The sequence below is a fragment of the Anolis sagrei genome, chromosome 5 (assembly GCF_037176765.1).
Source record: "Anolis sagrei isolate rAnoSag1 chromosome 5, rAnoSag1.mat, whole genome shotgun sequence".
Classification (NCBI taxonomy): domain Eukaryota; kingdom Metazoa; phylum Chordata; class Lepidosauria; order Squamata; family Dactyloidae; genus Anolis; species Anolis sagrei.
Genome location: NC_090025.1, coordinates 76,973,350 through 77,117,528, shown reverse-complemented (window position 1 = coordinate 77,117,528; position 144,179 = coordinate 76,973,350). Strand labels below are relative to the sequence as shown.

At 39.0% G+C, this 144,179-nt stretch overlaps 1 protein-coding gene across 6 annotated transcripts; it reads right to left on the bottom strand.

The window, feature by feature from the left end:
- Window positions 1–48,052: 48,052 nt before the first annotated feature.
- On the bottom strand, window positions 48,053–140,971 carry GABRA2 (gamma-aminobutyric acid type A receptor subunit alpha2). Of its 6 annotated transcripts, none has more exons than XM_060778474.2 (10): window positions 140,617–140,971; window positions 139,513–139,602; window positions 134,984–135,099; window positions 95,015–95,082; window positions 73,916–74,136; window positions 70,981–71,099; window positions 65,925–66,068; window positions 65,231–65,383; window positions 58,381–58,583; window positions 48,053–55,129 (listed from the first exon to the last, which is right to left on the bottom strand). In XM_060778474.2, exons 2-10 carry the CDS (start codon window positions 139,581–139,583, stop codon window positions 54,800–54,802), a joined length of 1,425 nt encoding a protein of 474 aa, XP_060634457.1. In that variant the 5' UTR covers window positions 139,584–139,602; window positions 140,617–140,971; the 3' UTR covers window positions 48,053–54,799. The 6 variants fall into 6 exon arrangements, with proteins under 6 accessions (XP_060634457.1, XP_067324889.1, XP_060634458.1 ...); XM_067468788.1 differs by lacking the exon at window positions 140,617–140,971 and adding an exon at window positions 140,481–140,498; XM_060778475.2 differs by lacking the exon at window positions 140,617–140,971 and adding an exon at window positions 140,305–140,377.
- Between the last annotated feature and the right edge of the window lie 3,208 nt (window positions 140,972–144,179).

Sequence of the window (144,179 nt, the reverse complement as noted above, 5' to 3'; positions counted from 1 at the left end):
ACTCTATTGAGTTTATGATGGTTCTTATGTTTTCCTTCACACCTCTATTCGGCAAAAAGCCTGCCTGTTCCTCCCCTATCCAGTCCTTGAGAAAGTCTTTTTGCCATAATATTGGCATAGATTTTATAGTCCGAATTAAGCAGGGAGATTGGTCTATAATTTTGTGTTTCTGAGGGGTCTGCTTTCTCTTTTCTTATTAGTACTATTTCAGCTTCTCTCCAGGAATCCGGTATTTTACTAGTTTGCATGGCTAAGTTCATTATTTTTTTTTGAAGTATGGTGTTATTTCCTCTTGCATGGTTTTATAGAATACTGCCGTGAACCCGTCCGGTCCTGGCGCCTTGTTTGAGTCTAGATCTCTGATCGCTTTTTCTACCTCCTTTGTGGTGATTTCCCTGTTGAGCTCTTCTCTTTGATCTTCCGATAGTATTTCCAATTCTAGTCTGGCTAGATAGTTGCTTATTTTTCCTCCTGTATCTCCTCCTTTGTATAAAGTTTAGCATAATAGCTTTGGAATTCTTCCCTGATCACCTTATCCATGGTGAGGTATTTATCTCCCTTTCTAATTTTTGTAATATAATTTGTTTGTTTTTTTCTCCTTATCTTTCTGGCCAGCCATTTGCCAGGCTTGCCGGAATTTTCAAAGTTCTGTTGTCTAATATATTTGTATTTCTTTGCCAGCTCCTCCATTTCAAGATGATGTTTTCTCTTTGTCAGTATGTTCAATTTCTTCGTTAGAGTGTTATTTCTCGGATCATTCTTTAAGGCTAGCTCATATTCTTCAATCTGTTTCTCAATCTCTCTTGTTTCCTTATTTCTTTTTTGTTCTTAATGGCATTTTGTTGAATTTTCCCTTTATTCTGGAAATGAGACCCTTCTATTTTGCCTCCTAGGTCCTTCTGATTTGGCCCCCTCCTATAATAACTTTTCCTTTCACTAATATAATCTTGGAGTAGCTAGTCAGCTAGATATTTATACCTAATTTTTATATCCCATTACTTGTGGTTCTTCCAGCCTAGGGCAACTGAGGCTTTAATTGCATCCATCATATATTTTATTATTTCCTCCTGTTCTTTAAATCCCCCTTTGCCTTCCATTTCTGAGTGAAAAATTGCGTCTTGTTCCATCCTATATTTACCCATAATAGCTAGTCCATTTCTTTTTTAATTATTTTATGGAACTTTTGTATTTTTTTTCACATTTCCACCACATGTGGGTGTATGTTCTAGTTTTTCCACAATTATGCACTTCCTCAGTCAAGTTAAGAATTTGAGATGTACAGTTTTGCCCAGGTCCGAACCCTGCTTGTTGTGAAATAAGTTGGGGTTCAATAACAGGACCTAGTTTTCCTGATTTGCCCCTCAAGAACAACCTTAATACCATGTTGAAAGTAAATGAAAAATGCTTTGAATCCCTATTGTGAAATAAGAGACTAGACACAAGATGTGGAGAAATAAATGGGCCATTTATTGACCTAATTAGAAACTGATAAGTGAACTAATTGACTAGTTGTGGGGGAAGCACTGCAACATGGGTACTGGTGTGAGACTAGGTGTCATTCTGGGACCACCTGCCCAACCAACCACTGGATGAAACACCTGACCCCAGGGGCAGTCCACATAGATGGCTTGCTGTCCCGGCTGGTCATTACTGGAAGGCCGTTGGAAGGGACCTCCCCCCCCCCCGAACCATAAAGCCCTATAGGGGAAAGGCAACCCCCCCCCCCCAAGGAAAGACCTAAGGAAAATATTTTCCAGAATGGAGGAGTGCCAAGGTGTACGCCGATCCAATCTCTCCCACCACAAAAAGACTCAGGTGTCTGCCTAGTGTCTTTTCCCCATCAACACTCTTCAGCCCTCTCTTAATGTCTTCTAGGAATATGTCATTCCCCTCTGCTGATAGTTGCACTCCATCTGGTCTGTAAAGCTCTGGCTTATGGAACACAATTTCTGGATGAGGGAGCTACTGGCCAGCTAATTTCTCCACACTCTTTCTTAGTTGCCTATTTACTTTCTGTCTTGCCCTCTCTATTGTCTTAGGATCAGCTTTAACCCTCCACACCCGGTGTGGCTACACAGCCGATCAGATAATGTGAACTCTAGGCCATCTTCTGCGGATGTAGTTGAGATCATGCTGAGCTTGCAGGGTCAAGGTTATTCCCTTAAGTAGTCCCAGGTCATTGCCCCCCAAATGCAACATGAGAATGTTTGCCAAACCCCCAAATCGTGACAAATTTCACTGTTTATGCATATTCTGTGGTGTGACCATGCGATGCCTGCTATGGCATCACAGAGCCTGTGGATAAATGACCTGCCCGGGAGGACCACCCTAGATGCGAAATTGAGATGTCCTATGAGGTTCTGGAATTCCCTGAACATTGCTTTCTGTCTTGCAAGGAATGATTGTATTCTGACTTTCAGATCCATTTTTTTTTTTTGCATGGGCAGGCATGAAAACTGGTGTACTGTATCCAATTCAATTCCCAAAAAGGTAATTCTGGTGCTGGGGCCTTCCATTTTCTTGTGTGCCAATGGCACCCCCAGTGATACTGCCAATTGATTGAACTGTATCATTAAACTGGCGCATTGACTTGAACCCGCTCTTCCTATGAATAAAAAATCATCCAGATAGTGAACAACCCCTGACAGTCCTGAGCGGGATTGAATGGCCCATTCTAGGAATGTGCTGAATCTTTCAAATGTGCTGCAGGAAATTGAACACTCCATGGGAAGACCCCTATCTATGAAAAAGGAGCCCTCAAAGGCATAGCCTAGCAAGGAGAAATCATCAGGGAGTCCTGAGAGCAAGCGAAAGGCTGACTTTATGTCACATTTAGCTAGCTCGGCGCCCAAGCCTTTCCCACTGACCTCCTTAACAGCCTTGTCAAATGAGGTATACTGTACTGAGCAGAGCTCCGCTGGGATGGCATCGTTTACTGATTGGCCAGCAGGGTAAGATAAGTGCTGTATTAGTTGGTATTCTCCAAGGGCTTTCTTGGAGACTATCCCTAAAGGAGATATTCTTAAATTGGGTAACGGGGGGGGGGGGGGCTACAACCCGACCTTCATTCAGTTCCTTGGTGATCTTATCCCTAACAATAACTTCCATTCCCTTAACAGAATGCAGGTTCCGCAACATCATTGGTTTGTGTATTCCCTGATAAGGAATACGAAAGCCAAGGTTAAAACCTTCCCATATGTACTTAGCTGATTCTCTGTCAGGGTAGTTGCTTAGCAACTGTTCCAATTGGGGAAGTTTAATTGGGCTGGGCTCCTTTTGTCTGTAGGCTGGTACCCCCTCAGGGCTTGTCCTGTCTGTTGTTACTGAGTCCCCGTTGATTCCCCCTTGCTTTAAAGCAATTCCGAAAGGAATGGGGGCCCCTACAAAGTGAGCACTCGTGTTTATAGCGACATTCACGCCTGTTGCAATTTCCCTGCGTGCCAAATTCCCAACACCGGTTACCCTGTGGCTGGCCCAACTAGGTTTTAGTGGTTGATGCTGTAGGGCGTGACAACATAATGTGGCCTTTCCCCTTGAATAGGCCTAGCTGGAGTCATCAAGTGCATCCACAACTGTGGGTGCACGACATCCCACCGCAGGGCAGGGTAAAGGGCTGCTTTCATGCGGAAAGCCTCATCATAAGATAATCATGCCAGACCTGCAAAGTCACCGTATGCTCTGTGAATTATGTCCATATATCTTATCAATGAATATGCCCGCCATGGCTGAGCTCGTACTATGACTCCTGTGTAAATGTGGATACCTGAAAGCCACTTTTGCCAGTTACGCTCTATCTTTCTCATTTTAATTTGTCTTTTTCCTTGTCATCCATAATTTCCCAATCTTTTTTCTCAACTTCTCTGAATAATACGGTAAAAACATCAATGTAATCTCCCCACTAGCATTGATGCATATTGCAGATTGTGATTTTGGCCAGGTGGGTTACATCCAGTTGGCCAAGTTGTGTGTGGCAAGGGTGAATAGACATACTGGCCTGTGCTGGTGGGCACTGTGTTGGCCTGCAGTGTAGTGTAGCAGCCGGTGGATCCCCAACTTGTCCTAAGCGAGGATAGCTAAACTGCCTCCGGGGGGGGGGGGGGGGCGGTGTTGTCCTGTATTTGGCCAAAGGGAACGCTGACCCACCACCAATAATATCAAGAGCCATTGCCTCAGCTAAGCTGGGAGGCGCTCCAGCGCCTGTTGGCACCTGTTGAATGTCCTCTGGCTGCATTGTGCTCGGGCCAGCAGACCCTTCTGTATCTATGCCCCTTTCCAAAGCTGCTAGACGAGACAACAGAGAAGTATTAAAATCTTCTTTCCCCTTTCCCCTTATTTTATCACCGGCAGCTCGAGAGGGAGCTTTTCTCATCTTAAGTTCTTCAAGCTTGGCTAGCCATCTTTTGTTCCATGTCGGAGTCAGAACAGTCTTGGTCAACATGAACCACATCGCTGGGTGCTGGATGCTTGGCTGCCTTTGGAGCTGGTCCTTTCCTTTCGGGCCTCCACAAGCTTTTCTAGGTAGCATCTAGGTTAACTGAAAAACAGCAAGGCAACTCAGATGAAAATGAATTAATCCTTATGTATCACAGTGCGGCCTGAGTGTACCAAAAGAATAAAATTTGAACTAATCGATAAATAGCACGACTTCCACTGAAAGGAATTCGACTTGAATGAGAGAGATTAAAGGTTCAGCCAGACACTGATGAAAGATACCAGGCTCTTGAAGTTCTCTAGAACAGAAGACTGTATCCTTTTTTTGCCATCAATTTTTTATTGTATATACAACAGAAATAGAGTAAAAATAAAAGAAAAAAGTAATAATAAAAAGATTTGTAAATACATAAAAAATAGAAGAACATCGAAAGTGGGAGAACAATTGATATCCAGAAAAAGTAGGAAAGGAGAGAGAAAAGTCCATTGACTTCCATCCTGTGGTTTCGCTCATCATTCTTTTTAAAGATAGTTATGTCTATCTTCATATCTGCATTGTTAACATATACTTCTTACTCTATAAATTCATTTACCATATATTTGTAGAAGGGAGGGGGAGATAAAATTACCTATATCTGTATCAAATTTAAAAAAAAGAAATGAAATAACGATTTAGTTTAGACTCCTTGTCTTTTGTCTTTTTCATATTCTTCAAAAAGTGTTGAGTCAGTCCTTTTTATTGGGTTTCCTGAATTGGCCTTTAAGAAAAAGGTTAATTTGTCCATATCTTTAACATCGCTTAATTTGTCAATCCAGTCTACGACGTCAGGAATCTTGTCAGTTTTCCAAAGTCTCGCATATACGATTCTTGCAGCTGTGGCCATATAAGTAAAAAGAACATCTTTATTCTGGTCTAGGGTTATGTCTGAGTCAGTAATGCCTAAGAGGTAGTATTCTTGTTTTTAACAAATTTAGTTCCTAATTTTTTTGGGGGTCTCCACATGCCCAATATTTTTGGACTTCTCCACAAGTCCACCACATGTGGAAGAAGCTTCCCTCATGTTTGTGGCATTTCCAGCAATCCTTTCTGACATTTTTATACACATATCCTAATTTCTTGGGGGTTATATATCACCTATGAAACATTTTGAGGCTATTTTCTTTGAGGCATAAGTGTATTTTGATTTCTTAATCCATATTTGTTTGTATGGGTCTTCTAATATTCTCTGCTCATCTAATTATGCAGTTCTTTACTACCTCAGCTTCTGTATACCAATCCAGCAATTGGTTATACATCATGGTAATTAATTTTTTCTCTGACTGAGGGAACTTGTCCCAAACTGTCATTTTTTTTGGTTGAATCCTACTTTTTTATCCTTGTTATAATATTCTTTAATTTGTAAGTACTGTAGCCAAGAGATACTAGAGTAATTTTTTAAATATATTTTCTAGGCCTGTGCGGTTTCGTTCGTTAATTTCGTAATTCGTAAAACATTCGTTAATTTTTGCATTTACGGTACGATAACAAAACATATTTTCAAACCCGGAAGGGTTTTTAAATATCGAAACGGCAACTCCCACAGTATTTACGAGCTTTCGCCCGTTTTGTAAATGGGGCGGGCGGGGCGAAGGGGCGGCGCGAGCGCACACCCAGTGAGCCAAGCACCGCCCCTGCCTGTTGGGCGCCCGGCCCGCGCGCGCTCACTCTTACAACCGGCCTCCGCGCGCCATCCAATCGGCTCCGGCTCCTGCGCCCTCCTCCTCCTCCTCCTCCTCCTGGCACTTCCTGCAACACAGCTGGGAGGAGGAGGAGGAGGAGGAGGGCGCAGGAGCCGGAGCCGATTGGATGGCGCGCGCGCGCGCTCACCCTTACAACCGGCCTCCGCGCGCCATCCAATCAGCTCCGGCTCCTGCGCCCTCCTCCTCCTCCTCCTGGCACTTCCTGCAACACAGCTGGGAGGAGGAGGAGGAGGAGGAGGAGGAGGAGGGCGCAGGAGCCGGAGCCGGAGCACAGGAGCCGGGGAGGGGATTCCTGCAGCGCCGGCTCTGCCTCCGTGGCCCGCTTGAGATGAGACCAATACCATCTGATTGCCACAAATTGAAGGCTGCATCCATCCAGGCTCTTTTGCTGTGAGTTTTCAGGGCTGTATGAGTGTATGACCATGTTCCAGAAGCATTCTCTCCTGACATTTTGCCCACATCTATGGCAGGCATCCTCAGAGGTCTGTTGGAAACTAGGCAAATGGAGTTTATCTATGGAATGTCCAGGGTGGGAGAAATGAAAGCCATTCAATGCTAATCAAGGTGACCATTACTGCAACATTCACACTTACAAAATGTTTTGTAAATATTTACGAAATTTCGTAAATAACAAAACATTTTTTTGGAAAGTTTTGTAAATATTTTAAATATCGAAACAAAAAAACACCCCAATTACAAATCGATTTTAGAAACAAATTTTTTCTTGATCAAACAGGCCTAATATTTTCATGTGGTTTTAAAGTACTAGTATTGGTAATCAATAAATCCTTGCATGTTAGCCAGTTTATCCATCCTAGCAACCTCCTCTGATTAGCCTCCCTCGGAGATACCCATAGCGGGGTTTCCGAATAGAAATGTATCCTGTATTTCTCCTGTATTTCCGCCAGACTCTTAACAGGGCAGATCTTACAAAATGGTTTCCAAAACCTTTCTCTTTATTTATTTATTTATTTATTTATTTTTTGCACTTATTGACCGCCCCTCTCAGCCCGAGGGCGACTCGGGGCGGTGAACAGCAACAAGAAGAACAGTGTACAAAAGGTCCAGACAATACAGACTCGACAATACAAACATAACATATACTTATCCTAAAAATCCGCTTCGTCAAGTCCTGGGGTCATGGCCAATTTCGTATTCCTAGTCCATTCCAGTGTCGTTCACGATAGTTTCAGTTAAAGGCCTGCTCGAAGAGCCATGTTTTTAGGGCTCTACGAAAGGCCAGCAGAGAGGGCGCCTGTCTGACTTCAACAGGGAGGGTGTTCCACAGCCGGGGGGCCACCACCGAGAAAGCCCGCTCTCTCGTTCCCGCCAGGCGTGCCTGTGAGGCAGGCGGGACCGAGAGAAGGGCCCCCCCGGATGATCTCAAGGCCCTCGTGGGCTCATAGGCCGAGATGCGGTCTGCAAGGTATTTTGGGCCGGAACCGTTTAGGGCTTTGTAGGATAATACCAGCACCTTAAATTGGGCCCGGTAGCGAATCGGCAGCCAGTGGAGCTGGGACAGCAGGGGCGTTGTATGCTCTCTGCGTCCTGCTCTCTGCGTCCTGCTCTTTCTATTCCTGTTCATACCATGTATAAGCATGCCATCCTGTCCGCAGTTCAAATCCTCCCAGGGCCAGAAATTTCTCATTTTTAATCTTCATCCAGTTCCTAATCCATATTAGGGAACTGGCTTCACCATATAGTCTTAAGTCTGGGAACCCAAAGCCTCCCCTTGATTTCTTATCAGTCAGTATTGTATGCTTTATCCTTGCTCTTTTCCCTTTCCACACAAATTTCGATAGCTCCCTATTCCATTCTGAATTTTTTTAACATTTCTTATTATAGGCAGGTTCTGGAAAAGGAAGAATAACCTAGGCAAAATATTCATTTTTATCAAAGAGATTCGGTCTAGGAAAGAAAGGTTTAGATTTTTCCATTTAATCAGATCTTTCTTAATTACCACCCCAATTTTGTCATAATTGTTTTTTAACAATTGGCTGTTTTTTGCAGTAATCCAAGTTCCTCTTGGCACTTTTTATTCATTTTTTGTTAATATTATCGTTTATTTAATTTGCAGCCTGCCAATTTGCCGAAGTCCTCAATTTTTTGTAGCCAAATTTGTAAGTTCTTACCTGGATCTTCCATTAGTCCTATTACATCATCGGCGAAGGCTCTCACTTTAAATTCATATATCCCTACTTTTGCTCCCTTTCCTTTCTGCTCCTCTCTTATGCTTTTCAACAGTCTTTCTAATGAGAGTATGAATAATAGGGGTGATAGTGGGCAGCCTTGCCAGGTGCCCTTGCTTATTTTAAATTCATCTCCAAATTCACAGTTGACTAAAATTTTAGCCTTTTGGTTAACTCATATATTGAGTTAATAGCGTTATTGAATTTGAAGCCCATATCTAGCTCTTGAATTAAGATTTTTTGTAGAGTCCCAATTTAAGTTGTCGAATGCTTTTTCTGCGTCGATTGCCAAGAGTGCCATTTCTTCTTGGTGGTTTTGATCATAGTATTCTATTAGATCCAAGATTATATGAACGTTGTCTCTCATATTACTGTTGGGAAGGAATCCTGCTTGTTCCTCCCCTATCCAATCCTTTAAGAATTCCTTAAGGCGTGAAGCTAAGATATTAGCATATATTTTATAATCAGTATTTATTAATGAGTTTGGCCGAAATTTTTGAATGTCTGTTGAATCTGTTTCTTCCTTATGAATCAGCACTTTCTCTGCAACTTTCCAATATTCTGGTATAGTTTGCTTCAGCAGCATTTCATTCATTACCTTTTTCACATAGGGATTGGGTTTTTTTAAAAGACTTTGTACATGCCTGCCGTGAATCCATCCGGTCCCAGTGCCTTGTTTGAATCCAGGCTACTTATTGCTTTTTCCACTTCTTCTGCACTGATTTATTTAGTAGGTCTCTTTGCTCATCACTTATTTTTTGTAGGTTAAATTTATTTATGTAGTGTAAAATTTCTTTCGATATATGATCTTTTGTGTATGGCTGTTTGTAAATTTTTTGAAATTCCTCTAAAATTTCTTTATTTTTTGTAAGTATCTTATCCCCCACTCTAATTTTAACTATGTGTTGCACTTGTCTCTTTTTATGAACTTGTAGCCATCTGCCTGGTTTATTGGCATTTTCAAAATATACTTGTTTAAGAAATTACATCTGTTTAGCTTGAAACTCTAGCTCTAAGTTGTGGTTTTTTTTTTTTATTTAATTCCTTCTGCTGACATAATGGTATTAGGCTTGTTGGGTTACTCTTGAGCTCTTTTTCATTCATCTCTATCTTTTTCCCAATCTCTATATCCCTTTGTTTGTTTTTCCATGCACTATGTTGTATCAATTTTTTTGTCATGTCAGGAGCGACTTGAGAAACTGCAAGTCGCTTCTGGTGGGAGAGAATTGGCTGTCTGCAAGGACGTTGCCTAGGGGAAGCCTGGATGATTTGATGTTTTTATCAACGTTGTGGGAGGCTTCTCTCATGTCCCCACATGAGGAGCTGGAGCTGATAGAGGGAGCTCATCCGCCTCTCCCCGGATTTGAACCTGCGACCTGTCGGCCTTCACTCATTCACTCCTGCCGGCACAGGGATTTAACCCACCGTGCCACCGGGTGCTCCTTCTTGTATCAAATGACCTCGCAGAACTGCCTTGAGCGCATCCCAGACAATTTGTGGTCTCGTTTCTTTTATGTCATTTAAATTTATATAATCCTGTATAACTTCCTTATATCGTTTGATATCCTCTGGGTTTTTAAACAGATTTTCGTTCAGTCTCCACTTTCGATGTGGTCTCTTTTGATTGATTACTATTTCTAGTGGACAGTGGTCAGATAAGTCTCTAGGTAGACAAGTTATTGTGTCAATTTTAGTTATTATTCTTTTTGTTGCCCATATCATGTCAATCCTTGTCCAAATTTTATACTTATTTCATTGTCCCACTGAAGATAGCTGGTGGTGAGGCAATGGTGAAACAGCGCCGTGATGTCTTCTGGGAACCTCTGGTTGATGAGTGCCATGGTGTCTGCAACTGGGACCATGGTAAATAGAGACACCACATCGAAGCTGATCAGTTTGTCATTTGTATTTAGCTTGAGATTGCTGATTTTTTCAATGAAGTGGGCTGAGTCCTTGATGTGGTGTGTTGTGAGCCCAATGTGGCTTTGTAACTGTGCATCCATAAGGACTCCAAAATCCATAAGGACTCCACCCCACTCAGACCAATCGTGAGTGCCATTGGGTCCCCCACATATGACTTAGCCAAATTTCTTGCTGCACAGTTACAAAAGCCACATTCCTCTGAGGAAGCCTGCCATATGGCAGGCGAAACGTCAGGAGAAATGCCTCTAGAACATGGCCATATAGCCCGAAAAAACCCACAAGAACTGAATCTTGTTCCTGTTCATTCATTAATAACAGTTTATATATATCACTTACTGTGCCTTTTAATGTTATATTCTCTTCTTTAGTCTCCCTTTGAGTTATCATCTTTTCTGTTTTTGTGTATTCCCTACCTCCATTATACTTTTTCCTTATATCACTTGACCATTTACCCAATTGTAAATACTTATACCAATCTAAGTCTCCTAATTCCTCTTTTATTCTTTTCATATTTACCATTTTCAGATCCCAGCCTTTTATTTTCATTAAACCTCTTCCATTAAGTTCTACTTCAAGTTCTTTTTTAAAAATTTTCTGGGAAGTTTTCTGTCATTAAAACTGGCATGATAGGAGAAATACCTGGTATTAGGGGTTTTTTATATCTCCCCCAAATCTCTAAAATATTTTTTAGAAAGGGATTGTTTAAATTCTTATACCATTTCTTTTTACCCTTTTCTCTATTACCCCTATTAAAAATGTATTCTAATTTCAGTTCTAATTTTTTATTATCTTCTTCTAACCACTCCAAGCTCTTTTGTTTTGCTAAATTTTCTACTATATATCTAATTTGATTTGATTGATAATATAACTTGAGGTTTGGTAATCCAAGACCTCCCTCTTTCTGTGACTTATACCATAAACTTTTATTTATTCTAGCTTTTTTGTTCCCATTACAGTACAGATTTAACATGTTTTGCCAGATTTTTATTTCTTGATCTGAAATTTTTACAGGTAGCATTCTAAATAAAAAAATTAGTTTGGGTAATATCTTCATTTTAATTAATGCTATCCTACAGAACCATGATAATTTGAGCTTATTGTATTCCAGCAATTTCTTATCAATTTCCTTTCTTAATTTGGTTAGATTATTTATTTCTAATTTTTTTTAAAATCTTTAGTTATATTTATTCCTAAATATTTAATTGTTTCTTTGATTTTAATGTTAATTTTCCCTTCCTGTTTTATATTTTTTATCTCTTCTTCTCAATAATTAAATATCATCATTTCTGATTTGTTCCAATTAATTTGTAACCCTGTCATTAATCCAAATTCTGTTAAATGAGCCTCAATTTTCTCCCATTGTTTTATTGGATGTTCCATTGATAAAAGGATGTCATCTGCAAACAAATTTATTTTATATTTCTGTTTTATTCCTATTCCTTTTATACTACTATCATCTCTAATTACATTAGCTAATAGTTCCATTACAATTGCGAATAAAATTGGGGAAAGAGGACATCCCTGTCGCGTGCCTCGTGTTATATCTATTTTCCCTGTTAAACCATCATTCACCATTACTTGGGCACAATTTTTGGAATATAATTTATCAATTAGGTTTCTAAATTTTTCTCCAAATCCAAATTTAGCTAATATTAATTTCATTGTCTGCCAGGATACACTATCACATGCCTTATAAATATCCAGAGCTAATACTCCTGCCACTAAATTTCTTTTTTTAATACTATGAATTACGTTTAATACCCTACCCATTAAATTTGACATTTGCCTTCCTCCTATAAATCCACACTGATCTTCTTTGATATATTTATATATAAATTTATTCATCCTTTTAGCCAGTATGGCAGTTAATATTTTTGCGTCTTGGTTTATTAATGAGATAGGTCTGTACGATCCTGGGTCTGTAGGGTCTTTATTGGGTTTTAATATCAAAGTGATCAATGACTGTTCCCATGATGGCGGAATTTTTCTCCTTTTATTATTTTATTATATAGATCTTTTAATTTAGGTATTAATAATGTTTTGAATTTTTTGTAATATTCTGGTCCCAACCCATCCAGCCCTGGGGTCTTTCCAGGTTTTAAATTGTCTATAATTTCCTCAATCTCTTTCTCTGATATTGCTTGTTCCATAATTAATTTATCTGTTTCTTGGATCTTTATTTTACAATGTTTATCTATATACTCTTCAACTTTCTTTCTAGGGGCTTCATTTGCTGTATATAGTTCCTGATAGAATTCCTGAAACATTAGTATTTTATCCTCCATTCTCATGCACTGTTTTCCATCTTTATCTTTAATCACAGTTATCAATTTCTTTTGTTTCCTAATTTGTGCTGCATTAGCTAATAACTTAGAGAGTTTTTATTACTATACTCAAAATGTTTAAATAAATCAAATCTCTCTGTGCTTTTTCAATCCCTCTTTTTTCAAGTTCTTGCTCTTTGCTATTAATTTTACATAACTCATTCTATTTTGTTCTGTCATATATCTTCTCTCTAATTCCTTGATTTCTGCCTCTAGTTTTTTTCTTCTGCCTCCTGTTGTTTTTTAAAACTATTATATTCTTTAATGAAGAGTCCTCTGGCCACTGCCTTCATTGTATCCCATACTATTGCGACAGAACATTGATTATTGTCGATTATCTCCCAAATTTCCTCTAGTTCTTTTGCTATTTTTCCTGATATTTTTTTTATCTTTTAGTACTCTATTATCAATTCTCCATCTTTTAGCTAGATTATAATTTTTTTGAAATTTGTATTATAATACTAATGGGTGCATGATCTGAAATTTTTATAATCTCTATTTCAGCATCTTGAGTTTTGGAAATTAAGTCTTTTGAAACAAAGAATTAATCTATTCTCGAATACGTTTTATGCACTGAGGAGTGGAAAGTAAATCGTTTTTCATTACCCTTTATCGTTCTCCAAACATCTATCAATCCCTCTCTAGTTATTCATCATATTCTATAATGGCCAAATTTTCTTTCAAATTTTCAATGAATTTCATTTTTGGTCCATTCGGGGCATATATATTGCAGAAGAGAATTTTGTGGTCTCCCATTGTAACACTAACTCCTACAAACTCGTCCTTCAGAGTCCTTAAATTCAAGATTGGAGTCCAAACTTTCTTTAATGCAGATTACGACCTCCCTTTTCTTTTTATCAAATGATGAGTAGTATTCTTTTCCTAATTTTTTGTTAGACAAATGGGTGACGTGTCTATGGGAGATATGAGTCTCCTGGAGTGCTATGATGGCATAATTACCTTGTTTCAACTTGTTAAACCCCCCTTTTTTCTTTTTTTGAGGATAGTTGAGACCATTAATTTTGTTTGAGAAGCATTTTATTTGTTGTTCATACATCTTTATCATTTTTATCCTCTTCAGTTCCTGTGTAGCCATTGACTTCATCCAGATTGCTTAAGACAGGTCCTTTTTGTGCCAGTATGTCGTCAACATCATTCTCTTGGTCTTGCTATTTTTTCTTATTGCCCTTTCTCAGAGAGGGGTCTTTGTGACCTGGTTTCATATCTTTCATTAGTTTACCATAAAAGGCTTTCACTTTTTCCTCCGTAGTTAGCCAATATTTCTCTTCTTTATATATGGTCACAATCCCTTCTTGCCTCTCCCAGCGAAAACGGATTTGTCTCTTCTTCAGTTCTTTGGTTAGGAATTTTTTTCTCTTGTTCAGTGTTGATTGGGCAAATTCTTTAAGGAACACAATTTTTGTTCCTTTATAGAGAGTAGGCTTTTTGCTATTATTTTGAAGAGCCTCATATCTAACTCTTTTTTAAACAAATTTGAAAATCACATCTCTTGGTGTCTTATTCATCCTTGCATAATTCGTGGAAATCCTGTAAGTTTGATCAATCTCTTGATCAATTTCCTCTTCAGGATACTCCATGCACGTGGCTAGTATTTTTAAAATTACTTGTCTGAGGGTTTCTTTCATGTCTTCTTTTATATTTCTTATCCTTAGTTGGTAGTCAATTTCTGTCAGTTGAAGTCTTTCTTGAGCCCTTTCAAACTTCTCTTGTTTCTTATCAATTTCTTTCATCTTTTTAAATAACTTATTTTAGTTGTCTTATTTATTTATTTAGAGTTTTTATAACCCGGTCTTCTCGACCTCCGAGGAGGGACTCAGGCTGACTAACAACATAAGATTCAATACAATAAGAAAAAACAGTATAAATCATCAATATAAGATACATTAAAATACAATTCATACAGTTCATACAAGTATTTGCCCTTTCCCTTTAGCCACGGGCCAGCAATGGAAGTCTTTCGCCTCAGGGCTTCACGGCTTTTTGCGCTCGCGCCTCCACATCAGTGCTGTTGGATTCTGTGGCCTCCTCTGGGACCAGGCTCAAGGGAGGAGACGAGCGCCTCTTGTGACTTGCGGGAGATTCTTGTTTTCGGGCCTTGATCTCAGGGAATTGGGCAGCTTGTTCACCTCCTTGGGTCTTGTAAACATCACCGCATTCCTTCTCCCACTTCAGAGTGGTCTCCGTCGTCATGACTTGCAGCCAGGCCTCCATTCGGCACTGGTCTGATCGATGGCGCTTGTTCTCCAGCTCCAGCTGCAAGTTGCGCTTCTCCAAGATGTTAATCATTGGTGGCAAATTCCTCCTTGATTGCCTGCTGGGCATGATGGCATTCAACCATCCAAGGACAAGTCTGGTCATTGGCGTTGTCCAGACATTCACAGGACGGCAATGACATTCACAGGACGGGGAAAAGCTTTGCGGGAGTGTCTCCATGGCAGGCCTTCCTCTATGCCACTGCCATCTTTTTCCCCGGGTGGCAGTCTCAACTTTCCCTCGCAGAGTCTTCTAATTTCTCTTTGTCTATTTTTAATTCCTTTTTATCTCTTAACTTCTGATTAATGTCCTTTTTATTTGTCCATATTCTTCCTTCATTTCCCTTTTCATCTCAAGGAATTCTTCTTGCATTGCTTATTATTTTGTTTCTGTGAGATTTCATGCACTTCTTTTTGGAGGCTGTCTTGTTTTACCACTAATTTTTGAATATCCTTTTGAATTTCCCTTAATATATTTTTCATACTTAAAGGACTGTATCCTTAAAGGAGGAAGTGTTAGCTATTAAACACAGTGTGAGATTTAAAATCAAGTAATTTGATTTTACTGCAAACTTATTCAAGCTTATCTTATTACAGTTATTATAACACAAGCTTATCTAACAAGCTTATCTATCAAGCCTATCTTATTTATTGATACTTTATTAATTATCAATAAATATTATTTATTAATTTATTAATATATATATATATATTATTTATTAATAAGCGTGTCTTATAACAATTATTGTAATGCAAGCTTATCTAATCAGCTTATCTATCAAGCTTATTTATTGGGACCTCAATAAAGTATAATGCAGTTGCCTATATGAACTCAAACAACCCTCAAGCGTACATGTAGGTAAAGAAAAGGCACAGATTAAGGAAATAGGCAGTAAGTCTATGCTCTCTCCAATAAAACAGGGGGGGGGGGTTATTCCTATATAGAGTTAGGGAAGGATGCTGCCTATTTAGAGATACTGAAGGAGGCTTCTGAACAGGAAGAACCCTCTTGAAGGCAGAGCCCTCACCCAGGAAGAGCTGGAGGTTTTTGTTTTGTTTTGTTTTTCTTTTTGGGGGGGGGGGGAGGTTTAAAATTATTGTTATTATTTATTTTATTTTAATTATTTATATATTTTGGCAGTGCTGCAAACTGAAACAGGCTTATCACCCATGTGACTACAAAAAAGTATGGCGTAGTTGCCTAGGTAAGCTCAGTTAACCCTCAGTCAGCAGGAATAAGCATATAGGAGAGGAAAGAAAAGGCCCCGATTGAGGCAACAAAGTCAAGGAGAGGAGGTTGCTTTTGAGCATGTGTTCACACACCTCTCCTCCGGCACAGGAATGGAAGCAGTCAAAAAGGGGGAGGGGCAGTGAGGGTGGCCCAAGGAGACCCCTCTCTCAGGAAGAACTACTCCAAAGTAAGAGGAGTGCACCTTCTATAGAAGGTTCTATATCAGAAACAACTGCTTTATTTATTTATTTACTTTACTTTACTTGTATACCGCAGTTTCTCAGCCCAACAGGCGACTCAACGCGGTTTACAACAAGGATAAAATCAATCAACGATATACAATTTAAAACCATAAAAGCATAATATACAATATTGAACCAACAATAGACAACACAATGCATCTCATAACTAGAGTCGTGATCCAATCCGTCGTCCAAATTTCCATTCCTGTAATCATCACATTCATTGCACTGTTTAACCGAATGCCCGTTCAAACAACCAAGTTTTTAATCTTCTTCGGAACACCATTAGCGAAGGGGCTGATCTTACCTCCATAGGAAGGGCGTTCCACAGCCAGGAGGCCACCACAGAAAAGGCTCTGTCTCTCGTCCCCGCCAGCCGCACCTGTGAAGCAGGCGGGATAGAGAGCAGGGCCTCCCCAGAAGATCTTAGGGTCCTGGCGGGCTGATAGGCAGAGATACGTTCGGATAGGTAACTTGGGCCAGAACCGTGCTTTCAGGTTCTCTGCAAACTTTGTCCAGTTAGCTTTATTGAAATTATATCTTCTATGGAAAGGGACACTTTTTGGTCTTACAACTGCATATGCTAGGCAGCATATGGGTCTATGATGAGTATTAGATATTGGGTTTACTACCTTTTTAATGCATTGATGAGCTATGCTTTCATTTACAAAAATAATTTACAAACAGTTTGTTGGTAAGAGTGGGCCTCAGGAAGCAGCTCTTCTAATATCGTCTAGCAGGCAGGCAAAACAGGAAAGCTGAATGTAAAAGCTCTAACTTTTCTGCATTCTGTTGTATAAACAGGCTCTTAACATATGCCTTACTAGCATCACATTGGGGACATTGATTTTTTTTTCTTCTGGTAGCCATTCTGTAAGACTGGACTTAATGTGAAAGATTTTTAAAATTTTACTACTGTTCATTAAAAAAGATAAGCGGCGAGAGCTTGTTAAAAAAGAAAGAAAGAAATCCCTTTCTAAAGGACACATTATTTTACCATTTAGATTAGCCCTACCAGCCATGGCACGGATAAAGATTGAGTAGCATACATTAAACAACTATATATGCATTTATAATTTTCAGACTGATAATTGTTTTTATTTTGAGGCTCTTGCAAAGAATATTAACTAAAAATTGTCACTCAGTTCCTCATTGTCATGGTTTTAGGTTGTCTTGACTCAACAAGGATTTTTTTAAGTTCAGAAAGATTCCTCATGACTACCTTGTGAGAGGGAAACAAGAGCACTTTCCCCCCTCGTTTCTGTCTTCATAATTTATACCAAATGGGTTTATGCAAAACTAATGCCCTTCACTTTGGGAAGTAAAACATATGAAAGCAAAGAAAGAGTAATGAGTGAATGGTTCAAAAGACTCTGTTTCTAGTTTATAGAAATTTATTGTAATCTTTACAAATCAATGCAAAACAATGGTTTGCCTTCAAATCTTCTGTTGATTTATGGAGATCTCATGAATTTTCATAGGGTTTTCTTAGGCAAGGAATACTTGGAGGTGGTTTTCTCTGAAATATAGCCTCTAGCAGTAGTACTCATTGGCAGTCTCCCATTTAAATAATCACCATAGATTCCAAGATCAGATGGGGTCTAGTACCTTTAGGGTATTTAGGGGGCTATCATGTTGAAGGAAGTAACAGAAATCATTCCAGAACTACTGTCAATAATTTTTGAGAGTTCTTGGAGAACGGGGCAAGTCCCAGCAGGTTGGAGGAGGGCAAATGTGGGTCCTATCTTCAAGAAGGGAAAAGGGGATGACCATTCAGTCCGACTCACGGCAATACTTGACAAGCTTCTGGAAAAGATAATTAAGGAAGTGGTCTGCAAACACTTAGAAATGGATGCGGTCATTGCTAATAGTCAACAAGGATTTATCAAAAGCAAGTCATGCCAGACTAATCTGATGTCTTTTTTTATAGAGTTAGAAGCTGGCTAGATGCAGCTTCTAACTCTAGATGCAGCTTCTAACAAGGTCCCCCATGACCTAATATATAATGGCAAACATACTAGTCAAATGTCGGCAAGGCAAAACTATGGTTAGATGTATCTATAACTGGTTAAGCGAAAAACACAAAGGCTGCTCACCAATGCTTCCTTTTCATCCTGGTAAGAAATGACAAGTGGAGTGCCACAGGGTTCCGTCCTGTTCAACATCTTTATCCAACAACTTTGATGAAGGGTTAGAAGTGACAGAAAAATATCATAAGCTGATGAATAAATTTGCATGAAACTGAGGATTGTTACAACATCAGATCAATGCTGTTTACCAACTGCTTTAAAGCACATAGCAGAAGCTTGGGAAACTAAGAGCCGGGTAGAATGCCTGAGGGTTTAAGAAAAGTTCGAGACCCAAAAAGAAACACAGCAGCCACACTTTCTCCCCTTTGAAGAAATACACATGCAAATAACCAGCTCAGACAGAGAAATACAAGGCAAAAGAAAGTTTACTTACAAAGCTTGCATGATATAATTACTTACAAAGCTTGCATGATATAATTTCATACAGGTAACATACTCCTTTGTTACAGACAGAAGTCAGGTCTTCAGGTTGTGAGCGGGTCTTCCTTCATCCATTTTAAAGTTACATCACATTAAAAAAAGAACCAAAAGGTAGCGGAGGGAGAAAGAAGCAAATGAGGAGAACAAAGGAATACATCCTGTTTATATAGTCTTCAAAACATGTGCCCAGAGGCTTAGGTGACCTAATACACATCTCAAATGGTGGTCAAGTAATTAACTTATATGCATATTCAAATCAGGGGCAATAAACTTTGGAATGTATTAGAGCAGGGACAAAACAGGGTGTCTCTTCAGAAATGTGCGTAAGATTGCTTTACTCCCAACAAGAAGGCATGATCACCAAGTTTGCTGATGACACCAAATTGAGAGGGATAGCTAATAATCCAGAAGACAGGAGCAGAATTCAAAACAATCTTAACAGATTAGGGAGATGGGCCAAAATTAACAAAATGAAGTTCAACAGGGACAAATGCAAGATACTCCACTTAGGCAAAAAAAAAAAAATGAAATGCAAAGATACACAATGGGAGATGCCTGGCTTGATAGCAGTATGTGTGAAAAAGATCTTGGGGTCCTTGTGGACAACAAGAAAAACATGAGCCAACAATGCCATGCGGCAGCTTTAAAAGACAATGTGTTTTTGGCCTGCATAAATAGGAGTATAATGTCTAGATCTAGGGAAGTCATAGGTAAAGGTAAAGGTAGTCTCCTGACATTAAGTCCAGTCATGTCTGACTCTGGGGTGTGGTGCTCCTCTCCATTTCTAAGCCGAAGAGCCAGCGTTGTCCGTAGACAACTCCAAGGTCATGTGGCCGGCATGACTGCATGGAGCGCCGTTACCTTCCCGCCGGAGTGGTACCTATTGATGTACTCACATTTGCACATTTTCGAACTGCTAGGTTGGCAGAAGCTAGGGCTGACAGCAGAAGCTCACGCCGCTCCCCGGAATCAAACCTGCGACCTTTCGATCAGCAAGCTCAGCAGCTCAGTGCTTTAACCCACTGTGCCACCAGGGGCTCCTAGGGAAGTCATGCTACCCCTCTATTCTGCCTTCTTCAGGCCACACCTGGAATACTGTGTCCAATTCTGGGCACATCAATATAAGGGAGATGTTGACAAGCTGGAATGTGTCCACAGGAGGGCAACTACAATGATCAAGGGTCTGGAGAAAGGCCCTATGAGGAGCGGCTTAAAGAGCTGGACATGTTTAGCCTGCAGAAGAGAAGGCTGAGAGGAGACATGATGAGGGCAATGTATAAATATGTGAGGAGAAGTCATAGAGAGGAAGAAGAAGGCGTGTTTTCTGTTGCCCTGGAGACTAGGACATGGAACAATGGCATCAAATGGCAGGAATTGAGATTCCACCTGAACATTAGGAAAAACTTCCTAATGGTAAGAGCTGTTCAGCAGTGGAACTCTCTGCCCTGGACTGTGGCGGAGGCTCTTTCTTTGGAGGTTTTTAAACAGAGGCTGAATGACCATCTGTTGAGGTGCTTTGGATGCAATTTTCCTGCTTCTTGGCAGGGAGTTGGACTGGATGGCCCACGAGGTCTCTTCCAACTCTATGAGTCTATGACGGTGTGCAGTGTTACTTCCTTTGCCTAATTATGCTTCCTCTGAGCAAAACCGTGTCCTCAGTTGTGTGCTTGTTTTTTGTTTATGAGAATCCAATTGTGGATTCAGGAGAATAGTTTTGCTGCTGCTCCTCCTCCTCACAGATAAGGATGAGGCATGCAAAAATTTACAAGGATTCTTCCTCAGTTACAACCCCAGGTCTGAAAATAATGATGGTGTCTGGGGTGGAAGACCTCTGGAATGAAAAACAATTTAAAATAGCTGCTTTGAGGGAATAATTTTTTAAATTATTTTTGTTGCTATAAGGATTTTACAAATCCAACATACTTAGAAATAATTGTTCCCTCTTTGGTTCCCTGTGATTTGAGACACCATGCAATATTAAAGCAGTATTGGGAGCTGGACTTGACAGAAAGTGAACTTTCAATGCTGCTAATTAACATCAAGTAGGCAAACCCTGCCAACTTTCTCCCTGTCGGCGAGGAGTGAAGTCTAGGGACTCCCTCTCATAAAAGCCCTTTCCAGCACTAGGAGGATGGCACTGTCCTCCCAAACCTAAGTCTCTCTCTCTCTCTCTCTTTTTCCTCCAACAGTCAATTACATTTTTGGAAAAAAATTATTTAATTATGAGACTTATCTCACACAAGGAGCTGCCAACCTCCCAAAATCTATGCTATCTAATTTTTCACTTGAGGGTTTCATCTTTCACATACCTGCAGGGGTATTTGGAAATGCAATGTTATTTTGTGAGTACAAACGTCATGTTATTTTATGAATTCCCATTGATTCTGATGTCACAAGTATACATTTGGCTATATGACTACAGGGCCTCATCACAAGAGAAAAAAAATCCACTTAAAATGTGGTTGCTTCCTCCTGCAGAATTCTGGGGTTTGTAGTTAGGGAGGAGCCTTTAACAGTCTCACTAAACTACAAATCCCAGAATTCTGCAGAAGGCAGAAACTGGATTTTAAGTGGATTTTTTCTCTAGTGTGATGAAGTCGTAAATGAAATCCTATGCACTTGCACTGAAAGCAAGTATCCAGCATACTGATGATTCACCTGGAATGATGCCCAAGTAATTGAATGTTGTCTGAATGACAAGTCTGGTACTGTCCGAACATATCTCCTTCTATGCCCCACCTCAGAGTTTAAGATCTTCTGGGGAGGCCCTGCTCTCGGCCCCACCTTTATCACATGTGAGACTGGTGGGGACGAGGGACAGGGCCTTCTCGGTGGTGGCCCCTCGCCTGTGGAATGCACTCCCTGGGGAAATTTAGTCATCAACATCCCTCCTCTCTTTCAGAAGGAAGTTGAAGACCTGGATGTGGGACCAGGCCTTCGGGTAAGCTGGCAGATGGACAAAGACAATGACGACCAGAGTAGGAAAGGAGAATGACGATGCTAGATGGATTATGGAGTTATGAGTTGGCGAACATTGACCACAAGATGATTTTATTGCTGCTATTGTATTGTTTTGATTGTTTTAATTAGTTATAACTGTTGACATTCCGTGACAGACTTTGTATTTCTAGGTGCAAAGAATTACTGCAGATGCAGACTGTGGCCAGGAAATCAGAAGACGCTTACTTCTTGGGAGGAGAGCAATGTCCAATCTCGATAAAATAGTAAAGAGTAGAGACATCAAACTGGCAACAAAGATCCGCCTAGTCAAAGCCATGGTATTCCCTGTAGTAACCTACGGATGTGAGAGCTGGACCTTAGGGAAGGCTGAGCGAAGAAAGATAGATGCTTTTGAACTGTGGTGTTGGAGGAAAGTTCTGAGAGTGCCTTGGACTGCGAGAAGATCCAACCAGAGACAAAGTTGAAGTACTTTGGCCACATCATGAGGAGATAGGAAAGCCTAGAGAAGACAATTATGCTGGGGAAAGTGGAAGGTAAAAGGAAGAGGGGCCAACCAAGGGCAAGATGGATGGATGGCATCCTTGAAGTGACTGGACTGACCTTGAAGGAGCTGGGGGTGGTGACGGCCGACAGGGAGCTCTGGCGTGGGCTGGTCCATGAGGTCACGAAGAGTCGGAGATGACTGAATGAATGAACAACAACTGTTCACGTTATTTTGTAATTTGTATATTGTATTTTGTGAATTGTTGGGCATCAAATTGTGCCTTTTGTAAGCCGCCCTGAGTCCCCCCTAGGGAGTTGAGAAGGGCGGGGTAGAAGCACCCCAAATAAATAAATAATAAATACTGTTTTATCCACCAGTAAATTTTCCGATATATTGGATCCTTCTAAAGAGCTATGCAAAATGTGTTGACTCCAATATTCCAAAAGCGGAATCTCATGTATTAAAATGTCTACTTCCCAAATAGAAGCCAATTTTATGTATTTAAGAAATAGGAATGTGAAAATATGATGTTTCAAAATGGATGCCATGGCCTCATGAAACAGACCGCCCACATTTTCTATCCAAATCCATCTGCAAAGCACCACATTCTTTGGGACACTTCTGATCTTGCCACTCAACATCCGTACATCATGTACTGACACCATTTCAAGTTTTCCCAAATCTATGAAAAATACCAACATATGCTCATTTGAATTCTTTTAACCACTTCAGAGCGATACCATTTCAAGGTTTCCTGAGATTTTGTCAGGCATTCTAATCCTTCTGCAATGTTTTCTTCTGCAAGTAAAAAGTTCTTCCTAGCATCCTTTTTTTAAAAATTATTTATTTATTTTGATACATCCCAACAATCAACAAAATTTTGCCGTACAGGACTTATTTCAATATACATTATTCCTTAAATGACCTACTGTACATTCCTTAGTTATGTATCACCCAACTATTTTTCTACAATCCCACAACATGTGGGAGAATGTACCTATCCCCCCATACTTGTGCCAACATTTGTTTGAGATATTTCCCATTATGTATGTTAATTGGGTGGGGGTTCTATACCATTAGACACTTGGAACACACTTCTCCAGAACTAAAGTGTGTTTTCATCCTTAACAACAATACAATAAGCCTTTATTGGCATAACATGGCAGAGAGTATAAAACATAGTACACGTAATAAAAAAGGGCTTCTCGTTTGCTACACATTCAGTTTGCAGACTTCATTCAGGAATCTTGCCACTGAAAGGCAGCAGCTAAAGTCCTGGCAATTTAAAAGCAAAATCACTTTGTCAGAATCGCTGCGGTTCTTCAGTGAGTCCATAGCTTGTGTTAGCAGGCTGGATCTTAGCTCCTGGTAGAGTGGACAGTGCAGGAGAATATGCGGTATGGAGTCTAGCTGTCCTGTGCTGCAGAGGCAGACCCTCTTGTCGCTCGGGAGGCCATTGAGTCTTCCTCTATGGAGCAGCGATGGCATGATGTTAAATCTAGCCAGCATGTAGGCTCTTCTGTAAGAGGGGTTGGTGAGCTCTGAGATGTAAAAGGCTGGATTTCCCTGTGTGTATGGAATTGCCAAGTTAATAGGTGAGCAGGATTTGTTTGCCAAGCTCAACAATTGGTTGTGGTCCCTTTCTAGCAGCCTCCTTTTGATGAGGGTAAAAATCTCGGAAAAAGATAGTAGAGTCAGGAAATCGCTGTCGTAGCCCAATTCCCCGATCTTTGCTAGGACAGTTGAGCACCATTTGGAGTGGTGGAGTTTGCTCAAGGTGAGTTGAGTCAGAGAGTCGCTGGGACTTTGATAGTGTATAGATAGCCAAAATTTAATGACGATTAGCCAGATAGTAGCCTCAATAGAATATTGCCCAGATTCAAGACAAAGAACTGCATACGGGACACAGTTGGGGGCACCATATAGTTTATGGAGGAATTTCGAATGAAAAGATCTGATGGCGCTGTTATTGGGGGTTAACCAGATGGGTGCTCCATAGAGAAGTTGTGACATCGCCTTTGCTTTGAAGACTTGCAGAGCTAGGGGGATATATTGATTACCCCTGGAGTGGAAGAACCTCCTGGTTGCACTGCTACTCGATTTGGCCCGGGCCAGTGTATATTTTAGGTGGGTGGACCATGACAAGTTGTTGCTAAACCAGAGACCTAGGTATTTGAAATGGGGGTTCTATACCATTTGGAGATTATTTTCCTTTGGGTTTCCTTGATCCTCATATGTTTAATTTTATGAATATTGTCAATCCAAGACCCAATTAATTTCCCACTGAAGTTTTTCTCTTGTTTCCAATTTTTTTAGTGTTGTTTTTGTTTTGTACGTTAAGGTGATTAATTCATCATACAGTAGCCCGATAATCCCTTTGCCTATTTCTACTTTCCTTTTAATTATTCTGTCAAGTGGGGTTTCTGTTACTTCTCTTCTTTTCATGGCCTGAGCTTTACTGGACAGGCCTAACCATGCTATCCAGTTTCCTTGACCACATTTATCTTTTATCTTATCCCACTTTATTATTTCTCCATTGGGTTCCATGAGGTCCCCTATCCTTTTGATTCCATTTTCCTTAAGTGCCCTAATTAGATTCCTGAATGTCTTGTCCTTATTTTCCAAGGTTTCTATTGGGAAAGGTCAATTTTGTTTATATGTAATTTATTTTGCCATTTTTTCCAAATTAACAACGTTGTTAAGCATGGGCCAACTTTAAAGTTCTTTAAGTCTTTTCTGTCTATTCTCTCTCCCATATACGTTCCCCTTTGCCAACTGTTTGCTTCCTTTTCTATTTGCACCCATCTTTTTGACCCTTCCAATTCGAATTCCAATAATCTTGCCAGCTGACTTACCTCATAATATATTCCCAAAGAGGGAGCCCCCCATCCACCCATTTCCTGTTTACTATAATATAAAAAGTTGGCAATTCTGTTTTTGCTTCCTCCCACTACCCACTTTTAATAGAGTTATCCCATTTATTCAGCAAATTTTTAGGGATATTCACTGGGAGAGTTTGGAACAAAAATAGGAATTTGGGCAAAATCTTCATCCTATAAATTTTTAGCCTTGTGGATATATCTCGGAATTTCTTTCCCCATGTGTTAATTTGTTTGCTTATATTTTTCCATAGACAATTAAAATTCATTGGTATGATATTATTGAGATTCTTTGGTATATTTACCCCCAGATATTTCATCTTTTCCCCCCCAATTTAACTCCCATAATATTTTGAATCTTTTTGAGTTCTTCCCATGATAAATTTTGAGTTCTTCCCATGATAAATTTCTGACTTTTCAAAATTAATTGGAAGGCCCGAAGTTTTTCCAAAATCTTTAACTATTTTAACTATTGATTGTAATGACTCCTCCACCTCCCCTAAAATTATCATAATATCATCAGCATACAGATTAATCTTGATGTCTTCCTTGCCCACCTTATATCCTTTAATAACCGGATTGTTTCTAACTGAATTTGCTAGTGGTTCAATGACCAATGAAAATAGGGCTGGAGAAAGGGGGCATCCCTGTATGGTTCCCCTCTTGATATCTATTTGTCTAGTGTGTGCCCCATTTACTGAGATGGTTGATTTATTTCCCCTATATAGTTCTTTTATTACCTTACACACTTTCGCCCCCATATTACTTTCCTCACATAGTCTGTTCAAATATTTGTGATCTAATGAGTCAAATGCTTTGCAAAAGTCTAATTTTAATATAAGTAATTTGGATTTTCTTTCTGTGGCATGGTTCAAAATGTTAAATATATTCCTTATTGGGTCCATTAATTTCCTGTTTTTTATAAATCTGTATTGATCGTTATGAATTATTTCCGGTATTATGTCCTTCATTTTGTTTGCTAAAATTTTAGTAAATATTTTTTAGTCCACATTGCAAAGGGATATTGGTCTATAAGAGTTGGGATCACTTTCATCCTTATTTGATTTTAGAATCGTATGAATTTCAGAGGATTTCCAGGAATTTAGCACTTTTTGCCTCTCCATTATTTCATTAAAGAGTATAAATAGTGATTTCCTCTTTGAATATTTTATAGAAATTTGTTGTGAAGCCATCTGGCCCAGGTGATGAGTTTGCTTTTAGGCTTTATATTGCTTTTTTAATTTCTGAGTTGGTTATTGTGCTATTTAGATTGGTTTGTAACTGTGGATTTATGAATTTTTCCAAGAGGTCATCTTGTTTGATTAATTCTTTGGATTCGTAAAGTTTTTCATAGTAGCTAGCCATAATCTCCCTGATTTCCTTATCTGATGATCTCAGATGTCCTCTGTCATCTTTTAGCTTAAGTATTCTGCTTCTAGCTTGTTTTGATTTTAGGGCTCTAGCCAGTCTTTTCGAATTATTAATTGAGTTAATTTGATAATCATTTCTAACACATAGGTATTTTTTGTGGTGTCTATTTTATCTAAGTTCTCCAGCTGCTGTTTTTTCTCTTTCCAGTTTGCTTTATTTTTAACTGATGGATTTTTTTTGGAAACGTAGGAATGCATCCTCTACCTCTGATCTTGTTTTCTCAAATGTATACTTTTCTTTTCTATTGATTCCTAATTCCAGTGAGATACATGTTCCCCTTATGGTTGCTTTAAACGCGTCCCATAAAATCTCTTCTTTTATTTGTGGTTGTCTGTTAAATAAAAAGAATTCTTGAATGTTGTTTAATGACCTGTTTATCCTTTTCATTAAAGGTTACCTTTGGGTTGAATTTCCATTTCCTTGGAGGTTTCCTAACTGAGTTCCCTAATTTTAGCAGGATGGGAGCATGATCTCCTGACCAGTGGTTCCCCACTTTGATCTCCTTTATTGTTTGTATATTGTTAATTCCTACTATGAAGTAGTCTATTACAGTGAATTTTGCATGCCTATGTGAGTAAAAAGTTGGGGTTGTTCCCTCCTCTCCTATTCTATTGTGTGCTTCTGTGAGGTTCCATTTTTTGAAATTAATTTTACATTCAAGCCTTGCTGGGTTCGTCCTTGTTTTTTTTGTTTTGTTTATACAGTTCCATGTTAAGATCTCCCCCAATGATTATATCTCCTTTTGCTTGCTTTTCAATTTTGGCACAATACTTTTGTATGAATAAATGTAGAAATGGAAGGCCATATTCCATAATGTTTGGGGCTGCACTAGAACTGGTCGTTGTTGAAACCACCAGGACTTCAAACTCTTATGAAAGGAGGGGAAGGATGGGGCCTGCCTTATCCCTTGGAAGGGTATTCCAGAGGCGGGGGGCCACCACCAAGAAGTGCGTATGTGTCTTTAGGTTGCCTGTTGACTTATGAAAACTCCATGGATTTCATTGGATAATCAGAGGTGGCTTTACTAATCCCCCCCCCCCCGAAATATAGCCTATAGCAGTGGTTCTCAACTTTCCTGATACCATGACCCCTTAATACAGTTCCTCATGTTGTGGTGATCCAAACCATAAATTATTTTCGTTGCTACTCCATAACTGTAATTTTGCTACTGTTATGAATTGTAATGTAAACATCTGATATGCAGGATGTATTTTCATTCGCAGGACCAAATTTGGCACAAATACTGGATACACCCTAATTTGAATACTGGCAGGGTTGGGATTGATTTTGTCATTTGGGTGTTGTAGTTGCTGGGATTTAAAGTTAACCAACAATCAAAGAACATTCTGAACTCAATCAACAATGGAATTGAACCAAACTTGGTACACAGAACTCCCATGATCAACGGAAAATACTGGAAGGGTTTGATGGGTATTCACCTTGTGTTTTGGAGTTGTCGTTCACCTACTTCCAGAGAGAAGTATGGACTCAAACAATGATGGATCTGGACCAAACTTGACAGGAATACTCAATATGCCCAAATATGAATACTAGTGGAGTTTGGGGAAAACAAAACTTTCCTCATTTGAGAGTTGTAGTTGCTAGGATTTATAGTTCACCTACAATCAAAAGCATTCTGAACCCCACCAATGATAGAATTGGGTCAAAGTTCCCACATGGAACCCTCATGGCTAGCTATAAATACTGTGTTTTCTGATGGTCTTTGGCAACCCCTCTGACACCTCCTTGCAACCCCGAGGTTGAGAAATGCTGGCCTACAGCATCTAGGACCTGTTGGCAGTCTCTCATGCATGTATATCAAGAAAAATTTAAAAACAAATAAATTATTTTGCTTAAATAAAAAGGACTTGGGCAAAAAGTGGGGGATCACTGAACTAATTCTGGCAGGTACTGCGGTACCAGGAATATATTGAATTTGAAGGCCATATAAACACCACTTTTTCCTAGACACATGGAACCACAGAGTTGGAAGAAACCACAAGGACCATCTGATCCAACCCTTTTCCATGCAGGAACACAGAATCAAAGCACTCTGACAATGGCTTGAAAACCTCCAGACCAAGAAACTCCACCACCAAGCAAGGCAGAGTATTCCACTTCCAAACAGCTCTTGCCATCAGGAAGTTCTTCCTAATGTTTAGGTGGAATTTTTTATCCTGCAATTTGAATCCATGGGCCTGTGTCCTAGTCACCAGAGCAGCAGAAAACAAGCGGTCTTCTCTTAAGCCTTCTTTTCTCCAAACCAAACATACCCAGTTCCCTAAGCCCCTCCTCATAGGGCTTGGCTTTCAGATTGTTGATCATTTTGGTCAATCTTCTCTAGACATGTTCTAGCTTGTCAGTAGTTCCTCAAGTTATCACTTGTGTCTCCTATATCTGTTGCATCTTTTTGTCATCCAACCATTACTTGCCAGTATCACTATTCAGGCCTTAGATGTGAGGGGCAATATTGTCACAGGCATTATTCTGAACAGGGCATGATAGGCCATTATGGACTTGAAACAGGCTTGGGAAGGTACTAGACATTTAGGGTGAACAAAATTAGGCAGAAGTAAAGGGAGAACTGTGACATCCCCCCGACCTTGATTCTGTGTGGAAAGACAGCTGACCTACATGGATGAGACTACCAACAAGCTCCCACTACTGCTCTAGAAACTTCTGGCCAATTGTATTTCTTAATCAGTACAGTCATCCCCCCTTACCCATAGGGGACATATTCCAGGCCTCCCTGAAACTCCAGAGCCCTATATATACTGCGTTATTTTTCTCGTATCATTTAAATTAATTCATAAATTAGGCACAGTAAGAGACTAAAATTAACTAATCATAAAAAAACTATAATATAATAATATAATGAGAAGTTGATAAACTATTAAAATTTATGAATTGCTTATTTCAGAATTTTCCATGTAATATTTTTGGATCATGGTTGATCACGAGTAACTACAACCACAGAAAGTGAAACCATGGATCAAAGGGAACTAATGTTAGTAGTTTTATATTTAGAATTGTAGAATCTCCATTAGGGATGTTTGGGCTTTTTATTTATTTGCCTCTTGGTTTTACTCCTTTTTTTAACACCCTCCAGATCAAGGATGGTGAATCTGTGGCCTGTCAGAAGTACAACTGCTTGCTGTGCTGGCAAAGTATCTAGTAGTTACATTCAAAATACTTAGAGAACAATAAAGTAAGCAGTGCTCGAAAGGAAGCAGTGTCATCACATCAGTTTCTCAGTTTAATTCATATATATGTACTTATACAATCTTGAGTAAAGGAGTTTTCACTTGGAGTTAGCAGAAACTATGCTCCCAGGAGTCCATGCTGATTTTTCTGCCAGAAAGGCAAAGAGAAACCTCTGATTCCTGAAATAAAAGTGTGTCTGACAACTCTCTATAAGAGCTGAGTAGGCAAAGAGTAAGACTTGAAGCTGGCAAGGTGGTGTCCAATTTGATTTCTCTCTTTTTAATATGCGTCAGTCCTTCTGCTATTTAATACAGTGGATATTTTAGGGTTGATGTAGTCCCCAGTGGTATAGCTGGAATGCATGGACACTCAACAATTTAATTTGATCCACGGAAGTTTCAAAGTAAGGAGATATGCAAAGCAATTTTAAGCAGTATTTTTCAATGTGTTGTTGAAGACTTTCATGGCCAGAATCACTGGGTTGCTGTGAGTTTTTTGGGCTATATAACCATGTTCCAGCAGCTTTCTCTCCTGTTTCACCTGCATCTGTGGCTGCCATCTTCGGAAGTTGTCAATGTTGTATTTCTCAATGTTGTGACCTCCAAATAAAACTATTCATTGGATATTCTGGAAGCTGGTGTCCAAGGCATTTGGATAACCAACCATTGAGAACCCTTTTCTAAAGAAGCCTAAGGATATCAGAGCTATACCTCTTCCTTCAATTTCCCTAATTTTCTTCTCTACTGTTTACAATCAGCTCCTTGGCAATTTTTGTTGTTCTTTTTCTGTTATACAAATTGATAGACTGCAGCATGATAGTGATTTTAGAATTCAAATCTCTACTCACACATCCAGAGGGAACTCTGGAGTAGTTATACTCGCACACCATGGTAGTTAAGGAGGTGTCAAACTGTTAATTCTACAGTGTAGATGGACCCTAAATAATGTTTTTTTATAGCTTTTACAGAGATGTTTGAAATCAGTTTATTAACCCATTAGTCATTTTATATCCATGAAAGCCCCAATAATATTTTTCTCTTTTTTATGTTGGAGAGAAATGAATGTAGAATTCTAGGACATAGGTAAATCCAAAACAGTTTGCAAAGTGATCATGTAGTATGTAATAATAATAATTTATTTATTTGACCAGTAATATCACCATTTCAAAATAATAACACAAGTAAAAGACAATGCAAAAAGGTGAGGACAGTAGCTGGCCTTCTATTTACAGTCAGAATCTTATTTTCCTGGTTCTTCTTTCAGGAAATGTGCTCTTTTCTTGATAGCTTTCAGAATAAAAAGGATTACTCTAATTATGGTGGATCTTTCCTGTCCTTGCAAGAGGACTGTCAGAAGGTCATTTCTATTGGGGGAATGCAGTTAAATAATATTGGATGTAAATATCTGTATCACAGTTCAGAGAGCGGTCAACCCTTCTGTTTAAGGAGCTCCATTGGCTGCCGTTCATTTACTGGTCCCAATTCAAGGTGCAGGTGCTTACCTACAAAGCCCTAAACGGTTTGGGACCCGCCTACCTGCATGACCGCATCTCTGTGTATGAACCCACACAATCTCTTCGATCATCTGGAAAGGCCCTGCTCACGCTCCCACCACCATCGCAAGCGCGATTGGTGGGGACGAGGAAGAGAGCCTTCTCGGTGGTGGCCCCCTGACTCTGGAACTCACTCCCCAAGGACATTAGGTAAGCCCCAACTCTGGCAGTCTTTAGGAGGAACCTGAAAACGTGGTTGTTTCAGTGTGCCTTCCCCAGAATAAGGAAACTCCCAGCAATATGTCCCTAAACGCTCTTTATTAGTGATTTAAGATTGTCTGCACACTCACCCCTCTCCAAAACTTCTATCTCAGTTCCATGTAACATTGTCATGCCCAGCATAATTTTTTTAAAATTTTAATTATTACACTTGGCCCAGCCATAGGTTTTTAAACATGTCGTGTTACTGTTAATGTTTATTGCTTATTTTTGCTTATGAATTATTTATTGTTTTGTATTATTGTTGTTATTGTTTATTGTTGTATTGTGGGTTCGGCCTCCTGTAAGCAGCACCGAGTCCCTTGGGGAGATGGTAGCGGGGTACAAATAAAGTATTATTATTATTATTATTATTATTATTATTATTATTATATCCTGGACAATCAATAAGAAATGTTCAATATCTTCCACAGTTTGTTCTCCCCATATGCAGGACAACAAGTTAAACATGAGCCAACAATGTGATCTGGCGGCAAAAAAAAGCCAATGGGATTTTGGCCTGCATCAATAGGAGCATAGTGTCTAGATCTAGGGAAGTCATGCTACCCCTCTATTCCGCTTTGGTTAGACCACACCTGGAATACTGTGTCCAATTCTGGGCACCACAATTGAAGAGAGGTATTGACAAGCTGGAATGTGTCCAGAGGAGGGCGACTCAAATGATCAAGGGTCTGGAGAACAAGCCCTATGAGGAGCAGCTTAAGGAGCTGGGCATGTTTAGCCTGAAGAAGAGAAGGCTGAGAGGAGATATGATAGCCATGTATAAATATGTGAGAGGAAGCCACAGGAAGGAGGGAGCAAGCTTGTTTACTGCTTCCCTGGAGACTAGGACACGAAACAATGGCTTCAAACTACAAGAGAGGAGATTCCATCTGAACATGAGGAAGAACTTCCTGACTGTGAGAGCTGTGCAGCAGTGGAACTCTCTGCCCCGGAGTGTGGTGGAGGCTCCTTCTTTGGAAGCTTTTAAACAGAGGGTGCATGGCCATCTGTCAGGGGTGATTTGAATGCAATATTCCTGCTTCTTGGCAGGGGGTTGGACTGGATGGCCCATGAGGTCTCTTCCAACTCTTTGATTCTATGATTCTATATACATTTACAAATAATTGTTACTAGCACATACACACACACTCATACACACACACACACACACACACACATACATATATGCTTAAAAGCATAAACTATGTAGCAGCTTAGTGTATGTAGCAGTCCTGTTTTCTTTGAAAACATGTCTTCCATCAACTTTGCTTTTGACCAACGAAGAAAAGACACTGGTTTTAGAAGTACAAATCTTGAACTATTCAGACAAACCTGATCATTTAGAAGACTCTACTGACTTCTCACTGCAGTCCTTCCACTGTTTATAAAGGCCAACTTCAGTTGGTCTAATGAGAAAAAGATGATTTGTGGGCCGCAAAATTAAGCTAAAATTGAAGATTAGCTTGGTAGCTCAATGCTTTGAGATAGCCAATTGGGAATTCTTCTTAGAAGGAGCACTCTTTGCTTAAAATATAGCAAATGCTTATCTTTACTTATTCTCCCTTCTGAGCTTTAAGCATATAAATCCTTTTCCTTTCTTATTTCTGTTCTCCTGATATGTAAGTGCTTTGTGACTTCATCCAGATTGGTTGTGTGGCAGAGATTGATAGTAAATGGATTAAATGAAAGTAGCCCAGATAGAAGAACAAGAGCCACAAGCTCTAGAACAGGAGTCCTCAAACTAAGGCCCAGGGGCCGGATATGGCCCTCCAAAGTCATTTATCCTGCCCTCACTCAGGGTCCACTTAAGTCTGAAATGACTTGAAAGCACACAACAACAATCCTATTTAATCAGCCAAAAGCAGGCCCACACTTCCCATTGAAATACTAATAAGTTTATATTTGTTAAAATTGTTCTTCATTTTAATTCTTGTATTGTTTTTAAGTGGTTTTTGCACTACAAATTAGATATGTGCAGTGTGCATAAGAATTCATTCACCTTCCCCAAAGATCTTAGACAGGTCCCTACGTTGGCAGTCTTTAGGAAGAACTTGAAGATCTGGCTGTTCCGATGTGCCTTTCCAGAATAGGAAAACTCCAACAACAAGTCCCATAAGCACTTTATTAGAAATTAAGATTGCTGGCACACTGCACTTACCCTATAATCCCACATATCACCTGTCACATCAGCACTTTTAATCTGTACCCATTACTCTGGCCCGGCCCCGTTTTATTGTGTCTTGGTGTATTGTTTTATTGCTGTTGTTTTAATATTGCTTTAACTGTTTTTAATTTGCTTTAGGTTGTGCACTGTTATGTTGTGTGTTGAGGCCTTGGCCTTTGTAAGCCGCATCGAGTCCTTCGGGAGATGCTAGCAGGGTACAAATAAAGATAATAATAATAATAATAATAATAATAATAATAATAATAATAATGTTTTTTCAAATTATAAGGAGGGAGCTTAGAGCTGCGCGGAAAGCAGGAAGCTGACAATGCTTCAACTTCCAGCAACATTTCTTCAGGGCTGCATCCCCTTCTGGCTGCTCCACATGGTCAGAGGACTGCTTGCTGGTCTTCTGTGGCTTTGGTGCCATCGGCTGGAGCTCCAGAGGCAAGATTGTGAGTCTGCTGCATGCATTGCTGGAGGAAAACACAGAGCATTTTCAGGCACTGGGATGGAAGAGGGACCCAAGGAAGCCAGGACCGCTGCTGGTACTTGTTCTGGCTGGCAGCACAGCAGGCAAACAAAATGAGGGTCCTCCAGGGAAAGCTTTTCCCCACAAGACCTATAGCCCATAAGGATGGGGGTCATACTGACCTGCTGAAATAAAGTGTAATCCATGAAGAATAGTCTAGTCCAAATCCAAAGTGAAAACACTGATAATAAGTCCAAAGAGGAAAATAGATCCTAATAGGCCACCATATTATATCATAGGAGGGTGGGTGGGGTTGGAGTCCCCTAATTGCAGAGCTTTACAAAAGAACCTGATACAGCTGCAACAGGTGCAGGAAACTACAGGTGCGTATTTCACAGATACCATGCAGAAGAATATGGAGATACACCTTCTTGTGCATAGAGGTTTCTCAAGCATGTTCATATACCACCATTAGGATTGGTGTCAGCCTCTGAGAAAGATCTAACACTGTGCTAGACTTTGTGTATTTTATACACCTGATTTAATTACCCCACACAGCTCCAGTTGCATACTAGTCTTACAGAAAAGCAGGATTTGCTCTTATTCTTAGATTCTAGTGACAGCAAAAGGAACAGGCATATATATACCTTGCTCCTGCTAGCATGTTTGTAAGGCTATAGTGGTCTGCAAGGCTATATATAGTGTGATATGGAGCACAGGATACTTTTCATTAATGTCTTTTATCCCGGACTCCTTTTTTTTTCTTTTTTGAAGACTAAGCATTTACTAGGAGAGTGGGGGGTGAGTGGAAAAATGAAAGAATTTTTTGGGGGATGATAGAGTTATTATTGGTTAGTTGTAGCTTTACAAATATCTAATAAGTTGTAATTGGGTGTAACTATTTATTTATTTATTTATTTCAAACATTTCTACCCCGCCCTTCTCAACCCCTAGGGGGACTCAGGACGGCTTACAATTGGCAATAATTCAATGCCGCATCATAAAATACAGAATACAGAATAACAAATATAACAATTAACATGAACATTAATAAATAAAGATTAAAACAGTATGCTTACACTCTGATTAGCTATTGCCCGTCTAGTGGCTGTTTAGCTAGCCATCTACTAATGAATACTCTGCTTAACTTATCCAAATCCTCTTCCATGCCATAGTCAAACATTATCAATTGTCCTTTAACCTGATTGCCCGAAGGCCTGGTCCCACAGCCATGTTTTAACCTTTTTTCTAAAGGTGAGGAGGGATGATGATGATCTAATTTCCCCGAGGAGCAAATTCCACAGGCGGAGGGCCACCACTGAGAAGGCCCTGTCCCTCGTCCCCGCCAAGCGTGTTTGAGACAAAGGCAGGGCCGAGAGCAGGGCCTCCCCAGACGATCTTAAGCTCTGAGGTAGGACGTTCGGACAGGTACAAGTTTTGTTCCTTCCAGTATCTTCAAATTTGTCTCCCTCATCTGGATCATCTGTCTCTTCTGCTCAGTTTCTGGCATTTCAAGTCTTGCTACAGCAAATTGAGTCCACATTTTCCTCAATTTTTGACTTTTTCATGGGCATTTTCCCATCTGGGTAGAAGCCTTTGTAGACAGACTAGTTCCTGTGTATTTCCTTGCAGATCTTTTAGCTGAATATGTTCTAATTGTTGTTATAGCATGTTTCCTTGCAATTCTTTTAGGTGGAGTTTGCTTTTCATTATTTCCTGGCGTCTATGTTGTACCCACTTCTTCCTAATTCTCATTTTTCTTCTTTGTACACTTGCCTTCTTTTTACTCTACTTAACTAGCTTTCTTTGTTCATATTTCCCCTCTTCCTCTCCCTCGACAAAGTCAGCCTTTCTCAAGTTGAAGTTTATTTGTTTAGGCTTGATATTGCCATTTTTACTATCTTTTCTGTGCAACTCTTGTTCTTTAGAGGTCGGAGCTATTTGATTTAATTTGATGTTTATTTGTCCAAGTTTATAGCCTGCAGCTGAAATCGTTGCATTTCAAATGCTCATCTCTCTGTCTTCTGCTAATGAAATAGTATAGCAATAGTTAAATGCTGGATCACTAAGCAGTTTTTAAAGTTTAAGGCTGTCACTCAGTGGACACATTTTTGTACAGTGCTCCACAGCATAAAGCTTGGGTCAGCAATCACAAGCTCAAGACTTGCTTAGCCCTTACTTGTGGTCCCCAATCTCTCATTCCTAGCCTTACCTTTTCCTCGTAAGACAATTAAGAAAGCTTTCATGAGAATCAATGGAAGATATCTCTCCTTCTTAGCCTCCTTGTAATCATCTTCATAACTGAATTTGAAAAGGAAGGAATGAACTCTTCTTTTCCCACATCTTGAATTTCGAGGGAAAGTGGAATATTTATGTCCAATTGCTGTGATCGTTCTCAAACTCTTTGGGCATGGAGGTGTTAATGTTCTCACTCCCCTCTTGCTGCCATATCAGAAAATAGCCCCCCTTCCCTGAAATTAACCATGAAACAAATGGCTCTGCCAAGAAGAGGAAGAGGGTGGAATCTGGTTTCGTGTAGATGAATGTGTGTGAAAGAATGGAAAGAGATAAATGGGTGCAAAGTGTGTGTACATGTATATATGAATGGGGTTGACATATTTTTATGAGCAACTGTGTGTAGGACTCCTCCCACTTGTGTTTTGGCCCTGTCCACCACTGTAGCTCCTGGAAAGTTAGCCATGAAGAAATGCTCTCCTTGGGCTGAAATGATTCTTCATCTGTAAGGATGGGAAACTATACATGTATATAGGACTAAATCCCTTTGCCATACCAGGGATACTTCTTAGATATTATCAGCTTCTATGTATTGACATAGAGTCAACTTTGGCCACTGTGCTCTTTCAGAAATGGGGGAATGGGGTAAACCAGAGCTGGGAATCCCACTGTTATATCCCACTGCAGGCAATACACCCTTCTTGGAGAGAGTCTCTCCTGGAAACCTTCTGACTGAAATCAAGAAATTTTAGTCAAAAGTTAATCCCAAAATCTGGGTCGACTTACCCATGGGTCAATGTAAGTATTCTTGCTTAACTCTAATAAAAAACAAACCATCACTTTCTCCAAGCAGAGCTTAATACAAGATCTTAGTCCACCTTGTAAGGACATAGCTCTTACCCTCTCTATTCTCTCTACTATAGTTCTACTTCTGGCCTTTTTGAATGCTAGGAAATGGTAGTGGAAGCCAGGGGTGGCTGGTCTCCAGAGGTAGCATTGGCGTTTTCCCCCTCTGCTCGGCCTTAAAGAGTTAAAATATCTATCAGCCCAGAGTAAAGTTGGCATCTGTCAAGAGCACAATGCAATTACTGCTTCTCTAGGCTTGTTGCCATCAGAAAATTCAATCAGTTAATTGCATTAACAGATATTGCTTTATAATAAACATGGGAAGAAATTTGTAACAAAAAATAAAATAAAATAGCACAAGAGAACAGAGAATATTTCCTTTTCTCCAACAGATGTTTTTATGTGAACATCTTTCATTACATTTGTTTCATTCTCTCTGATTTACAGAAAACCCAAGGATGAAGAGTGGGTACACCATCAAAAACCAAATAAAACAAAACATAGTATACTTAAATTAAATTTTAATAGGTACCAAAAAGATAATATTGAGCAATAATTTGCATGGGGGTTAATAAATATTTTTTTAACAGCAAGCAAAGTGACACATTCAAACATTGGTCAAGTTATTTCTTTTACATGTTCATGAAAGCAATAACTTTCCCCCCAGCTAAACAAGGTCACAAATTACAGAATATTATATTCCCCTTCGTTTGTGTTTGTGTTTTCTCCATAATTATAGAACATTGAATTGTGAATTGCCATCCAGAGATTTTTTTTTGACACGGATGTTTAAAAATTACATAGACTACATTTATCATGCAGATTTTTAATTATGCAAGTGTATAATTGTGTGTGTGTGTGTGCATGTGTGTTCTGTTTTTTAGAAACAACTCACCAGCTATTTTTTCTTACTCAGCCAAGGAAGAAAAGGTAACCAAGGTCACAACATGGAGATGATTCTAGATCTAGTACTATTCCTAGATGCTACATCGTCGTTCCAAGTACAGGCAATCCCCGAGTTACAAATATCTGACTTACATCTGACTCCTAGTTACAAACAGAGGTGAGATAATAGGAAGTCATACATCAGATGACATCCATTGAATTGGGCCTAGAAATATCTTACCTTTGATGTGTGCTCAGAAATTTCAGATACCTAATTGAAACTGCCCAAGATCTTACTATCTAAAGCAGGCATCCTCAAACTGTGGCCCTCCTGCTGTTTGGGCCTTCAACTCCCAGAATTCCTGACAATTGAACAAGCTTGTTAGGGCTTCTAGGAGTTGGAGACCCAAACAGCTGGAGGGCTGCGGTTTGAGGATGCCTGATCTAGAGCATGTAACACTCCAACATTGTATCATCTTCTCTGATTTCCAATATATATAGATACCAAATTCAAATTGCTGGGCTGGATGCTATCTTCCAGACTCTGATTATCTCCAAATAAAGTGGCTATTAAGACATGCACAGCTAGTGATATACTTGGCCAAGCAGCTCACTAGATATTACTTGGATCTCACCAGGGATTTATCAAATCTGCTTTTTTTGCAAGCAAAGGACTGTAAATACATACAATTGGGTATTAAGTACCTGGTAAACTACAATGCATAGCTTGCAGAATTTCAAAGTATACAGGCCTCCTGTAAACATTTTAGTTACTCTTTATAATTGGTTTCTTTAAAAAAAATCATGTATCACCTTTTCCCAATATTAAACATTGGGGTTTTAAAAACGGACTTTCAGTGAAATCTCCTCTATTGAACACAAGTGCCACCAAAATAGTATTTCCCATAAAGTGACAATTTTAAAATAAAGTTTACATTTTCTCAGTGACTGATGCCCAAAATGTAGTACATGTATCTTTTTGATGAATAAATATAAAAATCTATTTTGCATTCTGTTCTATAAAGTAAATACTGTAAATAAAGAATTGTTAGATGCAACTAACATGATAATCTAGAATAGAACTGCTAAAAGGAAAGGATCAAAACAATTTCTTCTTTCATATTTTGTATTAATGTGAACACAAGGGGTAGAACCTGAACACATCATAGACCCTCTTCGCCAAATATTTGGTGGAAGCTCAAAATCATTAAATATCATGAACAAAATGTAGTTTTGTATCGTTCTGGACACACATGAGCTGCAGGCTAATTGAATGCCTTAGGCTACATTGAACAATTTAACACTGTAGGCTATATGATAAACCCAAGTTAAAGAACTGCATATATACATATATTACGTTATGAGGAAAATGATACAAACTGTCTTGCATATTACTTTATAAAACAAGTTCTATAATACTTTTCAAATGTGCATCAAGCCTTGATGCACCATTTTCTTGGTATTCCTCACATTACTACGAGTTGAAAAAAATATATTTAAAAACCCAGATATGACAGAACTCTTTTGAAGTGAATTAGCTTCTTTTAGTTGATTTAACTGGAGCAACACAACTGCCTGGCAAAAAGAAAACCTAAGAGATGTCAAAAGGAAAAATCCTGTTGATTCTGTATACACATCTTAAAGATTTCTGCATTTCTTAAAAATATCACAGAACTGCAAATCATGCATTTATTTAGTTATGTGTTTGTAAATTCTCTTTCATGACTTGAAACGGTAGGAATTGAACAATGTTACCAAGAAAGGGTTACACATTACAGTGTCAGAGAATGAGATTGAGAATGGTTGAGAATGATCTACAAATGAAGTTCATATAAGGACATACATTTTGAAAATAAAAGCAATATGAGCAGATACGCCAAGGTTTCTTAGATATTAATGTAGAATTAAGCCCTGTATGCAATCAGATCTCAGCACAAATAGACTTTAGTACTTAGCATGCCCCTTGAATAGAGAAAAAATGTATCCAATGAACAATGATGTATCTTTGAACTATTTCACAATCATATGATAACCACTTGATTACTACTAGTATTGGACATGCAATGCTACAGACAGGACAATCTTATATGCCTCATATCTAAGGCAGGGTTTGCTAGGTGATCTTCGGACAGGGGTCCTCAATTTTTTTTAAGCAGAGGGCCTGTTCATGGTCCCTCAGACTGTTGGGGGGCAGACTATAGTTTGTACATATCTTATTTGTTATGCAAAAACATGAAAGAACAAGACAATATTTAAAACGAAGAACGATTTTAACCAACATACACTTACCAGTATTTCAGTGGCAAGTGTGGATGGGCTTTTGGCTAAGATAGTCAAGTTAATTAGACCTTTAGTCTAAAGTTTAGGGCAGGGCCTGGGTAAATTACCTTGAAGGGCCACATCTGGCCTTAGTTTGGTGACCCCTGTTTTAAGATGTTATAAAGAGCACCCTAACAAACCCTCTAACAGGGTTTTAATTCCAGAAGGAAAACATAGCTTTGGCCCTATTGAGATATCTGTAAACCTTTTTCATTGTGGACTGAGTGTATTTAATGTATTGTTGAAATCGCAACTAAATTTGCCAGTTGACACATTAATGCATGAGATACAGAAGGATCAAGTAGCCATACCTGGATGTGTCCAGCAACTTATGCCATTTTTTCCTGGCATTCCATGCAATTAAATGAGAATTGCTTCCTAGGAAATAGGATTTGGACACTTAACATCATATGTATGGGTGGACAGCCTACCAACTGAGCAACCACTGAGCAAACAATGGCATTCATAATGCACTTGATCCAAACAAATGAGGCAACCCATTAGCACTTGTAGCTTTTTGTGCAATTCTGTAGATTTTTAACACCAACAACACTAACATTTATATTAGAATCCTGATATTTTTCATCAATGGACCTCACAAACCCCAAAATCTTTGGATCCAATTCTTTAAACATCATAAAATAATGTTCTGGTGATTGGGGTCATGGTTTAATCAAGTAAATCAAGAAGAAAGAAAAATAAACTAAAAGGATACTTTAAGAAACTAGAACTGTATTAATTTCAAGTTAATAGTGCTCCCATGGAAGACACATTGGCCAGATTCACAATCTACTTGCAGTGGTGAACCTCCAACATAATTACTATGAAGTAAATATGATCTGGTAGCTATTATAAGGCTTCTGAGAGAAAATGCTCTTCATGGGTCAACAAGCGGGTTCCTGTTTGTGAGGCGTCCAGTTAACAACAATTTCTCCCAAATACATTCTTTTCTGAAATAAACTTCTAGCAACTATTCCTTTTACTTTGTGCAAACAAAATGGGAAATTATTTATTTATGAGATTTACTATATTAAAACAATTGAGCATTTTGGGGTTCTATTGTAAATATATATATTAAATTCCTATTCAAAGTCATCACTGTTTCACCTTTAACTTAAAGCTATGTCTCTTAAAATCTTTCAGCCCAAATCTTGTTAGTATGGTATATCTCGCCCACAATTACTTCAATAAATACAGTTCTTCACCTAGAGGCGGCCCTAGGTAATTTTCAATGGTAAGCAAACAGTATTTTGGTGACCCCCCCCCCCCAACCAATCACTGATATATTTTCTCTTCATCGTGGGAGTTCTGTGTGCCATATTTGGTTCAATTCCATCATTGGTGGAGTTCAGAATGCTCTTTGATTGTAGGTGAATTATACATCCCAGTAACTACAATTCGCATATGTCAAGGTCAGTTTTCCCCCAAGAGCGCCTCAAGAGCCTTTATGAATGTGTGCCTTTATGAATGTGTGCTGCTGCTAACCAATTACGACCACTACGACTACTGACGAATTGCTCCTAACTCTAAGCACTTTATGAACTGCCCTATTACAGTAGTTGGAACATCAGTTACCATCTGTATTGCTGCTACCCATGTGGTCCCCTGCCCCCATTTGTGTATTGTCCCTGTTGCTATTTTGTATCGGGGGGGGCAGAAGGGGTGGTGCTCTGGAGCCTATGATTGAAGATGTGGCGGGGAGGGGGGAGGAGGGGAAGAGGGAATGCTGGCAAGAACCTATAAGTTTAACAACAATTGTAGGAGAAAGGGATCGTATGGCTCAGAACTGCGGCATAGAGGAGGGGAGGTGTTCCACTAGCCGAGGGGTCCCCATAGAGGTCGTGGTGGGAAGGAGGAGATGCGGGAGAAGGAGACCTCGAATTCGGCTCAATTCGGACCGTTTATCCAAATTAATTACTCCCAATCGGTCTCCGAAGGTAAATTGGTGTAACCAGGTGAGCGGGCCCTCTGGCTTGAAGGTGGTGTTGTTGAACGCCAGATCTGTCAACGGTAAGACATCTTGGATCCAGGACTTAATCCTGGAGGAGCGGGCAGATCTGGCGTGCATCACGGAGACCTGGTTGGATGAAGCGGGGGGCGTAAACCTCTCCCAGCTCTGTCCTCCAGGTTTCTCCGTGCAACACCAACCAAGAGCCGGAGGACGGGGAGGCGGGGTCGCAGTGGTCTATAAAGATTCCATCCATCTAACCAGGAGCCCCATCCCGCAGACCACAAATTTTGAATGCGTCCACCTGAGGGTGGGTGACCGGGACAGAATAGGGATTCTGCTAGTGTACCGTCCACCTCGCTGCACTACAGTCTCCCTACCTGAGCTAGCGGGGGTGGTCTCGAGCCTGGCGGTGGAGTCCCAACGGCTTCTTGTGCTGGGGGACTTCAACATCCACGCCGAGGCAACCCTCACAGGCGCGGCTCAGGACTTCATGTCCGCCATGGCAACCATGGGGCTGTCCCAACGAATAACTGGCCCCACCCACTGTGCTGGACACACATTGGACTTGGTTTTCTGTCAGGGATGGGAGCAGGGTGGCGGTGTGGAGGAGTTGTCCATCTCTCCGTTGCCATGGTCTGACCACTTCCTGATTAGATTTAGGCTCACTGCGCCCCCGAACCTCCGCAAGGGTGGAGGACCCATTAGGATGGTCCGCCCCAGGAGGCTAATGGATCCGAGTGGATTCCTGACGGCTCTTGGGGAGTTTCCCGCCACCGCGGTAGGTGACCATGTCGAGGCCTTGGTCACTCTCTGGAATGGGGAGATGACCAGGGCTATTGACAGGATCGCTCCGGAACGTCCCCTCTCGAGTAACCGAGCTAAACCAGCCCCTTGGTTTACTGAGGAGCTGGCAGCGATGAAGCGAAAGAAGAGGGTTCTAGAGAGCGTGTGGCGCTCAGACCCAAGCGAGTCAAACCGAGCACGGTTTGTGTCCTTTTTAAGGGCATATGCCGCGGCAATAAAAGCCGCAAAGAAAACTTTCTTGGCGGCCACTATTGCGTCTGCAAAAAACCGTCCGGCGGAGTTGTTTCGGGTTGTCAGAGGTCTTTTAACTCCCCCTACTTCAGGTGGGAGCCCTGACAACTCGGCAGCGCGCTGTGAAGCATTTGCTCGGTTCTTTGCAGACAAAGTCGCTTTGATCCGCGTTGAGCTGGACGCCACATTAGATGCAGTCTCTGTGGATGTGACACAAGCACCTGCTTGTCCGATTTTGCTGGATTCTTTTCAGTTTGTGAAACCCGAGGATGTGGACAAGATACTTGGAGGAATGAGACCCACCACGTCCATCCTAGACCCCTGCCCATCCTGGCTTCTGAAGGAGGCCAGAGGGGGATTGGCCGAGTGGGTAACGGTGGTGGTTAATGCCTCCCTTCGGGAAGGCAAGTTTCCAGCGAGCCTAAAACAGGCTGTTGTAAAGCCGCTGTTGAAGAAACCATCACTCGACCCCACTAAATTGGACAACTTTCGGCCTGTTTCCAATCTTCCCTTCTTGGGCAAAGTCATGGAAAGCGTGGTGGCCTCACAACTCCAGGTATTCTTGAGAGACACGGATATTCTGGATCCGGCACAGTCTGGTTTCAGACCGGGGCATGGTACCGAGACGGTCTTGGTCGCCTTAGTGGATGATCTGCGCCGGGAGCTAGACAGGGGGAGTGTGTCCCTGTTGGTGCTCCTGGACCTCTCAGCGGCCTTCGATACCGTCGACCACGGTATTCTTCTGGGGCGCCTTGCAGAGATGGGTCTCGGGGGCACTGCTCTGCAGTGGCTCCAGTCATTTCTGGAGGGTCGTACTCAGAAGGTGTTGCTGGGGGACTCCTGTTCAGCGCCACAGCCGTTGATCTGTGGCGTGCCTCAGGGTTCCATCCTGTCCCCCTTGCTGTTTAACATCTACATGAAGCCGCTGGGTGAGATCATCCGGAGTTTCGGGGTGCGGTGTCACCTGTACGCAGATGATGTCCAACTCTGTCACTCCTTCCCACCTGCTACTAAGGAGGCCGTCGAAGTCCTGAACCGGTGCCTGGCCGCTGTAATGGTCTGGATGAGGGCGAACAAACTGAAACTAAATCCAGACAAGACAGAGGTACTCCTGGTCAGTCGCAAGGCCGAACAGGGTATAGGGTTACAGCCTGTGCTGGACGGGGTCGCACTCCCCTTGAAGGCGCAGGTTCGCAGCTTGGGTGTGACCCTGGACTCATCGCTGAGCCTGGAGCCTCAGGTTTCAGCGGTGACCAGGGGAGCATTTGCACAGCTTAGGCTCGTGCGCCAGCTGCGCCCGTATCTTGGGAAGTCTGACTTGGCCACGGTGGTACACGCTTTGGTCACATCCCGCCTCGACTACTGCAACGCTCTCTACGTGGGGCTGCCCTTGAAGACGGCCCGGAAGCTTCAGCTAGTCCAACGCGCGGCAGCCATGTTGTTAACGGGAGCAGGACGCAGAGAGCATACAACGCCCCTGCTGTCCCAGCTCCACTGGCTGCCGATTTGCTACCGGGCCCAATTTAAGGTGCTGGTGTTATCCTACAAAGCCCTAAACGGTTCCGGCCCAAAATACCTTGCAGACCGCATCTCGGCCTATGAGCCCACGAGGGCCTTGAGATCGTCCGGGGGGGCCCTTCTCTCGGTCCCGCCTGCCTCACAGGCACGTTTGACGGGGACGAGAGAGCGGGCCTTCTCGGTGGTGGCCCCCCGGCTGTGGAACGCCCTCCCTGTTGAAATTAGACAGGCGCCCTCCTTGATGGCCTTTCGTAGGGGCCTGAAGACATGGCTCTTCGAGCAGGCCTTCAATTGAATGTATCTGAACGACACTGGAACGAACTAGGACTATGAATTTGGCTATGACCCCAGGACTTGACGAAGCGGATTTTTAGGATAAGAATATGTTATGTGTGTATTGTCTGGTTTGTGCTGTCCTGCTTATTGTACACTGTCCATTTTTGTTGTTGTGCACCGCCCCGAGTCGCCCTCGGGCTGAGAGGGGCGGTCAATAAATGCAAAAAATAAATAAATAAATAAAATAAATAAGAGCGCCCCTGGACAAAATCAACTATATTGCAAATGCTTACTTTGCGTAATGGGTTGAGCTGCCCTTGTCTTCGCTATCTCTTAGTATAGCAAAGCTCTGTTTCACAGTTGGTGCTTTGTAACTTGAATGGACACTCAACAATTAACTAGCTATGGCCCAATCTACACTTAGCATACAGTGCATTATAGGGCAGTGTAGATAGGTCTGTGACCAATCCTAACAAGTGTACTTGTGTAGAATACATATTTTCAAGTTTCTCCTATACACACACACACGCTTCACACTTTAAAATATTAGAAAAAGGAGAAATCCCAACATAGGTAAGATTCCAGATGAGACTGGATATCCTGATTTGATAAGAGTCTCTAGGATTTTCCTCCTTGAGAGAACTTACCTTCAGCATAGTAGCATGGCAGCAAATGGCAGGGGCAGGGAGTTGTGCAAAGACTTCTGTGCAATATTTTCCCAATTTGGGAAGTTAAGCACACACGTATACAGCAAACACGAAAAGACAGGCTGATTGATTGAAAAAAAATTCACAAGCAACCCATCCACTGTACTCCTTTAACCAGTCCATGCAACGAGACAATAATTTCTCCCAATTTTTCACATCTTACTGAATTGTTCAAGGAACAGACTCCAAAAAGGCAAAATATCTCTGACCAAACAAAACAAAGCTTTAAAAAAATGGGGGCGGGGGAGGTTGACATTATTTTATTTGCCAAGGAAGGGGTAACCAAATCATGATTTACATTCCTGATATCAGTGACAAAAATTATAATCTAGTGTTTTGAGATGCTTGCCAAAGCTTTACCCTGAATTACATAAAGAAGATTGAGAACAGAGGCTTATGCAGTCATTGCAATAGGAGAGCTATGCCTTCTGAGATTTACTTGTCATACAGACGCTGTAGAATCAGCAGCCCCATTAACTCATTCTATATATGGATAAAATAAATTTACAAGAAGATGAAGTGAGGATGAACATGTTGTCTATATCCTTTCAATATCATTTTCATTACTTGTCAAGGTGCAGGGGAAACTTTATGATGCGGAGAGCCAATTCCGTCTGTGTGCGTTTTGGTCTCCCACTGTCCATTCAAATTTGTGTTTACCTTAGTCGCTACTGACCTATTTACCTGAATCTAATGAAATCCACACAAATGATACCTCAATAACACCACCGTTAATGGTTAGCTTCTGATTTCAAATTCAATTATAAACTTTAAAAATATTGATCTATTGATGCTTTTTTGTTGCAAGAGGTAATTATACAAGAATTCCTTAAAGAGAGTGGTTTCTTTCAAAAGATGAGCACTAAATGCTCATTGCACAAGACACATAATGTAATCAAGCAAAACTATATGTTAAATATAACTTCTTATTGTAATTTTTTAAACTTAGTATGTAGTCTGGTGGGAATAAAATAAAAGACTAAGTTGGAAAAGATTTAAAATAGATTTTTCCACTTTCTTAGTCACCAGGGGAAAATGTTTTCATTATAAGTTCTCTATAGTAGAATACCTTAGTCAAGAGGTTAAAATACACATTTTGCTCACCCTAGCAAAATCTAAGTCTCTATGCACAGAGATGAAAATACAAAATATTAACTCATTCCTAAGATGCAAAATCAACTGCAAAAATGTCTTTCCATATCTCCTTATTCTGAATTTCAGTTTCTTTCAAATTCTTCCATTCACATCTCTCAGCATCAGACTCTCGCTCATCCTAATGAGCTACATTGAGCAATATCCTGAGACAATGTAAGGAAGCTTATTTTCTTCTTATTAACTAGCAAATCTTTCTGTTGCCAGCTTACCCCTATCATCATCTTTATCCCAAAAGTTGAAAACATACTGGATTTCTTTCTTGTCCTGGAAATTTCATGGTCCTACAGTGGCAACACTGAACCATCTGTTTCCCCTGGCCTCACTTCTGCTGTCCTTCATGTTGGAAGCTCAGTTGAGAAATTATTATCATTATTATTATATTTATTTATACCATACTTTATCTCTCCTGCAGGAGACTCAAAGTGGCTAACTGTTAACAAAGTGGCCATAGTTAACAGTTGACAAAGATACTAACTTTACTGTGAATGATACTAGCCAGGAGCTTTTCTACTGGGTTGTTGTAGGGTTTTTTCAGGCTATATGGCCATGTGCTAAAGGCATTCTCTCCTGACGTTTCGCCTGCATCTATGGCAAGCATCCTCAGAGGTAGTGAGCTTTTCTACTGCTTCCTCTTGTTTGCCTCAAAACTGTGTTGTGGCCAATACAAAGAAAAATCCTGGAATGGCAGTCCCCATTTTTTAATGAATTTTTTTGGCTTACTAGGCATAATTTCAAGAAAAAAAACCTAATAATTGTAAATGGCATATTGGGGGGGGGGGGGGGGGTGATGATTGTTATGACATATTGCCATCTAAAGCCTGTACCTTTGGATTTTGGAGGTTGTCTTTTTCTGTCCAAGCTTCAAATGTTGGACAAAATGCTTAAAATTGATAACAACAAAATAAAACACTGCATTGGTTTAACAGTGGATTTATTAAATCTTTAATTTCATGCTTGATTATACAGAGATCACTTATGATTTTGTTTGTAATTGCCTTTCATTAAATAATGTTGTGTGTGTTTTAGAAAGGGAGATATTGAAACAGTGGGTAGAAAATTAGTCAAATCCAATATGAAAAGCTAAAGGAAAAGCTAAATTCCATTAGTTGGTATACCTGCAAAACAGGGAAAATAGGGTCATTTTATCTCTATGCCAGGATAATGCTGCTAGCAGCCTAAGCTAATACTTTGTAGTGCCACAAGAGATGGGTTGAGGTTACATGCATGACAATAGCTACCATTACAAGATATCATAATGATAGTGTTGCATTATAGAAAGCTACTCTAGCTGTGAGAAAGTGATAAAAGACTTACTAGTCCCCAAAGCTGACAATGATATAGCATCACATTTATTGCATATAGTGTTCCATCCTATCATTTCTGTTCCCACGTTTTTGTAATGTTTACAGATTCAGACACTATTTCATGAGATATGATAATGGGATAAAATACATTAGTATACACTACCCATCATGGTATCTCTAACTACCTAAAAAATATACCTTTATCTGTCTTCTCTGAAATCATGCAGAATGGGCCCTGAGAATCAGTGTAATAGAAAAACTTCAAGAGACAAAGGTGATTATGAACCATTCCTAGACTTAGGCATACCTTCACAGTATAATTCTATAACTACTGTTATATATTTAGCATCTATAAAGTACTAGACACTGGTGCCATCAATATCAGTGCCACTGTGCACATCTGGAACGTGGTCATTATACAGACAAATCAGAGGAGCTTTTTCTGTGAAACAGCTGTAGTTTGATAGTTAGACTCCGTCTTGTGCCACTTCTGTGGTCATCTGTATCTTTAGAATTTGGGTCTTTAGGAACAAGAATTTCATTTAGACATTTTGTTCTCTTAGGATCTCATCACATTCAAAGCAAAAAATGGTATATCTCTACGTGTTGGATGCATATTCTATACAGCTGAGATGAATACAACCTTCATCAAACCCATTTCTTACATTATGAATTTAATTTGCTTTAACTCATCACATACTAAAAAGGTGGCTCCTCCCTACCAATCCATTCAAATCCAACAAGAACAAAACAATTGGACAGATTCAGTAATTAAATGTGTTTGTTTTTTTTAAAAAAAACCAACAAAAACATGCCTTTACTTTGTAAACAACAGACTTTTTGGAGTTCTCTCCCCAGCAACCATGGACAGAGAAATGGCGGCTGCTTCCCTCAGGAAGTCTCCCAGGATAAGCAGAATCCACCCCCAGACACACACCCCAAGGAGACCTCACAGAACAGCTGATGAGATGCATACTGGTTGGAATTGGGGTTTAAGCGCATTCTTTTAACATATACTTTTCAGCTATTAACCTGATTTTCCCCGCACTTTGACTAAACATCATTTAGCCCACTCCCCTTTTATCCTGGCTACTTCTGGGGTTTTAGGTATGTGTAGAAGGGCCCTGAGTCATCTCCCAATAGAGAACAAGGAAATTTGGCTCCAGTCATAAGGAAAGGGCTGAATGCAGATTTGCTGCTCAACTACAAAAGTAGAAGCTTGCTCCAATTTGCAAGGTTTTCTTTATGTGTTGCTGCAACTTGCAAAGACCCTCCAAGGGAACATTTGTGGCTTCCCTTCTAGTTATCGTCGTGCCAGGACTACCCATATTCTCCTATGCTCTGCTATCACTTTCTGACTAGAAACAAGATAAGGAACAATAAAATTTAATGAACTTATCCAGCCTCCTTAAACAGACGAGTAATTAATTTCATTTCATCTTTATCTGGAAATAGCCCTTTTAACGAAGATATTTTCATTCTCTTTCTCCCCCTTTCTTCGTATGTATGTGTTTATGTGTGAGAGAGAGAATGAGAGAGAGAGAGAGAGAGAAATAGAGCAACCATGGTCAATACTTAATGCATAATGCTTAATGATATCACCATGGGCTGTACTTAGATCTCAGGCTTTCATCCAGAGATCTGGGGCCTGGTAAAAATCCTGAATTGGCAAACCCATAGGTGCAGGCGCTGAATATTTACATTTAAACCTTTTCCAGAATGTATTAAATAACTGATTTTCAAAATTACTATATTTGTTGTTGGTTTGTGACTGTACCCTACAGTTCTGTTAACTCATATGGAGTTCCTGTAGGTTCCTTTGTACAAACTCAGTGTATAAAACAGACATCTATCCATGGTTAGAAAAAAGATTAAGGGTACACTACACTGATTAGAGAAAATAAGAGAAACAACTCACTTCATTGTGCAAGTGGTATCTTGTTTCTAAGTCTATTGTTCTTAAGAACATATGCCTACTACAAACTTGTAAAAATTCTAATCTCACCTTACCCTCGGAGATCTAGAATGCAGAGTTCTGATTATTTTTGTTTATGGAACATCACAGTTGTTCATCTACATCACATGGAGCTCCGAGAAATCACTTAAGATAGAAAATATACTTAATTTCGCACTTGTGTGCCATGATGTAGTTAACACCAATGAAAATTACCAAGACAGTCTATTTTTTGTTGTAACTAAATTACTACACACAGCACAACAATGACAGAAGTTCAAGTGAAAGATACCTAGACGTTCCCTCAACCAAGGCTTCATTTTCTTCCCAGACTGTATTTTCAAAACAAACAAATACATAGTCTCCCAAGTCCGGTGATCAATACTTGGATAGAGTCAGAGTTTGAAAAATTGAGAAGGTCAAAGAGATGGCCAGTAAAAGATGGCAAGAAGAAGTGGTGTATTTGCATATTCCCAACCTTAGTGAAGGTTGAGCAGTCTCCCTGGAAAGTCACATTTGAACAGATCACATCAAAACCATTGAGATGGGCTTTGTATCACCATTATGCCATCAGAGCCCTTTGCCTAAAACAAAGATAAAACTAAAGAAAGCTTTCAACAATACTTGTATTTACAATTGATTTACATATGTACACATTTATATTTTTACCTGGAGAGTGTAGCATTAAAGGGTAAATTTATAATTTACAAATAAAACATTTTAGATATGTATAACTATATTATGAAGAATTTTATTGCTCACCTTCAAACCTTACAATGCTTTATCACATTACTGCACCCATTTCTATTCACAGATCTACATTATATATAAATAGGTATGAAAATAAGTAAATTCTATATTTATGTGTCAAATAAAGTGCTCATTTCCCCAACTACTGTTCAAGAATACTATTGAATTTATTAGAGGGGTCAAAAGTATACATCATAGGACAATAATGTCTCATCCTTCCAAGCTGTTTGAATTGTATTATGCCAGATCTGTCTTACTTCTGTGTTCTAACCCATAAAATGCATTTGCGACCTTGCCATCAGTATTTGTCATGCAGAGCAAAACCAAAATCACACTGAAAGAATTATAAAAATATATGTACAAGAAAATAAATCAATAAATGGAAAAACCTTTGGATTTTGTGTATGGGTGACTTACCACACATTTAAGGTAATTTTCAATTTGTTTTTAAAAATATTTATACAGTGTTGATAAACTTTGGAATATTTAGTTTATGCACTATATTCAAGTACTGTACAAAACTGCAATAAATAAATGACACTATACGACTACAGATGTTTCTACTATAAAGACACCATCATAAAGATGTATCCTTTTTTAAAATGTCAACTAATAACTGCTAATGTGTATGTGAATCAAAATACTTTTGATAGACCAAATATGCTAATAAAATCTAAATACAGTACATAATCATTTATGGGTGGTATGATTTACAGGGTTTTTATGGAATGTAAGCAAATGCTCCATGAGAACGAGTCAAAGGATCAGTATTAAATATTATACAAAAATGCAAACAGAGGCTCCAATTTGTTTCCATTTGCACTTAAGAACAGATGATGCACTGAAGTTTAATTTCATTTTTAAAAAATTCCTTCTCTTAGCAAAATCATTTTAAATATATATATAAAGTTGTTTTAAATTTATTCCAGCAAAATATAAAGATGCAATTTACAAAAGCAGCAATACTCCTTAAATATGAGGGCATTCTCTTGAGGGTGAAAATAAAATGCACTATTCCTAGTGCCTGCTATGGACTCACTAACTGTATGAAGGAAGGTAGGTCTCAAATCAACCAAAAAGTTTTTTCTTTTTGAAAATCTGTATTGAGAAATCTTATATAACTAATCTAGAACAATATCTGAAAGTTTGTTCTGGATATTTGTCTTTTCTTTTTTTTTTTTGAAAGTTATAAAAGTATTGGTTCACCAAGACTGGAGAAATACGGAACATTGGTTTGAGATAGGCTACCATGTGCAAATTGCTGCCATTTAATCTAATAAATACACAACTAAAGTTTTGGAATGTTGTTCTTCATGGGATTGTGTACAGCAAATTGTTGATATTCTAAGTTACAATCCCTTTATAAAATATTTTTTGATCAATATGTAGCTTCTGGAGTTGAGCAGTCACTTCAAGTTTGAGAACAAAGTTTTATGAGCCTACTGGCAAAAGCCTGCTTACCATTTGGAGGACACTGCATGCTCTATGGCAGGGCTTATTACAGAATGAGCCAAGGTCTGTTGCAGATTGCATACACCATGCACCATGAATTCCAGTCTACATGTTGCATACAGACCTCTGCCTCTTTCCCCATCAGCTGGATATGACCATTGAGCAATGTCCAATAAATGCATTCCACATGCATAATGCAGCTCACATAAGTCAGTAACAGAATGCTAGTCACAGACTGCCAAAATATCCCACACCCAAAAATATCCAGAAGTGAATGGAAGTTTTTTTTCCTGATTTTGAATATAGGGACATGCAATATATTTAAAAGGTGAATTTACATCTTCTAGAGGCTTCTTTTCATTCTTTTACTGATGTAGGTAGAAAAAAAGGAGGAGCCCAGAAAGCCCTGAAGTCTTGAAACACCATCAGAGCTACAACACAAGTATCAAATATTCCTCATATCACCTCAAACTTCTGGGTTGTATGCAAAAAATGTAGAAAGAAAATCATAATGCTGATATGTGAAATCCTTGTGCAAGCATGAATTTGAACAGTGCTCCATCACTTAGATTTAAAGTGATTTTCACACTTCCACACATACAAGAATATGCACAAGCTCTTTCACATTGGGAAAAATATGTTTGGATTTAGTTTCTCTTTTCTCATTCAACACTGCAGTATATGGTGTAAAACAGCCCTTCCATCAGTGGAAAGCACCTTCCTGTTGTGCACCATTGAATTCAACAAGACAAATTATACATTCAGCTTCAAATCATCAAGTGTACAGCAATCCAGTGGTATGAATGTAAAATCATCCTTAAAGTTGCTCATCGGAACAATTTAGAATTGAGAATCCCTGGAAGAATAATGGTTTCCTACTGCATAGCAATGTTTTCTTTATAAACAAATAAGCAAATAAATAAAACCAACCTGATCTCCTCTTGCTACTCACTGTCTACACTATCTTCTGACTCTGAAGATTCATGTGGAAATTAAGTCTGCATGTGAAACTTTGGGAGCAAGAAGGAGGGATAAAGGGAGTCATTTTAACTCTATGGTTTTGCTACTCTTTCCAGATAAATATTCCTTTATGTAATTTCCATTTTTGTCAGGATCTGGAATGTCTGCAGAATGTCACATAATGGATTTCATATGAAAACAATTAACAGAAAACATCTGTAACAAAGCAAGTAAACAATGTATGAAATTATTATCAGGCATCCTATAGTCTTATAGATTATTTTTCAGAAATCAATGCATTGGAAACTGATACAGGTAGGATTATTTTAACAAAAAGAACCGAACAAATGGTACTGATGGCATAATTAGAAGTGGAAAATATATGTTCTTTACTTTGGTGTACCACAGCTGTTTTTTATGCATACAGCTAAATTCTACTGCCCTGTGGTGTGGTGGGTTCGGCCTCAACTCCTGGGCTCCCAATGTTTTGCCCCACCATTGGCATTGCACAAGTGGTTTTATTTATGTAATACTCAAGTGCTGGACAGAAAGAAAAGAGTTTTTGCTGGAGAAACAGTAATTTGTAAACTTGCTTGGGCACATGGACTACTGGAAATCTTTTTTCCCCTTTCAGACAAAAGTTTTGGAAGATCACAGGTTTAGCCTTCAATCATTAATTCTGAACCTTCACTAAAAGGAAGAAATTATTACCCCTGACATTCCAATAGCTTTTACATGTACCTTGCATTCAAAATGGTTGCAATAAGAGAATATTTGAACTCACCGCTCATCTATAATATTTACATGGGCGCTGCTACTGTAAGAAATTATTAAGCTTACTTTGTTTTAAAAAATCTCTCTTTTAAATGATAGCTTCTTTGCATTAAAGTAGAATCAGTCATTTTATAGAAAAATATTTTAAACTTTAAATTAAAAAAATAGTGTTACTAAATAGTTATGTAGGACCATTTAAGGTTGTATGGACATAATTCAGGATATTTGAATCCAAGTTTAGGAGAACTCACATGGGTAGGAGAGCAGACTATATTTGACATGGGTGCTATCTGTTTTTCAGATCCCATGAATAAACTTTGTGCACCTCCTTTGGAGATAAACGGACATGATGCCTATATACATTCTGTACATATTGGTTCACAGATTAGCAGTTATTAGTCATACTGTACATAGGAAAACAATCTGATTATCATGATGTTATGCACCCTCATCATAAAATTAAGGTTTTAGTGTGCTGGAGCAAATCCATGTAAGACAGGTTCCCTGTTTAGATACGTTGCCCAGTATACCAAGTTGAAAGTACCAAATAAAACAGGAAATACTATTCTTGACATCCTGTCAATTTTACTAACACTGTTGAAGGTTTTCTTTGCTTCTGCTGGTTTGGCATCTGGCTTTGCCTTGTTAGGTTCTGCAGTGGTTGTGCCAGTAGACGTGGTGGTAGCGCTCTTGGAGATGGTTGGGAGAGCGGAGTCTTTGGTGATATTTGGTGCATAATTGGCAACTGCCACTGCATAAGCATTGTTTTTCTTCATGACAGATGCCTTTTCTTTTTTCTGTTAAAAGATGGAATCCAATTACTCATCTCCAATGTTATGTCTGTATTAACATATTTATAACAAATGAAAGACAAATAAAAATAGTGGGCTAATTTTAATGCTACACTCATGGTAGCATCAGGACTTCTCCTCATCCCTCTTCTGCTAAAGCATGCATCTGCTATGGAGGGTTTTGCAGGTCCATAGTGAAAATGTTTAGTGTGTACCAGGGCTCAAGAAATAAGAGGAGATGGTTGTCCTCTCACTTCCAAGGATGGGCATAAATGACAATCCACCACAAAAAGGAAGCAATATGATCAGTGCTTCTCTTGTACACAATATATGAATATTCAATCATCTTTGAGACAGAGGTTTAGTAGGATTCAAAAATTACAAAAGTTGTTTGACCAGAGTGGATCAAGAGGGAATATATATAATTGTTGAAGGCTTTCACGGCCGGAATCACTGAGGTGTTGTCTGGTTTCCAGGCTGTATGGCTGTGCTCTAGCAGCATTTTTGTCCAGACATTTTGCCTGCATAGGCTGGCTTCCTCAAATGATCCTTTGAAGATAGGAGCCACAGATGCAGGCAAAATGTTAAGAGAAAATGCTGCTAGAACATAGCCATACAGTCCAGAAACCACACAACATCCCAATATATATTATTCTTAATATCTAGTTTGTCTCTAAATTGTGCTCCTTTCTAAATTAATATAAGGGTTATATAATTAATAGCCAATATGGTCTTATCACCAGTGATGAGAGAAAGCATTAGAACACCAGTTCAGGAAGTTTTCCCCTTGAAATGGTGCCTGTTCCAATACACACACATATGCTTTACAAGGACAGAAATACTATATTGTCTTCTAATTTATTTAATTTATTTACAAATGAAATTACACTTAACTAAACAGGTTAGATAAATCATAAAAATATACTGCTGCTCTCCACTTTTGCACTAGCTGATGAACAGTTGTAATACAAAAAAAGTTTGGAGAGATTTAATAACCCAGACATTACTATAAAAACCTTACATGATATTGATTATGGATCTTGTTTTTAAGGTAACATATTTCTGATGTGTTACTTTAACATAGTAGTAATAAATTACTACATTACTGTTTTAAAGAGATATTTCATGATGTGTTTGTTTTAAAAATGGCCAAAATGCCCTTTAATTCCTGAGCATGACTCCCACAGTCAAAACAATGTCTTGAAAGTAACCTGTAAATATTACCTGTAACAGTGTTATCATCTAGCCTAGCTTTTGCAGGAATATAGTGGAGAGGCCTGCGAACCTGATTTTAGCAGCAGGCAATTAAGGGCTGTTTAGGAATAATGGGAGACAGCATGCAGCATGAGTGGGAGACAGCATGCAGGTCTGTCTACTAATGCACAATGGAAAAGCAGGTCCGAAGTTTCTTAATCAGAAGTTCTAGTCTAGATTTTCCCATTGCTCAGTCATCAGACAAATCTAATTATTTCAAGTTATATATAATTTGTCTCCCCTTGGTTCCCAAAAAAAATCCTGTAGGTACTCATAACTATTAGGGCTGTGAACAGATCCATTTTGCAAAATGGGCATTGGCTAATTCAGCTCTTTTGGTGAGCCATAACAGCACAGGCACTGGCACCATTTTTTTTCAGCCACAACAGACCACACAGCTGCCAGCCACGCCTGTTTTCAATTTCATTTGGCTACATGTGGAGTGCAGAGAGGGAGCTGTGCGCCAGCGCAGGGTTTCCCTGTGAGCTCTGTCCGTTGAGCCAATTGGAACAGAAGAAAGCCTTGACATGTCTTTAGGCAAGCTGGGCATCTATTTTTCTGTTGCAAGTAGGCTTCTGAGAGGGATAGATCATGCTCTAGTCTGCTTGTGATCTAAATTCTCAGTGCCACTCACAGCTCTGCATCACTTGCTTTTCTTTTTGACTCAAATAGCAATAAATAAGTGTTTACTTTCTACACACTTAAGAAACTGCCATTGATTATGTCCTTCAATTGATGCAAGCTTCAAATGTGGGGTAGAAGTAACTTGTCATTTCTAAAGCTGCCATAAAATGAGAAGATAATTTATATCTTTTTTTAAAGTATGGCTAAGGCTCCTTCAGGTGGTGTGGCTCCCACTGAAATAAGTGTGCCTTAAACCCAGGTCTTATTGAAGAGAAAGGATCCCAGAAAGGGTGGTTTCTTAAGATTGATGCCATAAAAATGACAAAAGGGGAGCCTGGAAAGTTCCCTTGTTAAAATCAATGGGCTGGATCTTCCAAGAGCAAAAAGGGAGCTTTTGGCCACTGAATCAAAAAATGGAATTTTATTTGTCCAAATTCAGGAGGCTCCCAAAAATGGATCGGGGGACCACCAAAATCAGGACATTAAGGATGGTACGGGGTTTAGCCTTGCGTGCAATTCTGCAAATATTGCTTGTTTGTCATGCACCAGATGTTTTCCCACTGAACTCTCATTAGAAACATAAGTATCTGTATGATTGCTGGTTCTATCAGTTCTGTTGAAGTTCATTTTTTCCTATCAAACTTGTTAATTTCATGTCATATCCCCCCCCGCCCCATAGAATTTGTACACATTTCCGACAATATGCTTTTATCAGCATGCATTTTTTTTCAAATACACACATCTTTTTATGCAACAGCCATTGGTTAAAGCTCATACTTAAGCTCATTTTAGAACTGTGTGTCATTTTCTGCATAGTTTTCAAATGTGTGCATGTCGCCAAATTAGTAGTCTTTCTTTCAAAGGTTTAGAGATGTACATCACGTTGACTCAAATTACATTTAGTTTAGTGTTTGGGGCTGGAAGTTGTAAAATGAATAAAAAGGAATCTGGTGGAGTAAACCTCTTGCCCATTGGTAAATATGAGGTTTAAATATGAGATGTTGGACATCATTAAGTCTCACTCATTTTTTTCTTGAAAAATCATTGAAGATAATGAAATTCTGTATATGATAATTTGGGATGTTTAACAGGCAAAAACAGGTTATTGTTTAATTTGTAGACAGCCTTGGGACAATGTTTGTGCCTTTAAGATGAAACAGATGGAGAAAGACTCCATATGTTCAAATTAATTTCAGCTGGAATTTGTGCCCAAACTGTCAGCCTCTCTTCTTCTCCAACTTTGTTTTAATCTACTCTGTCTGTATATTGGTTTAAGACTTAAATTATTTTCCAGTAATTGAAAGCTATCAACATCAGATGTTGCTAAATTGATTTCTTAGAATCAGAAACAGCTTTAAGCATGTTTCTTTATCACTCACCTTATCATTCACTACACTTTTTCCATCCCATGCCCATCCTCTTTTTGTGAAGTAATTTACAGTGGCAAATTCTATCAAGGCAGAGAATACAAATGCATAACAAACAGCAATAAACCAGTCCATAGCTGTGGCATAAGCTACTTTGGGTAGGGAGTTTCGCGCACTGATGCTTAAAGTTGTCATTGTTAGGACTGTTGTTACTCCTGCAAAAAAAAAAAAAAAAAAAGAGAGAGAGAGAGAGAGAGAGAGAGAGAGAATTTTTTTAGTTTCATTCATAAGATTAAATAAAAGAAGTCAGCCATTGGGAACTTTAAGCCTGACTATTAATTATTTTCATGCTATAAAGGCTTGATCCAAAACTCAGGTGAAATACGGAAAATGAGCATTGACGTAAACCTTGATTAAAACATTTAATAGATAAACAAGCAATTGCTGACAAGGGAAATATCAAAAGTTCAGGAGAATAAAATGGGGTTTTATTCAAAGAGCTTTGGAAACCCTTTGCATGGGGGTAGGTTGGGGAATAAATCAGAGACATATTCTCAGAAAATAATGTATACTTTTTGGCTTTACTTCTCATCAAGTTATTATCGTTGCAGTTATTGTTCTTATACTTATTTGCCTTTAAGTGGTTTCCAACTTGGGGGGGGGGGTGTCCCCCCGAGGCCATTGGGTTTTCTTGGGAGCATTTATTCAGAGTGGGTTTGCCTTTGCATTCCTCATTCCCTTTAAGTTAATAGAGTGTGATTTGCCCAAGAAGTCTCATACATATCCTAACCTGGGAGGAAAGGCAGGGTAAATATGAAGAAGAGGATGGTTACTGCAATAACAACAACAGCAACAACAAGAAGAGGAGAGGTGAGCAGTTTGTTCATACTTGACCATCTAAGCTCACAGAAAGTCATAAATGAAAAAATGTTCTGACCTTTAGAGCAGAAAGAGCACATTAGTGAGGACAGCTGATAATTCCCTGTCCTCAGGAAAGCTGTTCAAGAAGAATAACACAGTTCCCATGTACACTACCTTAAAATGCAGATTAAAACATGGTCAGTGTAGATTCATATAATGCAGTTGAACTGCACTGACCATTATAGGTCCATACCATTATATGGTATATACCAAGCATGGGCAAACTTTTTGCCTTGGGGTCTCATTGTGGCCCCGGCCAGGAGGGCTGTGCCAGGAGGGAGGGCTGGACTTGGAGGGAGGGCAGGGTGGGCCCAGGAGGGGTGTGGCTGGTGTGGGGCTAGCCCAGGAGGCAGTGGGGTGGAGATGGGGTCAGGGGCAGGAGAGGGGTGGCCAGGGGCGAATTAGCCTCTGATTTTCCTCCCAGCATAAGGATGAAGCTGCTTTCCCCATCCTCATGCTGGGAGGAGGGTGAGGCTTTGGATCTCTTTTGGCCCCCACTTGCCTCTCCCTTCTGCCAGGACAAGGCCGCTCCTTGTCCTGACGCCGGGAGAAGGGAGAGGCGGGAGGTGGCCGAAGGAACTTTGGAGCTCTTTCAGCCCCCGCCTGCCTCCTCCCTTGGACAAGGCTTCTCCTGGCATCAGGACAGGGCCATGTCTCATCCTGATGCTGAGAGATGGGAGAGATAGGTAGGAGCCAAGGGGGCTTTGCTGCCTTGCCCACCATTTGCTTCTTCCTCTGGACCAGGCTTCTCTCGCATTCAGGCCTGTAGCGAGGGGGTGGTTTTAGGGGTTCAAACCCTCCCCGAAATGTTTCAGATTTTTTTTAAAAACCTGGTTTACTCATGAATTTTAACTGGTTAACCAAATCCTCATGTTAAGTCTATGAGATGCAAAAAATCAAGAGTCCCTCCAGAACTGCAAGCACTATCTCAAGCAAAGATTGACAATTTATTCACACTGTCATTACTTGCAGCAATAGCCGATGTAGCGAAGCAACCAAGTTGGGGTGTGTGTGTGTTGAATGCTGTCATTAAGGAGGCCAGACTTGGTGGAGGTGGTTGACAGGGGTGGAGCTGCAGGCTATTGAAGGCTATTGAAGGCTTCTCTGCCCCCTCCTATGTTCTTTGCTTCAGCGTGACCTAGAAGGCAGGTTTCAACCCCCCTGCAAAATTTTCAAACCCCCCCCCCCCCCACAAATTTCAACCCCTCCCGAAATTTTTTTCTGGCTACGGCCCTGCTCGCATTAAGACATGGCTGCTCACCCTGTCCTTATTCCAAGAGGAGGGCTCTCAAGGAAAGCACACAGAGAGCTGGGTGCACTCCAGAGGGCTCCCAGCTGCTGTATGATGGGGAAAATTTGGAGGGTCAGCCTAAGTTTGCCCATGCCTCATATATACTGACCATATAAAGCAATTTCCACAGTGACAAGAATTCTGCAACTTTTTCACCTGGTATTTATGCATGCCAAAGTATTTGAAGAAATAGCATGGTTTTTGGTTGGGAAACAACTATACCTATTGCTCAAAATGAAGCAAAAATGTTTCCAAATAGAATCTTTAATGCAAGACACCCTCCTCCCTGCAAAAATCATAATCTTGTGGAAAAATCCCACATAGGTATTTGAAAACAATTCCTCATAAAAACCTCAGTAAGCTGGATGACTAAATGGAAATAGAGTTGTTCTGTGCAACCCCCTGCTTCCATGCTTTCTATGTAGAATTATTTTTTAAATACTTCCAAATGTGTGAACAAAGAGCAAGAACTATGCAGAAATATGTTTTCTTTGATATGATGATAAAAACTGCAGAACTTTATTCTCAGCTATAAGGATGAAGCATTTCACTGTTGACATCTCTATTCCATATCTATTCCCCAGCCTAACCCTTCTTAGGAATTTGGTTAACTAGAAAAGTACCCTGGGTACAAATTGCAAGGTGAAAGAAAATATTCTTCTTGTTCTAAAAATGGTAATGCAAATAAGCTGCCAGATCAACCTCAGTCACAGAATGAAATTTCTCAGATAGTGTTCTGGAACAGCTTCAAAAATCCATTAAATTAATTTCTTAATGCCAAAAAGGTTATTATCCCTTAAATAAAGAAAATAAACACAAAAAGTGAATGATCAAAATTTAAATTTGTCTACTCATTTACAGTCATAACTGTTCTGCATTAAAACATATTTTAATTAAATTTTATTAGAATAACCAACCCCATACATTATCTACCCCTTCAAAAACAAAAAAGTGGGAGATAGTGAAATAAAAAGTTTTGGATTAATTTTGGAAGAAACCTTCAAGTGGATTCTTTGTGGTCGTTGTTGTGTGCCTCATTTTCTACTTAAAGTGACTCTAAAGGACCCTCCACATAGCCCTATATCCCAGAATATCAAGGCAGAAAATCCCACATTATCTGAGTGTGGACTCAGATAACCCAGTTCAAAGCAGACAATGTGGGATTTTCTACCTTGATATTCTGGAATATAGGGCTGTGCAGAAGGGCCCTCAGATAATGTGGGAATTTCTACCTTTATATTTTGGGATATAGGGCTGTGTGGAAGGGCCCTAAGGCAAATCTAGGATAGGATTTTCTTTGTGAGATTTGTTGAGAGCAACATGTTTTTTGCCTTCTGCTGAGACTGAGAGTATGAGACTTGTAATGGTTCACTTAACTGATTTTCATAGTTGACCAAAGATTGTGTCCAATGCTCAAAGCACTATACTAGCTCACTTTTAAATGTGCTCTAGACATTTCAAGATGTTTTCACTTCTCTATGTAAGGCTTTCCCAATTTGAATGCTTGATTTCCCATGAGCATATTGTTAGTTTTAAATAACGGGTTTGCTGAAACATGTTGAAAATGAACCTATCTCCATCCTTTCCCTGTCTACTGCTGGTACCAATTTTTTTGCTAAGGAAGTAATATCTTCTTGAGGTTTGCCTGTATTTTGTTTTCATTGAGATAAAGGTTGTAATTTTAACTATCCTTTCTATCTTTTTCTTGAATTCAATGTATTTAATGGATATGTTGCTACGGCTATTTTAGAATTTGCATTTAATTGGCATGGCAGCATTGTCCACAATATGCAAATGCTATGCACAAATACTATAGACAATTTAAAGATTTTTTTCTTTTTTTGTGGAAGGATTTGAATCTTGAACCAGGCAACTGTGTGCCAGCTTTACGTGGAGTCCCTGAAGGCACAATCAAATGCTTTTCAAATGCATCTTCTATGAAGAACATATTCAAGATTTATCCAATTAGCAGCACTGTAACTTTCTACACAGGCTAATTTGAAGCAAGGCAAAGACAACAAATCATTTGGTCGTAATTCACCATGGACACTTTAGGTCAACCACATTAAACAGATGTCATAAATGAAAGGAACTGAAGAGCTTGATTATTAAAACTGCCTCATTATCCCAAGTCCTTAAACATAACCTACTGCTTAAAAGTACATTATGTGAGTAGAGTAAAAGCGAGATGGGGAAAAGGAACTGATCTCAGAGAAGAAATATTCAACATAATTTTAAAAATAGATACTGATTTTTCACCCTCCTCTTCCCTGCCTTCAGGATGTGTTCCAATTTAAAGAAAATAATAATAACCTTGCAGATACACATAATATAAGAGAACAGTGTGAGATTTTTCATGAAAAAACCTGAATTAATTCTGAATTTATTCTGTCAGTACATTTGGGTTTCAGTGGTCCCTATGCAACTGCTCTCTTTGTAATAGAGCTGTGACCTGTTCCTAACTTCAGAACTAGTCCCAGTGAAGCTGCCAATGTGAGGTTACCTCTCAAGTGAGGCAGCTGAGCATTTTCAAGGCAACCAAATACAGTTCAGTTTAGTTAGGAAGAGTTATCTTGGGGAATCAACACTCCATGTTGCCACAGAGATTCAGCCCAAAGTGAAACCTTTGGGGAATTCCAAGGGTCATGACCGGGCATAACATCAAAGAAAATTCAAAGGAAGCCTTCAGAGATTTCTTTGGGAAGATTCACACTTAACTAAATAACAAAGGTAGCTAGAATGAATTGCATTTACAGGATTTTATGGTGCTTAATATGGTGTATTTCCATTTGGTGGCAACCTGGAGAAAAAATTGTGAAAGTACATGGAGCTATACAGTATAGAACAGGGTATGCATTCCTGAATTTACAGTGAGTCCTAATGAATTAACAACTTCTACCAGAAGTTACCATAGAATCACCCGAAGAACCTAGAAAATTCCCAGTGAGGATATATTTTGTCAGGTGTGGATAAGAGAAACCATGTGTACTGGTCCACCTGGGCATGGGAGACATACTTTATGAACCAATAAGCCATTTATTTTTAATCATTCCTGCTGGCAGCAAAGCATATGTTTCTGTGCCAAAAACAGAACAACCTGCAAAGAAAAAAAGTATCTCTAATCCCAAGGACCTGAAAATTATACAAATTCCCACAAATTAGAACTATGCATGGATACACCTCTCACACTATTAAGGAGCTGAATGCAGATGTAAGCTCTAATTCCAGTTAATGCCCATTCAACTGAAGGATTTTATGTATGAGTTGCCATTCTGTCCTTTGGCCTAAAGCTAAGAGCAGATGGAATTTGGGATTCCACATCCTCTAAGATAGGGGGGAAAACCAGGAATGTCCATGCAGTATGTTAAGATACAGAGAGGTTTGTGAGGCATGGAGTTAATTTGTTGTATAAAGCATTTTGCCATTGATTTTTCAAAACAGTGTGCTTATTTGCAGCCAAAACAATTACATTATTGGACAGACATTTATGTCAAACTTTTACCTTTTCTTCCAAAATCTGAAGAAATAAGCAGTAGTTGTATATAATGCAAACTAGGAAAATGAACCATGTCCACACTATATTAATGGGTTTTGTCCTACATCCTGCTCGAATACGCCAGGAGTTAAATCTAATTTGCTGCCCCCAATTTGATGCTTTCAAAATGTGAGAACACTCTTGTAATAAAGTTTGCTTTATAGATGTTGTTGATGCAAAGGTTTGCCCATAAAAAGTGTCACACATCTATCTCTACAGGATAAGGAAATGCCTTTCTAGAACCCAGCCTCTAGCAAATAAGGGATTCTTCTCAATCTTAAAGCAGCAGTGCAATTTTGAAGCTAATAAGCATGGGAGGATCTATAGGTTTATGTTTACTTTCAGCAGACAAACATTTCTGTTGTGGGACTGGTATTCTCAAATATACTTGTAATGATATCAGACAAAAAGATAACATATTGTATATACCAAGGTGTAGGTTGACCCCATTCATAAGTCGAGGGTTTGCGGCCAAAATTATGAATTTTGATATGATCTGTGGATTAGTTGAAGGTCATTTTGTAGAGAGGAGAAAGCACCCCTGGCTACCATTGCCATCTCCCCACCCAAGTATCCAAAAAGCTCAGAAACAGGATTAAAGAGAGAATAAAAAGCGTGAATGCTTCTTTTAGAACTAAGCTTTCACCTTTTGCCATTCTACTCAGAGAAGGAGATGCCTCCTTTTGGGATAAGAGTTAAGTTGCAGTGGTCACATTGACCCATGGATAACCTGACTCAGGTTTTTTGGGTTGATTTTGATTAAAATTTCTAGACTTATATATGAATCTGTAGGGTAAATCTGTTTTCCTAATACTGAGGCACATTTCTTCTATTCCTTGCACCCACCCCTATCCACAATCAAATCCAGCAATTTACATGCTTCTCTTTCACGTTAATTCACCTCCTCGCTGCCTGGAGTGCTGTAGCCTATACCTGGAAGCAGTGTTGGAAATAACAGTAATTTCCCTCAATGCAAAATTAACTTGAAAAAAAAAGATTGATAAAAAGAATCTGAAAAGAGGGATGTATTAAATGTACTGCAGCTGGCACTTGAAATGCTGGACTGCCTTGAGTGTTAACATACACAACATCCAGGTGTCCATCACAATACACACCAAACACTGTCCTCGCTGGCACGGATTCTCTGTTCAACCAGAATGACACCTGGGACAGGATGACAGTCATAATGCAGGGGAGATAAGTCTGAATCACAAAATAACCAATCTTCCTCTTCAAATGAAAATGAGCTGTCATTACTGTGTATTCACCTGGAAGAAAATGGATCAAATTAATAAGAATAGAAATTATAGAAATCATTACAAACAAATCCATAAAGACATGGCAAACTTGAAGAAAACAGTTAAAAGAAACAAACAAATGTGCTGCAAATTTGTCAGATCTCTCAAAAGTGCAGGAAGACATGGAATGGAAGTAGGAATATCAACGTCCAAAGCTTAGCTCATTGAAGAACTTGGATGAACTTCAGTTTTAAGTACACTTGCTGAATTTGTCCATGATGAATTTGTCAAGCAAGATCACTTGTGAAAATTTTAGATCTCGTCCATGGAGTTTTTTTCTAAAATTTGCAAGCACTAAAAAAATGAATGAAAATTTATTTTCCCTTCCTCTCTCTTCTAAGTAAACCCACCTAAGCCTGAAAGGCAGCAGTAGGCAGGTATTGAATGTTAATACAAATGAAGACAAGTATTAAAAAGCACAATAAAATAATGGAGCCCATGCAGTAACATATTGTTTGGCAAATAGGTAGCAATAAGTTGTTTGTTATATCTCTTTCTTCATCCTACATACCTGTGCTAGATTTAGCTGTTTCCTGTCCAATTGTCTGACCCAAGAGATCATACTGATTTAACCTTGAGCCATCTTCAGCCACTTCTACTGAATTGGATGCATTGAAAGTCCACTTGTAGGTCACTTCTGAAGATGTATATGCATCTACAGAAAGGGGGGAAAAGACACTTTTGTAATATCAAGAGACCAGAAGTGTTTTGCAATTAACCTTTAATTATACACAGGCCCATGAAGAGTAAGTCCATAACACAAAATAATTTACAATATATGATTCATTCTATTTTTTGTTAATGTCAGGAGTGACTTGAGAAACTGCAAGTCACTTCTGATGTGAGAGAATTGGCTGTCTACAAGGACTTTGCCCAGGGGATGCCCGGATGTTTTGATGTTTTACTATCCATGTGGGAGGCTTCTCTCATGTCCCCATATAGGGAGCTGGAACTGATGGAGGGAGCTCATCTATGCTCTCCCCGGATTTGAACCTACGACCTGTCAGTCTTGAGTTCTGCCAGAACAAGAGTTCAACCCATTGCGCCACCGGGGGCTCCTATTCAGTCTATATTTTATATAGACTTAATTAAATCAAATTTCTATTTTAGTTACAAAGTTTCAAGTCTTTCAAAAACTGAAAATGACTCTTAATTTGTAATTATTTTATTTATTTTATTTACTTTACTTGTATACTGCTCTTCTCAGCCATCAGGCAACTTAGAGCGGTTACAAATTTGACAGTTACAAAAGAATACAAAAATGCCTGTTGGAAACATTTGAAAACTGTGTCAATATACTTGGAGAGAAATCAGGCTCTATCAATAAACTTCAATGGACACTCAAATAATGGGTATAAGTATACTGTAGCTAGGCATCACCAGAATAATAATAATAATAATAATAATAATAATAATAATAATAATCTTTATTTGTGGACCGCCCTATTTCCCTGAAGGGACTCAGGATGATTTTCAACATATATGGCAAACATTCAATGTCAACAAAAAGGCATATAAACAAATTTTATCAAAAGAGAACACATCCAACAATATAAAAATAACTTTAAATGTAATAACAATAACAAATTAACCAACAAATAAAATTTAAATAACCCATGCAAACATAATCACACATTATAATTTATTAAAAAATAAAACATCTAAAACTAACAGCTAAGATGCTCTTTTGATTATGTCACCAGAAACTGTTTTGATTATATCATGGCTTCATCCTGTGGAGTCCTGGGTATTGTGGGTTAGTGAAGAATGAGAGCTGTTGGACTGTGTACGCTATAAATACCACTAAATTACCCTAAAATTAAACTCTGAGAGGATATAGCAGAAGACCCTTAAGCTCTTGCAATATGAATTGGCTTCCTTAACATTGCAACGGAGCCAAGGGGCATTAAAACTCACCTTGAAAATAGAGGAGATTCTGCATGAAAAGAATCAGGAGATGCATGGTGGTCCAGTCAGCATGCTAATTTCCCCTGACAATAGTGCTGTTTCAAGGTAATGCAAGAAATTGAAATAGTTGATGGACCAAATTACCCCGGCCCCTTTTCAACCAGAGGTCTAGTGCTTATTCATACTGCACCTTGACAGGATACTAGAGTTCTGGCTCTCTTTGGGCTGAAATTTTAAAATTGAATTTTCTGAACTGAGATGCTAGCGCATACGGTATTAATTTTAGAGAGCAAAAACTGACTTCACTGGCAGAAGCAAAACTGTTTTGTCACTTTGCTCATATGTTTTGCCACAGTACATAATGAAAATTCCCACAGTTTGTAAATCTAGCTTCCAAGTATATGACTTTATAGGATAATACTGTTAATACCACATGACTGCCATCTTTTCTTGGACCTTACCGTATGTCATTGTGGCTCTCTTGGTCTTTTACCATGCTGTACTGCTATTAGACTACTTGGAAATCTCTTCTTTTTATGCATGAGATAACCCATTAATAGCCCTCTGTTCTGCTATAGGTGCAGATGTGTCTATGTAATTCATTATGAAATAAGTGAGGTGTCAGCTGGGAGTACAATTGCCAAGCAAACCACTGAGCAGTCATTCTCCATTGTCCAGTATATTTTGGAAAGAATAGCACAACTCCCCTGTAATGTTTATTTTGCTATCTGTGCCCCTGTCCAAAACCTTTCACCTCATTTTCTGTCATGTATACATCAACTTCATGTATAAGTTTAAGGCAGGTTTCTGGGGCGGCCAAAATTATTATTTTTGTTATAACCCATGAATAAATCAAGTGTGAAGCCATGGAGATGGAAAAGTACCAATGTGACATTGGGGGGGGGGGGGGAGCAATCACCCCTGCCTACTGCTGCCATTTCCCTACCCAGAAATTTAAAAAGACCAGAAGCAGCAGCACCACAGAGAGAATACTGAGGAATTCTGCAATTACAACTTCCTGCTTTTTAAAAGATAACATTGTCCATGGAGAAAAGGGCAGACAAAGAGTGTAGTATAAAAGGTATGGTTGTATTTTAAGTATGTGAAAGCAAACACAGGAACTATAATTAAAACACAAATCCAGAAGCAACAGTTTTCAAACAGAAACACATCAAACAACTGACTAGTGTAATATACACTGTACTTTCATATTCCAGTTTGTTGTCCAATTACAAGACATGGCTTGACTTTTTAGGTATTATAATAAATGACACCGTGTCATACCCTTAAAGTTTGTTGCAATGTCTGGACATAAGCTTGTGTGTGTGTGTGTGTTTTTTTTTTAAAAAAGATTAAAATATAAATGAAATAATGTCCGGAGTGACTTGAGAAACTGCAAGTCTCTTCTGGTGTGAGAGAATTGGCTTTCAGGGGATGCCTGGATGTTTTACCATTCTGTGGGAGGCTTCTCTCGTGTCCCCACATATGAAATAAACAAACCTTGCATTTCTAGTCCCCTTAACAACCAAATGTTATGGATTAGCAAAGGAGATGCACTCTCACATTCCTGTCAACAATGAAATTAAGCACAAGATTACCATAGTCATTCACTTACCAATTATCACAAATGTATTTTATCAGTAGAATTTATTTTATTCCACTGAAAAAGCAAATCCATTGTCTAGCTAATCTTGTCCAACAATTTTGTTATAATATTTAGTTCTTAATTACTATTAACTGCCTTACACTCTGTCTGAGGCAAGTTATAACACATATATTTTAAATAAATAGGATCTTCTAGAATTAAAAATGAAGGATCTTACATCTTGAAACATGTAACAGATCTCACATGATCTGCATATTGTTGGAGAAGAATGGGCACAAAGCTAGAGAGAAAGGGAATGATACAAAAGACATGTATTTTACAATGTAGTAATGTAATTTAGATAATCTTTTTATCTAAAGTAGCGTTGTGTGGGTGTGTGTAACTACAGCCTCCCGCCAGCAAACTCAATTACGACACACACACAGAATTGGGATAACAAAAGGGCCACAACTTGTTTATTGCTTACAGAAGAGAATCAGGGCTGACCACCATGGACGGGTCCTGGATCTGGAATCGGTCAGCCTGCTGCTGATCGATACTGCTTGACCATACCAGGGGGTGCTATTGTTAATGACTGGCACAATACCGGGACTCTGTTACCATTGAACCCCTCGTAAATGACCGGATGCTCCCCCCTCCAATTGGAGAGGAATTAGCATGCCAGATCCAGGGCCCATGCCATATACCTGCAAGTTGTGACAAAGGAACAAAGCTCAATGAAAACCATAAACAGGAACATTAAACATCTATGAAGGGTGGATGAGATGGTTCAACAGAAGGCATGCTGCTTGGTGTGGCCTTGCACAGCCTTTAAAAAGATGCCTGAAGGTCAGCGGGCGGCCGCCCCCCATCCAATCGGGAAGCAAGCAGGGGTCCAGCCAATGGGAACTTTCCTGCCACCGAGGGGGCTTCTGGGAAAGAGAAGCTCCCAGCCATCGCCATGGTGGGTGGGAGGATGCCCTCTCCACAATGTCTCCACCCGGTAAGTCAGGCAGAGGCTAAATTGAACTGCAATGCAATCCTGTGTAAGCGAACTCAGAAGTAAGCCTTATTGGTGAGTAGATGCACAGGATGATATTTTGCACCCCTCAACGTTTTCTGCCAATGGAGTTCGTGCCCTCCAAATAGGATGTTCAGCCTCACAACTCTGTGTGTTTTTATAAGTGCCATATAAACTTCCTGCTCCTACTTTATCTCATTATAGTTTGTTAACTGTTTTTTATCCTGAATATGTGGCCTGCCCATTGCCTTCATTACCGTGATTGTGTTTACTAGAATGTTTATTTTATGATTTTTTTCCTTTTTAATTGTCACCGTGATGTTGTTGTTGTTTGTTGTATATGTTTTGATTTTATTGCTGTAAGCCGCTCGGGGAGATGGTGGCGGGGTAGAAATAAAGTGTATTTATTATTATTATTATTATTATTATTATATTATTATTATTATTATTATTATTATTATTATTATTATTGGAGGTTCTTTCAGGCAAGTGTCCACTGACATCAGACTTAGGTATATTTTTGACTATATATTTGACTTGTGTCAAATGTATACAGTACAGTTCTAACAACACCTTTTAATTTGTCAGTTTACCTACTATAGCTTTCATTGATAAAGAAAGAAAATTAATAGTAAAACATACATCATATTGGGTAGCCTAATATAACTTTCAAAAGTATCATTCATCATACATATTCCCTTACTTTGTTTCTAAAGTATGGTATTTTAGATATGTAAAACTGTATTGATCTGGGTGCTAGACTAACAACACTGTCATACTGCTACTATAATATATATTGATGCCATCATATGAGGGAAAGATGCAAGTATATTTATGATGAGTTATTGACAATAGCATCTTTTAAAAACAAGTACACAGGGTGAGCTAATATGTTAAATGAGAAAAGCACTAAAAAGAAATTTTAAAAATTCAAACTCAGAATATATAAAGTAACACAATGTTGTTGAAGCATATATAAATATGTGCAATGAAACAATGCCTTGTATTAGATATTTAATAGCTATAGGCTGACTGAAGAGTCATGTTACTTACAGCTGCCAAATTTCAATGGGCATGAGTGAGCATCCATAGGGAAGTCTTCTAAGTGCATTGGACACTCAGCCTGGACTGTGAGCCTAGAAGGCAAAAGACCACGATATGCTTGCTTGCTTCTAAGAGGTAACAGAAATCAGTTTCACAAAAAACATTCCAATCACAAAGTATTATGTAAAAGTAATGAAAACTTAATTTACAATTTTTCAGAATTTGTTTTTCTTTGGTCCTTCACAAAGCTTTGAACTATGTCAAAAAGATTAATGTAATGATGTGCTGAAGTGAACTGTAATAAAATAATGGTAGGCCAATATTTTGGGACCCCTTTCAGTCATGCAGGATTTGGCAACAGAAGAGGAGCTTTACACTGACCATTTAATGCAGTTTCAAACTGGTATTGAAGATCCAGCTGTATACCTTGGATGGCGAGACACTACGTCCGTCACCTTCTGTAAAAAGCCTTGGTGTCTTATTGGACCCTCTGCTCACAATGGAGGCCCAGGTCTCTGCTGTGAGCAGATCTGCGTTTTTCCACCTACGTCAGGCTAGGCGACTGGCTCCCTTCCTATCTAGAAACGACCTGGCTACGGTGATCCAGGCGACGGTCATCTCGAGGCTTGACTACTGTAACGCCCTCTACATTGGCCTTCCTTTGTCAGTGATCCTGAAACTGAAGCTGGTGCAAAATGCGGTGGCTCGTCTTCTCGCCGGGGTGCCGGTGAGGTGTCGTATCACCCCAATTCTACAATAGCTGCACTGGCTTCCGATCGAGTACAGGATTACTTTCAAGGTGCTGGTACTAACCTTTAAGGCCTTATATGGTCTGGGGCCGGCGTACCTGAGGGCCCGCTTATCCCCCTACCAACCCCAGAGATTACTTCGGTCCGAAGACCAAAATTTGCTTGAAGTCCCCAACATCCGCACTTATCATCTGTCCTCTACTAGGCAGAGAGCTTTCTCGATTGTGGCCCCTTATTTATGGAATGCCTTGCCAGTTGAAACCCGAACCATCCGAGAGCTACTTGCTTTTAGGAAAGCCTGTAAGACCTTTCTTTTCCGACAAGCTTTCAATGGATGAATAACTCAGGACTATGTTGGTTCTCATTTTTATTGTATTTTAAAGTTGGTTGTATTGTTTTAATCTACTGCTGCAAACCGCTCCGAGCCAAATTGGGAGTGGCGGTATACAAGTCAAATAAATAAATAAATAAATAAATAAATAAATAAATAAAATAGTTTTGCTCTGCAAAAGATTGCTTAAGAAATCCTGGAACCAGTTTGGGGCCTGGATGGTGACTGCACAACCCACAGAGCACTTAAGGGCTTTTTTTCCACATGCTTTTGTGTGGGTTTGTTGTCTGGCCACCTAAGTTTGAAGCTAACTTCGAACTGTATTAAATGGCCACTGCTAAGGATAAGGTTTCAATGACCTGTACTTTTAATTATTAAAAACTTTCTTATATATATATTTAAAAAATCTGTTGGTTGTTTTGCTAGGATAACTCATATAACCATTTAATTAGCTGTGTTTTTAATTTATTTGTTTTTTATTATTTATGAATTACTTTTAATTTTAGTTCCCTGTGAAAGGTGATGATGATGATATGATATTCAGACTTTTTAAACATAACTTTGCAAGTTCTGCTCATATGAAACTGTCTCACTATATTTAAAAAATTGACTTCAAAATTATGAGGAAATACCCAGTTACAGTTAGTAATGATATAACGGAAGGTTTTCTAACAATCAGAATAATATGGCGCATAACTTGTGCTCATTGAAATCAAATATACAATTTAGCTTTTGTTGTTTATTCAACCAATTGTAAACAATAAGTAGATCAATGCAGAGATAAATCTTAGACAATGTCATGATATATCTGATATTTCTTTTGGATTACAACATCCAAATTTTCTAATTACTAAGTTATCCCTTGAAGTGACTGGCTTGACTCTGAAGGAGCTGGAGGTGGAGCTCTGGCGTGGGCTGGTCCATGAGGTCACAAAGAGTCGGAAGTGACTAAATGAATAAACAACAAACAAGTTATCCCTTGCCCTAAAATGTAACAGATTCTCTACAGACTATACGGTTCTGGCCCAATTTACTTGTCCGAATACATCTCCCCTTATGAACCATTTAGGACTTTGAGATCATCTGGGGAGACCCTGATCCCGCCTTCATCACAAGTACGCTTGGTGGGGACGAGAGACAGGGCCTTCTCTGTGGTGGCCCCTCGGCTATGGAATGTCCTCCCTAAGGAGATTAGATTGGCTCCTTCACTCTTAATGTTTCGGACAAGCTAAGACATGGTTATATGAGCAAGTGTTTACAAATGAAGAGTAACCGACATAGGAATTGGAATCACTTAACAATGGAACTTGGACAACTTTTTTTTAACTAGGAGATGCTAATGATAATGATGTTGGTTTTTATTGTTTCTATTGTGGTTTTATATTGTTTTAATGTTTAATTTGTAATTTGCTATTTTGTGTACTGACTTGTTGTAAACCGCTTGAGTCACCAATAGACTGAGAAAGGCGGTATAAAAGTATAGTAAATAAATAAATAAATATAACTGTGTACTAGAAAATTGTGAACATTACAACTAGTAGCATACAGGTGTGCATAGGGAGCTCCATAATGATACTGCTTTAGGGATATTGCCCTAATTTTCTGTATTTAGCACCCTGAGAGGTGACATAGGGAAAGCTGCTCATGGTGACTTGGAATTAAAATGATAGGGACTCATAAAGTTCATGGACAGCTCAATACTGTTCCCCATCCAACCTCTGACCGCTGATTCTCCACTTTTTCTGGTAAGGAAGCAACTTCAGAAGGGAAAAGTTTGCATTTTTGACAGCTGCTAGAATCTCCCTCACCCACCAAAATAGTCTACCAGGAAAGTAAACAGAATTACATGGAATAGAAAGTTTACCTCATAGTATATAGGAGAGTCCCGTCATCTTGAATTCTTAGTAGTTTGTTTGGCATGGTCATGTTATGAGCAACTGACTTCTTCCCATTATGAAAGAATGTATCTGGAGTCCATATTTTGCTGGCCATTAGATTATTCAGTCGAAGAATATTCATTGGACCTTTAAACTTTAACCGTTCGTCTTTCCATTTTTGACGGAAAAAAACATCTATTGTGTATTCCTATCATGGAAAAAAAGATAAAATGTTGAACTTCAATATATTCAATCTGTTCAATTGTAGAAATGGCACCTTAATGCCAACTTTGAGCTAATGGGGAAAAGCTGTGGGAGTAGGAGGGAGAAGGCAATATCAAAAGAGAAATATATTAAAATTCTATAAAAACATCAAAAAATTCAGAATCGTTTTCAATATCTTTGGCTATGTACATCTGCATTTCATGTGGGAATAGCAGTTGATGCTTCCAAAGAGTGTTCCAAAGTAGACTGGTAACTTTGTCGTTAGAATTATTTGTGTAAAAGTAAGTTACTAGCAAAGTTTAGCTAAATTTTCTTGGTTGACTGAACCTGCTGGTATCATTAAGTACCATATATTTCTCTGACTTTAACGGGACTCATTAAGGTAGATGCAATATACATTTACAAACTTCATTTTCTTAGATTCATTAAGAAAAGTGATGGGGAAAAGCCTTAATGATACCAACAGATTCAGTCATCCAAGGCCACACATAATCTTCAAAGGGATGTATGCTGCCTATAGGCTGCACAATTGTGACCCCTGTGTTAGTGGTTGTGCTTTTTCTTTGCCTGTACATGGATTAGAAGAAAGCAAAAGATGCAGCAGCAGCATCCATAGAAGAAGGCAACTGCTCAGTTTGAATATCCTATTTCCATATGCTGGGAGGGATGGTGGTGGTGAGAACCAAGGTATTTGGGGAGAGATAGCTTACTGACATGCCTTGGCATAAATCTTTTTCTAAGTAATTTCTAGGACCTTAATCTTTTAGAGACTGGGCTTTCAGAAATAGTTGACTTAGAGCCTACCACCATTTCCTCTTATAGACACCATTTCTGCCTTTGCCCCACCCTTGCTGTTATTTCCTGTGACTTTCAACATCTGACTGCCACCACTGCTGCTTTTGCATCTGCTGGCTTTTTTCATATTTGTACACATTATCATTAAGCATAAAAAGCAGGGAAAAGTTTCAATAAAAAGACAACAAACATAGGCGATGAGATACAATTCTAGAATTTTTAAGACAATGCAAGTTTATTTACTATTATTTACTATTTAAAAGTTAAAACATTTTTAAAGCAAGGACAAGTTGCTTACCCCTAACTGTATTTCTTTGAGTGGTCATCTGTGAATTCACATAAGCACTGTTTGGAACCTTCTAGAATCACTAGGCAGAAAAAGTTTTGGTGGTAACCCAGCCCACCATCTCGAGACTTTACAAGGTATGGTTGCTGCCCAACCATGGGCACTGTGGTCAGCAGAGGAGGCTCTGCTCTCGGTCCCACCCCCACCACAAGTGTAGCTGTTGAGAACGAGGGGGTGGGGACTTCACTGTGATTGCCCTCTGCCTCTTTAACTCTCTCCCTAAAGAAATAAAAATGTCACCCTCTCTACTCTCTCTTTTTTTTTTAAAAAAAAGCTAAAACACATTTATGTTTTCTTGCATATAGAGAGGAGGAAGAGGATTAGAATACTATGCATAGTTATCATTGATCAGAAATGGCATCGCTTGCTATTTTTTGTTGAAAACTGCCCTGAGTCCCCTTGGGGTGATAGGACAGGATATAAATAAAGTTTAATTATTATTTATTATCCTGATCACCTCATAGTGGCCAAGGTGACATTGGTTCAGCTGCGTTCTGATGTCTCAATGCAGATATCACAATTTTCTTCCACACGCAGACCTCCTCTCGATGTCAGGTGGTCAGATCCATCATTCCAATATCGAATCCTTACTCCTTGGACTTCATCTTCTTCTAATGACAAATAGTCACTTCCTCTGCTGAATGTTCCATAGCCACTTTCATCGAAGACACTGAAAAAAGAACAGGTTTCCCCAAAGTGGATGCAGGGACTGGTGCTGAGAAGCCACATCTAAATGCTTTGACCCAATCTGCAACTTCAAGGTTGAAGTCAAAGCCGAAGCTGAGGAGGAAGGTGAGAGGGCTTGCTGGTACAAGGAGGAACGAAGCCTTGCCTCCCAATTATTCCTTGTTTGAGGCATAAAGGTCTGGCGATGAATTCAGGAGTGGATAGAATGTCCTTCACTGAAGCAAAAAAGGAACTTGGAATGCCCAACTGTGCCAGCAAGTTTACCTGAACACTGCTCACAGTGCTCAAAGCAAGTCATGGAGGCCATACTGGACTAGGCCGTAAGTACTGTACTCACAGAATGAGATGACTCGAAAGTGGGAGCCTTGACAACATAAGGTTGGAATGGGGCTCTTGCCAGAGAATAAAGCAGTCCAAACTGTAGAAGAATGGGCAAAGTCTGAAGAACTAACGAGCTCAAATCGCTAAGGTTCCTGAACTGGCTGCAGTGCAGATGAAAGAAACGGAGGGGGTTTGGCGGCAACCGTACTTTATACAGTCTCAGGATGGTGGGTGAGATTACTGCCAAAACTTTTTCTGCCTAGTAATTCTAGGGTTCAGAACAATGCTTTGTGCGTGTGCAGATTACCCAAATGTGTGATTTACAGAGATCATTAATGAGAAGAAATATTATAGCTGTCTCTGGGTGGCCAGTTATATTAATATGGCTCTGGTAGAGCCTATTGTGTCTGTCACCCTCTCTGTTCCTTTGAGGGACTGTCCCATGTATAAATGTATAATACCTGGCAACCCACCTAGAAGTTTACAGATGGGGAGGTGAGTGCTGTATAAATAAGTATGTATGTATGTACTATGTATGTATCAGCTACAGTAATACTGCAGAAGTAAACTGAAATATGAATGCGACTTAAAAAATAGTTTAATAAGTGATGGCCTAAATCCTTACATAACTGTTGACCAAACTGCCATTTATTCAATGGCTCAATTGTAATGTCCAATTGCATTCAGGCCTAAGTGATGTTGTGCTTGCATGAGTGGTTAACTTCTAAGCATTGCCAAAGTAATGATGCAGCATCTACAGCTCGACACATAAAAACTTACTTTACTTACTTTACTTACTTTAAAGTACATGCTATAGATATTGTAAACAATTCTACTAAATTGCAAACTAACACATTTTAGTTATGGGGTTTACACCATTATTAAAAAAAACATTTTATAACTATAAAAAGAAGTTGCATTTAACCATTGTCCACTCAGATTGGTTATTTTAGCCTCACAGAGACATGTTTTACAGCAGAATTCATGCAGAACTTGACATGGATGGCAAGCATTTATGATACTGTCACCAGAAAAAAATTGTACACAATGTCTATGACTTTCAGCTACTAACTCACTCACTCTCTCCCCCCCCCCCATATATGTGTGTGTGTGTGTGTGTATTCCAACCACTTTGATCTCTCAAATATACTCATATATATATATATATATATATATAAGACACCAAAATGGCTGGAATGGTTGGAATGAAAAACAACAAATCTGCTGCATTATGCTATTAGGGTACTTTTATGTCCTAACCACACACAAAAACATTAATTCTCAAAACCAACAAGCATTTTCATTATTTTGCTGCTGCTTCATAAAAGTTAAGAAAAGCTTCCAGTCCTGTGCAAAATTGTCTAATGATTTTTAACAATAATTTTTAACAATAATTTATCCATCTCAGAGCCCATCCAGACAGGCCAAAAGATATCTGGGACCTGTTTTTGTTTTACACAAGGCATCCAAACATTTGCTTTGTTCTGAATTAATTTGATAACCCGTTGGATCTGGGTCTTCCTAATGGGGTATTGGGCCTATGGGGACACAGCCATCTCGCTTCTTTGGGACTCTAAAAGGAAGTGGTGCTTTTCTCAGCCAGACCAGTAAGCAAGATATATGCGAAACATATGGGTATCATAGCATACTTATACAAAGTCCAAGAGGGGTCAAGTACAGATAACCTCTTTGAGTCTTCTTTGGAGAGATAAAGCAGGGTAATAACAACAATAATAACAATAACAACAACTGCTGGAACTGCACATAAGCAGAGCTGCATGATCTAGACAGAAAAACAAGAAAACTGATGACAATCTACTACTCATTACATCCACACAGTGATGTCAACAGACTTTATCTGCCCAGAAAATTAGGAGGCAGAGGGCTTCTGCAAGTGAAACAAATGGTAGAAGAAGAGAAATCTGCACTGGCAGATTATGTGAAAGACAGCCAAGAACAAACATTGATGGAAGTGAATAGCAGAAAACTGCTTAAAGTGTAAAAGACAAAGAGTGAATACCGCAAAAATACAATGCAGAGCAGAAGTGAAAACTGGCCAAAGAAGGTCCTGGGAAAAATTGAGAGCAAGACCGACAAGGAGAAAACATGGATGTGGCTCAAAAATGGAACTTTGAAAAAGGAGACTGAGGGCCTGATTCTTGCAACCCAAGAACAAGCAATTAGAACAAATGCCATCAAAGCCAGAATTCAAAAGTTGATGACAGATTCCAAGTGTAGACTCTGCAAGAAACAGACAAAATGATTGATCACATCCTCAGCTGCTTCAAGAAGATCATTCAGAAGGACTACAAGCATAGGCATAATACCATTGCTCAGATGATCCACTGGAACTTGTGCCACAAATAACATCTGTCGGTGACAAAGAACTGGTGGGATCGCAAGCCTGAAAAAGTTACAGAAAATGAACACATCAAACTACTCTGGGACTTCCGAATCCAGACTGACAGAGTTTTGAAGCACAATACTCCTGACTTCATGATTGTGGGAAAAAACCAAAATATGGATTGTTAATGTTGCAGAATTGGTGGGAAGCAACTGGAAAAGCTTACATGATATGAGGATTTAAAGATCGAATTGTCATGACTCTGGCATAAGCTAGTAAAGATGGTCCCAGTGGTGATCAGCACACTGGGTGCAGTGCCTAAAGACCTTGACCTGCACTTAAAAACAATCAGTGCTGACAAAATTACCATCTGTCAGCTGCAAAAGGCCACCTTACTTGGATCTGCATGCATTGTTAGCCGATACATCACACAATCCTAGACACTTGGGTAGTGTCCGACGTGTACAAAAAGCCAGCATAGTGGTCTTGTTTACTGCATACTACTCTTGTTGTGTATCAAATAGTATTGTCATGTAAGGAAGGGATGGAAAAATTGGTAGACATTTCACTGAAGTGTATAATTGTAGAATGCTCTGCAGGCATGTAGCCGGTGGTGGTGGGGGGGGGGGCGCTTGAGGGGCTTCAGCCCCCCCCCCCCTGAAATTCTCAGGGTGGTCCGCAAGAAGGCCTTACTGGTACATTATTTCAACAGTTATGTTTATTCATATCATGATCTGATCACCATGCTCAATATATCCCATATGCATGGGGGTATTGTAATAACGATACAAAAGGTTTGCTAGGGTAGATCCTCAGCCCCCTCTGAATCAAACTCACCCCCCCCCCCCAAATCAAAATCCTGGTTACAGGCCTGGCTCAGAGGCAAAGAAGGGTGTAAATTCGAAGTACTGGAAATCTGGAAGTGTTCTTCACTGAAAGCATTCATTAATACAAGGATATGGAATAAGAGAAACCCTTTTCAAGATAAAGAATGGAAGACATCACTGAACTAAAGACATATGCTGACTTACTGCTTGTGGTCAGTCAGAGGGCAGGGTGTATCATGGATATCATAAAGCCTTGGAGGAAATGTGACACTTGTGTCAGGGGACTGCAATTTCAGAGAAATGATGACTCTGAAGAGATGCTGTGAACTCACAAGTCACTTGAGATTTCAGAAGGAAATAAGAATGATGCCACTGATAAAGTGGCTGTCTTTTAGAACATTAATTTACATAACACCTACAAAAGTAGTGCATTTCAGAAATAGTCTCAGGAAATTTTATAAAATTGTAGTGGGAATCTAACATAATGACTGAAATCCTCGGAAGAGAAACTGACCTGAGCCACCAGGTTGGTACATCATGGATTACTCAGCTTGTTTACCTCATGACAACACAATAACTGAACCATATGTTAGCAAACCTGCAAACAAACTGGGGTGAGGACAATTTATTCAACAGCTTAAAATTTCAGAAGGCTGCTAAACAAAGAACTAATATACAATGGTTACTGTTCAACAGGGCACATGCATCCCTCCTCATGCGTTGTTATTCCTATAATAACGTAATTGACAAGAAACTGCAGAGCAATACATGTGGGAAATTTGCTCAGAAAAACTACTTTAACACCAAAGTATCAGGTTCTCCTTCTTGACAGATACCTAGCATAAAATATTTCTTCACTGGGGAACATTTCTCTCAGTAAAGGCTATTTTATTATAAAGATAGATATAAAGTTTTCTTGCACATAAATAACATCAGCTATTTTCCTGCAGGGACGGTGTTAAGTTCTTACTGTTTAGGTTTCAAATAAAAGATTCTGTTGATTTGAATGGGAAATGGCAGCAGATATATTTATTGGAAATAATATTGCTTACTTGCTTTTTGCAAAAGAAAAAAGGACTGCCAGCTGCTGGAAACAAAAATTCTAGGTCATTGTATTGTCGAAGGCTTTTATCGCCGGAATCACTGGGTTGTTGTAGGTTTTTTCGGGCTATATGGTCATTCCACAGATATATAAACCCTTTTTCCTAGTTCCAACAGACATCACTACCTCTGAGGATGCTTGCCATAGATGCAGGCAAAATGTCAGGAGAAATGCCTCTAGAACATGGCCATATAGCCCAAAAAAACCTACAACAACCTAATTCTAGGTCATGTGAACAAAATGTTTCCTGATGTCGGGTGTTTGGGTATTTGTGATTCAGCAGCTATAAAAACTTCCATGAACATTGAACTTTTTTGTACCAGGAAATACACTGGAATTTCAATGCCATTCTTTTTGGCATTTTTGGCATTTTATTGTAGGGTTTTTTATTTAAAAACAAAACAAAAGGCGGTCAGTACAAGCTTTCTTATCTACCTAGATGGGAGCCAAATCAATAATTTAAATAGAGAGGGGGTTCTTGAAAAATGAAATCATAATTTCAATTTAATTTTAATCCATGCTGGCTGATACTGAAACAAGAAAATAAGTTTAAAAAATCCTTAAAAACCATCTTAATTATTACGTTGCTTTATTTAGTCTCCTACTAAAAATACACATAGCGATAAACACATACTTTTACTGGCTAATGTGTATGTTCTCCAGTGGTTAATTTTATTTTAGATCTATCTACCATTCCTTTTTCTTGGCATTTATTAAAACAATGATTGGCTTTCTACTGAACAGTAGATTTTTTAAAATGAGGCTTTTTTTTATTTCTATGACATTAACATTACTATGCTACTGTGACTGCATGCATTTACAGCATAACATCTGATTGCATTCCCCCTGTGCTAACTTTCTTCTCATTATGCAACTGAAAACTTCAGATTCAGCAGTCTGGAAAGGAAGAAAATACTTCCAAAACAAGTTAAAAAAAAGAAAAAGTCAAGAAAAATATCTCTCCCACAGTTTTATCCTTTGCTTTCTTTGCTAATATTGCGTTTCTTCACAACATCAAGCTCAGCAGGTTTATGCTGAACACATTATTCTCCGAGTGTCAAGTTCCTCTGTAGAGGTTTATAGGTTGCCTTAACTGCCACTTCTCTTCACTTACACAAAGTTAAAAGTAAAGAAATTGCAGAACCACACTGGCTAAAAAACTGACATTAACTATAAGGGAGGGAGAGTTTATAAAATCTGGCTGGATACTGCAAGTGATATGGGTGCCAATGACAACTACTTTAAAATGTCAGTCTAACTTAGTGAACAGTTCTCTGGTTAAGTGAAAAATTCAGGTAAAGACCTCACTGGTTCTATGGTAGAAAGTTAGTATTTTTGATTTTGAAAATACAATTTCTGTCAAGCACTTCTATTTAAGCTGTTTGTTAAGTGTTTTAATTGCTTATATGCTTAGATTGTTTTTTTATGAGATGTGTTTTATTGTTTACCTGTGTGGCATTTAATTTTGCCAGATTTGTAAGCAGCCTTGAGTCCCCTCCTGGGTTGAGAAAGGCAGGGTAGAAATGAAGTAAATAAATAATAATAATGATTAGGTAATATTCATTGTTAATTTTCATTTTCTGAATCAGTTGGTGTGAAATACATGTGAAAGGATAGAAAGAAAATACAAGTGTGGTCACTTTGGCTACTGAATTTCAAGAACATTCTTAAAAGTGGTCTTATTTTTCAACTATATACCAGTTTAAACTTAAAAAAAAAACAGTGGGCAGTGTGGTTAGCAATGCATTTTCTGAATGTATACTACTTTGATTCTAAATGAGATTGCTAGTATTTAAAATTAACCAGTCTTTTTTTTTCAAAGGATCTCAAACACTAGGTATCTATGGCAGTCCTGTTTTGGATGGAAAGGGGTCATAAACTGTATTTACATTTCCAAAAAGGATCCATTGATTCAAAACAAAATTGGAAATCAAGCTGCCAAAGCCATGTGTTATATAGGGATGTTAATCATTACTTTTCATTCCGGATAAAATTACAAGTTTTACATACAAAAAATATTCCACCAATTACAAACACATATTGACCAAAAATGCACAAAATGAGAGTTTTAGGTATAATTTTTTAAAATAAAATTTTATAATTTCAGCACTTTCTGATCAAAAAATGTTTCTTCACACGAAATTAGTTAACATGTGAAGTATACTTCATGCAAAACCATTACCTTTGTATAAAATAGCATATGTACTTTTTTGTTATTGCAACTGATAATATAAAATAAAAGTGCTGAATATTGTTTATCTTGTCCATGAGTGAAAAGCCTCATACCAGTTAATTTTTTTTGACAGAATGATTTGACATGTTGAGACATTTGACCCAGCAAGGGCAAGAAAATATGTTAATATTTTTTTTGTCAACAGTACTTTAATTAATGGTTATTTAAACTCTGTGTTTATCTGAATAAATAATAAATAATAATTTATCTAAATAAATAATAACCAACAGATGGAATAACAAGACCACAAAAAGCATATGGATTGAAATAAGGGCAATCTTATTAATGTTACCTATTCAATTTTGTCACCTTTGTGAAGATGCTAATATGCAAAGCCTTTTAAAACTTTTTTTTATTGTTACCCACAACTTTATTTTTTATATATGTTTGCTCTCCAATTCCTGATATAAATTGCTTTGGTTAAAAGATAACACACCTACATTTTATCATCTGTATCTTTAAAAAATTGCATCTGTCCCTTTGTTTGCCAGCACAAAATTGAAGGTCAGTGGACTGAAAGATAGAATGGTTATACTTACAACTGTGCAGTTTGCCAAAATACTATTTTATATGTTTACATAAATTGTATTCATGTATTTCAGTAATCCTGCCTGACATTCCCGGAAGGCAATAGCTTCTTTCTCATGGTTTATTTGTTAAACAATAAACTCTGAAGGATCAGAAGTTGATAAACTGAGTAGAAGAATTGTCCTCAGCTTTTCACTCCCAAAGGCAATGTCCTTAGTTCCAAAGGCTTTAACAAAATACTACAAAATGCAACACGCAGGAGTATTTCTGAAAATTGTAAATTTCCTACTACATACTACATGAGTGAACCATTTAGTTCAAAGGGCTTCAGTAAATTATACAAGAGTTCCAGAAAATGCATATTTTCCCATATAATCTATATAATTTCCATATTATTTTCTTTAGTTTGGTAATAGCCAATTAACTTTGGCTTTTAGGATCCTTCACCTGATTGTCAATTTTGTCAGAGATCAGAGATTGGTCTTCCACACATCCGTATAAAATCCACATTGGACTAGATTATATGACAGTGTCAACTCAGATAACCAGTCCAAAGTAGATAATGTGGATTATCTGCCTTGATATTCTGGTGACCCTTCCACACAGGGTCCATAATGCAGGAGCTCCCACAGTTTTACTGAAGGTGTCCAAACGACATCTCCAGTAAAACTCTGCTTTCTCCTGAATTAATTTGATACTTGGGTCTCATTAGACTTGGGTCTTCCTGAAAGATCCAGGTCTAATGCAGTATGGACCCTGTGGGTCCTGGGACTCTGAAAGGGTCAGTTCACAGATTCCTCTTCGGTTTTCTGTGCTGAATCAGCCCTGAAAACCCTGAGGCCACCAACCCCCTTCCCAAAGAATTTAACAAATAAAATTACTTACCCAGCTGCCATTAAGTTTCTGACAGAGCTCTCCTGGCACATAAAAATGATTTGCTAGGAGAAAGGCGGGGGTTAGGAGTGATTTTCCTCCTCACCCCCTTCTTCTGGCTCATAATTTTTACACACCAGGAATGCTCTGGCAGCAGTTTAATGGCAACCAAATAAGTAATTTTATTTTTAAGAATTTTTGGGGGGGAGGGGGTGGTGGTTTGGGTTTCTGGATGTTCTCCCGAAAGGTACCAGAAGCACATCTAGACACCTCCCACAGAAAGCGCTGGCTTTTGGGGCTGGTCTGCCTCATCCCGGGTTGTTTTAACCCAGTTCGGCACAGAGTTTTCCACTGTGTGGAACTGGCCTGGGTTATATGGCTGCATGGGCGGGCTCTCAGATTACCACCTCACTGTTTAAGGTGCAGATTGACTTGAAACCAAGGTATTTGTTTTCACTGGAATGCAGTACAACTAGAGCTTTGGAAAAGATTTGTGGCAGCATGGATTTCACAGTGAAAATTCTTTTGATATAACTAAATTCCCATTCCATGACAAATGAATCATTACAAAGGAATAAACAAGATGATTTAAATCCAGTCTTCCTTGCCCAGATTTGAAGAAAATGTTATACATTTTTCTAACTGAACTGAAAACGTTGAAATTAGCTATTTAAATTAGGATTTAATATTATAACTTTCCTTTGACAATTATGTTGATTAGTCATTCAGATTTACTGGTATTTGTTTTTCTGCATTGTGTTTTTGGGAGAGTTCTTTTCACTTTTTTCTAACTGAACACAGCTTTTCCTCTCAGGCTAATGTCACAATAAATTTATATCACTGGCCTCTCTAATTCTTTAGGGCTTTTCAGCACAACACTAAGCTTACACATTTCATAAAAACAGCTATAAGACAGCTGAATCTCCAAAGGTGCAATCTGCTTTATTCTTATGCTTTAGCTTCCTTCTGTTAGGGTCTGTTATTCTACATAATCAAGTTGCAAATTATCTCTCCAACCTTCACCTATGACACAAAGCTTGATTGCTAATGCACTTATATAAACTTCTAAAGTTGGAATTAAAAGCTGGTTAGATTCAAAACAAACAGAAATAGCTTGTTCACACTGGTGAAGTCATGAAAAGAATACAGTTGAGAAACATGCCCAAAACACACACAGCTTAAGAGGAAAATACATATCAATTTCTGTAGGGGAAGAGGAAGCAATTTAGTGTATGGAGTCAATGAGGCCTCTTTTACACTGCCATATAATCCAGGTTATCAATAGAGATAATCTGATTTGAACTGGATTATATAAATCCACATTGTCATATAATCCAATTGAAAGCAAACAATCTGGATTTTATATGGTAGTGTAGAAGGGCCCTGCATTTCCTGACTGAAACTGGAGGACCTCAAAAAGGTTGAGCCTTTGAAATTTCCATGTCATTAAGTTTCAGGCAAATAAAAGTGTTCATTTAAAAGTTGAATAATTCCATTTGATATATACTGTCCATAAAAAAGAAGTGCCACCATACTTTACCTGTGCACATTTTGGGAATGCACCAAACATGCATTCCTTAGCAGAGTATTAAATAACTCAGAAAATCAACAAACTCACATGCAGCAGACATGCACTTTAGGAATCCCTTGGTGCAACTAAAGCCTGTAAGCAACAGTGCTTAATTAATAATTACACTGTCAAACAACTTTTCCTTCTAAGGATCAAAGGTAAACCATTCTTCCACACCTCATTTTATTCTCCCAGTAGCATTTGTGGTAGTTTCTGCTGAATGGTAGTATTTGGGCCATGGTCACCCACTGACCTCTCTGACTGAATGGGGATTTTAACATGGGTCATCTGCTTTAAGTTTTAAACTTTAAAACCTTATGCAGCTTGACATCAGTAGCAACAATAGAGAGGAAACAGAATGACTCAGAAAAGAAACAGAATGACTCTTGCAGCAAGCCATTATACTCTTAGTATTGCACAAACTATTATTTATGTGCCATCACATCTCAACATCATTTCTCAATGTCATGTACACCAATCCAAAATATTTATCTTCTGTTGTAAATTCTAATCACTGTCTCTGGACAGAAGATTGGCTAGAGTATCTGAAATCATTTATTTAGATGGAAAATGCTGTATATCACTAATTCCACGTTCGAGTATGAATCTTTGGGAGCACTGACTTCTGGGGTCTTGGTGAAATATAGTGTGAGGTTAATTGTAAACTTTTCTCCAGAAGTATTTATATCCTTTCCACTGATAACTGTACTCTTTATACCCATCCTATGTCTCTACTCCCCACTTTGACTGTACTTAATGCCAGAATTATGTTTTACATTAGCATTCAATAATACGCACCTGATCAGCCTTAACCACAAAGAGTTTTCTTTACTTTTCTCCCATTTCAGTCTGACAAGGAATGTACAGCACAGCTATCTATTGCTCAATGACATATTCCTTTCAATGTTGCTTTACCATCCTTTTGTATATATCCACACTGTGTGAAGATATTGTTAGTCACTGTCACTAGCTGTTCTAATGTTCTCAGCATCTCATTGAGCTATCTCAAGAAAGATAGAACAGTATACCATTTGAGTATTCCTTATTGAAAATGCTTGGAAACAAAACTTTTTTCAGAGTTTGGATTTCTTTGGGTTGTGGACTACCTGTATTTGCACACACACACACACACACACACACACTTAATGAGATCTCTTGAAGAGAAGACAAGTCTAAACATTACATTCATTTGTGCTACATATACACCTTATACCAGGCATGGGCAAACTTGGGCTGTCCAGGTGTTTTGGTCTTCAACCCGCCCCCCCAATTTCTAACAGCTGCAGGACTCTTCTTTTTGCCCCTCAACCACGTCAGCTGAGAGGGGAAAGGAAGGGGCCTGAGGCTGTTTGGAATTGTGGGAGTTGAAGTCCAAAGTACCTGGATGGCCCAAGTTTGCCCGTGCCTGCCTTATACACATAATCTGAAGGTAATTTTATGCAATAGTTTTAATAATTTTGTGTATGAAATAAAGGTTATGTACACTGAGCCATCAGAAAGCAAAGATATCACTATCTCAGCTACCCATGTGGACAACTTTGGAGTATTTTTGAATTCTGAATTTGGGATGCTCAACCTCTCCCTGGAAATCAATTCAAGTTATTCCCAGTTAGCGTGAAAATCCTCATAAAGGCAGTTTAAAAAAAATCAGCAGATGTGAAGTCTTCCATTGCTTAGTTTTGGGAAGTGGAGTGAGGATTGCTTTCACTTTTATATGATACATGTAAATCATTTGGATAACAGATTATGATATTTCCTTATATGCTGTGCCAAATTTCATTTTGAAGCTTATTTATGATTTCTAGACCATTGCTTCGTAAACTGTGGGAGCTAACCTCAAATGGGTCCACTTAGCTCAATGTTGGGGCCAAGAAAAATTTGGCAACAGTAAAAGGTTTCTGAATTTTACACAAATCTGTCAGCAATAATGTGCAATGTTTATAATAGACCTGAAGAAAATGTTTCAGCTGTGCTCCACACACAGAAAATCACAAGGTCTCTTCCAAGTATGATTCTGTTATTCTATTTCTATGTCACAAATGGAGGCACATATCATAACAGGCTTGAAGTTTCTACTTTTCTCATTCTGGGACATACATTTGAACAAATGAATATCTTTCAACTAAGGACCTCATCACATTAGTGATTTTCAGTGTCCTAGGATGCTTGCAGCACACTGGTGGGACAGAGCATATTGGATGCTATCAGATGACACATATCTGCTTCTGGTGGGACTCGATTCTTCCAGCATGCTGCAAGCATCCCACAATGTTGATCTCATAGAGAAGAATGGGACTACTACAGGGGGAGCCGGGTTGTAACACTCTCTCCACTGGTGGGATAAGTAAGTGGATGATGTGAGCAATGTGGGGTGTGGGATGATGGGTTTCCTGCTCCCTGCCAGATTTGCCATGATTTATGGCAAATCCCCCTGCTAATGTCCATAAATTGGATTTCAATGTGATGAGGTCCTAAATCAAGCATCAATTTAGTTTGGATTGCAACAAGATGATTGTAATAACAGAAGTGACAGAAAACTACTTTTTAGTAGTTGTACATATAAAACACCTTTGTTGAGTAACTTGCAGGTACCCTCCAATGGTGTCCTGGAACCTAAAATTTCATTGCAGATTCTCAAATGATATCTTTCCTTCTTCAGTGATGTCAATGACATTGAAATCTGTTTCTATGAAGACTTTCTAATTGATTCTGTGGTAGCCTTCCCTCACCTCTCCCATTACAAGATGTCTACATCCTCTGAAATATATTGCCCTGAATGACATTGAAACAACCATCTTATACTTCCTCTGCAGACTAATATGTTGCTGTCTCCCTGTTTTTACTTTTGGCATTCCTATTGTCTGTTTCTGCAGTTTCAGTCTCTTGAATAGTCATCTAGTTTATCCCTGCTTACAATACCCAAAAAGCCAGCTCTGGGTAGCAGTATTTCAACATTATGTCTCTACTAATTTAAACACCTATTGCTCTTTGCCATCCTCTTGTTTAGATTATTCATTGAACGGGCTATTATAAAATAACCCTCAGCATTGCCAAAATTCTAGTTGGCCATCTTGTCTATTCTAGACTGGCCTCAAAGAGTCTCAGACCAGCCTAAAGAAATATTGGGTCTTGAGAGAAAGAAAGAAGCATGCATGGTGTGTGCATGGGGATGAATGATCTTTTTTTGCAATCTAAATGAAATATAATTAGCCATAAGCCTTTCCACTGCACAAAACTGGTGTTTTTCTTCCTTTATGGGGCTAAGTACTCATCCACAGAACTCACAATCAAGGTTAACTTATAAATGGCACAAGCAACACATTGCAATTTTCCTTGTTTAGGCAGTGAAGCAACAGCTATTACACTTTTAATACTGCAGGTCTTTTTAGAAATGTGAAATAGGCATTCATGAAAATGTAACAAATCCCCCTGCAAAAGATCACTATCTTGAAACAGTTTGTATTAATAAGGGTGTTTTTTTAAAGTTGCCCCATTTACGATTAGAGGGTAAAGCAACTCTAATTTTACATCACTATTCGGAAGAATTTTCCTTTTTAAAATTTTGACTCATGGTTAGGATTTTTTTTTTTTTGGCAATTTATTGTGCTGTACATAAGTTTCAATTATATTTTATAAACCTTTTACCACAAGAAATTACATTATGTAACATGATTTTTGTTCCTGGGTTATAAATATCATTTCCTAATTGGTTGTAACATAAAAACATGGTTTTTAAAATTAAACTGCAAAAACTTTGTTTTTATGGGACACCCCACAGCACATTTTGCTATAGATTTTCAATTAATATCTCCTAGAGTCTCAACCAATTCAATGTATGACCTTGTAAAAGATTGGAGGATTTATTTCTAACAATCCCAACACTGTACCACCAAAATGTAAAAGGATTATTATATAAATTCAACTTAGTGTTTGGAGGCTGCTGAGACTTTGCCACCAACACACTATTTTCTGAGGTAATGTCCTGTGATCCCTGGCTACCTCCACACTTAAAAGCCTCCACATTTAGCTTCTGGTTTGGCAAGAGGTTTTAAGGAAGCTGTGTTGTGCTGGATTCGCACTCAGGGCTCAGAACTCTGAGGTAAAATAACACTGAGATTCTTTTAAAATGTCGCCGCCACCAATCTTAAAATTCTGTTTCTCTAAACTGCTATGGGACTACTTCACATAGAGGCACTCTTGAGACAGTTGTTGTTTAACAAAGAACAAAGTTGTTTATTTATGAGAACTTCAACAATACAGGCACTCAAGCTTAACGGTTGCAATAAGTTGGAGCGTATGGTTACTTTAAAAACAGTTCAATACTTAGTTCCATAAACAACTCTTTACTCCCTCAAAAAACTAGCAGACTTCCCTCTGACTAGAATTCCTAAAAATCCAGACAGTCCTTTCCCCTTTGGATCTGTCTATTCTCTATACCAGCTATTCTACTTAATAGCTATCTATCTTTACTAACTGACCACTTTTGGCTTCACTAACTCCTCTTCTCCTGGCTCTCCCAAAACCTAACTTCCTTCTTCAACACACAAACCCTGACTCAACTTTTCAAAAACCAGACCCTGACTGAACTGTCAGATTTTTAAAACGCACCCTTACAGGCAATTTTTTTCTGCACTCAAGCTAAGCTCCACCCACTTTCTCCCAGCCAATCACCAAGGCTCTCCACATTTCCCTCCAGGCTGCTCCTAAGCTCCGCCCCTCTAGGAAATGGGTACTCTAAGATGGCTGCCTTCATGCACCATCTCATAAAATGCCTGCCAAAATTCCCGGGCCTACTTCCTGAGCTTTCCCCTGCCCTAAAAGGTAGGCAATTCATCGCAGACCTCATTAGACGGGGCTTACTTTGGTGGCATACACTGGTTCAGCCATAGTTTACCCAAAGTATCCACTGGCTCCCATCCCACGATGCAGAGGAACTTCTGGTGGGGCTCCATGGATAAACTATAGCAGAACTAGCATTTGCCATTGTTGCAGCAGCATAAGAGGCGTCTCGTGTTGCACCAGAAGCAATGGGAGGGGGAGCTGTGTGGTCAATGCTTTCCCCTGTGGGATAGGCATGCTGGTAAGCTGGGTGATGCAGGGCTTGGAGCAACAGGTTCCACACAGCCCTCAATGGGCACCGCTGGATTTGTCATGACCCGTGGCTATTCCGGCAGCCTTTATGACAAAAGTCCATAGCTGGTGGCAGCCACAAAAATGACATTTCTGGAGTATAACAACTACTGTCAAAGTATGTACTGCACAATTAAACAGGAACAACAATCTCAAACCAGGAACATGTTGCAACACACAGTTTCGAAAGCTCTGAATTATGTACTTTAGTCATTCCCATACTTTTCTAACCCTAATCTAACCCTATTCACATGAAATTGCCTTATGAGCAGTATGTTATAAAGCAGTTAACTAGTGTTTTACTGATTTTCTTTGAACTCTTCAATCAAAATAAAAAGTGTCCATCTGCCATAATGGAATAGTGGGGTGGAAGATAAGAAATTTGCTATGAACTATATGGGAGTTTCCTTCAGATTCTCTCATCTGGCATAACAGCTACTTTTGTTATTGAGAACTATTAACACTTATAGCAGTGGTTTAGATGGGAGAATATGTCATTGTTTAGTGTCAATTCACAGTTGTTTACTACTGTTTTCTATTCTTAGTTTTTTTTTGGCACCAGTTCTCCTTCAAAGTGGTTTAAACGGTGATTCTGTGAGATCAGATTGGCTAACAGCAATTTGTCCAGAGACCTAATGGAAGTTGTGTGAATGAACATCTGTATCTGTATTGTTCATCAGAAAATGCATGGACAGTAGCTATAATAAATGGATATAATAATACCATAAAAACAGAGAAACCAAACAACTAGGTATGCAGTTCTACCTGCCAAGTACTTATTACATCTCTCAAGAGTAATTCCCTTTTAATTTGTTATAATTTTTAATGATTACCTCAATAATTATTTACTTTCGAATATATGGAGATAGCTGTAATTTTATGTTTGTCCTTACATATTTGACAGTTGTCTATTAGATAGCAGCACCAATAAGCACTTTAAAGAAAATGCTTCCTATTTTAGAGTTAATGTCAGTCCTTGGCTTTTGTAAACACTTTAACCACTTTCATACAGCTGACTACTTATCTACAAACAGACCTGCAACTAATGGCTGTGGCTGTCATTTTGAGGCACAGATTTTCATTTCCATAAGGACTCTCTAGAGAGCTATCATTTTTGTAAAAGCTAAATAGGATTCCATTATCTGTTACTGTGTGTCTTATGTTCTCATTTACACCCAAGCAAAGCAAGTGTGAAATGCTGCCAAGTGAATTCTCCACCCGCCTCTCTAGTTTTTTAAAATGTATTTCATACTTACATGTGCCGCAATGGCAAACCATGCTGACAGTGCCGAGCTACTAAAATGATTTGTCTATTAAAGTAAGTGATAATATTTTTATGTCACTTAAATGACTTCTGATTTTCTCTTGAGATACATGCTGTCCTTTAATCACTTCATATTTTACATATGTTCTGTAGCCCGTTGCCTACCTGAAGTGATTTATTAAATTTGGTATATGCTTTTGTAGCAGTTATTCTGAAATTAAGCAATAAAACAATATAGAGATTTAGGCTAATACATATAAAATAGTAGTCTTCTATGATACCAATATTAAATATTTTCACTAATATTAGTGAAGGGGCCATTGGGCCCATAACCAAAGCACCTCCTACTATACCTTATTCCACCAGTGTACAATATACTCAGTAACAAGTAGTTACCTTATGCTGTGTTAAATATTACTTTGGTCAAGTTTGGTTGTTTGTATTTCTTTTGTAACAAAAGGAGAGCCACAACAACAACAAAAATGTTATATGTGTTAAAATGGAACAAAGAAAGTGAATATAGGGCACGGCTAGAAAAGTAATCTGAATATGGAAAATTTTTAAAAAATGAACATATTCCAGGAAGACATGATGCATATTACAAGCAAGAAGGCAAAACAAACATTTTTTTTTTGACAAAACAGTGATATCCATTAACTTTAGGCATCTTGTAGAATAAACAACAAAAGACAGCTAAGGGTGCATTTAGGCAGTAGAATTAATGCAGTTTGGCACAACTTTATCTGCCATAGGTCAGTGCTATCGGAGATGCAGTTTTACAATGTCTTTAGCTTTCTCTGCCAAAGAGGATAGGTGCCTAATCAACCTACATATCCCAGGATTCTATACCATTGAACGATGGCAGTTAAAATTGTGTCAAACTGCATTAATTCTACACTGTATATCCAGACAAAGATGGAAGTGTTTTTACCTGTAAACTAGTGCAACATGTCTTCTTAATCACATCACATACATCAAAAAGTTACTCTACAGTGGATGGTCTAAGTACCTAATCAGCAGGACAAATTTAGTGTCCTAGGATGCTTCCCCCATTTTGGGGACAGAGCCACATGCCAGCCATTACATGATATTGTGTGACTTCTGGTAAAGGCCCTGCATGTCAACAGATTTGCCTCACCTGGCTTTTGTGATGAGGACGTAAGTGCAGATTTCCTGAATGAAAAGTCCATGTCTGTTATGTAATGAAACTTCTTAGGATGCCCTGTGTACCAGGATCTGATCCCAGATTATCTGCTTATCTCATATTTTCTGGCAGTGTAGACTCAAATAATTCAGTTCAAAGCAGATAATTTGGGATCAGATTTTGGGATGTTGGGAAGTGTAGATCCAGCCTTAGTCAACATATCAATGGGACTGTTGAACCCTAGTAAGCAAAGTGTCCATTATCCTTTATCCTCAACTTAATTTGTAAGTTCATTACCTATCATTAGTAAAACCTCCCACTCCAGCTGCTAATTAATCACCAGAAGAAGGCCATCCTTACACAGAAGATTCATTGTATCAGATATTAGTTAAAACTCTAAATATTGTATTGCCTATAACAGTAGCTTATTCAAGTGTTGATCAAGTATACCATCTAATGTTCAAGCTTCTGTTAGCATGTTCAGTTCATTCATTAGCCCAGTAATATATTAACTTTTGCTAACACACAGTCACCATGAGAAGAGCCTTATAACTAGCTCAAAATCCGAGAGACTGTGCCATGTCAACCTTTTCAAATTGCCAGGTTGTTGTTTACTTAAAAGGCATGTCCTAAGCTGCCTGTGGGATCTTCAGTCTTCAGCTGTGCCTGACAGACCATGCTGCTGTAATTGGATTCTGTGAGTATGACACTGGGTCAGACTTGAGGTTTGCTTTCCAAGGTTGAAAGAGTAATTACAACGGGAAACAAATCTGTATGTGTTACTTTGATATCTTGGACTCATACCCTATTACAGATTGATTTCTTGCCCTTGATGCTGTAGAAATGGCTGCTTAGCTTTCCTTGTAAGGAAATAAAGAAATGGCACCTCTTGTGTATTGCACATATGATTGCATTACTGTCTGATGTACTTTCTTGAAAGGCAAAGGGCCATTGCTAATCAGTGCCTTGAGGGAATCTTTCAATTATGGAGTTTCAGGAGGTCGGTAACCTCGTTAAGACATGGTTGCAGCTCCCTCCCATATTTCCCTGACAACCCATGGAGGTCAGAAATGCAGAGAGGGCTGGAATACACATCCCCGCTGCCCCCTATATACTGTACTTGGATAACATGTCTGAATAGGGTTGTAGCCTAGTTGCAGAGTGGCTTTACTTGCAAGGACCATGTGTGCTTCAGGACTCCTTGGACCTCATCATATTAGCCAGGCAAAGCATCCCACTTCACCTGACATCCAGGACAAAAGAGGGAACAGCAGGGTGAATCTGTCATCCGACACACAGCTCCCTCTCGGTGATGCTTTCCTCATCACATGGGGAAAGTGTCGCCTTCTTGGAGAGGCTCAATACTGGCTCATTTGGAGGCAGCACAAAATGAGAGGCTTCCCAGTTGGAGGAGGGGCTTCCATAGGAAGCTCCCTTACGTTATCTGATGGGCAGCAGACCTATCAGTCCTCCAGCTGGAGTAGAATCATCATAGGAGATTTCCCAAGATGAATGTGATGAGATGATTAGAGCCTAAACGGTTCAACAACAGTCCATGAAAGGGTGTGCAAGCCATGTTCCTCAACCAGTTTCCATGCATCCTTGCATATTTATACCTTATTCTACATCAGTCCTCAACATTACCACTATACTCTAAATAGGATTATGTAAAAACTTATTTCACTTTGTAGACTCACCATGTCTGTATCTGAAACTGGCCCAAAACTGGTCACGTAGATGTTTGTGAAGACTTCAGTTGTACTGTCTGGTATTTAAAAAAAGAAAAACAAAAATAAATGCATATGTGTGTATTTTCTTCTTTGTATTCTGTTTACAAATATGCTGAGACAGGTCCTGCAATGCATTTTCTTCAACAAACAGTAATGTATTTTTGTCAGCAAATAACAAACAGGTATTTTTGGAGTGCAGCCATGAGTAGCTTTAAAAAAAACCAGAAACTATTTATGACCACTGTAAAAAAATCAAGTTTCTAAAGGAACTCCAGTAAAGTCTCTAAAATTCTTCCCGGAAACAAACAGCTGGCCATTTATTTCAGTGGGTTGTCTTGCTGTATCAAGGATAAGAACATTGAGAATTGAGTGCATTCTTAATTTTGTGTATCATTGGCACTTTTAAATAATACATTGGATATAGGTTTATATGCTGAACACTAAACATTAAAAATACGCTTTTAAAGTCCAGTATAGAATTACAGAAGTATAAGGCGACCCATGAACAGACCTTGCGAAAGATAGTGTTTTTAATTACAATGTCAGGATCCCACCAGTGAGAGTTGGAGGCCAAATTCTGAAAGCTTTTCCCAAAAATACAACCCTTCCAAGCTTTGCTTATGAACCAAGTGTTTTTCTGCACATCAAATTGTGTGAGCAGAATTCCAGTCTTTTTATTGCTCATACATATTCCATTTTAGATAAATAATTTTGCTCTTTTAAGATACACTGCTACTGCAGATTTGCAGACTAAGCATTCCTGGACACTCCTATGACATAATATTTGGCCACCAAAAACATGCAGCCTTCCAACAACAGCTGCAGACATGAAGTGATAGCTCAGTGAAAATGAACTTCAACTGAATATATCCAAAATAGAGTATCTGGAATGTGGCCTTCAAACTAAAAAAAATTCAAATTAATGGACAAGTACTAAAGGAGGACACTCAATTTAAATACCATGGGTCATTGGCCTCCATAGATGGTGACACAATGCCAGATGTATGGTCACAAATAAATGCAACATAGTTGAAATGGCAACAAACTACTGGTATTCTGTGCAACTCAAAAATGTGTGAACAACTCAACGCTAAGATCTACACTACAATTGTTCATCCAGTAGCCCTCTATTGGGCAGGGTACTAGCCGGAAAAAAACCCATGAAAAGTCCTTAACACAAGGGAAATGAAAATGCTGAGATAGACACTTGGCTTGACAGTTCTTGACCATACTAATGTATTTTATTATTGCTTAGTGTTAATAAGTTTTAACTGTTTAATTTTTATTGTTAGTACTGATTTTTACCAGCATTTAATTTTTGCCAGAATTGTAAGCTGCCTTGAGTCCCTTCGGGTGAGAAAGGTTGGGTAGAAATGAAGTAAGTAAATAAATAAATGTGTCAAATGATGACATCCATCAAGGACTAGGAATAAAAGCAATCAGCAAGAAAATGCAGGAAGCAAGATGACGGTGGTACGGCCATGTCATGAAAAGAGAACTAACATTAGTAACACAAACTGTACTAGATTTGGTGATTGCAGGGCAACAACCATGTGGACAGCCAAAGAAAAGGTAGATGGACACCATCAATGAAGACATGTGTGCTCTTTTAAGGTATACCAATATAACTGTCCATCCTTCAGGAGACACTGCCCTAATATACCTGCTGGTCCCAACTAGATTACAAAATCACATACTGAATAATCAACAATTACTGATATAAATCCAGTTGTGTTGTTGAAGGTTTTCATGACCAGAATCACTGGGTTGCTGTGAGTTTTTTGGGCTGCATGGCCATGTTTCAGCAGCATTCTCTCCTGATGTTTTCCCTGCATCTGTGACTGACATCTTCAGAGGTTCTGTTGGCTGTGAAATGTCCGGGGGAGGGGGGGGGGGAAGAACTCTTATCTGTTTAAAGCAAGTGTGAATGTTGCAATTAAGAAGCTTGAATAGCATTGAGTAACCATGAAGCTGCAAAGTCAATCAGCGAGGGTATTTGCATAGAGGTATGGATGAATGAATGAATGAAGCTTTATTTATATCCCGCCCCATCTCCCAAAGGGACTTGGAGTGGCTTACAACAAAATAATAATAATAATGTGCATAACAAATTAAAAACATTAAATCACCAAAAATAAAACAAGTCATAATAAATAAGACGGAATATATACAGGAAGACTGGTATATGTTGCCTGGAGGCATCCTCTGTTTGGGAAGTGTTAACTGGCACTTAATTGCTTGCTGTCTGGGGTTCCCCTGTTTCTGAGTGGTGTTCATTATTTGCTATCTTGATTCTGTTTTTTTAATACTAGCAACCAGATTTTCATGGTTTTATTCTTTCTGTTGAAATTGTGGTGGGAGGAAAAACACTAGAGAAAGAAGGAGAATTGGAGGAAAAAGAACACAAGAGAAAGAAGGAGAATTGACCTTGTCGGAGGTATTGGGTTGTAAGAAGAAATTTAGAAGCACTGCAATCAAAAATTACTATTTTTTGAAAAAAATGAGCACTTGGGGGGTGGGGGACTCTGGGCCACATGATGACTTTGCCCCACTCCCCACTTGGGAAGGCAAGGGGCCATGGTTGGGACGAGACGTCCCAAAGAATGGAAGTGGGGGAAGGGGGGAATGAGGGGAGGAGGGTAGTGGGGAAGAGGAGGGAAGGAGGGAGAGGGGTAGGGGATTACAAGGGACAAGGGTTCACAATGGATCGAGCCACAAAAAGTTTTTTAAGGGAAATTGAAATGATGTCCAATAAATTAAGAATATCAGCACTGAACACCAGAGGTTTAGGAACAGTAATTAAAAGAAGGACGATTGAAATGCTATTGAAGAAAGACGCAGCGGATGTCATCTTCTTACAGGAAAGAAGAACTTTATTTTTCTACCCCGCCTCCATCTCCCGGAAGGGACTCAGGGCAGCTTACATGGGGCCCAAGCCCAGGCAGAATACAATTATAATAAAGCAGTAACAATTAAAACAACATAAAAACAGCATAAAACAACATAACAAAAATAGCTAGCAACAACCATAACAGCAGACTAATTTTGGAGGGGGGGAGGAAAACCACTATGTGAACTAGTTAAAGGATAAAGTGGTTTAGTAAGGTAGATGATAATGTATAGGAAATATCATGCATAGGAAATATCATGCATAGGAAATGCATAGGAAATATCATGGAAACAGAGCAAATTAACAATATCAGTTAATATAATATAGGACATCAGATTGAATGACAATTCAAGCAATAATACAGGCCATTTGTCACAGGAGTCATCAGTTGAAAGCACGATGAAACATCCACATCTTTAATTCCTTACAGAATGTGGATAGGGAGGGTGGCAGCCTAATCTCTCTGGGGAGTTCCAGAGATGGGGGGCCACCACTGAGAATGCCCTCTCTCTCGTCCCCACCAACTGTGCCTGAGACGGGGGCAGGAACGAGAGAAGGGCATCCCCGGAAGATCTTAAGGACCGCGTGGACTCATAAGGGAGGAGGCAGCCATGCAGATAGGCAGGTCCTGAACCATTTAGAGCTTTATAGGTGATAACCTGCACCTTGTATTGGGACCGGAAACTTATCGGTAGCCAGTGGAGCTATTTAAACAAGTTATCTCTGTAACTTGCTGGCCGCCGATCTTTGCAACAGCTGTAGTTTCCAAACCGTCTTCAAGGGCAGGCAGCCCAACGTAGAATGCATTACAGTAGTCCAATCTTGAGGTAACTAAGGCATGGACCATCATGGTCAAATTAGACTTCTTGGGGTACGGTCGCAGCTGGCGCACAAGTCTTAACTGTGCAAAGGCCCTCCCAGCCACCACCGACACATGCGCATCAAGTGTCAGCACTGAATCCAGGAAGACCTCCAGACTGCAGACCTGTGTCTTAAGGGGGAGTGTAACCCCGTCAAACACAGGTTGCCACCCTATACCCTGTTCGGCCAAGCGACTGACCTGAAGGACCTCTGTCTTATTAGGATTCAATTTCAACCTGTTAGCCCTCATCCAGCCCATCACAGCGACCAGGCACTGGTCCAGGACCCGAGGGGCTTCCTTGGATGTTGGTGGAAAGGAGTAGTAGAGTTGCGTGCCATCTGCATAGAGATGGCACCAAAATAAACTGGGTTCGAATGAATTAAAATAGAGCTGGATAAGAAGCTATGAAAATCTTTTGGGTCATCAAAATCAAGAGGGGTAGCTATAATAATTGCAAAGAAATGTATATTTGTAATAAACAAGGTATTGAAAGATGAGGAAGGTAGATACATAATAACGTATGGTGAAATAGGGGAGGATAGATATGTATTAGTAAATGTATATGCACCAAATGTAAAACAGCAAGAATTTTATGAAAAGGTACTAGGTCACATAGAGAATTATCACCAACAATATGTAATATTTGTAGGGGATTGCAATTGTTACATGGATAAAAAAAGATAAAACTATGCAAATGACAAAAATTAAAAATAGTGATACAACGAATGTAAGTAAAGTGATGATTAAATGGCAATTAAAGGATGTGTGGAGAATGGTAAAGGGAGAGGAAAAATATACATACTACTCAGCTGTACATAAAGTTTATACAAGAATAGATCATATTTTTGTTTCTAAAAATATGTTAAGTAAATTGTTAAATGCTGATATCGGAATTATCAAGATTTCGAATCATGCCCTGGTGTCAATTCAGATTGCTTTGAAATGTGATTATAATAAAATGAGGAGGTGGAGATTGAATATGAAAATTTTGAATTATAGAGAGATTGTGGATAGAGTGAAATCATAATGGCAAGAAATTTGGGGATTTAATGAAAGATTGCTTGCTGTCCAGGGTTCCCCTGTTTCTGAGTGATGTTCATTATTTGCTATCTTGATTCTGGTAATCTATGGTTTAGCATTATATAGTTTTATCCACTCAGCCAGAATGTTTCACCCTCATGCACTTCTTCTTGCTCTCTGATTCAGCCACAAGATGTTTACTTCTATTGTAAATTAGTTATAGCTTGGTCTTTCATCCAAACACAGGCAAGGTGGTTAACTTTACTTGTTTCAATTAAGAATCGGTAAGTTTCTATTTTGTTCATCTTTCCCTTCCTGCATTTTATTTCCCACCCGGTTTTGCATAAGATTACAAAAGTATGTTTTCTTCCTACCCTAAGATTTTCAGAAATGTGACTCATTTTCACATAATCATAGAAATTAGGCTGGAATCACATCTGCAAAAAAATCTATATGCACTTCAATCCCAGTGCTGTTGAAATACATGATGTTCTTCTGTTTTCAAAGTGAGAGTGCTTCTTTTAGGCTTTAATGTGATTTTTAAAAAGCTGACATTTTACTTTGCAGTTTTAAGGAAAACGACTTTTTTTACATGTGTGTCCTGTGCCCCCAAAGGACTGGGCAGAAATGGAGGGGAAATGATTGGAGAGTGGGACAGGTTAGTGAGTGATTAAAGGGACTAGATGTGGGAGAGGAGAGGGAGGAAAAATCCAAGAATCACAGAGGATCCCTCATAGTGCTAAGCTATGGTTTGGCATTATGATAATGACACTTGGAAGCTTTGGCTTCAGTGCTATCTCCTTACAGAGACAGACAAATTACTGCCTTTCTCATTCCTTATATAGTTATTAATGCATTGGGTACTATTTTATTCACAACTGTTCAGTGTTTGTTTATTTTAAAAACTGAAAAAGTGTCCATAGTTTATTTTTCTACAGAAAGAAAAATCCAGAATCCACATTAGGGTAGTATTTTTATTAGAATCAAACACAATATTGGAAAATAGTGCTTTCCAGTTCTCTGAAAGCTTTCATTAAAATAGATGTTAAGCAGAACAAAATGAAACAAACATAAAAAGGGAAGGGGGAGTTGACAGCATGTCAAAACCACACTGTCAGTTGGATGAAGCAGTCTTAAAATGAATTTCAGGAATTGCTCTCAAAATTTAATTAGATTACCCTTGGCTAGGTGCTATGCAGGTGATAAACTAGAAAAAATGGGATAAAACAGAGCAGTGAAACAACAACAGAACACAACTAATCACAAAAAGTATTTCTAAAAGGAAATGCTTACTTAGACGGTATGAACGCCCAGATTTGTCACACTGAATTTGACCCCAAAGGTTTAGGAGCCACAACCAAAAAGACTAGTTTACTGATGTCTGTCAATAAAGCTGTTCGCAAGATTGCTGAAAGATAGTCATTGACAAGGTCAATACCTATAGTCCACACTCTTAACTAGGGCTGTGCGAAATGGCATAAATCCGTTCTATTTTTTGTTCCATTTCCGAGTCCCTTTCCCCCCCCCCCAACCCAAATTCTGTTTTCTGAAAGATTCCAGGATATTAGGAGGGGGCATTCAGATTCGTAATTCGGAACCCTAACTTCCCTTTTCATCTCAATAAAATTCGGTCCATTTGTGCCAATGGGGAAACTTGTGAAGTTTGTTTTTCTGTCATATTTATGGCTATTATGATGAAACTTGCCATACAAGTAGAATACATTTACAACTGCAAGCCTGCCAAGTTTCAAATCATTTCACTAATCCATTAATATTAGGAAATTTAATTTTTTTACTACTAACTTAAAAAAACCCACAAGAGGGTTTTCTGGAATTTGAAGTCCAAACCAACACTTGTCACAAAAGGGGAAGAGAATGGACAGAACCAGGCCTGTGATTGGCTGAGAAATGTGATGCAGCAAATGCTCACCTCTCAGCCCCATCACCATACCATGGAGAGATTGCTGCTTCTGCTTGCAAAACAAACAAACAGTCAGAATACTAATGATGAAAAATAAGCCAGAATCAATTAACCTTTTCCAAATTAGCTGAAAGATTTGGCGGCCCATGTTTCATTTCAGTAAGACTTCAGAGGGGGTCCTTCCCGGTTCATGTTCAGTAGTTTGGCTGCCGAATCGTCGAAATTTGAATTGGCTAACAGAATTTTGCTCACCCCTACTTTAAACTAACTTGGTGATTATTCCACATAACCAGTCAATCAATAATATAAGACAGGTAGACATTAATGCCTATTAAAAGTCTTATCTGTTTATGGACGGGAGGACGGAGCTCCTTCCGGTGTGGCTATTTCCTCCAGAACTGGAAGTCACCTCCGCATAACCGGCCAATCAGATTTGGCTTCATGACAATATAATGAAGCCAGTTAGGTATCATAGAGAGAGGATATGGTTGCTGTAATGGGAAAATCTGTTCCACTATTCATGACATCTTTTGCATGTTCCCTTCTGAACAATAACAAAAAGAGAGCAATTTTTCAAAAGGAATAAAATGGAACCCCCTCTTTTCACTTTAGCTGACAGGCAAAAATGGAATTTCCCCTCTCATTTTAAAATCTCTCTGGAGATTTTATAGACACAGGTGAACTGACAACTTGCAGCTTGTAGTACAAAGGAAGTAACTGATCCTTAATTCACAGCTTGGTTTTAATTAGCTTAATTAGGTGAAGTGGAGGGGGGAATAAAGAGAAAAATGAGATACTTTCTGATTGTTTCTTTCTATACCACTGGTTCAGAATAATGCTTGGTGGTCATCATCTACTCCTTTGTCTCTTGTTTCTGAAAAAAATGCTAGCCAGAGAATGAAGCAGCCAGATAGGATCATTCTTTAGAGATTGCTGGATTGCTGTCCATCTTCTCAGAGTTGTAAGTGAACCTTCTCCTAAATGTATTTTATAATTTTTAGTCATGAGAAAATCATTTGGGAAACAAAGTATGGAGTGGGGGTGGGGGAAAGCTTAGAGAATATACTCTTCCATATTTGCCTGCTAAAGCAAGTAGCCCATCTTAAATGTTGAGGTGCTGAAAGAAAGCAGCACAACTCTACATTGTGAGGATATCAAGCAGCTATATATATGTAAAAGGAAGGCCTTGAAGCTTCAAAGCAGAATGATTTAGAAGTGGTGCTGTCACATATAGGAAACCAGCCAAAGGAATTTGGAAGTACTAAAACTGATGGACTACATATCATTTCAAAGGCAGCTGTATTATAATAACAGTGGGAAGCATAACTGAAAGTCATGGGGTATTGCATTTTTCACTTTCAACTCTAATACACCCAGTGCTCTCCAATCCAAGAGGCAGGAGGTGATGGCAAGTCATGAAAGAGTGGTCCAGTTGGTTGTATTGATGGGATGTCAACTGTTTAGGCAGGAGTAGCTTTAATTCTGTGGCTTGTTACAAAATTATGGTAAACGATGCAACATTAAAATACAGAATATTGCTTAAGCATTATCTTAGCAATGATATTATCATGGTATTCTCCACAAAGCTGACAGCATTGTATTGATAAATATTAATTTTAAAGAATAAATATTTCAAAATCTGCCCATTGAAAAGGCTGCGTCTCCCTTCTTCATGAAAGAAGCACCTTTGTATCAAACAACAAGAATGTATCTGTTTCCAGAACTGGGACTAAAGGTGGCTTATAGCAAGAAAAACAAGTACAAATAAATACACAAAAATTAAAATCATACAAAAATAATAGTTCAACGATAGTTAGGTCAACTATAATATTAAAATATTTTAAACTGAAATGGACAAGTACCAAAGGCTGAGGAGAGGGGCACCATATTATCCCCTAGGAAACCATAGAGAGATGCATCCTCTCTTTGTAAATTCTTTTTTAGAAGCTGGACCCCAAAAAATCTCCTAGAGGACACTGGTTTTTGTTTTGTTTTTTTGGAGGGGAGGCTTCTTAGGCCATTTTAGACTCAAGTAAGGCTTTTAAAAGATAACAGGGATTTCTCAGAATATTCCAAAAATGGTGAGAATGTTATCCACATCCCTGGAAGCCAAGTTGGGGCATTTTGAAAATAACTGTCAAAAAGAAAAGAAAAAAAGCTGACTTCTGTCCGCTCTAAAAGGAATGATCCAGAGCTTGGGGACTACAACTTCCAGAATTTCTCATCCAGTAGGTACATTTGCCATGATAGCGTTAGTATTTAGAGCAGAGCTTTCCAAACTTTTCATTTGGTGACTCGCTTTTTATACATGCATCATTTCACAACACAGTAATTTAGTTTTACTGGCAAACTGGAGGGTAAGCCAACCCCCTGTAAGATTTTTATACTATTTTCATATATTAAATCATGTATAATATAGGTAATTTTCATATAATCTTTACTGTATAAACAAGGTTTGATTTTTTTCCTTTACACCTATGTACCACAGTTGACTCTTGTATAGTTTCTTCTATAGCCGCTTCATGTGGTTCATCAGAAATATCATTGTCAACAGATTTTCTTTTCTTAATTAAAAACTTATCAATTTTAATGGCATTTACTGCAACTCAATCAACAAATTATGCAAGTGTGTGCCAACACACAGTTTGGAAACTATGATTTACAGAATGGTTTCCCTAAAAATTAAGTTTTTCAAGCTCAGTAACTATAATAGAAAATGATAACTACATGATGCATGCATGAAATCTCCCTTACGAGTGAAATGACACATATAGAACTTTCACCACATCTCAGACTCAAATACTTTTAAATGCAGTGAGATCATGTGCATGAAACAATGTACATGCATATATACTATATGTCACCTTTGAAATACCACTATGTTGAATACTCACCCATGGGATATGTACTGAACGGCACACATCCTTAAATCCAATGCGCTATGTTCCTATTCAACACTAACTTTTACCAATTTACTTTGAAGGGTGATATCCTTTACCTGTCCGAACGTATTCTCCCCTATGAACCATCAAGACTGTTAAGATCATCTGGAGGGGCCCTGCTCTCGGTCCCACCAGCCTCACAAGCACGTCTGGGGGGACGAGGGACAGGGCCTTCTCGGTGGTGGCCCCTCAGCTCTGGAACTCTCTCCCACTGGAGATCAGAACTGCCCCTTCTATCTTGATGTTCAGAAAACAGGTGAAAACTTGGCTCTGGAAACTGGCATTCGACGAGTGAGTCAATATCCTGCGATATGGATGGATGATAATGAACAACTATTTTATTGTGATGACTGACCATTGTAATTATATGACTGTATTTTGCTATTTTAATGTTTTAGTCTAATATGGAATATGATGTTTTTAATGATTGTTTGTAATATTGTTGTTGGAAACCGGCCTGAGTCCCTCGATGGAGGTGAGAAGACCGGTATACAAAACTGCTAAATAAATAAATAAATAAATAAAATTAGAAATGAGAATAAACTATCACGACAGGAAATATAACAAGGTTAAAAGATATACAAATAAGACAGAAAGTCTTAAAGAGAAATGTATATCTCATGGAGGAAACCCTTTATCTCTCCGTCCCATACAAGTGATCATCCACTGCTTCTGACTATTCCATGATCTTCTGAATATAAAAAAATACTGTATGCAACAGGGACACTTAATATTTCTCTTTCCACGTCCAATAAGCCAGGTTTATTCCTCAGGAGCACATATTTCTTTTGTGAAGTTTCTGGTCCTTAACACTTCACTATTTCTAGAAACATTGAAAAGATACACATTATCAAATCCCTTTGCTAGGTTGACCAATTTACAGCCATGAATTTCAAGGAGATTTGCTACAAAATCTAAAAACCCCACACTATTTTACTGCTATCTGAAATCGCACATAGTTTTCCAAACATTTTGATGATCATTTAAGTATTTTTCATGCACATAATCATTTTTTTTTACAAAAAAACTTTCCTGCTCTGAATTTCCCTATGCTTCTTTCAACTACTGCGGGAGAAGAAACTCCACCTGCTGAGGACAGACACTAGCTTATAATTCCCAAAGACTGGACTTGGATTTTCTGCCATCAAAACACGGTTAGTGAGAGTAGGAAAGTGGCTAACCTGCCTTTGGCACTGCCTTGTTCTGTTTTCTTATCCACCAATTCTGAGTCTTCAGTGAAACTGACAACATCATAGGACTTATCCTACTAATTTAGAACACATTTTTGAGCCATTTCAAATGGGATCCCACAGTTGCCGTCTCTTGATGTTCATCCCATTTTATAGGTATTCCATTCACATCCATAGGATATCAATCTACTACCTGTCTGTTTTGAAAGATGGGAAGAAATCACCTTTAGTGCTATTGAGGACATCATGATCATTCTGTTTTGTGTGGGATGGGTTCTATCATTTACACCTGCCTGCATTTTATTCATTTTCTGAATGATATGTGTGGTGGGTGTGCATTGTGGAGTTTGTCTTCTTTCTTGATGCTCTTTCCAGTCTCATAACCTTTCATTTTTGTGCAAACTCCAGAAAACAACCCCAAAACAGTTGGGGGCACACAAAGGGACATTCCCAATGGAATTCAACAAGACAGACATTCAATGTGTGATGACGGGAAAACATGGATTCTTAAATTCAAGATGGTTAGGAATGGACCTTATGTGATGGTGTGAGTATTAATCCCATCTGATCACAGAATAATTTAGATACTGAATGTGAAGAGACAAATACTCTTCCCCCTTCAGTTGGATGAAGACTAAAGAAAGTCTTTTAAATTTCTCTGATACTATTACCTTTTCTCTCTAGTACAATTGATAAGCTCATGGGAAGCCTTGCCAATTTTACAGATGTGGGGGGGGGGGCATTTTTCAATGAAATTTTCACTATGTATGACTAAAATGTATCCATGTATGACAAAAATGTATCCATATTTTCTTGCACTTTTAACAGATGTTCTCTTTCTGGGTATGCACAATCTTGTGTGCACTGTTGAAATCCACATTAGTGAAATTGTCAATTTATTATACATTTAATCCAACCAGAAAGTACAAGATGGTGAAGGAATTTGAAAACCTAATAAGAAAGTTGATTTGACTGGAGTATCAAGAAAGGCTGGTACTTTTGCATAGGGAAGTAAGTAAAATGTGAGGGTGAAATATCTCACACCTAGAGTACCAAATGGTGTACTATAGCAGAAAAATTGGGAGTTAAAGAGTAAAAAATACCTTGCAGAGATAATGTATGTTTACAAGATACACAAGATGATTAAAAATATGTCATGAATTATCATTGTCGGGAATGCCGTTAAAATGTCAGTCTCTTTAGTTCAGTGGTTCCCTACCTTTTTGTGACCAGGGACCACTTTGACCAGGGACCACTCTTCAACATTAGTACCAAAAGGGTTACAAATCAGTTTTTTGTCAACTTTAGATCCTGTTTGGTTCTTTGGAGTGCTGATTCAGAAAATTGCATTGAATAGACCATGTCTGCTCTAGTTTTTGATACAGAATATATGCCATTCAGTAGTCACCATCTGCTCACCCACAAAAAATCATATTTAATAATCTAGAGCTGATGTGGTCTATCCATTGCAATTTTCTGAATCAGCACCCCAAATAACCCCAGGAACAGGCCTAAAAACGAAGACACAAAGGCGCTCCCACTTCCAAGTGCCACATTGAATGGCTCCACTCATGGAGAGGAAGGAGAAGGAGAAGCAGCAGTTAGGAGGCTTGTTGTTATGCCTTTCATGGGTAACCAGCCTCTCCCTTCCCAACACTATAAGAGAATTTCACGAGACCACTCGCTCTTGTGGCAACGATGAAGCCGTGGATCATTTTTTAGTTCTTGCAGACCACTGGTGGTCTGTGGACCACATATTGGGATCCACTGCTTTAGCTAAAAACAAACAAGCACCCATTTAAAATTAAATGTCTGCATTTTAAAGAAGAGGAGAAAGACTTGCAGATGCTATAAAGGAGAGTTGCATGAAAACATTTTCCTTTTTTAAAAATTATTAAAAATATCATAAAGGCAGTATGTCCGCTTTTGGAAGTGTGGTCTTTCTGAATATGAATTATAGTACAAAATACTTGAACAGAAGGATTTTTTGCATTTGAGTACTAAGGATGGTTTTTTAAAAATATTTTTTCCCAAATTATGCTTAAACTAGAAAGACTTCTTGCAGTACTTCTTTCATTGCTTTAACAATCTGTTATGCAATCTGGACACAGTTCAATTGAACTCCTTTGAAAATCATATTCCACAGAAGTGCAGTTCTGTCCCACTTTTGCCTCTCAGCTTGCCATCTCTCCCTGCAAAAAATCTGGAAAATGTACAGAAGTAAATATCTGATGAAACTATTGGGCCACTGTTAATATTTTGAAGCAGAAGGGACATCTATGTTTTAGCTTACTGGTCATCAAAAACCTCAACAAATTTAATTAATATGGTTGAAACAGTTATTATTAGTGATATCTGCCTTTAGACTTGGAGTGTGTGAGGGCTGCAGAAAACTTCTTCCAAAGCCATATGTTATTGGTCTTGTGTACCTTCAAATCCTTTTTGACGTATGGTATTTCTGTGGTTTTCTTGGCAGAATTTGTTCAAAAGAGACTTGCTCTCTTAGGCTAAGAGACTGTCATTGACCGAGGTCACTCATTAGGTTTCCATCGCTAAGTGGGTATGTGGACCCTGGTAAAACCACTATACCACACTGGCTCTCAGTCTACATACTTTTCCACCACTGCCAAACGATACATTCCTCTATGGACACTGCCAATTCAACACCATGTAATTCTCATTAGTCTCAAACATTCCCTCGGTATGATCAGATGGCCTACATATCATTCTCTTAAATCCCAGCTTTTTGAACAAGACATTTTTTACATGGAGGACTACTTAGCTGTATCATTATTAGTATGTAACACTCAATTTAACCCTTGCCCTGCCTCCTGTTTCTACATAACAATTGTTTCCTTCATATTTCCCCTTATGGCTTTAAACGAATCTCAGAAAAACAAAAATTAAGGGAGTAACTGCAGATGCATAACCATTTTTTAATAACAACAATAACCATTTATAAAGCATATTGCTAGATTAAAGGCCTCTTTAGTCCAAGTTTCTGTTTGCATTGAGGTCAGTCAATTGCCTACATGAAGACTTTCTGTACTATATTTCTTTCATGCTTCATAAGTACCAGAAGAAAGATGTACCAGAAGAAAGAGAAGAAAAGTACCATAAGGCTTAAAGGTTTCCAGTGAACAAAGACTTTGATGAGAAAAACTTTGGTTCACAAACTCCATGATGGAATTTTGCAACTGCAATGAGAGACCAGGATGGCCTTATCCCTGCTGGCCGTCCATCCACTAACAGGTCAAGACCTTCCTCTGCCAGTAGGCATTTGGGGAAAAATAAGGGGCATGCTGCTGGGGAAGTGTGGTAGAATTCTGTGTGGGTTTTAAATGTTATTTTAAGAGTATTTATTATATTTTAATCTGCTTTTTTTACCCTAACCCATACTGTATTATTTAATAGTTTTTGCATTTTGTATTACACTTTTGTAAACTATGATCAAAATGTGAGATTGTTAGCCACCTTGAGTCCCCACTGGGAGAAAGGCACTGGGAGAAAGGCACTGGGAGAAACCCACTGAGCCACCAGGGGTTCCTGGCACAATTCAAAGCCCTAGATCAGGGGTCCACAAACTTTTTAAACAGAGGGCCAGGTCACAGTCCCTCAAACTGTTGGAGGGCCGGATTATAATTTGGAAAAAAATGAATGAATTCCTATGCATACTTATTTGCAATGCAAAAAACACTTAAAAACAATACAACAATTAAAATGAATAACAATTTTGACAAATATAAACTTATTGGTATTTCAATTGGAAGTGTGGGCCTGCTTTTGGCTGATGAGATAGGATTTTTGTTGTTATTGTGTGCTTTCAAATAATTTCAGACTTAGGTTGACCCTGAGCGAGGGCCGAGTAAATGAGCTTGGAGGGCCACATCCAGCCCCCGGGCCTTAGTTTGAGGACCCCTACCCTAGATGGTTCAAGCCCTTGCATGAGTCTGCCCAGGCCTTGAGAGACTCTTCTCTCAGTCCCACCATTCTCAGTGAATTCCTCTGGGCTATCAAACTCCCTTTCCAGGGAGTCTAAAATGCCTCCTTCCTGTTGTTCTTCTGACAGCAGGCCAAAACCTGTTTATTCAGACATGCTTTTAAAACAGAACATTTAAAAGACTAAGCCTAGGTAGTGCTGCATGGTGTTATGAATAGTTTGCAATATTTTTTAACTTATTCATTTTATTTATTCGTTGTATTGTTGTAATAATTCTATAGGTTCTTAAATTGTATCGCGTTTAAGAATGTAAGCTGCTTTGGAACTTGGTCCTTAGAGAAAAGGGGGTACAAATAAATATCATCATCACCAAGTGGTCTGGTGATGGTTTAAAGCAGTTTCAAATGTCCTAACACCTTATTTCATGACATTCTATTTCTTAAAAACAACACTACTGAGTTGGACTTTTGGGCTGCATTTTTTTATAAAAAAAGATCTGCTCAGATATTGATGCTTTGACATATTTATGTAATGTATTCTATTGCATGTCCATAATGCCCTTCTATATTTTTACTGGGAATTTGATCTCTTTGTGGTCAGTGTAATTTACTTTTATGCAATTATGCCTCCTAGGTATTTTGTTGACATCTTGAAAATTATTCAGAATGAAAATACTGAGCTTTCCTACCCTGTGGTTATGACAAATTCAGCTTAGGTGTGTATGCCAATCAAGAGATGGGTTTTTTTCATTTTCACTTTTTCTTGCATTGCAATGGTTGACACCTCAAATTGTTTCATCTTAAATTTCAAGAAATTTGGAAAATATGTACATTTTTAAAAATCTGATACAAAATTGTCCTCATTTGTATACGTACCACATCATGTGTGTGTAAGCATGTCTGTGTCTTCAAGTCATCTTTTGACTCATGGCGACCTTATGCATTTCATAAGGTTTTCTGAGGTGTTTTTGCGAGTTCTTTCCTCTGAAATCCACAAGGAAGAGCTATTTCTAGCATGGAGAAGGTCATGTTATGTCTGCCTACCTGCCATATTGCATGCGGTTTCTCTCAGTACAAATATATATCAACACTAATGTTATGGAATACATATGGATTCAAACCCAAACTTCTAAGAACTAAGCACTGAAAGACTTTGAAAAGGATGAACACAACTTCTCCTATACAGTATTTGATTTTCATATAAAAAACTAAAGTTCCTTCCATTCTGAATATGGAAAATTAGTGAACTTAGTTCACTTTTACAAAAGGTATACTGAAACAAAATTCTCCATTATCTCTAACTGCAAATAAAGAAGCTCATACTTGCCTTATCATAATCATTTACATGTAAGTTTTCCTGGCACTAGAGGTCAGCATGAGCACAACATTAGATCAGTTTATATAGCATTTCCAGCATGAATATCATATGTAGAAAGCCTGTTCTAAAGGCATGAAAAATGGCACACCCAAAAACAGCCAGCCTGCATGATGAAAGCAAAGATTTTCTTAACTATATTACTTTAATCTGTGTATACTGAGAATGGATACTATAATAGGTACACATTGAACCTTGATATATTTCAGCTCATAAATAAGTATTTAATGTGGTCTCATTTTTTAACCAGAGAAATGAATAATATCAGTATGTAAGAATATTTTAATTACATATTACAGGGACAGTGCTTTGCAAGAGCAGATTATAGCACAGTTTTCACTTGTACAGATATTGTTAGTGTCATGAAAATTGTATGTATGGCATTTTAGCAAATGATGCCGACACAAAATAGTTGCAATGGTCTCATTAAAATAATGTTTTAATCATTTATTATTTGCAGCAATACTTATTTGTGGATGCAAAATACAACAAAGTTCAAATTTCACTGAATTTATTGCACCTAAAGCACATAAAATATACAACGAAAGCCATTGAAACTACTCTGGGTTCTTTATCATGCAAATACTGTTAAAATTTATATAGTAAAAGAAATGTGACAGTGTTTAGCATCGCAAGCCTACTTTTTTGTCTAAAATTTGGATTTCCTTGTATCTTGCTACAAAGCTACTCTTGAATATGTTCACATAATTTTATTCTTTATGACCACCTATTGTGACATCTGTGACTAATAACAGTGACACTGAAATGGGATACACTTCTAATCAAAATCCTTTTGATGCTAACTTCATCAATAACACTAGCCACTGCCAGTATTGATTTACTTGTTCTGAAAAAGAAACCAACAGTCTTCAAACCATCTCTACATTGTTATTTGTTGTACTAGATCAAAATGTCTTCCCCTAAGGAATCATTTTTTAACAATGTCACATTATTTCAACATTCACATTGGCCCAATATTCAAAACACAGTATTTTGTTGCTTTAAAAATGTCTCTTTCCTCTACAAACATATTCACTGCTTTTTATTAGAGCTCTACAGACGTATGTGTGTATTTATGTATGTGTGTATGTCACACAGACAACCATACTTTATTAACATGTTTTTTTAAAATGTTGTTATTTTTGGTTGGGAAAGGCTACAAGCTCTATTATCTCAAGCTCTAAAACACTAGATTACTACTTATATGCAGAAACTGAGCAGACATAAAGCTTGTAAGATCTGCTTTTAAAAAAAACAACAAAAAACAAACAAACCTTGAACCTCAAATTTACCTATAAAGAAAGATAGTTATCTAGCTGTAAGCTCAAAAATCAGCTTTGCATCAGAAATATGCAAAGTTGTCATGGGTGGGTTTTTTCCCAATCTCTCCAGGTTTTATTGATTTTTAACTTTATAAATGTAAGTGGATTTAATTTTGTTACTAGTGTTATTGAATCACAAAGTTGTAGAACTGGGAGGTACTCCAAACATGTTGTAGTTCTACCTCTTGTCATACAGGAATCTATAGCTAAAGCCCTCCTTCCACTTGCTGCTTAAAGATTAACAATCAATAAGAGTCTCCCATACTCTCAAATAATCAATTCCACTGTCAAACTGCTCTTACTATCAGGAAGTTCTTCCTTGGATGGATGACATCTCATTTCTTACAGTGAGTCCTCTGCTTCAAATAGTAGCTGGTGAAGCAGCAGAGACTTGATAATATTTTGCCATCTTGGTGGGCCTTTTCTGGACAGAGTACTTGGGTTGTGATGCCCAAAACTGGGCACTGCATTTCAGGCAAGATCTGAATAAAGCAGAATACCTCCCCCTAAATAGACTCCACTGATACAGTTTAAAGATAGTTTTTTTCTGTATCCCACTTCCAACTATTTTTTTTATTTCTAGTCTATTGACTCCCTCAGAGGTTTTTCACACATACAAGCTATGTGTTCCTAAACCTATATTTGTCATGCCTAAATGTACAGTAGTATCTTACATGAAGTTCATCTTCTTCATTTGGCCCAACTCTCCCATCTGTTAAGATCACTTTGAATCTTGATTCTGTTTTCAAACTACAGGAAAGGAGATTCAACCTGAACATGAGTAAGAACTTCCTAACTGTAAAGAGATGTTCAGCAGTAGAACTCTCTGCCTCAGAATGTGGTGGAGGCTCTTTCTGGAAGGCCATCTGTTGGGGTTCTTTTGAATATGATTTCCTGCTTCTTGGCAGGGGGTTGGACTGGATGGCACACAAGGTCTCTTCCAACTCTTCTATGAGTCTATGATTCTGGGGTATTAGCTACCCCTTTGAACGTAGTATCATCTGTAAATATTGTAATCATTCTCTGTGTTTCACCACTCAAGTCATTTATAGAGATGTCGAACAACATCAAGCCTAGAACAGAGTCAATAGGGTGAAGAGGAACCATTGCATACTCTTTGAATTCAATCTATTAATCAGTTACAGATCCATGCAATGTTAGCATTATCTAGCTCAAACTTTACCAATTTTCTGCAAAAATATCATGGAAAATCCTGCCAAAAGCCTTGCTGAAATCAAAATATATTACATGGAATTCCTCTCATCTATCAAACATGTAACTGTATCAAAAAAGTAAGATTCATACAGCATTATTTGTTTTTTGAGGAACCAATGCTGAGTTGTAATAGTTACAGAATGTTTTTCTAAGTTCTCACAGACTGATTTGTTCTAGAACCTTTCCTGGTACTGATGCCAAGCTTTGCATGGAGAGCAGCTGGGGCAAAGCTGATGCCCTGTGCACTGCTGCATCATAGTGACACTACCCCCATCACATGGGAGGAGCATTATTCAGATGGCACAAAACTGAGCTGGTTTTATTGGATCCAGCACAACATGGGAAGCCTCCCGTGTTGAGAGTGGAACATCGAACAACGCTTCCACTTCAATTGGAAGAGGAGCCTCTGGTTGTCTGCTGGTTGGTGTAGCGTGTCCACCTGACTTACATCTGGGATGGACATGTAGTAGGGCATTTCCAGAGGTAAGTATGATGAGGTGGCAAGAGTTACTGCTTTCCATTTATTTATTTATTTATTTATTTATTTATTTATTGACATTTGCCCTCTTCTAGGATTCTAAGTCCTCTCCTTGGATGCAGCTCATTGGAGACTTGGAATCATTTAGAGTTACTAGAAATCCCTGTGCTACCTGTTTGGCTATTTTAGGCTACAAATATCTTATGTTCTTTTCACACCAGATTGGTTACTAGTTTTGTTCTGGAAGAGGACTGAGGCAAAATTAGATCTTGAGCAAATTTGGATAGAGTAGAACAGGCTTTCTATGAGGAACATAGAAGGGATGTTTTGAGATGGATGTCAGCTTCCAAACATAGGAGGTAGACATTTGGAGAAATGTGACACATAAAAGTAGAATGTCCAAGGATCATTCTTTGAGTTTGGAGCTACAGAATCCATTCAAAGCACTATCCCTTATTAGTGAGGATGAGGAACAGGAGAAACAATGTGAGTCCCCAGGGAATATGCAGGTGACCTTGGAAGATTCAGTACATAAAAAACAGAAGCAGTGGTTTGAGAGCCTAGAAGGATTATTGAGAGATGCACAGTCTCCCTGAGGTAAAATTCCATGACATAACAGAGAAGCTAACATGACACATCAAGCCCACTGACTGTCACTTTTTTCTTTTGCTCCATGTGTGAACCAATGACATTGCAAGGCATAGCCTTCAGGATATCACACAGGTTTATGAGGTTCTGGACAGGAAGTTCAAGGACCTTGATGCAAAAGTTATTATTTCATCTCCCCTCCAAATTGGAGGACAAATCTCAAAAATGGAAAGGACAACTGTGGAGGTGAAGTTTAGCTACTTGGCCCATGGTCATCTCTCCCTCAGTATGTACAGAGAATGGGAAATAAGAGAAACCTGGAATCTTAGCACAGTAAAGCAAATATGATACAATGCATAAGTAAGTATTATTAATCTATTTCATACAAATAGACCAAACAAGAAAGAGGTAAGAGGAGTATTATTTGTCAAGAATGTTTGTACCTGTGAAGAGATGAGATCATAGGAACATGTTCTTCCAGTTTCCTACCACTCTCTGTTCCAATGTGAATCACAAGCAGTTGGTAACAACCGATGAGCTTGTTGAGCATTATTAATCTCTGTGATGTTTTCCTGGGGCAAAATCATGCAATTTTGCCCCAGGAAGATATCACACCTTTCAAGATTCCTAGACAGGCTTGCATATCATTGCATCTGTTTCTTTCAACAGGGAATCACATTCTACCACGATATGTCTCTTTTTCCTTCAAGATCTGATAGACCCTACCCTCCACACAGTTCTCCAAGGCCAACTCCTGTTCCCAATAATTGCTGATGAGGGAAAGAGTGTGGAATTGATTTAATAGCTCCAAACTTACAACATGGGTTCTGATAGTTCTGCTTCTGTGTATCACATTCTTCCTGTAGTCTTTGGTAACTACTTTCTTCCTTAGAGACATCTGCTATATATTACCTACCAAGAAAGTCTGTTGTACTTTGTACAAAAAGTTTTCAACTTCCTTGATAAATGTAAATGTAGATATGCTGCCAGCTTGAATTGTTGCTGCTGCAGATAGAGCTCCTCACATCATTAGGCAAGAACACAGACATATCAGATATTTCAGATCATAAAAGCATTACCTGCAAAATTCATATTCAGTTATCTTATCTAGGCAGTATCACAACACCATGGACCTCTCTCTCAAATTCTGCTGTTAAACAGTCACCTACAAAGTCTGTTGTTCTTGTTCTGCTAGTTAAGCTTTAGCAACTGAGGAAACAGACTTATAGTGCGTATGACTGCTATGTATGCCCCAATCAAGTCAGTGACTTGTTTCTACGAGCCCCCAGTGGCACAATGGGTTAAACCCTTGTGCTGGCATGACTGCTGACTAAAAAGTTCTAATCCAGGGAGCAAGGTGAGCTCCCATCTGTCAGCTCCAGTTTCTCATGCGGAGACATATGAGAAGCCGCCCAGAGGATGGTAAAACATCTGGGGGTCCCCTGGGCAACATCCTTGCAGACGATCAATCCTTTTACACCAGAAGTGACTTGCAGTTTCTCAAGTAGCTCCTGACATGAAAAAAAACCACCTCATTTCCCTTCAGAAGAAGCCCCATCTTCTCAGACTATGTGCTCAGACAGACTACACAGTACAAAGTAAGGTAAGGGGCATCCAAGCAAGTAAGGGTCATCTAAGCAATTAGTCTGAACCTAAAAGACACAAGCTCACATTATCCTTCTCTTCCATTAGTCCAAAACAAAGTGTCTGTTTTCTTTGTCATATGGAAAATCTTACAAATGTACTGGAAATTTCTAGAGATCTGCCAGTAGGTCTAAATCAGTTTTCTATCCATCCCTAACCTATACTAACTATCTAGAAACTTTAGATGGACTATAAAATAGTTTTCCTTACAATTCTTCCTCTAGTCTAAAAAGATATTCTGATATCCCCCCCCCCCCAATTTCGGTTTAACAAGAAGAAGGATATGAGTTACACACACACACTCTGTCTCAGAAAAAAAAAAAAACTGATATACTAGACCACAAGAATTGATTTAATGAGCAGAAACTGATAGTCTAGGAAGGGCAACTCAGCAAAATGTAGAAACAACTGAATTTTACAAGTACACATAACCCATCCACTGCAATTATCACACCACTAGTGAGTAGTCTTTCTCTCTAATAAATGTTTTTGACTATTGTTGTGTATATACTGTCCAGGATAGAATGCACAAAGATACCTGGGAATATTAACCATGGCTGCTTTTACATTTAATCGTTTAGAAGGAATAAAGATACAGACTGTATTAAGAACAATTTATCTTCTTGGCAATACCAACAACAATATAATGATTTCATGTTTGCTCTAAACTAGATGCTAGTAATAGGGGATTGGAGGTAGGCTGCATCAAAAGATGCCATATGTAGTTAAAGATATATGTAATATGCATGGCTAACTATGGATTCTGTGTTTTTGTGTAAGACCTGCTAACTCACTGAAGACCACAGGATCTCAGAATCTAGATGCTAAGCAAACCATACAAATATTTGGCCATTACAAAATTGGCAGCACTAATTATGAGCACGGGGAAGTTTGTGCATAGTAGTATGTCGTCAACTAACTAATATACTGGCCGTGTTGGCTAGAGCAGAAGACCAAAAAGGTAGCATTTCCTATTTGTGTCTAAATCACATGAAGAGTTCAGCACCTTAGTGTTCAGGATACCAAAAATTGTCCTGGAAAGCATATAAAAAAATTTATTTTCTAAAAACTAACTTATCATGTTAGTCAGAATTATACTATTTCTAAATATAGAGGTAGTTTGAAATGGTTATAAATAATTAGCCATGGTTAAGATGATGATGATGATGATGATGATGATGATGATGATGATTTATATCTTGATTTATATCCCAGTTTTCTCCCTCACAGGATCCAAAGCAGCTTACAACATATTAAAATCATGTAAACAATAACCCAAATACATCAATGATAAGTATAAAACATTATAAAATAAACAGTTTAAAACAACAATAATATATGTACATTCACATTCTTGTGGTATCATGTCAGATTATACTGCACTTTGTTCCAGTCCATAAACATTATTGTGTTTCTTATTACTCCAGCTTCACTAAATGTTTTAATTGGTTCTTGAAAGAAGAAAGGGAGGAAGCTGCTTTAATTTCTTTTGGGAGGGTGCTCCACAGGGTTGGGGCGGCCACTGAAGATGTCCTCTCCCTCATCGATGTGAGTCGCACTTGGGATGGTGATGGAGGTGAGAGTAGGGCCTCGCCAGAAGATCTTAAAGAACGGGCCGGTTGGTATGAAAAAATGTGGTCAGATAAGTAAGTTGGACCTGAACAGTTTAGGGTTTTAAAGGTGAAAACCAACACCTTGAATTGGGCTCCGAAATAAATTGGCAGCCACTGCAGATGCTGTAGCAGAGGGGTTGTCAGCTCTCTGGGTCCAGCACCTGGGTCCAGCAGCTGGCTACAGCTCTTTGAATGAATTGAAGTTTCTGGGCATTCTTCAGGGGCAGCCCCATGTAGAGCCTGAAAACTAAGTGGGATATAATGAAGGCATGGACCACCATGGTAAAGTCTGGCATCTCAAGGTATTGGTGCAGTTGGCACACAAGTTGTAATTATGCAAAGGCCCTCCTGGCCATCACTGATACCTGGGCCTCCAAGCTTAGCAATGAATCTAGAAGGACCCCCAAACTGCATACATGAGTCTTCAGGGGGAGTGTAACCCTGTCCAACACAGGTTGCTATCTTACACGCTGATCTGCCTTACAACTGACAAGAAGGACTTCTATCTTTTAGAAGGAAAATCAAGACCTGGTTATGGGACCAAGCGTTTGATCAGTGAGTAGCAAGTGGAAGAAGATCACACAACTTATGGCAATGAATTGACACTGACTGGTTTTTTGGATTTTGATTTTAATGGATGTGACTTAATTAATTGTTTTAATTGTTGTTTTAATTTTTAATATTTTGATTGTACTGTGGTTATTTTTATGATGCTAGCATCGTATGATGCTTTTGTTAGGCCGCCCTAAGTCCCCCTTCAGGGGGAGAAGGGCAGGGTATAAATATAGGAAATAAATATCTTGTCTGGATTCAATTTCAATTTGTTCATACTCATCCAGTCTATTATAGCTGCCAGACACCAGTTCAGAGTCTGAGCTGCTTCCTTAGTTTTGGTGGAAATGAATAATAGAGTTTGGTGTCATTTGCATATAGATGGCACCAAACTTCAAAACTTTGGATGATCTCACCCAGCAGCTTCATGTAGATGTTAAACAACATAGGGGAAAGTACAGAAACCTGTAGGACCCCTCAAGACAATGGCCATGGGTTTGAGCAGGCATCCCCTAGTGACACCTTCTGGGTCCGTCCTTCCAGGAAGGACCAAAGCCACTGTAAAACAGTGCCCCCAAACCCCATCCCAGCCAGGCAGCCCAGAAGGATACCATGGTTGATGGTATAGAAGGCCACTGAGAGGTCCAAGAGAACCAACAGGGACACACTCCCCCTATCTAGTTCTCTGCGTAGATCATCTACCAAGGCGACCAAAGCCATATCACTCCCATACCTAGATAATCAGTTTCCTTCAGGATTCTCTGGAGTTGCAAGGTCACCACATACCAATTCTCCTCTGGCTTGTTTGATTAACCAGGAAGGTCAAGGGTCCAAGATACATGTGGTGGGTCTCACTTCTCCAAGAATCCTGTCAACATCCTTAGATTGCACTAATTGAAATGAATCTATTAAAACTTGACAAGCAGGTGCCTGGGGTACATCCACAGAGACTATATCAATAGAGGCATCTAGGTCAGAATGGATCTGAGTGACTTTATTTGCAAAGAATCTTGCAAATTTCTCACAATGGGCCATCAGGTGGCTAAGTGGCCAGAGGTCCCCGACCAATCTCATTTTTTTGTCATGTCAGGAGTTACTCCTGGTGTGAGAGAATTGGCCGTCTGCAAGGACATTGCCAAGGGGACGCCTGGATGATTTTGATGTTTTTATCATCCTTGTGGGAGGCTTCTCTCATGTCCCTGCATGAGGAGCTGGAGCTGGAGCTGATAGAGGGAGCTCATCCGCCTCTCCCCAGATTCGAACCTGCGACCTGTCGGTCTTCAGTCCTGCCGGCACAGGGGTTTAACCCACTGCGCCACCGGGGGCTCCTACCAATCTCATGAATGTAACTAATCATCTTTAACATAACCAGTGTTGTTCACTATCAAATGGATATGTTAATGATCTAGCATCACCAGTTCATGATGCTTTGATGGACATGAAAAGTATGAAAATATGAAGAAGCCTTCCCTCTAACACAGGGTGGGAATGATAAAGCCTTCCAGATATTCTTGGGTTGCACTTTCCAAAGGCCTAGCCAGCACAGCCAATGGGGAAAACAGAAGACAAGATACCACTTTTCAAGTAAGTATAATTACCAATTATTAGTAACTTAATTTCAAAGTATCATGTCTGTTGTTTTAAGCACATAGTCACAGCATATTGCAAAGGCACCAACTAGTCAGGCAATGTAGCTTTCATAATTGCATGGATATTAATGAAGGTATTTTTTAAAGAAAAAAATGTAATGGCAAGCTTTTAAAGGAAGGCACATTCAGTACTTATAATAAAGATTTTTTAACTCTTCCAAACTGACATTTTCACCAATTTCAATCAAAATGTGATCACTTCCCATCTGCCAAAAATAAAGAATAAGAGAAACCTATGGAAACAAAGAGAAAAAGATTTTGGATAATATTTCACTGCTCTTATGATGAGTTGTGATTATGGTGCACAAACTATAAAAACACAGCTTATGCCAAATTGCTCAGGCTATCTGAAGAATCATATGTCCTCATATGAGCCTGCCGAAGCTCTGGGATCTCCACAAGGTCGGGTTGGTGGGATTGCAGTGGAATCCTTCTCTGTGGCAGCTCCCACACACACACATATATGAATGCATCAGTACCTATAATATATTCATACCAACAAAATAATCTGTCATTTTAAAGCAAGGGTTAAATAGTTAATAGTCAGAATTATGGAGCTAGTTGGTGGGAATTTACAGAAGAATTCCAGCTTGGTGATTAATTTAGACCTGCTCCATAAGTGACTTTTTGCACCTGAATTCCTGCAGTCTCACACCAGAAGAAGGCAATCTCTGTGGGTTGTACCATCTGTGAACAGTACAGTAAAATTATTCTTATAATATGCTATCTATATTCTTGACTGGTGTTCAGCCACTGAATCAATATGTATGTACCTATGCACTAACTCTCCATCTAACAATTGATTGGCCGATATCAATAGGATATCGGCCAAAATATATGTATTTGCACTTTAATATAGGCACCTTATTTGAAACATATTTTTAAACATACACATTTCTGAACAAAATTTAAATGAAATGCCAAGCCATTAAATTTCTCTCCAGTTTCTGATTCTGCATTATAGAGATTAGGGCAGGCATGGGCAAACTTTGGCCCTCCAGGTGTTTTGGACTTCAACAGATAGGTTGTTAGGAATTATGGGAGTTGAGGTCCAAATCACCTGGAGGGCCGAAAGTTTGCCCATGCCTAGGTTAGGGCAATGAGAAGAGAGAAAGCTAAAAAAAGAAAACTCACATTGCTTTCCACAGACAGTATATTTCAGAGCAGAAAATAACATATTTGTTTTGTTCATCTGTTTCATTTACTTTCATATTTTTCTGAACCAATCCTAAAATAGAGTTATGAATTCCCAAGAAAATCCTCAGTTCATTTGAGCTGAAGAACTCAGTGCGATCTTCTTCTACCAAGGTGGCAGAAGATGAGAGTCTTCATTCTGCTCAATAACAGTTAAAGTCCACTGACCTGGCCTTAGAATCATAGAGTTGGGAGAGACCTCATGAGCCATCCAGTCCAACCCCTTGCCAAGAAGCAGGAAAATTGCATTCAAAGCACCCCCGACAGATGGCTATCCAGCCTCTGTTTAAAAGCTTCCAAAGAAGGAGCCTCCACCACAGTCTGGGGCAGAGTGTTCCACTGCTGAAGGGCTCTCACAGTCAGGAAGTTCTTCCTAATGTTCACACTTCCTAATGTTCCTTTCTTGCAGTTTGAAGCCATTGTTCTGCATCCTAGTCTCCAGAGCAACAGAAAACAAGCATGCTCCATCCTCCCTATGACTTCCTCTCACATATTTATACATGGCTATCATGTCTCCTCTCAGCCTTCTCTTCTGAAGGCTAAACATGCCCAGCTCTTTAAATCGCTCCTCATAGGGCTTGTTCTCCAGACCCATGATCATTTTAGTCGCCCTCCTCTGGACACATTCCAGCTTATCAATATCTTTCCTCAATTGTGGTGCCTAGAATTGGACACAATATTACATGTAACTGTGTAACTTCCATGTAACTGTGTTCCGAGGATAAGTTTTAGTGTAGTGTTAAATAATTTTTTTCATATTTTTAGTTCAACAGCACTGTTTGGAAATGGCAGGATGTTCATAACAGCTCCAAGGAGCACATAATGTGAAAACAGCCTCACTGATTACCATATCATTTTGAGGTGCAAGTCAAAATGGTGCTCAAGAACTATAAAGTTTTATGTAGCTTAAGTTCAAACAATCAGAAAGACAATTTTCGTCCCTTAGGAGCCTGGTCCAGTCTTAAGTTTCACACTGGAGAACTTTCTCTTGGTCTCACTACCATCACAGATTTAGTAAGTACAGGGGATAGATCCCTTTCAGTGACTGTGGAAATTCACTTTCCTGGGAGGCTTCACTGGCGCTCTCCCTACTCTCCTTTCAAAGACAGGCAAAGATATTTTTTTTTACTGAAACAGGTTTTTACTATATATTCACATGTAGGGAACCTTTTGATACACTGTGTGTCATGTTTAATGTTTGTGTTTTTAATACTTTTCTAGAAGTATGGGGTAGTGGTTTGTGTGCTGGACTATGACTCCAGGGACCAGGGTTTGGATCTCTGCTCAGTAATGGAGACCCTATGTGTAACCTTGGACAAATCACACTCTCTCAGCATAAGAGGAAAGCAAAAGTAAACTCCCTCTTGGCAAACCATACCAAGAAAACCCCATGATAGATTTGTCTTAGAGTCTCCATAAGTAAAAAATAACAACAATTAATATGTTTATACAATTTATAAGCTATCATTTTAATGTGTGATTTATATTATGATTAAATTTCAGGTTTGGTTTAAGTGTTGGGTTATTTACATGTTAGGTTTTTGCTGGTTGTTTTGTGAGCTGCCCTCGCTCCTACTCTAGGAGAAAAGTTGCATACAGATTTAATAAATATAGATGCATGTCCCAGAATGTATTATAAACTAGTTTATATAGTCAATATATTAGCATTTTTGGGGATACTACACTATACCTATCTCATTTAATCAGGTTAAGTGAGCCTGTATCACTTTTTCTTCAATTTCTCCATTACACAGCTGCATTTTAATGTAAAGAAATACATCTAGAAGCAGTCATGTTAGTTCAGTTTGCTTCAATAGAAAGCAATTTTGAGGATTAAAGCCATAGGCTTCATTAGTGCCATAGACCAAAAACAGATCCTGTCAAGTTACTTATGCTGATGCTTGTCACAACTTGAAAATTACAATTAGAAATCCGGCCAGACTTTGGTCTTCTTTGTGCCAACTCCTGAATCATCACAAAAAATACTGAAATAAGTAAATTCTGGCACAAAACCGTTATTCATTGTTACAAAAAAAAACCCCCTACATATGTGCTTATTAAATGACCCATAATAAACTTATAGCTATTTGAAAAACATTTATTTACTTCAAAGGATTAGAATAAAGGTGAAAAATATTAAAAGCAAATTCATGTTCTACTATTATTTGTCACATATTAATACACTGCACTGCCAGAAATATTAGCAAAAATGGAGCCAATTTTTCTAAAAAAAGTTTGTTGGAATTGTCATCAAAAAGAACAAACTTTTAACATATGTGGTGGTTATTGTGTTATTGTCGATGTTTATTGCCTATTTTTTGTTTATGAGTTTTATTTTATTGTTTTGTATTACTGCTGCTGTTGTTGTTTTTTGCTCATGTGCTGTGGGCTCGGCCTCATGTAAGCTGCACTGAGTCCCTTGGGGAGATGGTAGCAGGGTATAAATAAAGTTATTATTATTATTATTATTATTATTATTATTATGTCAAAAGCAAAAAAAAATCTGGATTATAATTTGTAAGAATATTGAAAACCTCTTCAAAATTAAACTACCTCTAAGAGTCAGAAGCCTTTCTGGTGGGACTTGCAAATTCAACACTACCAAAAAAAATATTCCTGACACTTTCTTTACACATGGTATCTACAGCAAGGGTTGTTTATGCTTACTATTGGAAACGAAAAAATTCCCACCCAAGATTTATGTTTGAGCATAGCAGAGATGGTCTGACTGACTAAGCTTATACAATCACCAGAACCTTCCAAATTTGAAGAAGAGTGGCATCCCTTTATTGACTATTTAAAGAAGAAAATAAAGTGAAAATATTTGGGTTTTTACAGCATTATGGGAAAATTAGTCCCATAATGTAGATAAGAAAAAGAATAGAGAAATTAGTGACAAGAATAACGGATCCCCATGATATCCAAGGAATCCTGTAAAGTTAATCTACCAAAGATATGTTTTATGACAAAAGAATGTTTTTTTATTATGAATAAGACAGCAGAGAGAGAGAGTAGGAAGTACTAGTTAGGCTTTTCTATTTTATTTTTTCCAACTTTTCTGTCTCCTTTGTTTCAAAATGCTGGAAACCTGCTTTTCCATCCTTCTGTTTTAGATAGGAAAAGAAATGTTATGTTTTTTTCTTTTCCTTTTTAACATGATAGAAACCTGTTTTATATTAGACGACAATGGAAGAAGATGAAGATGTTAAAATGCCCTTGTTCTATATTCACTCTTTCCCCATTCCTCATATATTTTGCAATAAAAATGATATGGAAAAATTACATCACACTAAGATATGCTGTGCTGTCAGTGGAACTTCATGAAAGTTTCCCTATGCAGTATTGTCGTCACAAATTCTCTTCCTCCTCTCCACAATCCAAATTCTTCCTTGAGACCTATGTAATATCTATTAACCTTGTCTGCCTCTCACTAAAACAGGCAAACATTTATTAGTTATATTTAATCTGTTTATCTCTCCTTCTTTACTTCCATTCCATTGTTATTTTATTCACAGATTGCAAACCTATATTGCAAACACATTATGATAGGATTGAGTTTTTTTATTGCATTACTAAGTCAAGGTATGCATGTGCATATTTCACACAAAACATAATAACTGTTATTTGTTTATAACAATGACAGCAGGTGTATATTAAATGGGCACAAGCAAAAAAAAAAGTTTCCTAAACAATGTCTTCCAACCAAATTTAAGAACTAGTTGCATAGTTAGGCCAATTTGAATATGACAAAGGTCCTGGGCTACTAGCCAGTCAGGGCTAGCCAATGCCAAGATGCAGATTGAACAGGAAGGAACAGCAGTCCTGGCAAACTGAGAGAGGACTTGCTGTTGCCATCTTTCCCTCCTCCTCCTTCAATAGCAGGGAAGTGCAGAGGTGTGTGAGAGTAGGTACATTTGCAGAAGGACCCATTAGCATTAAAGAGCAGCCATAACAACTGCTCTTTAAGAAACAGTGGACATTCCTTGGGTGGGAAAGGCAGCAGAAGACTAAGATGTTGTCTTCTGAAGATGATGTCCATCTGAACATTAGGAAGAACTTCCTGACTGTAAAAGCTGTTCAGCAGTGGAACTCTCTGCCCTGGAGTGTGGTGGAGGCTCCTTCTTTGGAGGCTTTTAAACAGAGGCTGGATGGCTATCTGTTGGGGGTGTTTTGAATGCAATTTTCCTGCTTCTTGGCTGGGGGTTGGACTGGGTGGCACATGAGGTCTTTTCCAACTCTATGGTTCTATGATTCTATATTGTACCACCAGCCCCTAGTGCAACTACTAGGAGACATGGTAGAGCAGAATGGTTTTATAAGAAAATACACACACATATTTCTGCTTCTTGGGAACACTATTATATAGTAGATGGTACATAAAATCCTTGTAACTCTCCCTTATCCAAACTAACCTTTACTCCAAACCTAGAGGAGAATAAGACAACTAGGAAGTCACATCTGCACATATTACAGGTTGTCAAGGAAAGTAGCACTGTTCCAGAGGGAAGAATTAAGAGCTGCTGCCAGAAAATGTGTCAAATACATCTTTATTTCCTTCCCAAGTTGCTGTGATGATTATTCCCACCACAACCTATGAATAGGGTCCTGAAATTGGCATTCAAGTTAATACTTAATTAAGGCAATTGATTTCATTTAGATTAATACTGTAACCCTACCTGCATTTATTCAGAAGTAACTCACTGAGTTATACTGAGCTCATTACCTGGGTATAGGGTGTAGCCGTGCTTAAATCCACTGAAATTAGTGAGGGAAGTGACTTATTAGTAACTTAAATCACATTGGTTTCAACAGAAAACAACTGTAACTTAGTCTGGATTCAACTTCTGCAATTATAAATCTGTAAAGGAAAGTTTATATACAGGAGAATGACTAACAATGTTACATATTTACTGTTTATGTTGACTAAATATTTAACATTTTTAACAACAATCAATAATTTGTGAGTTGTTGTAGGGTTTTTGGGCTGTGTGGCCATGTTCTAGAAGCATTCCCTCCTGGCATTTCACCTGCATCTATGCCAGGCATCCTCAGAAGTTGTGAGGTTGTTAGAAACTAAGAAAAATTGGTTTATATACCTGTGGAAAATCCAGGATGGAAGAAAGAACTCTTATCTGTTGGAGCAAGGTGTGAATGTTTCAGTTGGCCACCTTGATGGCCTGACAGTTTTTAGGTGTGGGTTGTTACTGCCTGGGGAAATCCTTTGTTGAGAGGTGATTAACTGTACTGGATTGTTTCTTATCTGGAGTTCCCCTATGTTTGAGTGTTGTTCTTTATTTAATGTTATAATTTTAGATTTTTAAAATACTGGTAGCCAGATTTTGTTCATTTTCATGGTTTCTTCCTTTTTATTAAAATTGTCCACATGCTTGTGGATTTCAATGGCTTCCCTGTGTAGCATGAAGTAGTCTGGGGTGCCTTTCATGTTCCTTGATTCATGTTTTGGTGGTATGTTTGGTGGTCCCTATGTAGACTTGTCCACAGCTGCATGGTATACGGTAGACTCCTGCAGATGTGAGAGGATTCCTCTTGTCCTTTGCTTCCTACCTCTGCAAGTGTCCACCGTATACCATGTAGCTGTGGATAAGTCTACATAGGGACCACCAAACATACCGCCCAAACATGAATCAAGGAACATGAAAGGCACTGCAGACTACTTCAACCAGAGAAGTCAGCTATAGCAGAGCACCTGATGAACCAACCAGGACATAGCAAATGCTGGACCACTCTAACAACTATCATGTCAGGCTACACAGAGAAGTCATTGAAATCCACAAGCATGAGGACAATTTCATCAGAAAGGAAAAAACCATGAAAATGAATAAAATCCGACTACCAGTATTAAAAAAAAACTTCCTAGTTTCCAACAGACCGCACAACCTCTGAGGATGCCTGCCATAGATGTAGGCGAAACGTTGGGAGAGAATGCTTCCAGAACATGGTCATACAGCCCAAAAAACCTACAACAACCCAGTGATTCTAGCCATGAAAGCCTTCAACAATACAATAAATAATTTGTGTTAAGAAAGAGTTCACATAAGGGTTTACAGGTCATGATGATATTCTATAAATCCTTCACTAGAATATGGGAAAACATGTACATTATCTCTTCTAGTCATTCCTCTTCTTTCATATTACTCAGCCTGTTAGCTGCTCTTGTTCTTTTCTGCCCTAAATGCTAATGCTAATTTTGCTCATAGGATATTTCTTTTTTTGTTTGTTTGTTTTGGGATTTTTTTTGTTTCTGGGATTTAAATATTCTGATATATTATGATTTGTGTGTATTAATTCTTTATACACACACATATAGATAACATGAGATATGCACTGCATATCTGGTGTGCAACTTTACTAACATTAACATTTGTCAATTTAACACTTGCTAAATCTTTTTATGGTTGTTTTTGAAAACATCATAGGATCTTTAAAACATTAATAACCATTAATATTTTAAGACCCTGGGGAATATTTTAAGTCTTTGTCATGGCATGCTCCTCTACATAAATGGCTTCACAAGTCATTAAATATGTGCTTGGTGATTTTTCTTCAATAGAATAATTCACCTTTTTCATTTATCTCATTCAACTTTTCAACAAAGTCAGTTTTCAACCACTATATTACTGTTTCTATGTTCCAAGTAATTTTTCACAAAATATAATATAATATAAAACCCGACTCCCAATTGAAATAACTAAATTTACATTGCCAGAAGAAAATAACTGTTCAAAGGAATAACACAAAAATATTGTTTCATCCATACTGCTCATATAATGTCATGACATCTATCTGTTTCAACTCCCCCCACCCCACCCCTAAAAAACAATTCGTTCATTTTTCATTCCCATTCATTTAGCTGATTTTGCTGCCATTCAAATGTTCTGACTATGTAGGGCTGACACTCCTAAAACCACATATGGTATAGACTTAAGGTCTCCTCCAATTCCATAAAAATATTTTTTGGTTTGTATATTTGTCCTATCTAGGAGATGCAGCTGCTTTTTCTCTTTGTTTTGGCATATACACGCAGTTATATAATGTTAAGAGATCCCAGAACCTTTTAAAAGGAAGGAGGACCCAGAATAAACAGGCAGGCTGTTATTAATGTTGACTACTTGCAGATATGTTTTCAAAACGCAATGAAAGTACATGTTACATTAAAACCACCATCATCATTCAACTGAAGCTGGTAACAATTTGAGGACTATGAAACAAAAAGCAAAATATTGAACATTTAGTAAACTTTTGCTTGATAATTCCTGAAGGGGCTCAAATATTCATATATAGGAATCTTTGTAATCTAATTTCATTTGTAGATTCCAGTTTAGGAGCCCCAGGTGGCGCAGCAAGTTAAACTGCTGAGCTGCTGAACTTGCTGACTGAAAGGTTGGCGGTCCGAATCTGGGGAGTGGGGTGAGCTCTTGCTGTTAGCCCCAGCTTCTGCCACCCTAGCAGTTCAAAAACATGCAAATGTGAGTAGATCAATAGATACCACTTTGGCTGAAAGGTAACGGGGCTCCATGCAGTCATCCCAGCCACATTACCTTGGAGGCATCTATGGACAACGCCGGCTGTTCAGCTTAGAAATGGAGATGAGCACCATCCCCCAGAGCCAAACATGACTAGACTTAATGTCAAGGGGAAACCTTTACCTTTTATTGCAGTTTAGCAGGGGGGAGGGGGGGTGGCAGAGAGGATTGGGTCTAACAGCTTTATCTGAGTATTCTTTTATGTTCTCAAAATTTGATACCTGAGAAGTTCCACCTGTTGCACTTTGAGTTTTTAAAAAGTATGTCCAACACCATTAATGTATGGCAGTTGCTCACTATCCTGCAAAGTCTTCTCCTGAAGCTTTCTTATGTATCCCAAGCTCACAAAAACCAGTTTACTTGGTAAGAGGCTGTCTCCATGCTCTGGAACTACTATTCAGTGGTTGTGCTGACACTTTGGAACTCCTTCCTGAACATCTTCTTTAACAGATTATTAGATGGGATATTGCTGCTCATTATTTCATGCTTTTAAAGTGAAAAACAGTATATGAATATCTTAAATAAATACAGACATATAATATAGCAAAATTAAATGGTGTGGATATGACAGCATGCACTCTGGAGATCTGAGCAAGATGTTAATGTATTAATGGCCCCTGAGAATGCATATACTTCCATATTTACTGGACTAATGTATTGATGGGCCCTGAGAATGTCAGGTACATGCATATATAGATATTATAAGAAACACAAAACAAATAGCTTTATGAAGTAACAGATGCATAAAGAGCTTAACATGAAAGCAATCCTTTAAAATGTTATTGTTCTGTCTCTGGGAGAGAAAATACCTTTGAATTGCTGTAGAATTACTGATTCCTTTGTAACAAAATCAGTACCAGTATAAGTAGCTTTTAGATTATTAGAACATATTAACAGCCACTTCCTTAAACAAAGAACTAGGAAATAGTAACAAAATAGAACTGTGGCAGTGATGGAGGCATTTTCCATAGCAACAATACTAGTCGGTAACTAGGAGAAGAGCAACAGCATCCACAGAATACAAGAAAGCAAGCCGCAACCATCTGTAATGTTTTGCTGCACTTCTCCATGCTTTTGCACATATTATATAGTGAGCAAACTGCCTCACATTATTCAAAAGTTATTCTGATTATGTGTATTCACTTAGCCTCAAACAAGAAAACAATCAATTATTTTGAATGTGTGTCCCAATATTTAAATCCTCTGGGCTAAGTTAAATGTATCTCTAGCATTTGTAAACTACGATACAATCCTTGTATAAAAATATCACTTGTCAGTTTGAGATGTGTTTTTAGCAAAACTGCAATAGTAATTGAATATGAGCAAGTGGGACTAAAGGGGAAAAAACAGGCTATTGTTTTCTGATTAATCCTCATTGCAAGATTTCCACATTTTGAAAACCAATGAAAAATTCAAATATATTAACAACATGGGTAAACTAGAACAAATGAACTTGCTTAATGTAACAGGACTACAAATCATCTGTATCCAGCAATTTAATGTACTTTTGTTATAGTCCTCACTATATATTTGTTTTGATGATCACGTTCCTTTTTCCCCTCTTTCACATTATAGTATAGATGTGTTGACATGATTATTCTTTTCTAGAAAAAATCTCAGTACTTGGGATATCTAGTGGTTCCCTGCTAATAAAGTGTTGAATCCACTTTCACTGGTGGTCCAAACTTTTAGGGAACTATCTAAAGTGCTGAACCATTAAAATTCATATTAAACACTTTCTTGGATTCATCATTCAATGAAAACTAAGAATGGAAGCCATCAGCTGCCCCAATCTATGCTTTGCATTCTTTCAGTGAAACCTGGTTAGCCTAGCATTCTGTTGGCACAGATGCTTCACATATGAAAGTATTTGCTATGTTTACTACCGTATGTTATACACTTCACAACTATAATGACTTCATCAATACAAGAAAGTTAGTGAATTTAAAGGAAAAGTGTGCTTTTGATATGCATATCTGAATAGTAGTTACCCCATAACCCCTGAAAGTGAATCTCTTTGATTACCATGCATTCACTGCATCCTATACTCAACCAATTCCCTTTCTTTCTGACCAACCATTCCTCCTCTTATCCATCTCAGTGGGAACTGATACAGTCTCAGGGTGGAGAACTGAAAAGTTGTGTGATATTCAGCTCAACTGGCAGCCACAGTGGGCCTGAATCCAAGATTAGGACTTCCTATGTTCCACTGGGATCTATTGTTACTTTATATAGTATAAAATGATCCCACCTTCTATTTCAATGAAATTATTGTGGAATCTTGGACACATTGATGGGTAGTAAGAATGCCTCTCAGGGGCTTTTCCAAAACACAAATCCTTGAAATCATGTAAACACACTGCCAATCTAAATTAGCAAAGCTGTTTTTACCTTGCTACTAAAATGCATCTAATACATATTTTAGATGATGCATTTTCGTTTTTTTCCAGTGCACTCTGGCTATGTGCCAAAATATAGCTGCCCAAGCAACAAAAACAGAACAATAAAGAGGAAAAGAACTCTTGCATAACAAACATGGTAAGCACTGTTCACCACTGAGTCTGAGTGGGAAGCTGCTGAGATGATATAGCAAAACTATAAACATGCTGCAGAGCACACAGAATGATACCAGGTTTCTGAACCATATTTCCCTTTTCTTCTATTTGCGTATTTTAAAAGACAATGTATCAGAAGTAATAGAATATCTAAATATCTATTTTAAAAACCCTTTATGAACTCCTACCAAATGAAATATGAAATTATTGTACCATCTGTTCATTTTTTCACATCTCACATTTGTCAGATTAGAGGAATAGGAATGCATCGTGACAAAAGCTTGCCTTATGACTTCAGCATTTATTTGGACTTCTGTTTCAGCACAGCAGGAAAAAGCGCCTACACACTGCGTGTAGATACAGTGGTCTCCACAGAGCTACATTCTGACTAATAATTTTAACAAGGTAGTTTCCCTTATTCTAACAGGCAGTCACCATTATTTGATTCCCTTATACAGAATACCACAAATGCAGCTGTAATAAATGTCTTACCTTGAAACAGGAAGAAACATTTTCTACCTTTCTGCTTTGAGAGGACCCTTTTCATAATACATACCAAAATATACTACTGAGGGACTCAGGAATATAGAAGGATTCTATCTGGTCAAATAAAATGCTGTCCAGGAGTCCATGAATGTATCAGTGTACAATGGATGGACATGACAAAGGAGAAATGTATAGATAGGAAATTGTTATCCAGTAAAAATGTTATCTTTTCAGTGAGGAACTCCTACTGCTCATCTGAAAAGCAGTAGTTTCCAAGTGTTGACAAGGGTCAACACTTGGAAACTATTGAGATGGAGGGTGAAAAAGTACAGAATTCCCTTGGACACTGTACTTTTGCTTGTGTTCCTCTGCACGACACTCCCCTCAGAAATCTTGCTTGTTTTAAGTATGATTTGTGAACACACCTCTTCCGACCGAGTTTAAAACTATTTTATCCATATTTACATTTCTTGATTATTAATTTTCATCCTATCATTTTTCAATGTATTTTAGAAAAATAACAACAGTCTGTAGGACAGTTCTAGAGCTATTTAATGCATTACAGCAATACAACTGCCACATGCTTTCTCCCATTTCACTCCTCCCCCCCCCCCCGCCCCCCGGCGAAACTCTTCAGATCTATTGGCTATGGCCACCTCTGTCGTTTGCCATTTTTACAACAACAGCTCTCCAAAACCTTAAGAGAATAAATGCATTCTTATTTGGAAACCCCAAACACCCTACAGATATTCTTCTGCAACCTAGCAGAATGACTTGATTCCCTGAGACAATTGTCAGCTCTCAAAATGGCATTCAGTTCTGCCAAGAAATTAAGTCTCATAAGCAGTTCCCTTTAAAAAAAATAGTTGCATCACTTCAAATTACTGAATTTATCTATAATTTGTAGGGATAATCCCCTTCTACAAGAATACTATGCAAATACATTTCTGACAAACAGCAAAACAGGTACATCCTTTTATTTTTATGACAAGTCAGTGGCAGGCACAAAGATGTGAATTTTGAATCCAAGATGTGGATTAAGATCTGTTGAATTGGCCTGCTTCCAAGTTAGTCTGAGCCAAAATTGCTTGATTTCATAACCACTAAATCCAGTTCTGAACCAGATGTAGTATCTAGTGTAGAACAGAATAATTGCAGGTGAGGTCAGTATAAATTGCCTCACAGGTCTTCAGAGCAGGAGGTTGCTGTCAAACCTTCATCAGTCTCTGTCTTATTTCTATTCCAGTCATGAAGTTGCCACCACAGGGACTACCTCTATCACCTGATGCACATTTCCAGACAAGTTTCCAATGATCTGTATCCTAACAATCAGAATCATCTGGGATTTCCCAGTGCAGTGAAGATTTGCGAACTTCCATCATTTATTCATAAACCACTGCCAGAAATAACCAAAGAAGCAAAAAGCGAAGAGATGTACCAAATGAGAAAAAGACCTCTCTGTGTTTTTGAAGCATTATTTGTTTTTCTGAGAGAAATGCACAATTATTTGTGTAGATAATCCATTCTCTCCACATCCCAACAGCACTTTATCATTGTAAAATTAGTTCTTTCCTGCCTTTTCTAAATTGATTACTTCTATTGTACTAATTAGCAAACTATAGAATCTAGCTTAACAACTATAATAAACACATATTAGAGAGTACATAAGCTCCCACAATCACACAGAATGTGTTTCTTAGTTGTATTTATTTTCACAGCTTGAACTTCTTTAAAAGCTCAGCACTCACCTAATACTGCTACTTCTACTACTACTACTACTACTACTACTACTACTAATAATAATAATAATAATAAGTTTTATTTATAGTCCACCCTATCTCCCCAAAGGGACCCAGGGTGGTTTCCAACCGAAAAATGACAAACATTCAATGCCAGAATATACAAACAAAAAGATACAAGCAACTCCCCAGATCCCAAAAGAAAATTCACAACTATAACAAAATTAAAATTATAACAGATAAACAAAAATTAAGTAATAACATAACTGATCAACCACTGTGTGTCTAACATTAAAGAACTCAAGTAAAAAAGTGTTCCAAAGGCAGAAATTAAAAGCATGGCAAAATAGTAATTCTCTTCCATAGCCTAAACCCTGCTCCACTCTCACACCACCCCTTTTCACCCCCTCTCTCTTACTCTTTCCCCTTTTATGATCAAAAATGTTGCTTTAATTTTGTTCTATGCAGGAGCCTCAGCAGAGTAAGTTAACACATTTAAAATGCAGCAGGGAGGTGAATGATTCCCTGCCCAAAATGGCAACAAGAATAGTAGACAATCAGGACAAAATCAGCAATGAGGATGTTCAGTCCCAAATGACCCATATCCATCCCAAAAAGGAAGGTGATTTAAATCTGGGAAAGCATGGGGGGGGGGGTTGGAGGAGACATTTAAGTAGCTTGTATGAGTCATCCCAACTTCTTTTTCTCTGAGCTGTGGCAAAGGTTATCTATAACAGACAGGCCGAATATTGCCCCTGACAAATCCTTTTTATAAGGAAGAGAGATTGTTAATTTCCATTCATTATATTGGTAATCTCTCCAATGATCTCTATGTTCATTTAATGGTGATAGACTTGAACTCAATAAGAAAGAGTACAGACTCTTGGGATGATTCTACTAAATCACTATTTGCATAGCATATTCTCTCAAACTACTGAGCCACTTCCAAATTAACCAATCAAAATAATGTATATTCTGATCAAGACAGCAAATATGATCCTGTGTCCCCTCCAAAGAATCTTCACACCGTCAACATTAGAGAGATATGTCAAATACTTAAATACAAGAATCCAATTTTTCAGGAACCTAATTAAAATATAAGCACCATATAAAATTCCTAGGGCTCGGGTTTTATGTACAATTAACTAGATTTTTAACAGGCAGAATTCTAATAATATTAATGAGATTTTGTTTTTTAAACCATGTGTTATTCATTACCTCCCAATCCAGGTCTCAGTCGATTATCATATCCATCCAGGAGTCTGTCTAGAATTCTTGTAAAGATGGTGATGTTATTTTTTGCTTCATCTTCATTGGGGTCAGCCAAGGATGATCTAAACAGACATTTTAAAAAATATGTTAGGAATGCTCTATATACACTTACTATGCAGATACTGCTTAGAACTGAATAATCCATGTTTTCTTTTAATGCACATTAACTAAATGTTCATGTTAAATAATTGATCTGGAACTTCCTCTTTCACACAAATATGGAAAACTTCACTGGGACTAAATTCTTGCCCTCAATACCCTTCATGGGCTAAACTTATGCTTCAAAATACTATAGAAATCACATCCAAAAATGTCCCTGTCCAGTTTTTCTTTTGAATTGGGGACTAGGGGAAAGCTATAATCCCTCATCAAAAAAAGATTCACAAATTGTTTAATTTTTAAAAAGAAAATTTTGCTCTAGGTAAGCTTGATGGCTGCAACTTCACTGGAGGAGTACATCTCGCCTTTCGACCATACTTTGTCCTCTACCCTGCTTTACCCCATCACTTTGACTCTACATTAAGTCACTTTTTTTCTTTCTCTGGTTTCTTAGTATTTCCATCTTCAGCCAAGGTACCCCACATTTTTCCACTAGCAGGGGCCATAATTAGGTTAGCCTCAGGTGTATATGTTTCCATTACCATCCACCATTCTTTCTTTACATTCTTGCTTCTTTTCCTAGAATCACAAAAAAAAAATACTAGCCACTCTTGGTGATTAAAAAGAGAACAAGATGGCACTTCAGTATGATGTGGCAAGACAATTATTATTTTAAAGATTCAAAAGAAAAATAGAGGCAAACCCATTGGTGCAGTTTATACCACCTTAGCTAGATTGCATCCAACTGCTATAAGTCAGCTGCTGAAAAACAACATATCTAATTTTATCTGGTGATGCATTTGAAGTCCAATAGGAATTGAAGGTTACTAAAGCAAACTCAAAAATTGATCTCTATTTTTCCAAAACCTACTCCTATTATGTCTGAGGTTTATGTACAACTAATATTCTAAAAGAGAGACATTGTTTGAGTATTGGGCTGTTACTATGGAGATAAATCATTGCTTGGACATGGAAGCCCAGTCTTTGGGCCCTTCCACACAGCCATATAACCCAGAATATCAAGGCAGAAAAACCCACAATATCGACTTTGAACTGAGTTATCTGAGTCCACACTGCCATATATTCCAGTTCAAAATAGAAAATGTGAGATTTTGTTCAGATGTGTGGAAGGGACCATAAATGGAGGCAAAGGCAACCCCTCTAAACAAATCTTGTCAGGAAAACTCTTTGTGCTCAAAAGGTGCCAGATCACATCCAGTCTTGGAAGTTAAGCAATGCCAACCCTGATTAGTACTTGGATTGGAGGCTGCCAGGAAATGCCAGGTGCTATGGGCTCTATTTCAGAGGAAGGATCTGGCAAAACCACCTCTGAGTGTTCCTTATCTAACAAAACCTTGAGAAATTTATGGTTTCACCTTAATTCATCAGCCAGCTTGAAAACACACACACAGTAACAATGATACTCCTCAAGAAACCCTATTCCTGCTCTCCCAAGACTAAAAAAAAGCATTGTCGATGAGGAAAGGATAATTGTAGGAAGATCATATTACAGACACAACGCAGGCCTCTTTTGAAATATTTAGGTAGGTACACTTGATGGGATGGCATTATAAATGACAACACCACAATCACACATCCCAGTTGAGATTTATGGGTTCTACAAAGTTTCCCAGCTACTGGGGCCCACCTCCTTCACTGGGGTAACTATGCCTGGTAACGACAGAATGAACCAACTAGCCTTTCAGGCAGTGGGTACATGTAGTAACATTTTAAAAAATGTAAAGAAAACTCAGGTAAGGGGAGGGGAGATGTGAACCAACTAAATAGCAAGCCTGAAAATACCAGACCATTGTAAGTTTATTGCTGCCTCATTTAATGAAGAGATCCAGCATTCAAATAATTAAAATGATGAACATTTGAACTGTTTGTAAATGTATAAACTTAGTTACTAGCACTAAATGCTAACATTACAGAACTGCAATGATGCTGGGGATTTTTTAATAACTAGGAGTTGAAAAAATGTTTTGTGTTGGAGGCTTTGCATGAAAAATGGTGCAAAATGTTGGAGTTTCTCTTTATGTCTGAAAGCACAGTCACAATTCTGCAACTACTGTAGGATGAAAGAATAGTAGGATGGGAAATGTCAAATCCTTTCATCCTGGACTACCAATGGTTATCTCTTACAAAGATACCCTGCCACAACAAAACCTGGAGTGCCTCTTTCATGTCTGTTAACAGGTTCTTGGTACAATGATATAAAAAAGCAGCAGACTAAAGGAATTATAAGAAGCCTTAAACATTAAGAAGGCTCATAAATTATTTTGCTTAAATTGTTATCAGTAATAACAACAATACTTCTTTCAGTGTATTTCAATGGACTTCCAGAAACAGGAACAGTAGTGACCCATATATAGCAAGAAAAATGACCACTTGGCTACAATACATTGAGAAGTAAGCAAAAGTAATTTTAGCCCTGCATCCTCCTACCCTTTCATTAAAAGCATCAGCTCATCCAGTGTGAGGGATCCCCTGCTGTCCAGTTAGACTGGTGCTGAAAAGCTTATGTGGCTTGTTGAGAAAATCCAGACTGAGGCCTTTTGAAAAACTAATATTTTTCTGCAAGAAATACGTGTGACTTATGGTACCATATTATATCCCTTTCACTATCTTTCATAGAATCATAGATCTGGTAGAGACCATCATGTCCAACCCCCTGCCAAGAAGCAGAAAAATCACATTCAAAGCACCCCTGACAAATGGCCATCCAGCCTTTCTTTAAAAGCCTCCAAAGAAGGATTCTTCTTCTCTGGAGGCTTTTCAGGTATATGGTGTATACATTGCTCTCTCCCTATGATCCTCAGTTATTTGTGAAATTCTAGATGTTTATGCTGTCACCCAGTGAACAAATAATGTAATTCTGTTGGTTTAATTATTGCAATGTGAGCACCATGTGAAAGAAAGCTAAAAAATCATTAGGCAAGAAAACTTTACTTTTTTTATAAACAAAAGGTACCTTTAAGTAATTAACCAAAGAAAAAAGAATATTACTGCTGTCCATGCATTCAATAATGAGAATAAACAATTTCAAGGCAAATGTAAAAGAGATCAGTCTGTGGCATTTCAAGACACTTCTTCCACAACCTATAAGCATTTGATTTATAATCTAAGTCCTTCAATACCACAGGTGATCTGTCATTCACATTTTAAATGCTATTGTTGTTATTCAAAGAAACTAGTCCTTGTTGGCATGTTGTTAGTCAAACCTAAGGCTGACAATCCTATAGACAGCTTAGAAAACTCACAGCAACCCAAACCTATAAGCATTCATTGTATCTGTTGACTCCTTGACAACAGTGAGATTTACTCATTTGAGTAAGAGACCAGGCCCACAGTGGGTAAACTAGTACTGCAGCATCTTTGCTGGCTAGCTAGAACTGAAAACATTTTAAAGAAAAAACAATACTAATTTTGCTACTAAGATGTGCAGCCAATGCACTGTTGCACTGCATTTTTGTCTTGTTTTTTACTATAACACTTAAGGTTCATTTGATTTTGAGAAAAAAATCTAATAAAGTGACATCTTATCTTGGAAACTACTGCAGTCCAAACTGTGCTTTTACAAGAAAATGAAATAATAAAATGCCATTAAGTGGATGCACGCAGAAGGTAAGAGCAAACCTAAATAAGAATATGTTCAGCTTAGAACCATAGCTTATCAAACAATACCAAAAGTTGATTATTAAATTGGGCTATTGTTTTCATTTATGGGATTTTGAAATTATATACTATCTCCACCTAGAGGTTTAAAGATTAAATGTCTCAGTGTTCTGTTGACCAAAAAATATTTCACATCCCAACATACACCCAAATGCAAAGTATCCCAGGATTTATGCTCCCCAAGAGAAACTTTAGAAGAACCTCTTCCTCATATTCCATGTGGTTAGGCATGATGGAACAAAAAAGGTGATACAATGATTCCAGAAAACATCCAAAATCTTCAATCACCACAGAAAATAATGTCAAAAGTGAGTTTGATTTTCATAGAATAATAGAGTTGGAAGAGACCTTGTGGGCCATCCAGTCCAACTCCCTTCCAAGAAGCAGGAAAATTGCATTCAAAGCACTCCCTACAGATGGCCATCCAGCCTCTGTTTTCTCTTCTCTCAGAGATAATCACCACAAATAAATCACTGGATTTTAGAAGAGCTTGTTCAGCACAAGTTTTTCAACCTTTCACTAAACTCAGGACTTTCCCATTTACTTTACCTGCTCTGAATACTAGGCAGTGTTGTATTTCTAGAGCCAGATTCTGTGCATAGAGCAAGCTGCACAAGCCAGTTACCAGAACTAACTGCTAGCAAACAAGACAAGCTCTGTAATTTTGCTGTTGATGAAGAAGCAGCACCTCCTCTCACCTTGCAGACAAGCACGCCAAGAAAAGGAGAAGAACCAGCTGCATCATGTAGGACATCAATTTCCTCTTCATAGTTGCTTCCTTGCAAATCCTAAGGAAAGAAGAGGAGGAAGGGGAAGCATTTAGCATAGCTCTGTTTCCACCAAGCCATATCTTCTTCAACGCAAGCTGTCATTTCCATGGAGCCTTCACATCCTTGGGTCTTCCCTCCCGCGCCTTAGAACCAACAACTTATTAGATCTCCGTCATCCTCCCCAATCATGCGTTGTTCGTACATGCAGCGCATAATCAGAAGTGACATACGGACAGAGGCATCAGAGGTTGCTTTGCTTTCCCCCAACTCCGTCCCCATGTAATGCGTGCCATCTAAAGGCATGCCAGACTTTTCCCCCTACGTATTGATTCATCAGATCAGTGCCTCCGCTTTTCTGATTGTGCAGAAGAAAAAAAACCCAAAACCCTCTTTTTAAAATCCAGTTCTGGCAAAAAGATGAGGTTGGGTGGCAGAATGAGAGAGAGAGAGAGAAAGAGAGAGACTGGTGAGAGGGGTTCGTTGACATCTCTGTGAACCGAAGTGGCTCAGCTCCTTCACAAGGCTGAGCATGTTTGACAGCTGCTCCGAAAGAGCCATCCCTGCCACAGTCATACTGACAGATATAGGGGAAACAAACATCAACAACAACAGCCAGGGCAAAGTTGCAAGACCCAAATCAAAAAAGAAGAAGGGTTCACTGAAGGAGGGTGCTTCTCTTGTTTAAGGGGGGGGGGGGGAGAAGGAAAGGAAGCTTCACACCAAAGACCCTTTCTCTGCTTCTGCTTCTGAGGAGGGTTCACTGAAGGAGGGTGCTTCTCTTGTTTAAGGGGGGGGGGGGGGAGAAGGAAGGGAAGCTTCAGACCAAAGACCCTTTCTCTGCTTCTTCTTCTTCTCCTCCCACCCCCTGCCACACACTCCACACACAAGACACCCACGTTTCCTAGTCCTCCTTGTGCAGAGGGAACGACTCCCTCGCCCCCCCCCTCCAAGCAACTCACTCACTCTCTTTCCATAGAGGGAGGAGGAGAGAAGGGGGAAAATGAGGGGGGGGGGGGTAACTGAGGAGCCTACCTTGGGAGCACCAGGAGGCGCCAAAAAACAAACAGGACTTGGTGAGGCGGAGGAGGGAGTCCTCCCTCGCGAGGCTCAAGACTGGGAGAGAGGGGAAGGGGGGGGGGAGAGAGAGAGAAAGAGAGAGAGGCTGCTTATAAGGCGACTGCGAAGAGGAGCGGACCCGGTGGAGAGGTTCCCTGTGCCTTGTGCTGTGTGTGAGTGTGTGTCTGCGCGCGCGCGTCGGCGCGCGAGGGCAGCGGCGCGAGGCGGGGGTAGCCGAGTAGACGAGCAGCGACCAGTCAGTCAGTCAGTCAGTCAAGGGATGGGGATGTCTCTGTGTGACTGACTTGTCTGCATGCAAGAGAGAAGACTGGAAGACTTGGGGTGGGGGGGAATGGGGAGTGTGAGTGTGAGCGAGCGCGCCGGCGCGCGCACACACAGGCGGCAGCTGCAGCTGGCACGCGCCCCAGGGGCTCCAGAAAGAAGAGCGGGGAGAGCGAGAAAAAAACGGGGAGGAGTCATCGAAAAAAGGGGCGGAGTTACAGATGTAAAAAAAAAAAACAGCTGCGGATACCCCACCGCTGGCGCGTGCTGCCTCACCGCTAGCGCGTGCTGCCACAGCTGCCTCTTTCCCAGGGCAGAAGCGAATCTAAAGGCACGCGGGAAGGCAGATTCTGCCGGGTCCTAGCGCGCCTCCCTCTTCTTTCTATCTAGCTCAGTGTTTCTCAACCTGGGGGTCGGGACCCCCGAGGGGGTTGTGAAGGGGTGTCAAAAGGGCCACCAAAGACCATCAGAAAACATAGTATTTCCTGGTGGTCGTTGGGATTCTCTGGTTGCTTCCCGCGAGACACTCGTTGGAACACCCCAGCAAGCGAGAGTCCAAAAGTGGCAAGCCCAAACCCAGCACCTCAATTCATGGCTGATACCAGATGAGAGACTCCCCCTTGGGCACACAGAACACTGGGCGACTTGGAAGGCGCTGAACAGACTGCGCTCTGGCACCACGAGATGCAGAGCCAATCTTAAGAAATGGGGCTACAGGGTGGAATCCTCGGCATGCGAGTGCAGAGAAGAGCAAACCACTGACCACCTGCTGCGCCTCCCTCTTCTTTCTATCTAGCTCAGTGTTTCTTAACCTGGGAGTCGGGACCCCCGAGGGGGTTGTGAAGGGGTGTCAAAAGGGTCACCAAAGACCATCAGAAAACATAGTATTTCCTGGTGGTCGTTGGGATTCTCTGGTTGCTTCCAGCGATACACTTGGTGGAACACCCCAGCAAGCGAGAGTCCAAAAGTGGCAGGCCCAAACCCAGCACCTCAATTCATGGCTGATACCAGATGAGAGACTCCCCCCTGGGCACACAGAATACTGGGCGACTTGAAAGGCGCTGAACAGACTGCGCTCTGGCACCACGAGATGCAGAGCCAATCTTAAGAAATGGGGCTACAGGGTGGAATCCTCGGCATGCGAGTGCGGAGAAGAGCAAACCACTGACCATCTGCTGCAATGCTCCCTGAGCCCTGCCACATGCACAATGGAGGACCTTCTTGCGGCAACCCCAGGGGCACTCCAAGTGGCCAGATACTGATCAAAGGACATTTAACCAAATACCAAATTTGCAAAATCTGTGTGGTTTTTTTTCCTTTTTTAAAAAATCTGTATGTTTGTTTTGCTCTGTTAGAATTGTGATACAATGGTTGCTGATGACACAATAAATAAAATTGGGATTCTGTGTGGGAAGTTCGACTCAATTCTATTGTTGGTTGAGTTCAGAGTGCTTTTTGATTGTAGGTGAACTATAAATCCCAACAACTACAACTCCCAAATGTTAAGGTCTATTTCCCCCAGACTCCACCAGTGTTCACATTTGGGCATACTGAGTATTCGTGCCAAGTTTGGTCCAGATCCATCATTGCATGAATCCACAGCGCTCCTCTGGATATAGGTGAACTACAACTCCCAAACTCAAGGTCAATGCCCACAATGCCCTCTTCTTTCTATCTAGCTCAGTGTTTCTCAACCTGGGGGTCGGGACCCCCGAGGGGGTTGTGAAGGGGTGTCAAAAGGGTCACCAAAGACCATCAGAAAACATAGTATTTCCTGGTGGTCATTGGAATTCTGTGTGGGAAGTTCGACCCAATTCTATTGTTGGTTGAGTTCAGAGTGCTCTTTGATTGTAGGTGAACTATAAATCCCAACAACTACAACTCCCAAATGTTAAGGTCTATTTTCCCCAGACTCCACCAGTGTTCATATTTGGGCATACTGAGTATTCGTGCCAAGTTTGGTCCAGATCCATCATTGCATGAATCCACAGTGCTCCTCTGGATATAGGTGAACTACAACTCCCAAACTCAAGGTCAATGCCCACAAAACCCTTCCAGTGTTTTCTGTTGGGCATGGGAGTTCTTTGTACCAAGTTCGGTTTAAATCCATCGCTGGTGGAGTTCAGAATGCTTTTTGATTATAGGTGAACTATAAATCCCAGCAATTACAACTCCCAAATTACAAAATCAATCCTACCCCCAACCCCACTAGCATTCACATTTGGGCATATTGGGTATTTGTGCTCAATTTAGTCCAGTGAATGAAAATATATCCTGCATATCAATTTATAACAGCACTAAAATGACAGGTATCAAGTAGTAACGAAAACAATATTATGGTTGGGGGTCACCACAACATAGGGGACGGCATTAAGGGGTCACGGCATTAGCAAGGTTGAGAACCACTGATCTAGCTGCTTCACGGCCTGTTTAGAGTCAGTCAGTCCTCTCCAGGCGCTAAACCATGGAAAGAGGCGAAAAGAAAGAACAGAGGCAAAGAGCAGGCGTCCTCCTCCGCCTCAGCCGAAGTGGAGAAGGTCCAACTCGAGCCCTGAGGCTGGCTCGGTGGGAGTGGAGTTCCTGCAGCTGGTTTCCCTCTGCCTCCCCACCCTCGCTGCCTGCCTGCCTCCATCCCTCGCCGTGCCTCTTCTGCCTGATCCATCCAGACAGGTTGCTGCAATCCCCGCCACCCGCTCACATACCAGAGGAACGTGCGCCCAGAAGTTTGCCTTGGTTGGCACGAGAGGAAAGGAGGAGGAAACAGAGAAAGAGAGAGGGAGGCCCTCCACGTGACTCTGCTACCACCTTACTTACTCCTTGGACGAGTAGGATAGTTTTCCATGATCAGTATTCTTGTGGATCCCTAGGTGGTGGCTGTGGAGCCCTATTCTTGGCCTGCATCTTCTCCCACAGTGAGGGCATTGATTTCCAGGTGGAAGGTGATCTCGGCCAGGGTTGGCTTGACGCGTCTTCCTCCTGGCACGTTTATCTCTTTCACCCTCCATTCATGCCTCTTCAAATTCTACAGCACTGCTGGTCACAGCTGACCTCCAGCTGGAGCGCTCAAGAGACAGAACGTCCCAGTTCTCAGTGTCTATGCCAGAAATTTTAAGGTTGGCTTTGAGCCCATCTTTAAATCTCTTTTCCTGCCCACCAACATTTCCGTTCTTGAGCTCGGAGTAGAGCAACTGCTTTGGGAGATGGTGGTCGGGCATCCGGACAATGTGGCCAGTCCAGCAGAGTTGATGACGGAGGAC

Excerpts from the sequence above, each read along its gene's own strand:
- GABRA2 (XM_067468787.1), bottom strand. The coding sequence starts at position 139,640 with ATGCTAAATGCTTCCCCTTCCTCCTCTTCTTTCCTTAGGATTTGCAAG. Across the intron at positions 135,100-139,512 it reads TTGGCGTGCTTGTCTGCAAG|ATCATCCTTGGCTGACCCCA; the intron begins GTGAGAGGAGGT and ends ATGTCTGTTTAG. Across the intron at positions 58,584-65,230 it reads GCCAGCGAGGACAGTGTTTG|GAGTAACAACAGTCCTAACA; the intron begins GTGTGTATTGTG and ends TTTTTTTTGCAG.